Source organism: Carcharodon carcharias, chromosome 12 (genome assembly GCF_017639515.1).
Source record: "Carcharodon carcharias isolate sCarCar2 chromosome 12, sCarCar2.pri, whole genome shotgun sequence".
Lineage (NCBI taxonomy): Eukaryota > Metazoa > Chordata > Chondrichthyes > Lamniformes > Lamnidae > Carcharodon > Carcharodon carcharias.
The window spans coordinates 109,793,607-109,921,194 of NC_054478.1; the positions used below are offsets into that span (position 1 = coordinate 109,793,607).

Below are 127,588 nucleotides of genomic sequence, written 5' to 3' on the forward strand. Positions count from 1 at the left end.
TTAATCATCATTTTGTAGCAATTCTCTGAGAGGTGCTGTCAGGTCTGACATGTTCAGAATGAATTTCCCAAGATAGACCACCATTCCCAAAAACCTCTGCAAGTATTTCTTATATTCTGGGGGTGGCATGTTCACGACTGCTTCAATTTTACTCAGATCCGGCTTCAGTCCCTCACTTGTTAGCACACATCTCAAGTACCTGATTTCACGAAGACCTATTTTGCATTTTTCCTTCTTCAACTTGAGGTTCCTTTCTCTAGCTCTGCCCAGCACCTGCCTCAGTCTGTGGTCATGTTCTTCTCACGAGGCTCCCCAGACCAGAACATCATCGATATAGGTTTCCACACATTCTAATCCTTCAATAGCTGCTTCACTGTTCTGTGGAACACCTCTGGAGCTGAATTAATACCAAAAGGTAAGAGTAAAAACCTGTATTGCCTGTATGGTGTGTTGAAGGTACAGAGATAGGAGCTGCGTTCATCCAGCTTAACCTGCCAGAAGCTTGAAATCACATCCAAGACTGAATAGTATTTAGTATCAGCCAGCTTACACATGATCTCTTCTACTGTGGGCAGCTGTAATGCTGTCTTTGTACTGCCTGGTTTAGGTCTCTGGGATCCAGACAGACTCAAGCAAATGCCATTCCTAAAAGTATTGTAAGATAAGCAAAGAAAAACAGCTAACTAAAACAAAAGTGAAGCAGTCTACTTATACAAGTGAAAAAATTGCAGTGGAAGGCAAGTGTACACTTAAAGTGAACTCAAGCACTTCCAAACTGACGCATAACCCATTCTTGGAATCAAAGCTTGTGAAAATCTGAAGCTGATCAAGAGAATAACGACTGTCACCACTGATGACATCCTGAGTGAGTATAAAGATGTGTTCCAGGGGATTGGCTGCCTAAAAGGAGAACACACCATCAAGATTGACAAAACTGTGACACCCAAAGTACACCCGCCCAGGAAAATACCAGTAATGCTGAGAGACCGACTGAAAACAGAGTTAGACAGATTGGAGAAACTTCATATCATCATGAAAATGGAAGAACCGACAAAGTGGGTTAATCCAATTGTAATTCTGGAATTAGCGGGGGACACATATCATCACTAATTCTATCACTGAGACATTCACATCACCACCATCCCATCTATCATTTTGCTCACACTCCATCCTCTGGCCCTTCTGAGGAGGGCTCACCACACACACGGAACATGCGTCTCACCCAACCTCTGCTCCGTCCCTTCCCATCACATGCCTTTCTGTCTTCTTCATACAGGCCAAACTGGCGCACAACAGGTATGAGAGATCGCAAACTGTGGGAGGGCTGGCCGACATCCTCACCCTCAGTGAATTTGAGGAGGCTGCAACCTAGCTGGCTGGGGATGACAGGGAGATTGGCCTCTCCAACCAACCTATTACGATCACAGCTCCATCACCTTATCAAATCCTGACGTTCACAGTGAGTCACGTGCAGTCTTATCTAGCTCATGTCTGTTAACTGAAACTCTATTTTCTAATTTCTAGGCACAAGCACATCGAGGCCCCCAAGCCAGTCCAGCACCACCAGTGTGAACCCTGGACCTCATCTGAGGGTGAAGCTACAGAAGAACCGTCACAGCACTCCCGCACCCCCACCAGCTTAGAGAGACACACAGTGGTGGGACACAGATTTAGATTAGGCTAGGGCTCGCTTTCTGGGAAACACTTCACTGACACGCCCCTGCAGCATTAAGAGGCAGGGACAACCCAGGTCTCCAGCACTCAGAGGGTTGCTAATGATAAGCCTCTGGAAGCAGCTGCTAAATCTATGCTGGAGATGCAATGACAGGCAGCAGAACATCAGGCAGAGATTCAGCAGTCATGCAATAGACTAGAGTGAACAGTGGAGGAGTCCATTCGCGTTCTGTCTGATGTCGTGGTTCCGACATGAAAGTGCTTCGAGGCCATTATGGGAAGGCTGGTAACCATCATGGAAGCCTTGGCCCTGTCGGTCTTGCCAGATTTGCGCTCGGCCCTGTGCTCCATGGCCACATGGTGGGCACCATCAGGATGTAGGTGACATGGGGAAGAGGCACTTTGACCTCCCTCCAGGTGCAGCATCTCCTGCAGGAGTCAGGGTGGGGCCCTCAGGCGGATGAGCGTCAGCCAGACACCCCGGGGGCCTCCTCTCAGGACACTCCAAGGATGTGCAGTTGCTCACAGCCCCTCTGCCTGTGACCTCATCCACTCCAGCTTCCCAGGACACTGAGGGCATTTCTGCCCCTGAGCAGGTGACCCTTATGAGGCCGGGGCCCCCAAGCCAAGGGCCACCAGAGAACGTCCGCCAAGGTCATCACAGACATCAGGACGTAGCAGTCAGCCGGCTGCCTCCAGCTCTGCTGTGGATGTCGGGGCTGCACCCAGGTGTAGTGGTAGAGTTAGGAAAGTTAAGAAAAATTGATGTCACTTTTGGGTCACAGTTGCCCTATACATGTATCTAAATTGCATTTTTGTGAATACATTTGACGGTTATATGAATGTTCCTGTCAACTGAAGGCATTGTGATTTTGTACTTTGGAGTCCACTTATTTTGAGGTTTAGCCTTCCTCCCACTCAGTGATAGTGTCCCACTGTGAGATTCACATTCCTGTGATATCAGCCTCAGGTGAATTAGTCTCCACACCTTTGTGTGATGTCAGGGAGATGTGTTTAAATCTCTATTTGAAGTGTGTGATGTAAGCGTTTCTCACCCTTCTTCCTCAAAGAATACCATTGAGTGAGGACAGCTCATCAGCATTGAGATTCTAGCAGCATTTGTGTCTCTCCAATGGTAGTGGTAGAAGAAAAGACATGCACAGAATGAGGAGGTCTCTAGTCATGTCCACGTCTCAGTCACTGCAGTGTTTGCATCATTAGGTGGCGGCGAAGGCTTCAAGTCTTCTCTCGCATTGCTCTTGTTCCTAAGTGAGCTCTCAGTGCCCAGAGTGAGATCACTCACAGGGCCCCACGGACCAAAGCAAAGACCATGGCCTGGCAATTCATGAGGCCAGAACATGCAAGTGTGAATGCAGGACACGTTGTCTCTGCATGTGGCTGGACGTCCCGAGTTGAAAGAAGATGGCATTGAGGGCTAAGAGAGATGCGGCCATATTCCCTCACTTCACTTTACTCTTCCTGGAACCTGTCAGCAATTAATGTATCACGAGCACGTCTCCCACATCTTCCTTCGTCCATAGCGTACTCATGCTTATACTGACCCTAGCAGCCTCCTGAGGTTCCTAGGCCTCCAGATCTTCATCCTCCAATGAGCTCTCATCCTCCTCCAGGTCATCCTCTGGCAGGGGGTCACCTCTTTGCATTGCCAGATTGTGAAGGGTGCAACACACTCTGATGATGCAGGAATCCCTATGGGGAGTGTATTGGAGTGAGCTACCTGAGTGGTCCAAGCATCAGAAATGCATCTTCAGGAGTCCTATGGTCTGCTCTATAAGGGAGCGTGTGGATCTGTGAGCAGCGTTGTACCTCTCCTTGGACTCTGAGGGCAATGCACCGGTGTTATCAGCCAGTGTTTCATTGGGTACCCCTAATCTGCAAGCAGCCATCTCTGATGTAATGGCCCCTCACAAATCTCAGGCACCTGGGAGTGACTCAGGATGTAGGAGTCATGGCAACTCCCAGGGTACTGTGCACAAATATGCAGTATGTGCTTCGGTGATCACACACCAGTTGATGGAATGATAGCCCTTGTGGTTTATAAACATTAGGACCTGCTGCCATGGAGCCTGTGTAGCCAGATGGGTGCAGGCTATTGCACCCTACAATCTAGGGAAGCCTGAGATGGATCTCGCAGCCTGGCTATCTTTGTCCAGAGCAAATCTGACAGAATGATGCGCCTTCCTGTAAAGGGCATCCGTGACCTCCTTTATGCATCGATGTCTTGTGGACTGAGAGATGCCACAGCCAGGTTGGCTGTTGATTATTGGAAAAAACCAGAGGCCAAGAAATTGAGTGCGGTGGTTATCTTCAAAGTCTCTGGCAGGGAATGTCCTCCAACTCCACATGGTGTCAAGTCTTCACAAAGAATGTGGCATATGTGATGTACTAGATCTCAGGACAAGCACAGATGTGCATGGCATTGCCTCTCACTCATTTGTAAATGGGAGACTCTTGGACGATAAACCCTAAGTCTGGCGATTCACTTCCAATGTCTGGGTCTCTCCTCTTGACCCTCCTGTTCATGCTCTGGCTCCGCTTGACCATGGCCCTCCTGCTGGAGCTGTGCACAGGGTCACCTCTTCCTCCTTTGCCTCCTCCATTGCTTTAGGACCCTGACAAAGGCAGCATTGAGCCCAGGATCCATATGTGCTTTTGCTTTCACTCTGAAAGGAAACGTTGAAGACATTAATGATTCATGGGGCAAGAAAGAAAAGCTCAGAAGATGAAACATTTGGAAACTGTAAGGGTCCATAGTTTTTCCTGCCTTACTTGCTGCCTTGTCCCTGAGACACATATCAAGGTGACCAATATAGCATCACAGATGTGTAACATCTTGAGCCCTGCATGGGATGCTAAAGTTTAAGTGAGACGATTTACCCAACCTAGCTCTGTGCTCCAGTCTCTGAAGTGGCATATTAATGACTAATCAGTTGCTCATGGTCAATAAGTGGATGTCCTTTGGCCCATTAGGAGTGTCAAATCCGGTGAACACATGACAGGCCTTCATTGATGAAATGCCATATATGATACAGCTGTGTCTCCCTCATTATTTCTGCATTCCCAAATTCTACATTCTTATGTGTAACTCTTGAGATGCAGTCACTGTGATGGGAAGCCACTGAGTAGCCCTTTAACAGAGCTAATGAAGTTGCTTTAAGTAGCTTTCATTACAAGGAGGATCTCCTCCTTTCTTTCTAAGCAGTCTCCTGCTCACTCCGGTGGCAACGAGAGGTTAGAGGGCAAACCCAGAAAAGTGGCATTCCTTGGGACAATGTACTCAAAGGGAAGAACAGACCAACCCGACAGCTCCAGCAGAGTGGCATTGATCACAACAACACCAGCCCAGCACTATGGCGAGTATGTTCCACTCACCTCGAAGGTACAGCGAACTGAGGTTCAACTTGTGCACGCCACCCCTTTTCAAATGGGCTTTGACACTGACGTAATTTCCTGCTGGCATGATGGAAGATAGGAAGGCATGGCAGGATTCTGGCCAGCAGCTGTTTTAAGGAGCATTCATAACATGCTAATGAACGCAAATGGCATTTGCGCCACTAATCGGTGGGATAACTGACCTGCCATGAAAACACCATTGGGAGAATTGTGACCTGTTTTTGCAAAGGCAGGTTTCCGATTTTTTGGACTCCCGCTGGATTCTCCGCTCCCGCTCACTATGAAACCGACCATGGGTCAATGTGTTATGACACAGTAAATGGTAAATGCTGAGCTGTTCAATCCCAGAGGGAAACATGAAACAACTGTCGCAACTAATTTTTAATTTGTATATTTTGAGATGTGGGCTTTGAATTCAGTAATAACAAGACCATTGAGTCTTAATAGGTTTTTATAAAACTGATTTAAACATAAATTAATGTAGCAGTAAAACACATAGATTTTAAAAGACCCAGCAAAGTAAACGATACCCTGAACAGTCAAATTCAAAGTGAGTTCTCTTAAGTCCAGTCTCTGGCGGCAGCAGTTTGGTACACACAGGCTGAAGGTGTTCACCTTTACACACAGCCTTCGCTCCTTTATACATAGTTTCCCCTTTGAGTGCAAATACCCATTGTTTCACTACATCTTTGGACTTTTCCTTCCTGATAATAAAAATCTCTCATAGCACTAAATTTTACCAATATTCTTTGGGAAAAATAAACACAGTTTCTAAACTTCACCTGGCTAGGTGACACATTTCACTCCTTGAAAACAATTTTGTCTGGTTCATTAAAAAATGCAAATGGTCTTTTACACCTCACATTCTAAACTTACCCCATGTTTACCATGTTCACATCAAAGTCTTCAGACCAGCCTCCTTTAATCCAATTAAGTCTCACACGCACACACACACACACCACTATTTTACAATAACTTCCAATAACATTATGAGAATTATTACACCTTCCTGACAGATGGAAGAATTCTGCCCAATAATTGTATTTGTAACACCTTTAATCTATAAAAGGTCTCAAGGCATTTTACAGGAGTGTTATCAGACAGAATTTGGCACATAGCCACATAAGGAGAGCTTAGCATCCACAGATAGGGAAAATGAAATCAGGGATACACAAGAATTGGATGAGCGCAGATGTCTTGGAGGGTTGTAGGGCTGGAGGTTACAGATATAGGGAGAGGTGAGGCCATGGAGTATTTGAACGCAAGGTTGAGAATTTTAAATTTAAGTCATTGCTAGACAGAGAGCCAATGTAGGTAAATGAATACAAGGCTAATGGATTAACAAGATTAAGGGCAGAATCCTCCCAGATTTGCACTAAGTGCGGTAGCAGGCAGGGAAAACAATGTTTTACCCACCAGCCACAACAGCGGCTTCTTACACCATGCCATCCCAATCCTGCCACATTAACTGCATTCCTGGGAAACACACTGTTTTGATGGCGGACAGGCTCTCATTTGCCCGTTACACCATCACCTTGCTGCTTCATCATGCCAGGCACCACATTTAAAGTATACTCTCAATGTTTCCGCTCTTCCAATGAGGCCACTTCTCCCCCTTCCCCATGCAAGCCCTCGTCCTGCAGTGTTTGAAAAGCCACCCACACCTCATGACTGGTCTGGTAGATGGAGCTGCCCGTCAGCCCCTCTAAAAGTGATGTGGTGCTGTCTGTGAAGCCTGGCGCTGGTGATTGTGATGGCTGCCCAAAGCAAGGTAGGCGAGCAAAGTGCAGCCCGCCTTATATATGCTGTTGTGAAATACGTCAGTGCACTCAGATGATCCAGCATGGAGGGATGATTACCATGGGCAGGGCTTATAAAGATATGCAGATGTATTACAATGAGATTCCTGACATCTCACAGGCAAAGTGGACGATTGCAAACTGGTTTCATGACTTTGGGAAACCAACTTTTGGCCTTCTCGCCATATTGTCTGCTCATGCCGCCAAACACATCCGACGCCTGCGGGCATGGGAAATTCTGTCCTTAGCCAGGATTAATAAGACTTAGTGTGAGCCATGAGGACAAGAGTCAACTCTGGAGCATGGTGAGGGTTTTAGCAGGAGATGGGCTGTGGAAAGGGCATAGATGGGCACAATTTCAAAATCTGCCTACAATACAAAACTAGGAAGTTTATGAACTGAAAGGGATAGCGTAGAACTTCAAATAAACTTTGGACATAAAGAGGTTGGTGGAATGGGCAAGCAAGTGTCAGGTTAAATTAAGGCAGAAAAGTGTGAAGTGATGAATTTTGGTAGGAAGAACACAGGGAGACAATATAAAATAAAAGGTACAATTCTAAATGGGGTGTAGAAGCAGAGGGACCTGGGTGTATGTGTGCATAAATCATTGAAGGTGGCAGGACAGGTTGAGAGAGCAGTTAATAAAGCATACAGCATCCTAAGCTTTGTTGTGCATAAAGTACAATAGCAAGGAAACTATGTTAAACTTGGAGAATGCTCATTCAATCTCAACTGGAATATTGTGTCCAGTTCTGGGCATCACACTTCAGGAAGGATGTGAGGGCTTTAGAGAGTTGTTACGAGGATGTGCTTTTTTTTAAAAAAAGATACAATTTCTAGTTCTTTTTCTGGCTGGATTTCAAAAACAATTAATTGTAATCCTACTAATATAATTGAGGACTGCCAGCCAGCTACAATATACAAACTTGCAGCCCACCCAAATGGGATGACAAAGAAGATACTCAAATCCCTTGGGGTGTGTGAAAGACCCCATCTCCACTCTTATGCTATCCTGAAACTTTTCAATAGTTTCTGAGATGAGACATCAAAATCCAATTACCTGCTCTAAAAGCAATTAATGGCAGCAGACATGGATTAATTGAATTTCTCTGGAATACACAGCTAGCAGGATGTTAAGAACTGTGTACCAAGCCAGAGAGATCAGAGATCAAAATGATGTACTGAAAGGTTGCAAAGAAGCTGTTACTCTCTCTCAAAAATATTGTGCCCAGATTTGCAAAATAACCATCCTGAGAAGAGAAATCTATTGCAAACTGATATCTTTTGGGGATAAAACTTGGAAATCTGTTCAATTCAACTACACCCAGGAAGACAACTGAACAAAATGGCCACACCATGGAATCATGGGACCAGCATTGGGACCAGCCAAAGGATAGCTAACCTTATACTCTTTTGTTTTATCCTGTCCATGAACTGTAAAAAAAACCTTGAAGCCTATCCTCTTATTCTACCCTCTGTACTATTGGGCATATGGGCCCAGGGAATGGTGGTTGCGATTTACCTAGTTCTTTTTAAATTTGGGAAATAGTTTCAATAAACCTATCTTCTTCTTTGTTTAAACTCAGAAAACATGCCTGACTAATTCTTTATAATCTGAAAGTATGAATGGGACTCCTGCGGTATTAGCAAATCACATCGACTCTAAATTGACACATAAACCCTGTTATGGTCGGACAAGAGTGGTAGAATAGGGGTGTCATTTCTACTCCTCCTCATGTGGTCGTAACAGAGTAGAAAAGATTCATGAGAATGCTTTCAGGGGATGAGGAACTTCAGTCACATAGATAGTTTAAAATAGTTGGGACCGTTTTCCTTGGAGAAGAGAAAGTTGAGAAGATTTGATAGATGTATTCAAAATTATGAGGGGCCTGGGCAGAGTAGATAGAGAGAAACTATTGCCATTGGTGGAAGGACCGAGAACAAGATAGCACAGATTTAAGCCAATTGAAAAAGAAATAATGATGACTTGAGGAGAAACTTTTTCACACAGTGAGTGGTTAGGGTCTGGAATACACTGCCTGAGAGAGTGGTGGAAGCAGGTTAATCGAGGCTTTCAAAAGGGAATTGGATTATTATCTGAAAAGGAAGAATGTGCAGAGCTGCAGGGAGAAGGCTGGGGAGTGGCACTTGGTTAATTGCTCCTTCAGAGAGCCAGCATAGACGTGACCGACCAAATGGCCTCCTTCTGTGCTGTAATAATTCTGTGATTTCTCTGTTTGCAAGGCTGCTAAAGCAGGATGGAATTTCAAAAGGTGTAGAATTGGATTATTCAATTGATTTTATCCTGCACAACCAGTTTTGAAGTTTTACTGTAATATAGTCTGAGGGTACTTAGTAATGTGAAATTCATGCCTGTTTATATTATTTCAGAATTCCGCGTAAACTTGTGACTTTATTTTCTGTTTGGTGTACATTACATTCTCTATTCAGTCCAGTAAGATGGGAGGATTGAACTGCTTAACCTGCATTCTCCATGGCAACGCCTCTACCAATCAGCAGTCTCTTCTCATACAGCATAAATTGTTGTTCTCCCTTATATTGGTATTCTTGTGAAGTGTCCTAATAAGTGCAGGACGAAAAGCTTTGACGTCTCTTTTTTCAGCAATACTCAATTTCTATACGACCAAATGACTATAGTAGTACATCATCCTGTGCTCAGGACCAGCAATAGAAATCTCTAATTAAACAATACTGCTCCTTTAAGAAGAATATTACCCATATTCCAACTTTGAATAAGCCATTATTACTTGTAGATAACTTCAGCTGATATCAACTCAATCTGTAGTACAAATTTGCTTATAATGGGACTGATATGGATTTCTAAACTACTCCTTCAGGTACCACGACCTAAGAGATCATGGACTTCCATTGGATCGGTCCCTGATTATGCTATGCAAAGTACTGCAGTGGTTTGTAGTTTCCTTCTGCAGTATAGCTGAGCAGGAAACTCTCCCATTCTTACTGCCTGCCATCATTGGAAGGATTTACAGGCTGATAATCAACCTGTTTGGCCACATTATGAACACATCTTCCATGACCATCAATCCCTGAAGTGGGACTTGAACCCAGAGCTTCTGGGCCACAGATAGGGATACTACTATTACACCACAAACTTCCATTTCTAAACTATATTGTTTTATTAACAAAACACTTTATAAATTATTTATATTTATAATGAGAATTAAAACATTCAGGATTATTAAGAGTCAAAGCTTAGCTTCTGGAAATACTTTTGTACTCTGAAACTAACAATTGATCCAATTGTTATTGGGAAAACATGAAGAGAAAGTATGATTTGGTACTATAATTCCTTAGGAATATTGGCCCAAAAATTGCTGAAAAATAATGACAAGTTCATGGTGTCCACCATTATTAGCTTATAAAATAATGCAATTTGTAGAGGAGATATGCCAAGTTCTGATTCTCCTTGTAGGGGAGTCTAGAACTAGGGGACACTCATTTAAGACAAAGATGAGGAGAAATCTTTTCTCTCAGAGGGTCGTTAGTCTGTGGAATTCTGTTTCCCAGAGAACAGTGGAGGCTGGGTCATTACATGCATTCAACATTGAGTTAGATTGATTTTTGATTGACACGTGAGTTAAGGATAATGGAGGATGGATAGGAAAATAGATTAGGGCCACAATCAGATCAGCCCTGATCTTACCAAATGGCAGAGCAGGCTCGAGGGGCTGAACGGCCTAGTCCTGCTCCTAATTATTGTGTTCCACAAATTGCTGGATGATTTGTGCTGCTCTGTTGTTAGCTTTGTAAAAAATAAGAATTGGAATCTTGCTGCGAGCCTCTCCATCAACATTTGTTGTATGCCAAGAAATTGCTTCATTTGCAAAATTTATGCAAATCACTCTCACTGGAACCAGTTAGGACTGATATGTGGTGTAAGGACCCTTTTAATAGGACAGATAATGTATGGTTCTGACATGCCACTCAACCATACAGACCCAGAAAGGGAATAATTAAACTGTTGATTATCACCTTTCCAGGTAGTAAATTGTTCCTAGGGGAATTTTAAGTTTCAAATAGATTTTTAAAAAATTATTTTCCTTTGTTTTTCTCTCTCTTAATCCACTTTCTTTCCCTCTTCACTTATATTTCCATCTCTGGTTTGATTTTAATTTACCAGATTTCCTTCACTGTTCTTTTTATTATTCTCTCCATCATTTTGTTTCCTTGTCGAGGAGAGAGACCATTGAGCACATTAAAATGGCCCCAGATGTGACATTGACCTTGATGCATTGTTATCATTTCGTATTTCCAAGAATTTGTGGTGCAAATACAATGCTACCTGAAGGATGAGGTAATAATTTCAGTCATGTTGCTCGCAGGGAGATGTGTCATTCCAGCAACTTCTGGGTCAATAAGGTATGTATTTATTTAAAATGAGCTGTTTAAAAACCAGCATCTTCAACTGCTATTCCAATATAGTTTTCTTCCAGATTTACTTACAAAGCTGGGCTTATGAACAGTATGTCACTAGAGGGAGAAGGATATGGCCTGTATACATGTTACAATCAGTGCATTATGTAATTTACCATAATTTATGTACACACATTAAGTCAGTGGACTATATATACATTAACACTATTCTATATATATATATAAATAAATGATTAGGCAACAGTTTTAATCCCTACTTATCACTGAGGGTATTTGTCAGCTGAGCTCATGATGTAGCAGTTTTATTTCCCCTGCAACTGCACCAAAAATATTTGGAATCCCTAGGACCAGGTTCTACAGTTTTTGAGGGAATAAAGTATCATTCTAGAAAATTGTTTACAAATGTCTCATTATATATTCCATTTGTGAGATTGCAGTGTATTTGCTGTGGGAGTTGCTGATGCAGCAATCAGGGGTTTCAGTTAAGTTTTTAAGCTCATTCTCTTACTGTACCTACCAGGTTTACATTGGCGATTACTGCAATTTTTAGGGTCAATTAGAGACAAAAAAGGGATGCATGCATGGAGGCAGAGGGCATGATTAAGGTACTAAATGAGTAATTTACATCTGTCATTATTCAAGGCAAATGCTGCCGCCAAAGTCATATGAAAGAGTAAGTGATTGAGATAGGTTAAGAAGTGATAGAAGGGATTAAAAGGCTGGCTGTATATGGAGTGGTTAGGTTACTAGGACCAGATGGGATGTATCCAAGGATACTTAGGGGAATAAGGACAGAAATTCTGGAGGTACTGACCATAATCTTTCAATCCTCAGATATGGGGGGGGGGGGGGGGGGGGGTGGAAATGTGTAGGGGAGAGGGAGTGTTGGGGTCAGGAGGCTGGCAATGCCAGAAGTCTCGAGAATTCCAAATCTTACACTTTTTTGGAACAAGGTTGTAACAGCTTATATTTGTTATATTTGTATAACACCTTTAACAAAATGAAACACCCCAAGGTGTTTCGCAGAAGCATTATAAAACAAAATATGAGATACATAAGGAGATATTAAGGTCAGATGATCAAAAGCTTGGTTAAAGAGATAGGTTTTAAAAAGTGTCTTAAAGGTTTGCCAAGTTCCCGGGGGGGAGAACACTGCATTCATGTTCCCTTCCAGGTCATCTGACCTGCCTCTTTGCACTGTTTTCCCTTCTGCACATGCGCACAGGGCCAGTCCCCAGCCTAAAGGACACAAACCAACCAAACTGCGGATGTGCGGTCATTTCCCGACAGGCGCATACGTGGAAGACCCAAGGATTGTCAGGACCTGGAGTTCCTGACCTCCAAAGGTAGAGACACAGAATGGTATGGGGGGGAACTCCAGAGTTTGGGGCCTAGACAACTGAAGGAACGGCTATCAACGGTGGAGCGATTATAATTAGGAATGCACAAGAGACCAGATTTAGAGGAGCACAAACATCTCAGAGCGTTGTGTGGTTGCAGCAGATTACAAAGATAGGGAGGGGCAAGGCCAGGAAGGGATTTGAAAGAAAAGGATGAGAATTTTAAAATCAAGACTTTGTTCGATGGGGAGCCAATACAGGTTAGCAAAAGTGATTGGGGAATGGGACTTGTCGCAAGTTAAGACACAGGCAACGGAGTTTTAGATAATCTCAAGTTTACAGAGGGTAGAATGTAAGAGACCAGCCCAGAGTGTGTTGAAATAATCGAGTCTAGAGGTAACGAAGGCAAAGATAAATCCAGGAACTACATGCCAGCCAGTTTAATCTCAACGCTCAGAATATTTTTAGAGATGCTAATTCAGGATTGAGTTTTGGATAAGGGTGGATTAATTAAGGAATGCCAGCACAGATTTATTAAGGGCAATTTGTGTTTGACTAACTTGATTGAGTTTTTTGATGAAGTAACAGAGAAAGTTAATGAGGGTAGTGTGGTTAATGTGTGGATGTATATAGGCTTCCAAAAGTTGCTTGATAAAGTACCACATAACAGGTGTTATGATCCTTGGCCAGACCCTGGGATGTGGGGGTAAGATCCAGTTAGGGACGACTAACATTTTGTTTACAGTAGAGAAAGCTTGAGGTTCAAGATGCTTACAATGTGAATAAAGCCACAAGATTCCACGGGAATAAGCTTTACTATATAAGTTCAGAAAGATAAAACAATTTACAATATCTATCTTATACTCTAACATTCAGGGTAAGTATGAGGTACATTTGAATTTACAGGCAAATAGTGATTGGACACACCACACTGCACAATAGATGATGTGATCAAAACAGATTCCATGAATTTCTCAATAGCCCACCCAGATGTTTTTCAAATTGTGAGCCAACCAATCTCCATGAAACTGTGTCTTTCTCACAAGTGTTTCCAATCTCCACATTTAGATCTCGCCTTGGAATTCTCTCCAAAAGTTGCTCCCACTCAGACATCTTCAACAATGACCCATCTTGCAGCGTTTCAATCTTGCCTTCCAAGATTCTTTTCTCTTGGATTTCTGAGCACACTCAAGCTTCACCTTCCATGCACAATCGCACATCTCGGTCGTGCCAAGCAGAACATTACTGGTCCAAAGATCCCAACAGCTCACAGCACCTTTGGCTACCTTCTTGGATCTTCACTCCCTGCAGCACTTTCTTGAATTTGGAGCCTATTGCCCTGCTCTGTTCTTATAACTTCACTTAACGGAACCTATTTCCATCCTCCGTCTTCATCCATTACCTGGGACTACCTTTTTGGAGCTCTCCCTGTCCCTGGATTGGGACCTCTCCTTGTCCCCCTCCCATGTCCTGCTCCTTGGGACACACTCACTATGATCATGCTCCCTTCCATGTCATCTGACCTGCCTCTTCACACTGTTTTCCATTTTCCCTTCTGCACACTTGTGCAGAGCTGGTCCCCAGCCTAAAGAATGCAAAACAACCAAACTGTACGTGCATTTCCTGGCAGGCGCATGCATGGAAGGCCCGAGATTCGTCGGGAACTGGAGTTCCGGACCTCCAAAGGTAAGTATAGGTTTCTTAACACAGGCTTATCAGCAAAGTTGAAGCCCATGGAATAAGAAAGATAATGGTGACATGGATACCAAATTAGCTGAGTGACAGGAAACAGAGGAGTGGAGAACGGTTGTTTTTCAGACAGGAGGAAGTTATACACTGGAGTTCCCTATGGGTAGGACCACTACTTTTCTTGATTATATTAATGACCAAGACTTGGGTGAATGGAGCACAATTTCAAAATTTGCAGATGATACAAAACTTGGAAGTATTGTGACCTGTGAGGCAGATAAAGTTTGGCTTCAAGAGAACATAAACAAACTGGTGGAGTGGGTGAACATGTCACAGATGAATTTTAATGCAGAAAAGTGTTAAGGTGTAGATTTTAGTGGGAAGAACGAGGAGAGGCGATATAAACTAAAGGGTACAATTCTAAAGGGGTTGCAGGAACAAAGAGACCTGGGGGCATATGTGTACAAATTGTTGCAGGATAGGTTGAGAAACGGTTTATAAATAGAACCATAAAGTACAAAATTGAGGAATCTTTATAAAGCACTAGATTGGACTCAGCTGGAGTATTGTGTCCAATTCTGGGAACCCGCATTTTAGGAAGGATATGAAGACTTTAGGGAGTGTGCAGAAAAGATTTACCAGAATATTTCCAGGTATGAAGGACTAGTTATGAGGATAGACTGGAGAACCCGGGTTTTTCTCTTTAGAGAAGATTGAAAGGAGATTTGATGGATCACAAGGGGTCCAGACCAAGTAGATAAAGAGGAGCTGTTCATTTTGGTGGAAGGGTCAAGGACCAGGGTACACAGATGTAGTGTGACTGACAGAAGAACCAAAAGAGATACTAGAAAACTTTTATTTTAAACGCAGCAAGTGGTTATGATCTGCAATGCGCTGCCTAAGAGGGTGGTTGAGGCAGATTCAATTGTGGCTTTAAAAAGGGAATTAATAAGCATCTGAAGATTTTTTTTAAAATGCAGAGTTGTGGAGAAAAGGCTGGAAAGTGGGACTAGCTGAATTGCTCTTGCAGAGACTCAGTACAGGCTAAATAGTCTTCTTCTGTGGAGGAACCATTCTATGATTCAATAACATAACCACTGTGCTACAGTTCTAGACAACAATGCATTTCAGTTGTTCACTTGTGCCAACTCACAGGTAATTTTGTACTGTAATCTTGCACCAGATATGAACTGGCTTCAGCTCACTGCTGAACCCAGGCATTCAGTTTCATAAGCTGAAAAAATTGAATTATTATACATTCTTTTAGCTATAAAATCTACAATACAAGAGTTATTTACCAATAAATAAAATGACAGCAAAACAAAGAAATGTTTATTCAAATGGTTCCTTCAAAATTACAGCAAAACACAGGAACATTTATATGATAGATATTTATCACTGCAATACTCCTCTCTTTCTGTAGTTACATATTAACACAAATCAGCATCATTGACGATTAAGCTATTAAGTATAGTGTGACAATTATAAGTTGTGTTTTACAAGCAAAATATCCTTGGTTCAGAGATCTCTAATCAACTGGATTGAGCGAAGGCAGTTAGTTAAAGAAACTATCTTTCCAGGGACTTGTCAAATATACTACCACGTTCTCTCCAAATAGAAGCTTTTCAATTCTGTACTTGCTTCTCCTGATTTTGCAGAAATAAGAAATTATAATGATTTTAAATATAATTTTAATCTATTACTATACCAAAAGTCCACGAAGACATTTGTGTCTTGTCTTAAAGCAGAATAAATACAAACATAATTAACTGTGCTTTTAGTCTCCTTCATTTTTCACTGATTTTCTTTTGGTTAATGGAGTAACTTAGTTTTAAGTCACTTACACATCGGTGCAGTCTCTAATATCAGATTTAAAGGTAATATTTTACCGTACAAGAGAAATCTAAAACATGTGCATAATCAGCATTTCTATGGTGACACAAATGTTAAATTAAAGTATTTCAACTTTTTCATGTTTCAATAATTTGCCATTTTATCATTCATATCCACATGAGTATTTGTATTTCAAACAGAACTGTACATGAGATTAGCAATGAACATATATTCAAGCATTAAAAAAACAGACAACTAACTCATGATCAGTGGGGAACATGGTCAAACACTGAATGTCATCTTTGAAAAGTATCTTATTTCTTTAAAATCTGAGCTTTTGCTCGGTTAATTTTTTCTATAATTAACTGATCAGTGGCTGGTGTACACTTTGAAAGAATAGTGTTCAACTCGCTTTCATTCTTGCGTTCTGTTGCAGTTTCCACAGCTTGTTCTAGGTCTCTGTGTCAAAGATACAAAACAAAGATAAAAGAGATTAGAACGATACCAGGAACACAATTCAGACTGTAACACATAGACCAAAGTCCCATCAGTTTAAAGGATAAACACAAGTGCTAGAAATCTGAAATGCATGGCAGGCCAGTCAATTATTGCAAGAAAAAAAAAGTTAATATTTTCAGCATCTTCAATAGACTTTGGTGAAAGTTATCACTTGTGTCACGACTCACTGGGGATAGTGCGCTGTATTAAGCCCCAATGTTCCCCGAGCTGTGACAAATGTGAAGAGTTTGACCAAACCACCAGATTGCCCCAATTCTACCTAAATGTTTAATTTAGGTTAACAGAATACGAGCACCAGGTTTGTAAACTTAATAAGTAAATAACTGTCTATTGAACAAACTGTCATTAACCAGTGGCAAAAGAAAGAAATATGGACTGCTAATTTCTAACTCCGTAACTTAAACTCTACCCCTTCTTAAATCCCTACACACACACACACACACACACACACACACACAGACACACGACACATAAGACACACAAATCAGAATTTTAAGGGTGGGATAAAACAGTTCAATAGCATCAGTTCTGGAGTACAGGATTCGATGGATTGATTCTGATTGATGTCTTCCAAATTCTTTTCAGTTCTTGTTGATGACACGAGGTGGTCTTCCAGCACATTCGGTATTTAGTTCACCGGTTGAGCGCTTGCCTTTCAATGTCTCTACTTTTCAACCTTTTGGCTCTTGACAGGGGTTTTCAGAGAGAGAGAGAGAGCGCAGAGTATGGAAATATGGGAAGGAAAAACCAGCTAGCTAATATTGTGGAATTACTGGAATCTTCCACACATAGGAGAAACGTTTTAGGTCTTGTTCCTTTCAGGCTAGGAGCAATTCTGCTGCACTGTTTCTCACACAAAACCTGGTCACCTGGTTAGCAGCCAATTAAAACGTTGCCAGGCAGCTCCCTTGGTCCAGAACTCCTTTCCGGCACCAAGCTGTCTTTCATGGCACACACTGTTCCAGGACTGCAACATTGTATATATCTCTCAACCCGTACCAGTGGACATGTCTTTTAACCTGTGGCCATTTTCATTTTAACCCACAGTCCAACAGGAAATAAAAAGACATGTTCTTTACAACAGTCCAACAGAAATAAAATGCTATGTTCCCTACACTTTAAACATATTTTCTGATACAATCCATGATGAAATTTCTGCACTTCTAATCCACAAAACTTGATTTTCTGCTCACATTTTTTTGCGTCAACTTTCTGCCATCAGAAATTCTTATGTCTCTTTTTATAATGGGTTTTGCCTAAAGTAGCTTGCAGGCTACGGAATTAGTCTAACAAACCAGAAGCTGTGATTACAAATCCACTATGGCAGGCTGGGAAACAAATTCAATAGTCTTGATAATTTGTGGGCCAGTATCAGATAAAATGATCACAAAAGTTACTGGGTTCTTGCAAAAACCTAACTGGTTAGCTATTGACCCTCAGGTAAAAAAAAACTGTTATCCTTATTTGGTGTAGCAACAGTGCTAAATTATGTAATTGAGCTTTAATGCTCGCCAGGAAAATAGAGATGAGCAATAAGTCACAGCTTAAATCTTCCGATCAGCAGCAATGCTGCACACTTTGCTGCTGTCCACCATGATTTGCCCAATCCGACTCCACTGCCCATTTCTTCCAGAATCTTGCAGACCTGGGCTGATACCGAAATGGTCAGTGCAGTGTCTCCTGTCTAATTCCAGTGAGCAAAGTAGAGTTAGGGAAAGGAGAGGACACTTTTGTTTTTACAGCAGTAGCTGCTGTATTTGAATAAGTATTTAAAGGTCCAGTCTTTTAATGAATTTGTGTGAGTTAGTGAGTGGGTGAGGTGGGTGGTAGGTAAGTGGTGAGTGGGCAGTCGGGTGGGTGAGTGGGGTAGTTGGGTAGGGGTGGGTGGATAGTCAAGTTGGGGAGATTGTTGGGGGGGGGGGGGCGGGGGTAAACTGATGGTCAGTCGGGGGGTTGTAGTGTGATCGGTGGGGGGGGTGGAAGGTAGTGTCAGTTGTGGAGTTACCCAGGTGTTAAACTAGGTTTTAAATTGTCTAACATTTCCTGGGTAAATATCAAGGTAAGTCGTGCAGATCTAGCACAAGTCTCTGCCCTAAGATCAGGGGTGGAGATGTTTGCGCAGAGCCCCGGGCAGCAGAGAATTGCCTATCGGAAGTTTGAACCTCCCAGGCAATCACCACATATGTCTGCACATCAGGACATTTGCAAGGCTCTGTCACACATCTTCCATTGTACATCCGGTCTCTGATGATCTAGGGACTGGAAGATTTGGGCTACCATTTTGCCAAGGTTGCTCAAATTCATAATAATAAAAAAACTTGGAATTTTCCCCCAAAATTGATCAAGAAGCTTTTTAAGAATAATTTTTAATGTTTTAATTCATATATTGACATTCCTATTGACCAAAAGGATCAAACAAAGTAAACTTTCAGCAAAATAAAATTCACAATAACATAAATTTATCAACTGAATTCATTTTTGTGTCATCTTAAACTTTTATTAGTTTTCATTTGACATCCTCAGCCACTCCCAAGAGTTAAACTTAGACTTGATACTTTAGGGCAGAGCTAAGTAAGATTCTGTATGCTATGAATTGATACTGGTTTCTTCACAAAGCATGTGCGGTGTACCTAATTTCTCAGGATGCATAAGTACTGTTCACTTAACTGTATTGATGGGGTATTTTTCTTTAACTTCTAGCTATGTCTACTGAGTTTTTTTCAAAGTAATTTGGAGAGAGAAATGGCAAATTTCAGAACTTTTAGAATCAGAGCTCCAAGCACAGAAGGACACCATTAGGCACATCATGCTATGTTGGCACTTGAAAGAACTATTGAATCAGGCCCACTCCCCTGTTCTTCCCCCACAGCCCTGCAAAGCTTTTGTTTTCATGTTTATTCATGTTTAATTTACATTAAAATCCTTTCTTTTTAAAAAAGTGTACAAAAGGAAAAATGAAATTGCTTTTTATAAACTTCATAAAGTGCATTAAACTGAAGAATGGGGGAGAAAAACAGATAGAGAGAAATTGAGGGAGAGATAAACAGAGACAGAAAGGAATCGAAATAGAAGTGGGTTCCAGCTGTACACAGAAACCTCAGTCTTAAGAGGGGAAAAAAAGAAATTAAAACATACATCTCCAAACAGGTAGGAATATCTTTAGTGTTCAAATGCATTAATTTTGGGCGATGTACTGAAGCATGTCACAGTTTGGTGTCAGATTAGAAGGGAACTAAGATTATAAGGTTTTGAAAATGACACAAAGCTGTAGCAAAGCAGAGGGTCATGAGAGTTTCATTAAATTATAAGCTTAAAAATTGCAGTAAACTTCTTTTTACTTACCCAACCATTATATATCCTTTCACTTTCTGCTCTGGACTGACCTTTGCTACGTATTTCTTAGCCTCATTCTTGTTACGATGCTTCACACAGATTTCAACAAAAGGCTGGTAAATGGGATAAAAGCAATGTTTTAAGAGAAAATTTTGGTAACAATTAAACATGAAAACACACCATATAGTGTTCAAGATCACAGAACAAGTACCATATATCCTATTGGGGACTTCTTGCTTTTAGAAAATTTCTCAAGTTCCTCCCAGTCTTCTTTCATTGCCAGTGCAGCAATCTTCAGCCACCAAAACCTGAGTATCACACAAAAAGCTGTTACACTTTAAGGTGATTAGGATTTTTACAGTTAGAATATCCGAGATAAAACACTTCTAGTGTGCTCCAACAAAAACAAAGAATGCTGGAAAAACTCAGCAGGTCTGACAGCATCTGTGGAGAGAAAGACAGAGTTAACGTTTCGAGTCCATATGACTTCTTCAGAGCTGAGTTTTTCCAGCATTTTTTGTTTTTGTTTCAGATTTCCAGCATCCGCAGTATTTTGCCTTTACTTTTAGTGTCCTGTTTGTTTTCAGTGTTGTAAGCTACAGTGCCATCTCCTGACTGCAAAACACTCTGCCCTTTCCTGTTTAACAAAATCGACATTCATCACCGCCATGCATGCTGCACTAACAGAGGCAGAGCAATTATTTAAAAATTAATCTCCTGTGTAAATAGCTGGACCAAAAATCGGCATTCCTTAGATTGTGCCCATTCTTAACTTTATTAGTATTATTTCTCAAAACCAGTTAAAAGTACAGAGATAAAAACAAAAAAAACTGCGGATGCTGGAAATCCAAAATAAAAAATAAAAAATATTTTTAAAAATCAACCTTGTCCAGCCCATCTCCCGCGCATCCGCCCTCACGCCTTCTCCTCCCTCCCAGAAACATGATATGGTCCCCCTTGTCCTCACTTATCACCCCACCGGCCTCCGCATTCAAAGGATCATCCTCCACCATTTCTGCCAACTCCAGCATGATGCCACCACCAAACACATCTTCCCTTCACCCCCCCGGCAGCATTCCATAGGGATCGTTCCCTCCGGGACACCCTGGTCCACTCCTCCATCACCCCCTACTCCTCAACCCCCTCCTACGGCACCTCCCCATGCAAACGCAAGATATGCAACACCTGCCCCTTCACTTCCTCTCTCCTCACCGCCCAAGGGCCCAAGCTCTCCTTTCAAGTGAAGCGGCATTTCACTTGCATTTCCTTCAACTTAGTCTACTGCATTCGTTGCTCCCAATGCGGTTTCCTCTACATTGGAGAGACTAAATGCAAACTGGGTGACCGCTTTGCGGTACACCTTCAGTCTGTCCACAAGCATTACCCAGACCTCCCTGTTGCTTGCCATTTTAACACTCCACCCTGCTCTCTTGCCCACATGTATGTCCTTGGCTTGTTGCATTGTTCCCGTGAAGCTCAACGCAAACTGGAGGAACAGCACCTCATCTTCCGACTAGGCACTTTACAGCCTTCCGGACTGAATATTGAGTTCAACAATTTTAGATCTTAAACTCCCTCTTCCATCCCCACTCCCTTTCCGTTTCTTCCCCTTCCTCCTTGTTTTTTCCAATAATTTATATAGATTTTTCTTTTCCCACCTATTTCCATTATTTTTAATGTATTCCACCGATCATTTATCTATATCTTTTATGCCCTTTTAGTCTTATTTCACCCCACCTCCAGTACAGCTACCTTGCTTGTCCTGCTATCCATTCTTAATTAGCACATTCTTTTAGATAATATCACCACCTTCAACACCTCTTTGTTCTTTTGTCTGTGACATCTTTTGGTTATCTCCTTCTATCACTGCTTGCTTATCCCAACAACCACCTCCCCCCGCCCTCCCAAACCAGCTTATATTTCACCCCTCTCCTATTTTTACTTAGTTCTGTTGAAGGGTCATGAGGACTTGAAACGTCAACTGTACTCTTCTCCACCGATGCTGCCAGACCTGCTGAGTTTTTCCAGGTATTTTTTATTTTTTGTTTCAGTTAAAAGTACAAACTGTTTTTCCTATTTCTGGCATTGATAAAACATACACTACATTTTACCCTCAAAGTTTTTTGCTATGGTGTTTCCTGAATTATCAAATATCTGTAACATAGTGCAACAGTAGTGAAGGACACAGGTCTGATTCTTGCTGCTTTCTACACTCCAGAGTTTCAGATTTTAACTGTACTGCTTTGAGAATGCACCAGGTAGAAGTCAGGTTTCTCTTCACAAGGTAAGGGGTAATCATTAAAAAATCTGCATTGGTGTGTGCCTTCTAGGTTGCAGTTATCACAGCTCTGATTTCTAATAACCACCATTATGGTGGATACTTGAACTCCCCCTGCAGTGCTGAGTATAGCCACCTCCCAATTCTCATTTTAGACATGAGTTCCGACAAAAGAACATCGATGCTAAATATTAATGGCCCAGACTTTGCAGTTTTAATGAAAGCAAAACTATCAGCATTTTCATCATTAAAATTATGAAACTGACAGAAATTTCATACACAGTTAAACTCAGAAATCCAGAAGTTGTTTTCAGTGATTCCCTGCTCCACTACAGTTTAAATTGTTCCCTGCAATAGAAATCTTTAGAAATCACTTGAATTGACATTAACTTCATTTTTTACACTTTAATCTTGCTGTAAAAACCTATAAAAAAGTTACGCCTTGTTGAATGAAGTCTAAAAGGGTTTTTAAACTGTGTACTAAGTCATAATTACTTATGAACAATCTCTCTGGCCCAGAAAAACTAATTTTACATTTATAGAATGTCAAATTTCTCCATTATGAAAAAAACCCATAGACTTTTAAAACAATAATTAGTTATTGTTTATGATATTTGCCTGTCCCAATCTTTATTTTATTTTCTGCAAAATTATTAAGAATGAAAGATAATCAGGATTCTTCCTAGTTTGTGGTCTGTGAGAAGTCTTCAATGTGGTTGGCTGCTTACCCTGCTTGATGACTGTTGCAGGACTCCAGAGACCCACTATCATTGGTACTAGAATCAAATTAATGCCAGGAAAGACAAAATCCATGTCACAGAAGTCATTAATGATGAGCATCTTTCTTTGGGGTTAGGGGCGAGCACTGTCATTTCACCACTGACCACAAAATCTGGGCCTTTAACTCTGTTTCTTGCTCCACAGAGGCTGCCCAGAATATTTCCAGCATTTTATGTTTTTATTTCAGATTTCCAGCATCCCACAATATTTATCATTTGGCACTGTGAGCCTGATTCCTGGTTATACTTTAGCCTGTTTTTCCTTAAAGTTACAAAAAAGGATTGATTTAGTTACTACATAAATTGCTACAGAGATCTTAATTAATTATTTCAATGGGAACACTCAAAGGCTCTGATCATACCTTTTGTCAGGAATTTTGAAGTCTTTGTAAAGCTGTTCAGCTTGTTTGTGCTTGCTTTCCAATAACAATGTGTAAACAGTTTCATGTAAGGATAAATCTAGATACGTTTCTCCAGATTCTTTCTGCAAGCGAAACTGATATCGCACCAATTTTATCTGTTCTTCTGTGATCTAAATTTGATAGAGAAGACAGTTTAAATACACAACAGGGCTATTATTTTTAATTGTCTCACAATAAGGAGGTTTCCTCTGCATATTAATCCTGCAAAAGCTTTTATCTTTCCTAAGCCCATGCCTACTCTTCTGAAGGCTCTAACATCAGTTCGGATATTGGTATGTGCAAACCTCAGGTTTCTCCTCCAAGTAGTCATTTTTCATGCATAAGCATAGGCAGTTCAACTACAGAGGGCATCACACACAACCAAAACACACGCATACACTCTCAGAGGCACGCACACTCTCAGACCCACACACACTCTCTAGTGCAGGTCACCGATTAGCAATCCACAGTATGTTTTTCTCCTAACTTTTCTCCCTGGTCTGAAAGCATCAAAGCCAATTGCAACTCCCCAACCAGTTCCAAATGAAGTCAATAGAAAAACAAAAATCAAACGACTATCTGGTCATATTACACTGCAGTTTATGGGACCTGGTGTACAAATTGGCTGCCACATTTTCCACATTATAACAAAGATTATACTTCAAAAGTATTTCTTTGGTTGTAAAGGGCTTTTGGACATTCTGAAGTTCTGAAAGGGACTACACCAACACTAAGCCTTTTTTCCTCCCATACTACCATACCATAGTATGGTATAACCAGAAAGCCATACCAGTAGATAAGTAGGGGGAGGAAAGGTAAGAGAATGAAAGGAAGGAGCTTAATCTCCTAAAATTGTGTTACTGTATTACTCAACATGTGAAACTTCAAGGAGTGTATTAGAACTTAGGAATTGTGCACAACATATAGTAAAATTTAGGATAGATTATGAAGTACTTTTCGTTAAGTAGTAGCTTTTCAACTATGATATCTTGATACACTGCACATTGCTTTTGAGGTTAAACATAAGCAATTAGCCTGCTTCCCTTGTTGTTCAGGTCATGGTCATATCAAGCAATTAGAAAAGCAAATTGCATGTTAGTCTTTACTGCAAAGCAATTGGAGTACAAGAGTGAAGAAGTCTTACTGCAATTGTATAGGATCTTGGTGAGACCACTCAGTTTTGGTCTCTTTACCTAAGGAAGGATATAACTTCTCTTAGAGGGAGTGCAGCAAAGGTTCACGAGACTGATGTATGGAATGAGGGGATTCTCTTATGAGGAAACATTGAATTGATTAGCCTATATATGCTAGAGTTTAGAAGAATGAGTGTGATTTCATTGAAACATAACATTTTTAAGGGGCTTGACAGGGTAGATGCTGGGAGGATGTTTTCCCAATGAGGGAAGCTAGAACTAGGAGTCACAGTCTCGGAATAAAGCACCGGTCATTTAGGACTAAGATGAGGTCAGATGTCTTCATGCAGAGTTATGAATGTTTGGAAATTTCCAGCTCAGAGAGCTGTAGATGCTCAGTTGTTAAGTATATTTAAGACAGCGATGAGCAAGTTTGTGGATATTCAGAGAACCAAGGGATATAGGGATAGTGGGGGAAGGTATAGATGAGGTATCAGCTGCAATCTTATTGAATGGCAAAGCAGGTTCGAGTGGCTGAATACTGCTGCTCTTCTTTCTTGCGTTCTTTTGGCCAATTGGGTGATTTTCTTGCGGCGGGGGAGGCACATTTTTGTATGTTGCGCAGTGTGTTCATGTACAGATTAAGAAACTAATCACTGCATCAAAGAAATTGAAGCCAACGCTTCCAATTGGCAGCTTCTGAAGAATCTTCAATAAATGCCAGATTTCTGTAATTATACTTAAAATATACTATTTTGTAGACTCTTCAAATTTATCAGCCAGTGTCTTTCTGGTCAAAAGCAAAATAATGCAGATGCAGGAAAAACAGAAAATTGGGGAAAAACTGAGCAGGCCAGGCAGCAAACTGTGGAAAGAAAAACAGTTAACATTTCAGGTTGATGACCTTACACCATAACTGAAAAAGTTTAAGAGATGAAACAGGTTTTAAGTACAGAGGCAGGGAAAGCACAAGGATGCAGATGGGGAGAACTAAAGGGATAGGGCGGAATGCAGGAGAGATAAAATGACAAAAGTGATGATGGTGTAATGCAAAAGGAGACGGTAATGGGACAAGGAACAAAAAGATGGGTCTAGAGCAGGTGTAAATGGGATTAGAACCATTACCAATAGCCTTCATCCAAAAAAAAGCAGCAGAGATTACAGCCTGAAATTGTGAATTCAATTCTGAGTCTGGAAGAATGTAAAGCACCAAAATCGAAAAATGAGGAGCTCTTTCCCAAGTGAGTTTCATTGGAAGGATGCAGGCGCCCAAGAACAGAGAGGTCAGTGGGAGTATGGAGAGAATTGAAACAACAGATGACCTGAAGCTCAGGGTCAAGCATGCAAGCTGAATGGAGGCGCTCCGCAAAACAGTCACCCAATCTGCGTCTGGTCTCCCCAATGTAGAGCAGAATATATTGTGCACAGTGAATACAGTATACATAACTCATTATTTTACCTAGAAGGAGTGTTTGGGAACTTGGAAGGTGGGAAGGGAAGAGATAAAAGGGCAGGTGTTGGATCTGTGCTTGCCTTGGAAGTTGCCATGGGAAGGGAAGAGGATAGTGGACTGATTAAGAAGCGGACTAAAGGTTTGAGGTGGGAGCGGTTCCTTCAGAATATGGAAAGGGGAGGGGAAGGAAATGTGTTTGGTGGTGATGTCATGCTGGAGGCGGCAGATATAGCAGAGAATGATCCATTGAATGTAGAGGCTGGTTGGGTGGAAGGCAAGGACAAGAGGAATCCTATCATGGTTCTGGGAGGGACGGGAGATGTGAAAGTGAGAGAAATGGACTAGAAATTATAGATGCTCCTGTCAACCACTGTGGAGGGTAAGGGTGGGGGGCAGAACCCTTGGGAGAGGAAAAAGGAAGATCTATGGGAAGCACTGGTGTGGTATCATCTGAACAGATGTGAGGGAGAAGGAATAACTGGGAGAGTGAGAGTCCTTACAGGAAGTGGGATGCAAAAGAAATGTAGGCAAGATAGCTGTTAGAGTCAGTGGACTTCTAGTGGATATTGGTCAATGATCTATCAGGTGTCAAGGACTGCAAGTTACAGCAAGCTCTTGGAAATCAATGTAACTGCAGATCCTCTTGCCCTTCACTTTAGTCTGACTCCATTCTTAGCTCCAATCTCACCTCTTGCTGTATTTTCAATATCCCCCTGATCTTCCTCTCTCTGACTACAAACGTCAGCCCTTAGCAAAGGTCTCAGCTTCATTCCCTTATGTCCTTCACATCAATGAATTTCGAGCTTGGCACAATGCTAAACTCTTCTTCCAAGGCCTTCACCTCCATGCCCACCTATTTGGCCAGGAGTCTTTCCCCATACACATTGGAACCCTTCTCCCATCTTCAGAATTCTCATTCCACCTGGACCCTTCTACTGGCCTTTTACCCTCTCTAGATCCTTTTGTTGAGAACTGCCAGTGTGACAACAAGCACTTCTGTTTCTATGCTCCACTCACTCCCTGCAACCTATCTCCTTCTGAACTACCAGCACTCCATTCTCTCATGTAAAACCCTAACACTGTCATCAAACTTGCTGACAAGGGTGCTGCTGTTGTTTGGTGAACCGATCTCTACCAAGCAGAGGCTGAATACCATCTTTCCAGCACTTCCTCCTATCTCCCTTAGACAATGATCCATTGTGAATATCAAGCCACTGTTTCCAAGACTGTCACTGATCTCATCTCTTCTAGAGATCTTCCCTCTACAGCCTCCAACCTCATTGTCCAATCCCATACAGCCCACTTCTACCTTTTTCTCAAGATCCACAAACAGGATTGCCCTGATGGACCCATCATTTCAGCCTGTTCAGGCCCCACAGAACTGATGGAAGAAATCCAGTTAATTTTTCTTCTACCTTATTCAGTCTCTTCCCACCTACAACCACAACTCTTTCATTGTCCTCTGCAGCTTTAACAGTTTCCTGTTTCCTAGTCCAAATATAGTCTTCTTTTCATCATGGATGTCCAATCCCTTGACAACTTCAATCCCCGTCAGAACAGCCTGAGAACTCATGTTTTTTTCCCTTGAATGGAGGCCCAGCAAGCCCCCATCCAAAGCCTTTTTCCCCCGCCTAAATGAACTTGTTCTCACATTGATGATCTTCCCCTTGAATCCATTCAATTCCTCCAATTAAAAAATGGGAACCCATATCGGCCCTAGCAATGTCTACCTTTTCATGGGATACATGGAACATTCTTTGTTCCAGTGCCACTCAGGTCACCTCCTTCACCCCTTCTTCCGGTACATTGATGATGGCATCAGCATAGTCATTTTCCGGCTCTTCCCGTCCTCAAGCTGAAGGATTCCTTGACTACATTTCCTCCCACTCCATTTCCTGGAATGCCTCTATTCCATTCTTAGTTTCTCCGTGTCTGTCGCAACCATTCTCTGAATGCCACCTTCCATACCAGTGTTCCCAGTGTCTTCCCTTTTCCTCATCCAAGAACACTCCCCATTTCTTGTCAGATCCCTCAACTGTATATGTTCCACTTCCTCCACATTTTAACTTACACCTTCCCTTCCTCCAAAGACTACAATAGGATGCCCCTGATCCTCGCCTTCCACCCCTCCATTCAATAATCATCCTTCACCATTTCTACTATCTTCAGCCTGATGCAATCATCAAATGCGCCTTTTCCTCCTCTCCAATTTCAGCATTCCAAAGAGATCCTTCCTTCTACAAACATCTGGTCTACTCGTCAATCACCTGTGACATCCCCTTCTCTTCCCATGGTGCAAGTGAATGAGATACAAAACTTACCCTTTTATCGCCTCCCTTCCCACCTTTCCAAGGTCCCAAACACTCCTTCCAGAGAAACAGTGTACTTGTACTTCTTTCAATTTAATGTACTGTATTTGCTGCTCATGATGTCACCTCCTCTACATTGGGGAGACCAAATGCAGATTGGGCAATCATTTTATGGAATGCCCCCAATTAGTCCATAAGCGTAACCTTGAAATTCCTGTTGCCTTCTATTTTAATTCTCTGTGGCTCTCCCAGTCTTGACCTCTCTGTCCTTGGCCTCCTATACTGTTGTAAAGAAACCTGATATAAGCTTGAGAAACAGCATCTCATCTCGTTTAGGCACTTTCCAGCCTTCTTGATTCAACACTGAATTCACCAATTTCTGACTATAACTACTGCCTCTATTTTGTCAGATAGCAGCTGTTGGTGAATCTGTTTTTCTTATTTACACCTCCTATAGACCCTTATTTTATTTTCCTACTTTTCCCATTTCCTTTCATCTTGCAGCATCATCCCATTTGTTTATTTCTATTCTTTCAGATGATATGAGCATCGCTAGCAAGGCCAGTATTTGTTGCCCATCCCTAACTGCTCGAGAAGATAGTGGCGAGCCACCTTCTTGAACTGCTGCAGTTGGCCCGGTGCAAGTACACACACAGTGCTGTTATGAAGGGAGTTCCAGGATTTTAATCCAGCAACAGTGAAGGAATGGCGATATAGATCCAAGTCAGGATAGTTTGTGACTTGGAGGGGAACTTGCAGGTGGTGGTATTTCCATGCATCTGCTGCCCTGGTCCTTCTAGGTGGTAGAGGCCACGGGTTTGGAAGGTGCTGCCAAAGAAGCCTTGGTGAATTGCTGCAGTGCATTTTCCATATGGTACACACTGCTATCACTGTGTGTCGATGGTAGTGGGAGTGAATGTTTAAGGTGGTGGATAGGGTGCCAGTCAAGCTGGCTGCTTCGTCCTGGATATTGTCAAGCTTCTCGAGTGTGACTGAGGCTGCATTCCTCATCATACCCCTGACTGTGCCTTGTAGATGACTTTGAGGAGTCAAGAGGTGAAAGACTTACCTCAGCACTTCCAACCTCAGACCTGTTCTTGTAGCCACAGTATTTATATGGCTGGTCCAGTTCTGTTTCTGGTCAATGGTAACCTCCAGGATGTTGGTATTGGGGGATTCAGCAATGGTAATGCCACTGAATGTCAGAGGGAGAGGGTTAGATTCTCGCTTGTTGGAGATGGTTGTTACCTGTCACTTAAGTGGCAAACAAATTTGTGTCATCTATCAGCCCAAGCCTGAAGGTTGTCCAAGTTTTGATGCATTTGAAAATGGACTGTTTCAGTATCTGAGGAGTTGCGAATGGTACTGAACATTGTGTAATCGTCAGTCAGTGAACATCCCCAATTCTGACATTATAATGGAGGGAAGGTCATTGATGAAGTAGCTGAAGATGGTTAGGCCTAGGACGCTACCCTGAGGAACTCCTGCATCAATGTCCTGTGAGTGAGGTATTGGTCTCCAACAACCACAACCATCTTACTTGGTGCTAGGTATGACTCCAATCAGTGGAGACATCCCCCCACCTCCGATTCCCATTGATTTGAATTTTGCCAAGGACCCTTGATGTCACACTCAGTCAAATGTTGCCTTGATGTCAAAGGCAGTCACTCTTACCTCACCTCTTGTGTTCAGCTCTTTAGTCCATGCTCGAACCAAGGCTGTAATAAGGTCAGGAACCTAACAGCCCTGATGGAACCTAAACTGAGCATCAGTGAGCAGGTTATTGCTGTGTAAGTGCTCTTGGAAGGTATTACCGACAGTGCTTTCATCATTTTGCTGATGGTCGAGAGTAGGCTGAGTAGGCAACTGGCTGGGTTGGATTTGTCCTGCTTTTTCTGGACAGGACACACTTAGGCAATTTTCCACATTGTCGGGTGGATGTCAGTGTTACAGCTGTACTGGAACTACTTGGCCAGGGAAGTGGTTAGTTCTGCAGCACGAGTCTTCAGTAGTATTGCAGGATGTTGTCAGGGCCCATAGCCTTCACAGTACCCAGTGCCTTTAGCCGTTTCTTCATATCACGTGGAGTGACTCGAATTAGCTGACATCCGTGATGCTGGGGACCTCAGGAGGAGGAGGAGGAGGAGGAGGAGATGGTTGCAAATGCTTCAGCCTTGTCTTTTGCACTGATATGCTGGGCTCCCCCATCGTTGAGGATGGGGATATTTTTGGAGTTTCCTCCTCTGGTTAGTTGCTTAATTGCCAATCACCATTCATGACTGGATGTGGCAGGACTGTAGAGCTTTGATATGATCCATTGGTTGTGGGATTGCTTAGCTCTGTCTATCATATGCTGCTTCCGCTGTTTGGCAAGCCAGTAGTGTTATATGTTATAGCTTCACCAGGTTGATGCCTCATTTTTAGCTCCTGGCATAACCTCCTGCATTCTTCATTGAACCAGGCTTGATATTAATGGTAGAGTGAGGGATATGCCTGGCCATAGGTTACAGACTGTGATTGAATACAATGCTGTTGCTGCTGATGGCCCACAGCGCCTCATGGATGCCAAGTTTTGAGTTGCTACATCTGTTCCAAAATGATCCCATTCAATAAGGTGGTAGTACCACACAACACGATGCAGGGCATCATTTAATCTCTTCTGCTTTTTGCCTTTCACCCTATCAGAGATGTTTCCTTTTTTTTTAAATCACCCCTCCTTTCCCCATCTCTGTATCTGCTTAAAAACCTGCTACAACAACCTGAATCATTAATTTTGTTTTTTGCTGCAAAGATGCTGCCTGATCTGTTGAATTTTTCCAGTATTTTCTGTTTTTAGTTTTCATAGTCAATCCCTACACATACTGTTTTTTTTTCCTAAACTTGAAACAGCCATAAAGAACCACTCTGACTCTATTAGGGTAGAGTAGATTTCGAAAGCAATAGCTCACCCTTTACAACATCCTCCATTACATGGCAGATTTCCATTTCTACAACAACAACTTGCATTTACATAGCACCTTCGATGTAACAAAACGCTTCTTGGAGCGTCGTTGATGCATAATCAGGCAAAAATGGACAATAAGACAAAGAAGAGGTTTATGGTCAGCTTGTAAAGGAGGAGGGAGATGGAGAGATTCAGGGAGGGAATTCCTAAGTTTAGGACTTAGAAGTACAGACACTAGGTCGAGGGGGTGCAAAAGAAATCAGAGTCAGAAAGCGAGTTCATGGGGAGAATCGTATATTTGGAGATGGTTACAGAGATAGGGAGGAGCAAGGTCATGAAGTGATTTAAAAATAAGAATTAGAATTTTAAATTTAAGGCGTTGCGGGACCGGAAGGCATTATAAGGACAGGGAAGATATTTAACCATAAAATTAACTGCTATTGTGTTGGTGTAATAATTCAGAGTGCCGAAGCAATGGCTTGCCCATAACAAACTCCGGACTTAAGCTGGGTTGTCTGGTGCTATATTTTTGTAGTCTGGGGAGAAAAAAAGGGAAGAAAACAGGAATAGGCAACTTATCCAAGCCCTGTGGCTAACTGAAAACTAAATATCCCTCACACCCCTAAAAGGAATTAAAAACGTATGATTTGTAAAAACTGTGCATAAAACTCCAGGGGATCCACAGCACAGAATGCAGTGCAGGTTTGGGTTTGAATCCCATTGTCACCACTGCAACGGTGTTGACATTTTACAGTTGGGCAAAGCCTGGAAAATTGCCACAGCACTGAATACAGTAGCCAAAATTCGTGAACAGCACCAAAATGCAAGTAAAAAAAAAAAGAAAAAAAAATCCTCCTCCATATAGCCTGTAAACATTATACAACAGAAACTTTATTGAAGATTTTCAACGGTGTAATTTTTATTGGAACTTTTCGAACCACACACCAGCACAGTAAAAATATACTGAGGTACTTGTATTTGTTTACAATTTCCATACTTACCTTGGCAGCAAATTCATTCTTAGCTTTATTATATTCGTCCACAGCACTCTGCAAAGCAGCTACTCGGCCCTCGATTGTCTGATAAACACAAAAAGACAATTTAAAAACTGAAACAGGGATTGCAATTTAAAACCAGAAAAAAATAACCGATGGCAAGAAAAGGGGTCAATTCGAAATCTAGAAAATTCATAGGTAGAAGCATATATCACGTTTGCAGTGGATTACAAAACATTTACATCTGTCGCATTCACACTTATCACATGATCAGCAATTTGATGCAGTGACTTGTAAAATTTTGCAGAGAGCTCAGATGACTCTGTAAATGCTAATTTCTGAGCAATAGATACGTTTTACACAAGGCTGCTGCCGCAACAAGTTCACGGTAAGCACACTTTATCAGCTGTTATCAATTACACCTTTGGAGAAATGAGCTTTGGCAGCACATATACTAAAATTGGAACGATACAGAGAAGATTTCACATTTTGGTTTAAAGTTGTAAGTTTCCTTTAAACTTTGTTCTTGGTTTTACAGCTGACCTGAATTAGGGGCTGTGCCTGATTTATCCTAATTTTGTTAATTTAGTTTAATTGTTTTAACTCAACAAGAGTTATACCAAAATTGGAATGATACAGAGAAGATTAGCATGGTCCCCGCGCAAGGATGACATGCAAATTCGTGAAGCATTCCATATAGACTGCCAGCTGTGAGCAGAGCGCAAGCGGCAACGGGAAAAGCTGGGAGTAAACCGGGAACAACCAGGTTGAACCGGCACCAGGAGTAAACCGGGAACAACCCGGGTGAACCGGCACGGGGAGTAAACCGGGAGAGAGACCAGTACCGGGAAATACTGGGAATAATTGGGACAGAGGCTGGGAATCTCACCCTCACCATGGAAACGGTCAGCCCCGGGACACAGATTTGAATGGAAACTTGAATCTTGTACCATGCGACTCCATGGAATGTACAGAGAGTTTTTGCAACTGAGGAGGAATTTTCAAAAATAGTCAAACTTCTCGATCTGAAGTTATTCCATTGGAGAGTTTACCAGGTGCTGTGATGTAATCCGTAGTTAAGTTAGGCGTGGCATGTATCAAACCACCTACCACACGACACGTGACTACCTAGTAACTTCATATTTCATTGAATGTTGGACTTGCGGGGAAGGTACGTTAAGTTGATGAATAAGATGTAGTAAATCAGGTTTTCCCATAGTTTGATCATTTTGAGCATGAGTTGCTTTGTACAAGAGAATATGACTAAAATTTCAGTGTGAATACATAAGCTTGTATAAACTCAATGTAAATGAAATTGTTATACTGTTACTGGTGTCTTCGAGGTTGGAAGATTGATTTAGGATTTCATAGTTGTCGGCATTAAGCAATAAAGGTTAAAATATGAAACACTTGTCCAAACATTAAAGTAGGATAATGTGTACTGCAGGGAGGCCTAATTATATATCAGTATTGATTTTATCCTTACTGATTTTTGATGGCACTGGATGAACAAAGCTGCTGTTTTTTATTTCACAGTAAGATAGACGACTGAAATGACAGCAGAAATGGAAATAAATATGTGTTTATTGTGTTATTAAAAAAAAATATCAGTATGCTCTGGCTGCAGATCCTCATTTACAACAATTCATCAAGGTGGAGAGTCAGAAACAGAAATTACAACAGCTGATTCTTGGCCTCACTGAGCTCTGCTGGGATAAGTGTATGAATTAACCAGGTCCCTGGTTTGACAGCAGGACAGAAACCCGCTTTGTGAACTGTGTAGAATGTTTCATTGACAACAGCCAGTTCATCCTCAATCAACTGGAACAGATGCAGAAAAGTAAGAAGTCACCAGAGAGCCTGAGCGACTGAGCAGACAGGAGAGTACTGTGGATCGGCAATACAGAGGATTTGCCTTAACATATGGCACAGTGCAGGGTGGGATGTACAGCACTGCCTACAGTTGGGGCATAGCTCCGCAGGACCTGCTATGCTGGGGCTGCTCTTAAAAGGACCTTAACTCAGGCTAACATGTCTTTGATAGGTTTCTGTATGATCGTCATCCATCCAGAAATGAAGCACGATGGCATTTTAAAAAAAATATCAGTATGTACACAAGTACTGGGGCAAAATCAAAACATTCTGAACGCTCTTTTATACAACTTTAGGTTGGTGAGATAAATGTAAACTAAAAAGGTGTGTTCAGCAATCCCTTTCCTCTGTGTCAGAGGAGTGACTGAATTTGAAATTGATCAGCTTCATTTTTTCAATGAGTTTGCTATCCTTCGTGTCCTTAAACTAACAACTTTTTTTCAACTGTTGTTTGCCAAACAACTTCCTGTCGTGCATCTCTAATTTCAAATTATGTCACAATCTTTGCTCTTCAGATTTTAAAGTTTACATTACAAATTAGTATATGGCTACTGACTAAATGCATATTGGTCATGGCACTAAAACAATCATTGCCTTAAAGCAATTTAGCATTGAAATACAGAGATATTTCAATAAGACCCAGGAGAAATCCAGCCCACTTTGATTCAATACTTAATTTTTTTTTTGAAGTGTGAACAAAAACTCTATCCAGCCTGTCAAGCACAATGTTTTGATCTGTATCAAACATGCAGCTGCTCTTCCAGCAGCTTTTTAGACATGTAAAACAAATTCACAAACCTTGCTAGGGTCTTTTCAATGGGAACCCATTAGGCTGCATGTAGCTCTGTCTCAAGCTTTAATCCTAACCTGCCTGAGAAATCCAGAGCATCATAGGTCCTGATTATGGAGAAAAGCAAGGAGCCCTAGCAAAATTGAAGTCAACGAGAATCAGGAGGAAAATTCTCCATTGGTTGGAGTCATACTTAGCACTCAAAGATGGTTGTTGGAGGCCAATCATCTTGGCTCCAGGACATTGCTGCTGGAGTTCCTCAGGGTTGTATTCTAGCCTCAAACAATTTTGGCTGCTTCATCAATGACATTCCTTCCAACATAAGGTCAGAAGTGGTGATGTCAGTTGATGATTGTACAATGGTTAGTACCATCCACAACTCCTCAGATAATGAAGGAGCCCATGCCTGCATGCAGTAGACCTGGACAACATTCAGGCTTGCACTTATAAGTGGCATGCAACTGCCAGGCAATGACCATCTCAAACCAAAAAGAATCTAACCAGCTTTCCTTGACATTCAATGGCAATACCTTCACTGAATCTTTCACCATTAACTTTCCAGAATCTGAACTGGGCCAGTCATACAAATACTGCGACCACAGTATTTCTGGTAAAGAGTCGTACGTGTTCCAGCTATTTTTGTTTTTGTTTCTGTGACCATAAGAATGGGTCAGAAGCTGGACATTCTGTGGCATGTAATTCATCTCCTGACTCCCTAAAGCTTGTCCACCATCTACAAAGCACAAGTTAGGAGTGTGATGGAATACTTTCTACTTGCCTGAAGTAGTGCAGCTCCAATAACACTCAAGAAGCTCCACATCATCCAGGACAAAGCAGTCTGCTTAATCGATACCCCATCCACCACCTTAAACATTCACTTCCTTCACCACCAACTCATAGTGGCAGCAGTGAGTACCATCTACAAGTTGCACTACAACAACTCACCAAACCTCCTTCAATAGTACCTTCCAAACCTGCGAACTCTACCACCTAAGACATAGGGAGGAGACCACCACCTCAAGTATCCCTCCAAGCCTGACTTGGAACTATATTGCTGTTCTTCATTGTTGCTGGGTCAAAAACCTGAATTCACTTCCTAACTTCGTGTGCCTCCACCACATGGACTGCAGCAGTTCAAGAAGGCATCTGAACACCATCTTCCTAAGGGCATTAAGGGATGAACAACAAATGTTGACCTTGCCAGCAATACATTCCATGAAAGAATAAAAAAAGCAGCGCTGCTGAAAGCAAGAGCAACATGTGCACTCCCGCTGAGAAAGTCAGTAGCCCAATGAAAGATCAGCTGTTCTTTCTGAAGACTTTTCTGTGATGAGTCTTTTTCAATATTCTCTTCACCTACCTGATTATTTACTGGGTGTTGGAGCAAAAGGAGGGGTAGCTCACTCTGGAGCAGCTGACTAACCCAGGCATGCAAAAGCCACAGTATGCAGTCAGCCCTGTCCTTTTTCGGCAACCACCAACCAATAGACTCTTTGATTTTTGTTCCAGTATAATAAGTTGGAGTTCCATAATGTCTTTTTTAGAGAAAAATATCCCAAAGTGCTTCAGGGATGATCAGGCAAGAAAGTGCATGCCGAATCAATAGAATTCCCTCCCACTATGTCCTAGACAGTGACCAGCCTAACCATCAGAACCCTAATGCTTTTACTCAGTGCCCACATTTCTGCTTACTAATGCTTCTAACTTGGCCATGTCTGAGTCCTGCTGATACTGCTTCTCAATGCCTACAGTTGTCAAGGCAGAGAGAGAGAGAGAGATAAGATAGAAGAATAAGAAAAGGAGAGAGAAGAGAAGGGGAACCAATAGAAATGAATGTAGAAAGTGACACAAAGAAGTGATGGAGGGAAAGAGGTAAACTGAGGAGTGGAGAGACTTGGTGGGAGCAGAAAGGACATAAGTTGTGCAGTCTACTGATAATTCAAATTTTTGCACTATAAATGCAATTATTGAATAATTTAAATTTATTAGTTCTGAATAAAGAGTGGCCTATACTGTAAATTGGATACAGACTATTAACCAATTGCACAGCAAGAATCCGGCCTGTTCAGGTTGGACATTCCTGATCTAGTGAATGTGGCCTCGATTTCTACAGCTTTAGTGCAACCTTGGCACAGCCATCACTCTATGCGCATGATGCTGCATTAGAGCAGTTAGTGATTGTAATGACTGCCTCTATTATCATGATGAAACTAAAGTCTATTTCAGAAAGATTATAGTGGATCCCAGTGGAAACAGTATTCTGTCCTTACCGTTTCATTGGAATAACTGGAACGCACATAGAAATTCCCAAGCTCTTGGTGATTGTCATCCTGGTTGAATAGATCTTTGAGTGTCTCTGGCTCCTGGTGCTTACAGAACTGTGGATAAGCATTCATTGGTCAAAAACCTTCACAAGTAAAAACATTTATTTCTTTTTGAGTACAAAATATTCAATATTTATATTACATGAATTACCAAAATACACATCACTCATCATTGAACAAACAAAACAACATGGGAGGTACTGGACCTTGTTAAAACCACAATGATTCTCTACTTGTAATGAAAGTAAATAGCCATAAACATTTACAGGATAACAGACAAAATTGTCAAATCAAAAGCTACATAATTTTATCAGTACAACATTTGGTATTTTCCATGATGTGCATTCAAAAACTAATAAAAAGCAAAATTAAAACAGCTGAAGTCACTGGTGTGTGGGAACACTAAAGGGTTTCAAAAACAACTTTATATACTTTTAAGGTTATTCTACCAGTACATCATTTTTAATTAACAGCTCACCTCATTGCATTGACATTCAACATTGGTAAGAAAGAAAACTTAGAAGATGTAATCCAGTCACATTGTTTAGTTACAATTCAGAAGATTTGGTGCTTGCGAAGGTGGGGTGGGAGGCAAGCACAGAGGATAAGGGAAAGAGAGAAAGAAATAGAGGAAAAAAAGAATGAGGATAGCAAAGAAATGAAACAGGCTTGTGACTTCAAACATTTTACTGATTTCCTCGACAAAGTAAGATTTACTCAAAAAGTTATAATTATCATCTGACCAACATCTTTTGTTCTATTAATCAAATCCAGCCCAGGGTGATAGAAGGCAAATCTCTGACTGCTGTAAGGGTTTTATGTGAAATTGGTTTAGGTAGACTCAGCCCAGCTATACTTTACAGTATAAACTGTTTTTTACACCATCACACCAAGGTGCTTATGAGTGGCATTTGTGGGAAATTTAAAAAAATGTCACACTGCTACAAGTAGGGGAAGCACCTCCAAGATTGGTGCTAAACTGTATTGCTGGGACAGATTAGAAGCAGCTTTATGCTGCATTTGGTCCAGACTGCAACAACATAGAACACTACAGCACAGATGATCTTGATGATACACACATGATCTTGTACATGTGATCCTGACATTAGGTGTCAAAGGTGGAAAAGTATTCCATCCTATAACCTTCATTTTAATGAAAACAGCAAAAAAATCAAGCAAGAATATAAAATTTAGAAAGAGCAATAGCTAACACCAGTGTAAAATTGTACACAGCTTCCGGAAATGCCTATATGCGTAACAAGGTAGCCCATACCTGACGATAAAGACTCAGTGCAACTGGTTGATTCTGGAGTGTCATAAAAAAATCTCCTCTGTTCATCTCATTCTTTAGATATGTCACAACAGTATACACTGAGATACAGAGAAAAAAAAAATCACAACAAGAAAGGAATCAACATTACAAGTTCATAGTTTTAAACACACTAACACTCCTTACAACATCATTCAATTCAGCTTAGCACGTCATTCCCTCTTTTTCATTTTCTCATGGGATGTGGATGTCAATGGTAAGGCCAACATTTATTGCCCAAATTTAACCGCCCTTGAACCGAGTGACTTGCTAGGCCATTTCAGAGGGCAGTTAAGAGTCAAGCACATTGCTGTGGGTCTACAGTCACGTGTATGCCAGACCAGGTTAGGCTTGCTGGATTCCTTTCTTAAAAGGACATTGGTGAACCAGATGGGTTTTTATGACAGATGATAGTTTCACGGTTACCTGGGACCATTACTGAGATTAGCTTTCAATTCCAGATTTTATTAATTGAATTTAAATAAGATTTGAATCCATGTACCCACATCATCGGCTTGGGCCTCAGGATTACTAATTCAATGACATTACCACTACACCACCATCTCCCCTCTGTGTCATGAACCATTTAATTTAGTTGCCTAAAATAGACCTAGGGCAGAATTTTTCTGTCAGCATGTGGGGGGCATGCCCACACACTGACACATAAAATGACGTGCGGTGACGTTGGGCACACGTCCTGAGGTCACCGCGTGCTATCGCGATATGTCAGTGGGTGAGCACGCGACGATGTCCATTGCTCGACTGCCATTAATTAACGGGTCACTTAAGGCCCTTCAGGCTCCAACTGACCTGGATTTTAAGGCACCCATGCAATCTTCGGCTCATCGCAAGGGCGCAACGGGCAGGTGGGTATCAGAAATTTGCATTAAGCTCATGCACGGGTGGGAGAAGAGGGCTCAGTGGGTTCGCAAATCCAGGTATTTAAAAGTTACTGATCAGAAGTTAGTGAAACTTGCCTGTGTGAGGTGGAAAAGTTGCAAACGCATTGCAGCTGCTTGGGCTGGACTCAACCTTCAGGTCAGCAATTTTCAGTGAGGATTTGTTTTGGGGCCTGTCGGTTTCAGGAAGCCTCTCTGAGTCTGGGAATGGGAGGTGATCTCTCCACTGGAGGCACTTCATATGAGGAAGGGAGGGCAAGAAGGGGGAAGAGGCAGGAGTGCACATTCAGCCTACAAGGGCGCCCCCTTTGGGAGGACAGGCTCAGGCACAAGGTGTGCAGGGCCAAGAGGTAGTCCAAGGCATAAGGGACCGCAGAAGACAGCACTATTCTGCTGCCAGGGTATACAGGCAGCGAAGCACCTACCTCAATATGTCTGAGGTGCAATGCCGAAGAAGACTCCGTCTTTCAAGGGAGACAGTCAACAGTATCTGTCAGATGATTGGTCCAGAGATCTCAGCTAACTGTGTGGTTGGACACCCCATGCCAGTGACTCTAAAGGTCTCAGCTGCCCTCAACCGCTATGCCTCCGACTCTTTCCAGGGGTCGGTGGGTGATCTTTGCTATGTCTCCCAATGAGCTGTACACGCTTGTGTCAAGCAGGTCACAGATGAACTGTTCAGGCGTGCATTGACCTTCATCCACTACCGCTGAGATGAGGCCAGCCTGACAGAGCGAGCCAGAGGCTTTGCAACGATTGCTGGCTTCCCCCGCATCCAGGGTGCAATAGACTGCACACATGTGGCCTTCAAGGCACCAGCAGGTGAGCCTGGTGCCTTCATCAACAGGAAGGCCTCCCACTCCATGAACGTGCAGATAGTGTATGATCACAGGATGCTGATTCTACAAATCTGTTCAAGGTACCCAGGCAGCTCCCACGATGCCTACATCCTCAGACTCAAGCTCCAGCGTTCTTCAGTGCTCCAGTCCGGCTGGATGGATGGCTGCTGGGTGACAAGTGCTATCCCCTCAGAAGGTGGCTCATGACGCCTCTCCGCCATTCAAGAACAGAAGCCAAGCAGCGGTATAATAGAAGTCACACCTCCACAAGGACTGTGGTAAAGACAGCCATTGGTCTTCTCAAAATACACTTCAGATGGCTGGACCGTTCCAGGGGTGCACTGCAGTACTCCCCAGATCGAATGTCGCTGATAGCGGTTGCATGCTGCGCTCTCCACAATCTTGCGCTGCAAAGGGGTGATGCTGTGGACGAAGAAGATGTAGGCTGCGGCTGAACACGATGAGTCCAGCAGTGAGTCCGAGGATGAGAACGCACAGGGAAATGATGACCAGGGCATACTCCAGGGAGGCAGGGACACCCGGGACGCTCTAGCAAAGGAACCTTTCGCAAGCACAGCACATATGGATCTCCAGCACAAGCCTGGCCTGTAGCCTCCATCCTGGATACCTTAGTGCAAAATCTGTCTGAACAGGAGCATTGACGATGGGCCCAGTTAATAAATGTAAAATCACTCATCAAATCTCAGGAATCCATGCACCTGCCCAAGAAGAGGGGCACCCCAGCCATTTTAGACAATATAAATTTAGTGCTGTAACAAAAATCTCTTGACATAACAGAAATAAATTGGTGTTGCACTTCACACACAATCAGAAGGAACTCATAGGGGAGCCAACAAAAAAACCACCAGTGATGAACCTGGGGTGTGCCTAAGGCACGTTTGCGGGTGCTATGTCTTTGTGGTGTGCCTTTGCTGGCATTGGCATCTGAGACAGCCTGCTCTCTCTGATGTCCTGTTGGCCTTGATAACCTTGGCGGACATCCTCTGGCCCATCGAGCCTGTGCTGGCCCTGCCTGGGAGGGAGCTGTCAGCTCCGCAGCTGGCATCTCCCCAGTCGTTGAAGCTTCGTTGGGTGCCGCGGTCACTGGCAGAGGGGCAGAGGAGCTGCCATCCTCATCCGGAGTGCCCTGAGAGGCGCCAGGAGAGACGACAGGCAGCTGCTCCACCAAGGTGAGGTCTGTTCAGCCCTTCCTGCTCACCGTAGATGGATGGGCACCGAGGTAAGATACCTGGCACCCAAACCACCGCACACACGGGCACTGACCACATGAGGTCAAAGCCCCTGTGAGGGATTGCAGGTCTTAGCGCAACCCCAGGATCCCTTGACCCTGTCCCCGGAGCTGCCTCTCTATGAGAGTCACCACTTTCTCCACGGAGGAAGCTTGGCGCTCAGCCATGAGGCTCAATGCATCAGCTACGGTCCGCGTAGACTCCTCCATCACTGACACCAAGCCAAACATAGCCTCATGTATCTCCACCAGATGGTCCCACACACTCGGCCGCATCGCATCAGTTGGTTGCATCACTTAAGACTCCAGAGGCTCATCATCAGCGATGGACTGAGCATGTGCCTGGGCCCCTCCAGTCCTCCGTCTGCGGGCGCCATTGGCACTCTGTCTCCGCCAGCGACTGTGAAGTGCCCTCACCGCTGTGACCCAGGACACTAGCCGAAGATATGATGCCCACTGAGATGCCAGTATCTGTGCTGGTGCCTGCATGGCAGAGATGGTGTGATGCTTCTGATGGTACAACTTCATGCCCCTCACATGTCAGAGGGGGCCCCTGCTGCTCTGGGTCCCAGCCTCAGCCCTGCATCGCTGAAAGGAAGAGTAAGGACATTTGATCAGTTAGCCTATGGGCAATGTCAATGTACATGCCTGTCCCCCAGCTCATCATGCGCTCATCATTCCACACGCAATGGGCAAGCCATGTTGGTCACGTCACTCACTCAACAATCAGCGCTGCCATAGATGTTGGGAGACTACTGGTGACGTGAGTGCTGGCCATACATATCTGCCCATGGAACCCCAGCCTCTCCAGCTCCAGTGGACTTGGGCTTGTGGCGCTTCTCCAGGTTGAGGGCCTCCTGCTCAAAACGGCTAAGCAGCAAAATCTGGTCTGGCCCACTGCCAGTCCTCAGCCACTCGGTGTTATGAGAATTCTTCTCCTGGAAATGAAAAAAATAGCATTGATAAGTAATATTTGTACCATCAATCTCCTGGCGGCTGGCCCACCCCAATGCCAGTTGCCCAATGCAGCGGTACAATGCATCCTTCCCCCGCTGCTGGCCAGTACTCACACAAATATGCCAGATGTCCCCTCCCCCCCACCCCCAGCCACACGCTGCCTTCATCACAGTTGGGAACACACAGTTGTACCTGCCAATGCAAGGAGGCACAATGACATAGAGTGCAGAGGGCAGCACATCCATCTGTGGCACGCCACTTTGAACATCCCCTCCCACCATGTCATCACCCTGACTTTGACATGTGCTGGAGCTTGAGCAGTGCTCCTGGGTGCAAATCCTCCAGGTTGCCCCCACCAAAGTCAAGAGGGTGTCAGTCCACCACATGCTGCAGGTGCAGAACTCATCTCATCACAACCTCTCAGGCTGACGAACACATAGGGAATATCTACTGGGCCGCCCAGCTAAGGACACATGCTGTCACTGACTCATTGCACTCAGGCCACTCAGACATGGGTGGGGCGCCAGTGGGGGAGAAGCTTACATGATGGGTGAAGTGAACGATGCCAACATGCTACTCACCCTTCCTTTACGCAGCAGGTCATTGAAGTGCTTGCGGCACTGGGCCCATGAGCGCCGCACCACGTCATGGGAGCTCATGACCTCTGCTACCTCCTCCTATGCATGCTTGGTCAAGTGGGGTGGCCTCCTCCTCCTGTCCTCGGGGAAGAGCACCTCCCGCTGTGCTGCTGCCTCCTCGAGGAGGACAGCAAGGCACTCGTCTGAAAACCTGGACGCACAGTGATCACCCGCCCTACCGTCCTGCATAGCTAGCCTCGATGTGCCTTGGCCCCAACGTCTGAACCTGTACAGCAACCTTGGAGTGGGTGCAGCTTGGCCTTTAAACAGGCCGCCGGGTCGTCATTCGACCCGGCAGCAATTACCGATCTGTCTCCGCCCGCCCGCTGTCCCTGGGAGTCGCCAAACATACTGCGCAAGCCTTATTTGGCCCACCCACATAAAGGGATGGCGTGGTCCCAATCGCCGGTGGCGATCGGGTCTGCGCCCACTCCTGCACGCCCAACATGGGGAAAATTCTCCCCCCAGTGAAATTAAATTCAATTTGCATAAACTTCATAACTAAAAAGAAGTAAGAATTCATATTGCTGCACGTGTATCTGAATCTCGCCCCAGCCACGAACAACATTCAAAGTGTCTTCAGAAACCATATCGAATTAATGGTTGACTATGTCTCCTTTCCCCAGTGTTCAGAATTTTGCAACATATGCATTTGTCAAAGATTTGCAACAAGGAAGGTGGTCTTCACTTCCCATGTATTTCAATAAAAACTGATTCTGGGTGCTATGGAAACAAATCAGGGTTAAACCATTGTTATAACTGTAGCAGCTCAACAATCAGCACTGCCATGGATGTTGGGAGACTACTGGTGATGTGAGTGCTGGCCATACATATCTGCCCGTGGAACCCCAGCCTCTCCGGCTCCAGATCCAGCCTGATCACACTATTTGAACATTGCACAGTAAAATTGACTGACTGAAGAATGTCCTTTATTCAGAATTAATGGCTTTTAAAAAAAAGTACCAAGCTTCCAGTGACATCACAACCAAGGCAGCTGCTTGACCCCAAGAGATCAGGATCAAATGGCAATTTTTGAAAGGTGATCCCACAAAAGGATGAACAACAAAGAGTCCACTTTTCCCAAAGAATGACAAAGAAGAAACAGGTAACTATTCCAAATCACAGAATGACAAAATGCATACTGCTCTACTTCGCAATGTCTTTGCAAGATAGCAGGGTAAGCTCAGAGCTTCCAGTTTCTTGCAAAGCAAAAATATTATGAGGAGCCCACAGCAATGTTGGCAAGAGTGCTGAATGAAGCATTTAATCCCATTTACTGACCAGCCCATTGCAACCTTTCCCATTAATCCTGCTCTGGTTTAAAATGGAGGCACCCAGCTATAGAGATTAGCACTTGTGTTAAAATATGCTCACCTCAGGACCCTATCAGCAGCTCTTTTATTCCAAATGGTACTACTAACCTGCTCTCCCCGACAACTATGCACAGAGTCCAGGTCTTTCAACCAACTCTTGTACACAACCTGCTCTTTGCAGACCATTAGAAATGATAAACTGAGACCCAGAAACAATCAGTAACAACTTGCATTTTACAGCACCTTGTAACATTGCAAAATGTCCCAAGGCACTCAATAAGAGGGATATCTTTGAGAACATTTTTGACATTTACCCCCAGAAGGAGATATCAGGAGATGGCCAAAAGTTTGGTTCAAGGGGTTTTAAGGAGTAACTTAGAGGAGAGGGAGAGGAGACGCCTAGGGAGGGAATTGCAGAGCTTTGAGTCAAGGCAGCTAAAAGCACAGCCACGAGGTTGCGCAAGAGATCAAAATTGGAGGAACATAGAGATCTGGAAGGCTTCTAGTGCTGGAAGGTGCTGAGATACGGGGGGGGGGGGGGGTGGTGGTTGACATAAGGGACAGATTTGAAAACAAGGATGAGAATTTTGGAATTGAGAGTTGCCAAATCAGGAACCAGTGTAAGTCAACAAGCTACCTACAAAGGGAAAATGGATCAACAAAACTTGGAGCAAGTTAACATACCAAGTTTATGAAGGATGGATGGTGGGAGCTGTTCAGGGGAGCACTAGAATAGTCAAGCCTTGAGCTAACAAAGGCATGGATGAGGGTTTTAGCAGCAGATGTGCTAAAGCAGGTCTAAGTTGGCCAACGTGAAGGAGGTGGGGGTAAGCAGTCTGGGTGATGGCGAAGAAATGTGGTTGAAGCTCATCTCCAGATCAAACAGAGCACCAAGGTTTCAACCGGTCTGGCTCTGCTACAGACAACTGCCAAAGATAGAAACAATAGCTAAGAAACAATAGCTAAGAAACAGAGTTTGTAATGGGGACCAAAGACAATGGCTTCAATCTTTCCAATACATAGTTGAAGGGAATTTCTGCTCATCCAAAATTGAATGTTGGGCAAACAGTGCGAAAGATCAGAGACAGTGGAGGGGTCCAGGGAGATGGTGGTGATATACAGCCGAGTGTTTTCAGCGTACATGTGTTTTTGGATGATACTGCCAAGGGGTAGTGTATAGATGAGAAGTGGTAGGGGGCTGAGGATCGATCATTGGAGGACTTCAGAGGTAACATTGTGGGAGTAAGAAAAGAAGCCATTGCAGGTGATTCACTGCCTACGATTTCATAGATAAGAATGGAACCAAGCAAGGGCATTTCCACCTAACCAGCTGACAGAGAAGACTTGCTGGAGGAGGATGGTGTGTTCAACCATGTCAAAGGCAATACCATTTGCCTGGACAGAGGTCTGCATCTCTCTGTAAATGCTTTGGGATTTTTGCTAATCTGGTTTAAAAGAGGAATTTATGGAGGAATTTGCCACACAGGTGTGCTTCCAATCCAACATGGCAAGAAAAGTCACCACACTATGTCCCCCTTATTCGCAGGGCCAAATTACATCTTTCCAAGAACAAATAGTATTGCCCAGCATGAACTATCCACTGACCACTATACATACTTTCCACAAGACCCAACTCCATACATAAAACTCCAGTGGAAGCCATCTCCACAGAACTGTAGCTCAACAAATTACCACCAACACAAATCTACCTTCCACACCATATTTATTTTCAGATCAAAAGACAACACAAAACCCCCTTCAACACTTTGTCAACAATCAGAGCAGAAATAAAGAAAATATAGAAGTGAACATTCACAAACACTGCCTACAATATAATAAAAAGGATCAGCTCTGGCTACAACATCAGGTGTAGCAAGCTCCATGTCTGGCCCTTCTGCTAAAAGACTGCATCGAAAGGGATTCTCTGCCCCACGTGTTAAGATCTGTCCCCAGATTAAAGCTTTCTGGGGAACCACTCACAAAGCCAAAAGTAATATAAAGGCCTACAGATGCGACCCTATACATTTTAGATTTGCCCAATAAGGCGGCCCTCCTCTTCCCCTTCTAAAGCAGACTAGTGCACTCATCATTATTATACTAAAGCACCTGCCATGATGAGGCAGCAATAGTCTCCACACATGGAACATGTGCTTCAGAAATCTGTGGATATATCTTAGTCATAAAGGGTGATGTATGGATTAAGCTCAGAAATAGCCAAGCAATCCGGAAGCCATAGATGGGAACTGACAATGCAGGATCCTGTTCAAACCGCCAGAGTACTCACCAAGAAAGTCAAATTGGACCCATAAAATAGCAACAATTCCAACTCCCATGATATTTTCAAGGTCTTTGCCATTTCCTGGGCCAACCAAACCTCACTGGCCATTATTAAATAATCCTGCAACCCCACCCACTAGAACACTGTATCCAACATATTCACTATATACTGACTTCCACCTTTGTGCACTTTGTCACTTAAGAGATATACATGGTGCACTATGACCTCAGAAAAGTGTGTACTGTAGTTTCAGATAAAAATTAATCGACAACCAGGCCCCTCTTTTCTCAACCTGTTTGCTAGATAAGACAAAGTAAAATCTTTGCTTGTTTTCCCCCAACTCCTACTCCATAAAATAATGTTGTCCATAAATTTTATCCTTTCAATGTTTTTCATATAACATTTTTTTTCACCAGGAGGATTAAAAACCAGTCACTTCCTATACATTGCAAGTTTCAAGATTATTTACTAGGAATGACCTCAGGGATGAAAAATTAAACATGACAAAGCTCTAGTGCAAAAATTACCCAATATAATCATTGCCTTCAGCTAAAAGTAAAGGCTGTTAAGTTTTACTTTTATTGTAATATTTCAGTTACCTAAATCCGTGTCTCCACTTTCTATTGCTTTAAGTAGTGCCAATTGACTCCTTTTCATCTTCAACAATAAGGGCACCTGCTCACCAGACCTTGGCTCATATTCTAAAAGCTAGAACAAAACAGAAGTTATATATCTTATAGAAATGTCAATCCCCTTCAGTGATTCTCAGTACAGCTCTACAGAAAATAAAGAAAAAGTAACAAGGCTACACTTTGCAATAATGTAGAAATACATCTATAATTTATCTTATATTGGGCAAAAATATACTTTCAAAATAATGGCGAACTTATTGGTCCTCACAGATATTTATGTGTAAATCACACAGCAATTTTAGGAGAGAAGATGAGTGATTAGATATGAAAATCCAAATGCAGCTGACTGATCTATTCTGCTCCTGTTAGTCATCTAAAAAATGGCATTTTTTTCCCCCCAAAACCATACTTTATTCATAAAATTTATATAAATACATTACAAAACCCTGACTTGAAAATTACAGGAAGTGCAATAAAATTCAACTGGTCTCCATACAGCATTTTCCACTCTGAGGTGCCTCAACACAATTGCAATACTCTTGATATTTACAATATATATTCCATGTCAGGCAACAGCCTGAGGGCAAAATGTTTAAAATTGAAGATTACAGAAAACGCAATAGAATTCAATTTGTCTCCAAATGGCATCTGGTTGCTTCACTTACCATTCAAATTCGTTGAGCAACATGAAGTTCCTGTACTTACATGGTAGACACAAAGTGAGCTCACTACATTTCTAGCCAATGTTAAGTTTTGATTACTGCCAAACAGTCTCTGCCACAAAATATTTACTTTTACATGTATGAAGTCTTATTCCTTCAGCTCTTAATTGCATTTAATTTTTTTTAAATATTTGTCTTTTTTTGTTTTTCTCTTAATCCAATCTTTCTTTACATTTCACTTTCTTTACCCGATTTGACATTGAATTCGCTACTCTAAGCTTGCATTTCCTTGCTCAGACTGGACACTGCTCATTGACAATTCTTCAATCTTATTGGTTATTAAGGGTTACACAGTTGCATGCCCTGTTCACACAAGTCCCAGATGCTTGAGATAGAGGGGACCTGGTCATTTAGGTTTTCCACTAACAGCAGTTTGACATACAAAAGAGCATGGAAATTAAAACATGCAATGGCAAATCTAACAAATGGTGGACGCTGGTCATTCGCCAGCAACAGAAAATTCTGGCCCATAAAAATCTTAATATTGCATGCATGTTCAGTTGAAAGTATGTTTTGTCAAACTTCCCTTTGTTATGATTTCCTGCATCGAAGCTTATAATGTATTTTTCCTAGATAAACTTATCATACTGATTATGCAATCATAGGTAGCCCTGGAGCAGCCTGGAGATGGCTGTACCATAATAATATTTTTATTAAATTAATTGGCCTGTTCTCAGCTGCTGTGGGATCCAGCCACAGCTGATTGGCTCAATGTCTCTCTTCCCACCCACTTACTGTCTTTAAGTTTGCCCCCCAGTCAATAAAGTATAGGTTGTAATAACCGACCTGCTCTGTTCAGTGCTACCCCCCCTCCACCCCATTTCAACCGGCTTCCAGCTATCACCTGAAACCAGCAGTTTGTCATTCAGTCAGTCTCTCAGGACCTAAGTTACTTCTCCACATTTAGTACTGAGCTCCGACATTCACCACAAGCCACTTGTCAGCCACTCTACCCCCTTTCAACTTATGTTGCACACAATGGGGTGACTTGTGTGATCACAGACAGCCACTGTCACTGAGTTTTTTTGTACCATCTCGGCTGACATGTCGATTTTTTGACAAAGTAGTTTCGGAATCAATAAAATTGTTACCTCCGTGAGGCCCTCAGCCACTTCCTCCTCCTCCATCACGCCTCCCCACCATTTAAAGAACATTTTCTTTTATTCTTTCATGAGATGTAGGTGGCTGGCAAGGTCAGCATTTGCTGCCCATCCCTAACTCCCTTTGAGGTGGTGGTGAGCTGCCTTCTTGTACCACTGTAGTCTGTGTGGTGTAGGTACATCCAGAGTGCTGTTAGGGAGGGAGTTCCAGGATTTTAACCCAGCAACATTGAAGGAAATGTGATATACTTCCAAGTTAGGATAGTGTGTGACTTGGAGGGGAACTTGCAGATGGTGGTGTTCCCATGTGTCTGCTTCCCTTATCCTTCTACGTGGTAGAGATTGTGGATTTGGAAGGTACTGTCGAAGAAGCCTTGGTGAGTTGCTGAAATGCATCTTGTATGTATAATACACTGCTGTCACTGTGTATTAGTGGTAGAGGGAGTGAATGTTTCAGTTGGTGAATGGAGTGCTGGTCAAGCGGGCTGCTCTTTCCTGGATACTGTTGAGCTTCTCGTGTTGTTGGAGCAACATTCATCCTGGTAATTGGAGAGTATTCCATCAAATGCCTGACATGTGCCTTGTGGATGGTGAACAGGCTTTGCGGAGTCAGGAAGTGAGTTACTTGCTTCAGAATTTACAGCCACTGACCTTCACTTATAGCCACAGTATTTATATGGCTGGTCTAGATCAGTTTCTGTTCATTGGTAACCCCCAGGATATTGATAGTAAGGGATTCAACAATGGTAATGTCATTGAATGTCAATTGGACATGGTTAGATTCTCTCTTGTTGGAGATTGTCATTGGCATTTGTGTAGCGCAAATGTTACTTGCCACTTATCAGCACAAGCCTGAATGTTGTCCAGGTCTTGCTGCATATTGGCATGCATTACTTCAGTAGCTGAGGAGTTGCAAATGGTCCTGAACATTGCGCATTACAGGCAAGAGTGCACTTTAAAGGATTAAAGGATCAGAGTAAAAATAACACTGATGTACCACTATAGCTTATCTCTTAACTTGTTAGTTACTTAAAACCTTTTACACCTCTGACTTTTGCTAATTCTGATGACCTGAAATGTTAGTTTCTCTCTACACAGTACTTCTAGCATTTTCTGTCTTTAATCAAAGTTTCTCTCTTATTAATTTTATTAGTATCCCTGAACTACTGCTTTGCAACATAATCTAACGCATGTCATATCCTTTATATTACAATGCATTGAAAACTCTACTCAATATTGCAATTTCTTTTGGTCTTAGTCATATATCCAACAATGAATTGAATGCCAAATGAATGTATTTAGCAGCACAGATTTTTCAAAGCTATAATTTATGCTCAATATGTTGTATCAAAATGGTTTAACTTCTGTTAAGATGACATATTGTTTGCCTAAGCCTGACTAAACCTGAAATAAATCAACACCTCAAGCAAAACCCATTTCAAAAATGGTTCAAACATGGACAAAAGAGCTGAATTCCAGAGGTGAGGTGAGAGTGACTGCCCTTGACATCAATGCAGCATTTGACCGAGTGTGATATCAAGAAGCCTGAGCAAAACTAGAGCCAATGGGAATCGGGGGAAAACTCTCTGCTGGTTGGAGTCATACCGACACAAAGGGAGATGATTGTGATTGTTGGAGGTCAACCATCTCAGTTCCAGGACATCACTGCAGGAGTTCCTCAGGGTAGTGTCCTAGACCCAACCATTTTCAGCTGTTTCATTAATGACCTTCCTTCCATCATAAGGTCAGAAGTAGGGATGTTCGCTGATGATTGCACAATGTTCAGCACCATTCGCGACTCCTCAGATACTGAAACAGTCCATGTCCAAATGCAGCAAGACTTGGACAATATCCAGGCTTGGGCTGACAAGTGGCAAGTAACATTTGCGCCACGCAAGTGCCAGGAATGACCACCTCCAACAAGAGAGAATCTAACTATCGCCCCTTAACATTTAATGGCATTACCATCACCGAACCACCCCACTATCAACATCTTGGGGGGGGTTACCAAAAATCGCACTGGAATAGCTATATAAATAATGTGGCTACAAGATCAGGTCAGAGTCTAGGAATCCTGCAGTGAGTAACTCACCTCTTGACTCCCCAGAGCCTGTCCACCATCTACAAGGTACAAGTCAGGAGAATGATGGAATACTTTCCACTGTCCTGGGTGAGTGCAGCTCCAACAACAGAAGAAGAAGGTTGACACCATCCAAGACAAAGCAGCCTACTTGATTGGCAACCCAACCACAAACATTCACTCCCTCCACCACCCACACACAGTGGTAGCAGTGTGCACTATCTACAAGATGTACTGCTGGAGCTCACCAAGGCACCTAGGCAGCACCTTCCAAAACTACAACCACTATCGTCTAGAAGGACAAGGGCAGCAGGCACTTGAGAACACCACCACCTAGAAGTTCCCTTCTAAGCCACTAACCATCCTGACTTGGAAATATATTACCGTTGCTTTACTGTTGCTGGATCAAAATCTTGGAACTCCCTCCCTAACAGCACTGTAGGTGTACCTACACCACATGGACTGCAGCAGTTCAAGGAGGCAGCTCATCACCACCTTCTCAAGAGCAACTAAGGATGTGAAATAAATGCTGGCCTAGCCAGCGACACCCACATCTCTTGAATGATTTTTTAAAAATTATGTACAATAGCTGTATATGGATAGAGCTCAAGATGTTAAAGATAACTTTTTAATCAGAAAATCACTACACAAATCTCCTGGGAACAACACAAGAAGGGAAAATTACAAGAACAAAGGAAAGCTGAGAGAAAGTAAGTGATATGTTACAACAGTAATGAGGCTACATTGCTGACCCTGGATTTAAACTCCCGTTGCTTTCAATAACACTACATCAGTGTTGCAATTATTTACAGAAAATAGATTTTCTTTAAAGCTTCCTTTTCCCCTACTCATTTACCGCTGATGCAGCTTCTATTGCTGTGCCACTTCCATGATTAGGTAGTCGGATTCAACAGATAGTATTTATTCCTGTAATTTCAGCTCTATAAGAAAATACAATGTTGTACAAGAAAACTTAGGAACACAGGAATGAGAGTAGTCCATTTAGCTCCTCAAATCTGTTTCACCATTCAATGAGATTATGGCTGATATACAACTAAACTCCACATGGAACTTTGCTCCAAATCCTTTAATCCCTTTGGATAACAAAAATCTATCAATCTCGGATTTAAAATTTACAATTGATCTAACATCAAATGTCATTTGCAGAAGAGAGTTCCACAGTTCTACCATGCTTTGTGTGTAGAAATGTTTCCTAACTTCACTTTTGAAAAGATCTGGCTCTAATTTTTCAACTATGCTCCTTAGGCCTAAACATCCCAACCACGGGAAATAGTTTCTTTCTCTCTATCTACCCTATCTGCTTCCCTTAATATTTTGAATACTTCCATCAAATCACCCCTTAACCTTCTAAATTCCAGGGAATACATGTCCAGTTTGTGTAATCTCTTCTCACAGCTTAAACCCTTGGGAGTCCCAGTATTATTCTTGTAAATCTAAGCTGTCTTCCCTCCAAGACCAATATATCCTTCTTAAAGTGTGGTGCCCAGAACTGAAATTTTGCAGAATTCCCCATTACAAAATACGTTGTGGTTAGCTAATAGTGTTATATTCCCTATTTTAAAATTAAGTTAATGCAAGGATTGAATTTTATTTACCTTTATTGCCAGCTCTGCTCTACCACATTCATAAGCCTTGGCAGCAATTTCGGAATAGGAAATCCCAGGAGTGTCACCAAGTTTGTTGTTGATTGCACGAGCAATGCTGTCATCAGGCTCTTCCTTCTGCTGGACCTGTGGATTGTGGAAGATGGTAATCATTTGGGGAAGTGAAGTTTATGCAAATTGCTTCCAATTATTTGTTCATTGCAACACAAGGTTAAGAGGTTAATAAACAAAAGTTGTTTACAAATATTGTGTATATTTGTGGCTACAGAACATTTATTGCTTAAAGAATTAAAACAAATGTTTTTGAGCATTAACATTGCACCAATTAAAAACACAAACATAAAAATGCTGGAAACACTCAGCAGGTCAGATAGCATTTGTGGAGAGAAAAACAGAGTTAATGTTTCAGGTCTGCAACCTTTCATCAGAACACCTTCATAGACCTCAAACATCGGGTGGAATTCTATCTGTGGTGCACCGTTCCTGATGGCAGAACAGGAAGTGGGTGTCACTTCACCTCTCTTGCTTTTTGCTGGTTCCCAGGGGATTACAATTTAAATTTAAAGTGCCGGCAACGTGCATGGGAGTCACATGCAATCATACAGCAGGGGAAGCTTCTCAGTGGTGAAACCCACCGTCAGCTCACAATAGAGAAGGTAAACACAGGCTACAAAAGAACCTCCTGGTAATCCCAATTGAGAGCTACTACAGCTGCTTGTTTATAGAGCTGTTTAAGGTTCTGCCTTAGATAGGATCGTGGGCGCAGTGGGAGTAGCTGCTCTCCTAAACAGGTTGATTACCTTATTCTTCAGCCTGTGCCTATATTGCTCAATATATAACTATATTATAGCATAATATAGGTATAAAACCAAGCATCCCTGTCATGAAGAGATATTAATATCTCTAATGTTATTGGAAATTATTTTAAAATTGGAATTGCAATAAGGTCTGTGTCTGTAAGTGTCTTAATTGGATTAAAGCCAGCTGGTCTGGGTGCTTTGATGTACAGTGGTTAGAGATGTTAATTAGATAAATGTAAGGAAGTTAAACGGTTAAACCTAAATTTGCATTTGCTGAATAAACCATGCAAAGGAATGGGTAAAATCTTGCACCTAGCTGGGAGGCGCCAAGCAATGTGTTTATATTACTAATAAAATTGATGAAATGAAAGGATTATTGTTAGGAGAGGCAAAATTAAACAGCCTAGTAATACAATAGAAAATTTATATCCAAAGGAAAAGCTAGGTATAAACAGAAAGGAGTTTCTGTGTGTCGGTCAGAAGCATTTAAGATCTAACCAGCCTGAAAGCCTACAACTGTGTCTGCAAAGAAACCAAATTGCAAGGAACCTCATTTTGAATTCATAAGGTCAAATGTGCTTTGCCTGGTGTCTGTTTAAAGTTTATAGGTTATTGTTGCCTTGGTGAAAATTTACCTGGGAGTGATTAATTTGGGGATTTGTTTAAAAGTTATTATGGTAGTAATTTGTAGATGTGTATGTGTTTAAATTGTTGTTAAATTAATAAATGTTTAACTTAGTTTTATATAAAACTCTCTTGAGGCTTGGTGGTCTTATTCTTGAATTCAGAACTGATCTCAAACATACCAATTGAAAATTTAGGTTATGACAGTTGTTCAAGCTTCCCTCTGGGATTTAAACAATTCAGCCTTTACCAATTGCTGTGTCATAACAATATTCTAGTGATCTGAACGAGACGTTTGTCATTTTTACATGTTTGTAAGATGAGGCTAAATTTGTACTGTTAAGCTACTACATTTCATAATAAATAAGCAGATGGAGCAACATTCATGATCAAAGTTGCTGAGTTCAAACAGCACAACCTGCCTTGGCATAATATAAAAATAATGATTATGCTACATTTCCACACATCAGTGAACTACCTTACTTGACCTAAACAAAATATCCCTTAACTAACCTCTTTCTGAATGTGACCAAAGCTCACTCCCACTACATGAAACCTTTGCCTGAACTTAGCAGTCTACTCGAATCTCCAGACTAAAAATGGGATTACATCCATTTTCAGGTGCAGGGATTGCAATGGACAATTCCCCTGAGCCTGGTCAAACTGAGACAGACAGCAGGCAAACTTTTTTCTGCCTGCACATCACCATGATAGCTGTGCGCAGCCCAACATGAAATGCACTGCTAACTGGCTGCGCACTCAGGAGGGGGCCCAAGAGTGTGCATAGTAAACACAACATACATTGAGCCTGATTTTCTCTTCTGGGTGAGTTATGGGGCTATGGTACATTGAAAAAACGTGAGAGATTGATTGTGCAGTGGGGAAGAAATGTCATCTGAAGATGCATTCACTGACCTTGACCACTTGTGTGAGGTCACTGGACTTTTTCCAGCACCGCAGCCAGCTCTTTAGGGTCAAACTCTGGGAACTGACCTCCATGGCCACCTGTTCCCATTCCCTTCACAGGGTATGTATGCCTTGAGGGGCTCCTAGTTCCCTATGGAGAACTAACCTCTCTCCTCCATTAAAACCTCCAGTGCGACATTAAAGAACCTGAGAGCCCTCTCCCTGACCTGTGGCTTCATTTGCACTCTCCTATCTTCTGTTAGAGACTGTTCCACCAGCTGCTATAGCTTGGGTGCACATTCCCTTCATGGTGGCCACAACTCTTCTGCCCAACTCCATTGCCATTAACATAAGACTTATTGAGGGCACAAAGGTGACAGGGTGCTTTGCAAATTTAAATTTCACTTGCAAATATTTTACATTACACTGGTTTCACTTTATTCATGTGTGCATCATCATTATTTGTTGAGATCAGCTTAGTCAAGAGAGCTAAATGTACTGGCACGTCTCATTGTTGGCACATATTGATGGTTACAGGGGAGTTAGGGATATTTCCTTGATTGTGGAGGAAAAAATGTTGTGTTTTTGCAATCACTCCTATTGAGTGTTCATGCTGGTGTCCAGTATTGTATTCACCACTCTTTGGGATGTGGCTGAACTGGCAGACTCAGCTGGCCCTCCCTTCTATACATTGAACTCTGACAAATTCTTTTACACTCTCTGCAGGGATAACTGAAATGTTGTAGGTGAACTCAAAGCCCTGTAAGGACACTGCCAACCGACACCCTGAGATGGACACACATTTGGACAGTATTGACACTACCCTTTTAGTCCTCTCATTTTCTTACCTTGACCCACTGTTCCCACCATGCACCTAGGACACTAGGCCCTTCCCTCTTCCACTCCACCAAGCCTATGATTCCATCCTTTGTCTCCCCTGGATCCCTCTTCTGCTCCTCCCTGCCCTCAATATCACTCCCCTCCTCCTCACCACTGACTCACCCTTGCCGGTCTCAAGCCTCCATGTAAGTTGCCATTCTCCTGCTTCCCTCCCTTGTGCCTCAGATTTCAACAAGGGAAACCTTTGACCTCAGACACAGCTGCAGAAAGGTGACAGTTGCATACCACCTTTAAACGAACGTGACAAGATTTTTGTGCACCGCTGATTTTATCTTGAAAGTAGGACGTAATTTTAAAAATGTTTACACTAATGAGTATTCATGGCATGCAAACATACTACAAGTGGGAACTGCCATAGAATGGTGTGAGGCTTGACATGCCACAAACACACCACTGACTCAATCTCTGCATCTCAACCCACTATCAGGGAATCAAAATTTTGACTTCCACCTAATTCAGTCACCCCACAGGCCTTGATTTCCACTCTTGCAGGCTCCATAAAATCCCCACATTATGTGTTTTTCTCTCCAGGGAGAGAGCCTGACTTGCTGAGTACTTCCAACATTTTTTGTTTTTATTTCAGATTTCCAGTATCTTCAGTATTTTGCTTTGGAAAAGCAGAAAAAATCAATTTCTTCCAATTTTGGATGATATTTTCAAAGCCTGTAATTGGCAACTAAATATCTACCATAGAATTCAGTCTGAGTAATCATTCATATCCAACTATTCTGTCCAAAACCATAATCTCAAAGCATCTGTGAAATCAAGGTCAACAATAAAAAAATCATAATGACCGTAATGAAAGGTTAACTCTGTTTTCTCTCTCCATGGATGCTGTCAGACTTGCTGACCTCTAGAATCTTCTGTTTTTTTCATAATACTAATTTACTGTGGCTTAAAGAAACAGACTTCACTTTGCACACATGGCATTTATAAAGCAAAGATTGATATTAACTGATGATCTAAGTTGCTACTTTGTCGGAAATGAAAATTCCAAGAATGAAAAGAAAATGCTCCAAGTCCATTTACTGGAAGTGGGAAAGTTGCAAAGCTATGGTAAAACAGGAGAGTAGGACTAATTGAATAGCTCTTTCAGAGAGCTAGCACAGGCATGATGGGCCAAATGATCTCATTCTGTGCTGTATAATTCTACAATTCTGAGATCAGTTAAAGCCTGCATAAGTCCCAATGCTTTACTTTCCCTACCAAATCCTTGTTACCACTTGCCCTAACTGCTCGAGTCTCAACCTTGCCCATAGTTGCTGAAACAAACAGGAGCAAGGGGCAAAAAGAACAGTGGAGGAATTGCAAAAAGGTGGAGGCAGTCGGGAACTCCTGCATGAAAGAAATGCCTGCAATCCCTCTCGTGAATACTATTCATGCTTAAGGTTGTGGACCAAGTCTAAATTGGATGTTAGCAGCTACTTTTCCTAAAGATTAATAAACCTGTGGGACAGGTTGCCAACTAATGCTGATTCATTGTATTCCTTCAATAGAAAACAGGACCTATCCCCAGCTGGGGCAGAGATCACCTTGCACAAGAGCAGGTGCCCTGTAAAGTAAATCAGGTCTAAGGTGACCTCCTTGACTGCCTTTGATCTCCTCAGGGGGTCAGAGAGGAATCTTCCAAAATCTTCACTAATTAGACTGGGTTTCTGTTCGTTTTATCACCTCTTCCAGGAAAGTACATGCTTTGGGTAGAAAGAGTGTACGTATTGTGATTCATACCGTATTACAACTGTGGGGGACAGGTTGGATAGACCAGTAGGTCTTTTCCTGTCCATCATTTTCATATGTTCCTAGGAATATTAGAGACATGCAAAAAAAAAGATGTTGTTTCCAGGTCTGAATCAAGAAAGGCTGGATAAGCTAGAACTCAGTGTATTGATTAAACAATCAGAATGCTTGAGTCGACATAACCACATAGTGTTTCCTGGTCTCTCATGTCAGGGAATATCAAAGAAAATCTTGAAAACATTGGGAAAATGACAGTCAAATATGAGCCACGAAGATCCCTGGCTCAACTGCTGGTTTATGCTAAATTAGCTGGTTTCAGCCTGGGCAACAGTGCAGATATTTTAAAATGTCAATGATTAATTAGCCAGTTGTGTTCTTGGTCACTATCTACTGGAGCACATACACATTTGTGTGTAGGGCAGAGACAAGTGCAATCCTGGCTCAGCTGACAGAAACCTATTGATGCTCAAAGTTCAGGCTCATACATGTAAAATGACAAGTGCAAAGTCTTAAGAGAATTGTTGTCAACTGCATAATCACATTTCAAAAGTTGCCAACATCAGTAAACAGTAGATATTAATTTAAATGCACTATAAAGACAAAGCTAGATTACTGAGCACTTATTCCTGAGGGGGAAACAAAGATGAAACATTTACCTTATAGCAGGCCCAGTGAGCCAAGATCCGACTTGCTCCCTGAAATTCTGATATTTTCATGTACTTACAAATCCTTATTGCAAGGGGATAGAGTCTACGCAAAACTAATCTGAGGAAATGAAAAAGATAAGCAGGACTGAAGCAATTCCCTTATTAATTCTTTGTTAATTACAAAAACATCATATACTATGGAGTGGTCAAATATAGAACTGTATCCAAGAATTATTATATCGCAGGATTTTGGTTAGTTATATCCCTACCAAAATGTTAGTAAAATCTAATATTACCCCAAAGCACAGTCACACATTTAGGAGCCAACTCATCAACAGATCTGGAGAAAGCTGTGATCAAATCAGTCAGCCACCATTTCAGTATAGTAAAAATGCAGTATTACTTTTCATTGCACCTTTTTGAAGTAAATCATTATAAAAACAATAGGCATACTGAGTACTCCATAAGTTACCTGTCTATTAGAACTTCAATAGTGAGCTGCTTATATCTGAAACTGTGAGTTAAAGATAAACTTGAAAATAATCAAGATCCTCACTGGCTTTACTATAAAAAATGAGTCCAATACAAGAGGCTCTGGACATCATATCAAATACCATGAGGTAAACACATATTAAAAACTTACTGGTGAGAAAGAGAAGAACCAAATGATAATATATAATGCCCCTTTACAAAATTCCAAAATCATAGATTTACCATCATTAAATTTTGCTGAACAGAGAGAGACATGTTGAAGTTTTTCATCTTGCACTCATCAGGACAAACACAAGAATGTCAAATTTCAAACTATCATAACAATTTATACCATAGGAGAAAAGGGTGCTGATTGGTTGGCAAGTCGGCTCTGATTGCAGAAGTGTTGCCATGGAGAAAACAACATGGGGCTCCCCATGCTTCCAGGTAATTCAAAAAAGGCGCAAGGCTCGAACATATTCCTTTTATTTGCAAATAACAGGTCCCTGTGTATTAGTGTATGTCGCTTCTAGCAAGTGTAAATGAGCCACAATGGTTAATCTTAAATTGGTCGTTAGTGTAACTATTAGCATATTCAGGATTGTTCAGCAAATGTTTCCCAATGTAAGTAGATTTTTTGTTTTGGGTTTTGCTATTAAATTAGCGAGATGCAGTATTCAGTAGTGTGGTTTTGTATAATCAATGGCAAAGTATCACTCAATAAACTCACAGCAAATATCAACATTTTTGGTATCTCAGTACTTCTGTTAGCATGAAGAAAAAGCAGGGTAATTTCAGGGCTAAGATCTAATTTGTGGGTTGGGATGAATGCTTTGATCAATTTCTCACTTTATGATATCAGTTAAATCAATCATTAAGCCTTTCAAACACTTCCTAGTATGTGGAAGTCGTTATTTGTAATAGTTCTAGGATCCCTGATCTCATCGTAACATCAATCTTTCACAACTTTTGTTAAACTGAATGTATTTTTTTAATCATCCGTGCTAGTGTCAATTATGTTAACGCTTCCTCCTGCAATGGGGAGATTTGATGCTCTGGAACATTAAGTTCTCCTGAACCACCAGCATTGTTGTGATCAGCCTACAGAAGGCATGATGCCAGAAGCCTAGGCTGGTCAAGTCTTCACCCCCAAATCAAACTTACCACACAATCAATTAGCTCAGCAGCTAGCATACAATATCACCCACTGAAGGGAATCATGATCAAATGATAGTCAAGACTGGGATGAGAGGTTGGACCTGTGAATGGGAATGGAATCAGTAAGCAGTGTTATTACAGTTACAAGACTGCCCCATAACTTTTTATAACTGAGAAGCTTTTTGTATTTTTGACTGTATTTTGAAAACTATTGTTCAAAATAGGCAAGAGGAATTCTAGTAAGAAAGATAACTAATACCATATAGGATGATAATATGAATTATATTTACTGAAACATCACAAGCAAAAATTAATGTATCCAACTAAATAAATAACTCAAAACAAAAAAAAATTGTTGCAACACAGCTGTGCGATAAAATCACCCAAGTCAGAGATCACATACAAGGATACTGGGGATAACTGAGAGGGATGCCGACGGTATAGTCTCGAATGGCGTTCAACACCCGTAAATCTCGGGCCATCTTCACAAATGTATCTGGTGGAAAGTTGCTGATGAAGCATTTACCAAAAGAAGCGGCCTGTGTCCAAAGTAAACATCACCAATGTCAGTATACACTGTACATGTGAATTTCACACATTTAATTCTTCCCCTTTTCTAGATTAAGGAATAATTGTGACAGGCAGTGATAGCTATCTACGATATAAAATGGTCACAAATTACCACAATACCATCAGTTGTAACGCAAGTTTGACAATATTGCACAACCAGATACCATGCACTGGCAGTTACAAATATTGCAATGCCAGTCACGTCATTAAATTTTGTTAATAAAAATAAACAATCATTGCATTTTTGGGTTGTAATGGGACAGCAAAAATAGGAGGAATGCTAAAGCTTCAATCAGGTATACCAATATTAAAGGAACAGTAAGTAATTATAGCCTGTTGAATCGTTGCTATGTGAAATCACTATTTTTTAAAAATTCATTCATGGAATGTGGGCGTCGCCAGCCAGGCCAGCATTTATTACCCAGCCCTAGTTGCTCCTTAGTTCAAGGGCATTTAAGAGTCATTTAAGGATCAGGGGGCACGTGTAAGCCAGACCAGGTAAGGACGATAGATTTCCTTCCCTAAAAGGACATTAGTGAACTAGATGGGTTTTTACAATAATCGACAGTGGTTTCATGGTCATCATTAGACTATTAATTCCAGGTTTTTTTTATTGAATTCAAATGCCACCATCTGCTGTGGTGGGATTTGAACCCGGGTTCCCAGAACATTACCCTGGGTTTCTGGATTACTAGTCCAGTGTCAATAGCTCTATAGAGAAAAACTGATTCAGGGATACAGGTAGTGAACTGCACTTTCCATTTTGAACTCTGGGGCTGGTTAGATGCGCTGAAATGTTCTTAGTCCTGTACATTCTACAGCTCACTTAAGAGTACCTACAGGCAAATATTAGCTAAGTTAGTGACAGATCATATAGTGGGCTAATTTTGATATGCATAGAAAATTATTCCTGCTGTATATAAGTTTTTTGATGTGATGTACAAGGAAACATGATTGAATAATGGCAAATTTCTAATTTTAAGGTAGATTTCTGGCTAGTGGCTGATCACTCAATGCAACCATAATAAGAACCTGATGCTCTGAGCTATCGACTATTGTTCTCTCGAAGGGTACTGAGTATGAGCTCAACAATACAATGCTGCTTCTGAAGTTTCAAAAACCTAATGCGCACGTAGAGGAACATTCTGCCACAACATCTCTATCTTGCATGATCCTGAATTGATGCCACTATTTTGATAACATGATCACATTACCTTCCACAACAGGGCAATAAATTTCTAATACACTATTTTGTTTCATCCTTGTCAACATTCTCCTATTCTGTCCTGAATGTGTTGATTCCTTGTTGAGGTACCAATTCATAACTATTAGTCACCTTATGATACTTTGCCCAAATGATCATTCTTAACCTGTGAACGCAGATGGTGAAAATTGGCAGATCTGATGGGCATCACTACTGTGGCTGTTCAAGTCTTCACCTCACATCTGCATTACTAACAAGTTGCACTGGATAGTGATTAGAGGCAGGTACTCATGGATACTGAAGCCATTGGAGCATCTTAGTCGTCACTCATGTTAAAAGCAATAAGACATCAAACAAGTATGGAACCTGGGATCAAAGTTCCCCTTAAACTGTGGCTTTGCGGCAACCCAAAAGTTCCCATACAAGCCATGCATAAGTCAGCCCTTTAAATTACCACGTGTGCAATTTCAAGTGGCTGCACACTTAAGCAAATTGCTTGCACACTCCAAAAAAATTTAGAAGATATGTTGCCTGGAACCTTCCTGGTTTGTACGGCTTATTAACTTGCATATTGAGATGTACCAGAGATCCCCTGAGCTAACTTCAGAAAGTGTCTGCTGCCCTAAGGAAAATAAACACTGCAATCACTGCTGAAAATGTTTTCGTTAGTATATAAAAGACCATGTTAATAAAAGGGGAAGTTGGTTGAAAGCCTGACAAAACACCAAAATCCTTGCGGAATCCTAAAGTCTTGGAACATCAGTTTTGCTTTCTGCCCGTTTTCAACCACAATCTCCAACTCAATATTGTTGATAGCACATAAATTGATACTGTTATTGATCTGCACATCAGAAATTAAAATCAACATTATATTACAAGCTTTATTCAGAAGATTCTTTTAAGAACAAAAGAAGCACTGCTTCAAGAATACAGTAAACTATATTATTGTAGAACCAAAAGTTCACATTTGCCTACTATCTGAAACGTTCCAGTTGTATTCTTGGATAGTCCATTAAGACTTAACACAGTGAGCTTTATAAGCCAGAACAGAAATTTTCCCCATATTCAGTCACTTGTTCGCACCTCAATCACTTACAAAACTACTGGCAAAAACCTTGGGCTAAAATTTGATAAAGAGGAAGTAATAGAAAAGCTATCCTTAAAAGTTGATATGTCACCAAAACTGGATGAGGCACGTCTGAGGATGAGTCACATCCGAGGATGAGGGAAGTATGGGTGGAAATTATAGAGATAGTGGCCCTAACCTTCCAATCCTCCTTAGATACAGGGATGGTGCCAGAGGACTGGAGAATTGCAAATGTTACATCCATGTTCAAAAAAGGGTGTAAGGATGAACCTAACAACTACAGGTCAGTCAGTTTAACCACAGTGGTCAGAAAATTCTCAGAAACAATAATCCAGGATAATGTTAAATCACTTGAACAAACGTGGTAAAGCTGGTATGGACTTATTAAAGGCAAATTGTGTTTAACTAACTTGCTCGAGGTTTTTTGACGAGACAACAGAGGGATGATGATGGTAATGTGGTTGATGTGTACATAGGACTTCCAAAAGGTATGTGATAAAGCACACGTAAGAGGCTTGTCAGCAAAGTTATAGCCCACAGAATAAAAGTGACAGTGGCAGCATGTGCACAAAGTTGGCTGAGTGACAGGAAACAGTAGTAGTTAAAGACTATTTGTCAGACAGAAGGAAGATATATAGTCAGGTTCCCTATGGTTGGTATGACGACTGCTGCTGTTCTTGATACAAATTAATGGCACACACTTGGTTGTGCAGGGCACAATTTCAAAATTTGAAGATGGCACAAAACTTGAAAGTATTCTGAACCTGTGAGGAGGATGGTGATAGACTTAAAGAGGACACAGATAGGTTGGTGAAATGGACAGGCAGTTGGCAGATTAAATTTAGTGCAGAGAAGTGTGAAGTGATACATTCTGGTAGAAGAACAAGGAGAAGCAATATAAAATGAAAGACACAATGCCGGAGCTTGTACATGAATTATAAAAAGGCAGCATGCAGGTACAGCAAGTTGTTATGACCTTAGCAGATGTTAATTACTGCACAAACCAAATTCCAGAGGGAAACATGGCTTACGGGCCATACCCTTTTTTTGTATTCTGAAAATGAGAAAAAATGTATTGATCTCAGCAGTAAGATGTCCAGTAACAGTTCTGGGATTTTAAAAATTCAGAGTAAAAGTTTTATAAACAAACTTAAGCACACAAGATTACAATTGCATAGTTAAAATTAGTTTTACAAATCATTCTCTACTTGGTCTTAGAAAGTCAGGCCCACAAGTAAACACCTTCAAAGCAACACTCCCTTTATAGATGTTTAGCTATAAAAATCCAGTAATATTACCCAAGGTAAATTATTGTAGTTTTAATAGAGGCATACCACATGACCTCAAACTCTCTTCCACTTTGCTGTGGAAATCCAAAATTTTAGAACAAGATAGCTTTTTGCAGCCCAAAACTTTCTGGTTTGACTGGGTGGCTGATTTAAACTTTTTCCAGCCTAGAGCTGTTTCCAGAAGATCTTCCTCACACAGCCAATAGCCCACGATTAAGCCAACAGATCACAGTTAAGTCAACAGCTACAGCTACCAGCCAACCACTGCCAGGTCTCCATAGTAACTTTAAAATACCTTTTTCCTCCTTTCAACTCATGTTTCACTCTTGCACCTCTTTGAAACACAAATCCTTCTAAATATAAAATCTTTCATTATTCTATTTTGTCTCCGCTTTCCGGTCAATAAAATATAATATACCCTCTTCAATTTAACCATAGAACTCCTGTAAGAAACAAACATGGTTATTGTCACACCTGACTTCTCTTTGATAATTGAGCAAACTCTCACCTTATCTAAAAATGCAAATGTTAGATCCAACCTACTCACTCGTACCTCAACCCTTCATAATATCTTATTACAAATGCGCAAACCTAACAACTCAATCCTGATATGTTTTAAACCCTCCAGGCAAACTGTCTTCTAGTAACCTTCCTCAGCTTGATTAAATCATTTACATACACAGCCTTCTTCACAGAATAACACAATATACACCAAAAATATTTTTAAAATCACATCCATTCTCACAAAGTAATTAAGAAGGCAAATAGAATGTTGGCCTTTATTGCAAGAGGAATGGAGTGTAAAAATTGGGAAGCCTTGCTACAACTGTACAGGGCATTGGTCAGACCACACCTAGAGTATTGTGTGAAGTTTTGCTTACCTTGCTTAAGGAGGGACATGCTTGCATCGGAGGCAGTTCAGAGAAGATTTGCTAGGCTGACTGGGATGAAGGAGTTATCTTATGATGATTACTTTTTGGGTTGGGCCTATATTCATTGATGTTTAAAAGAATAATAGGTGATTTTAATGAAACATACAAGATTCTGAGGAGGCTTGACAGGGCAGTTGCTCAGATGTTGTTTCCCCTCATGGGGGAGTCTAGAAGCAGGGCGCATAGTTTCAAAATAAGGGGTCTCACATTTAAGAGATGAGGAATTTCTTCTCTCAACGAGGGTTGTTAGTGTTTGGAATTCTCTCTCCCAGTGAACAGTGGAGGTTGGTTCACTGAATATATTCAGGGCTGAGTTAGATAGGTTTTTGACTGATATGAGAGTCAACTTATGGGGACAGACAGGAAAGTGGAGTTAAGACCACAATCAGATCAACCATGATCTTATTGAATGGTAGAGCAGGTTTGAGGGGCCAAATAGCCTGCTTCTGCACCTATTTCTTATGCTCTTATGTGGGCTCAAGGGCAGAAAGACCTGTTGGTATATGTGTAAAAATCTTTGAAGGTGGCAGAGCAGGTGGAGAAAGTGGTTAATAGACATACGGGATCTTGGGCTTTATAAATAGAGGCAAAGAGTACAAAAGCAAGTAAGTTTTGATGAATCTTTATAAAACACTGGTTTTGTTTAAACTAGAGCATTATGTCCAATTCTGGGCATCACACTTTAGGAAGAATGTGAAGGCATTGGGAAGGGTATGGAAAAGATTTACAAGAATGTTGCGGGAATGAGAGACTTCAGCTACATGAATAGATTGGAGAAGCTGGGGTTGTTCTCCTTAAAGGGCAAAAGGTTGAAAGGAGATTTGATAGAGGTGTCCAAATTCATGAAGGATCTGGCCAGAGTTGGTAGGAAGAAACTGTTCCCACTGGAACAAGGTTGAGAAGCAGGCGATTCCAATTTAAGATGAACTGCAAAAATACCAAAGGCAACATGAGAAAATACTTCTACATGCAGCGAGTGGTTAGAATTTGGAATTCATGTCCAAGTGTGATGAAGGCAGAGTCAATCATGGCTTTAAAAAGGGAACTGGATAGCTACCTGAACAGAAAGGGTTTACAAGGCTATGGGGAAAGTACTGGGGCAAATGGGACTAGCTGAGCTGCTCTTACAGAGGGCTGGCATGGACACCTCTTACTGAATAGCAGCCTCCCATGCTGTAACCATTCATTCAAAAATCTTGCTTCAAAATTTATTACAGAATAGCCGTACATGGAGAATATAAATCATAAGCTTTGATACAAAACACATGACAGTGATGCAAATTTATTAGACGTGCCCTGAGTGTTAAACCAGAATAACATTGTACAAAGGACAAGGATGCCCTCTTGCTTTTACTTAGTGCTGTACCCCATCTACAAGATATGGGCTCTTACCCTCAGCAGAGTCTTCTGCATCTCAGGTTCATACTCATTGCCTGCTGCCTCAATGCACTGCTGTACGGCCTCAAACAAGAGGTTTTGCTCCTTTATCTCTCGTAAATACTCATCTGCCTTCTGGCTCTCTTTCTATGAACACAAATTAAGATTGCACTTAATCTAACAGACATACTAAAGTTGCATGCTCTCCAAAATTATTTTACATGTTAAGTTCAACAAGATGTAGATAAAAATATAATGCTTTTTTCCTTCAAAGATTAATCAAACCCTGTTAATGCTATGCACTTTTGATAGACCTGATCTCTCACTATCTCAATGGATTCACATTCTGGGACAATTCTCAACTTGGAGCCTCAGTCACAGCTGATCTTTACTTGCGCTTCACCCGTAAAACCATCTGGCAGAGACCAAAATAGAGAGATCATACAAAGGACTGTGGGCTCAGTGTTTGGAACACTTCTCACAGGGTATATTGTTCCCAAGTCAGGTCAGCACCAAGATTTCTAAACTACCTTCTGAGCTTGCACTCTGAACAGGATGGATACAGGATCTGGGGAAATAGAGATAGCACCACCACTGACACAGGTAGGCCATCCTCCTGTCCTGTAAATTTCATAATTCTGTGGAAACTCTCTAGCCCAGAGAGTGGTTTAGAAAAGCGAGTACTGACCTCAGTTTAGGATGACTGCATCAATTCACTGGAGTTTAGAAGAATGAGAGGGGATCTCACTGAAACGTATAAAATTCTGACAGGGATGGACAAACTGGATGCAGGGGTAATATTTCCTCTGGCTGGGGGATCTAGAACAAGGGATCACAGTCTCAGGATACAGGGTAGATCAGTTAGGACTGAGATGAAGAGAAACTCCTTCAGTCAGAGGGTGGTGAACCAATGGAATTCTCTACCACAGAAGGCTGTGGAGACCAAGTCACTGAATATATTTAAGAAGCAAATAGAGATTTCTGGGCTTTAAAGGCATGAAGTGGTAGGGGGAGAACGCGAGAGCATGGCCTTGAGGATCAGCTATGATCACATTCAACGGTGGAGAAGGCTTGAAGGGTCGAATGACCAACTCCTGCTCTTACTTACTGTCTCAATGTCCAATTCTGGCCTACTCACAGGCAATAACGAGAGTTGATAATCTTGCTCAACACACAGGTTGAGGTTATTACTGAGATCAGGGCCTAGGCAGCTGAAGACAAGTGGTGGTAGGGGTGGGTTGAATTACAGAGATAGGGAGGGGTGAGCCATGAAGTTTTTAAATCAAAGTGAAAATTTAAAATTTGAGGTGCCGTGGCGGCAACGTTAGTCATCAAGAACAGGTTGATGGATGAGTGGGGCTTATGTAGGATAGGATATGGGCAGGAGAGTTCTGGATGAACTAAAGCTTAGAGAAGGTGGAGAATAAAACATACATACAGCAAATATTTATTGGCTCTTTTTAATTTTCATCTGTCAAAATAGAATAGTTGTGATTAAGGAGCAATAACAAAATTACAGGAAAGGTAGCAGCAAAACATACCTCATATTCTTTATGAGCTTCCAGCAGAAGTGCACCAGGTGCCATTGAGGCAATTTTGAAAATATCTTGACAAGCAGCTGAAAGCAGCAAAGCCAAAAAAAAAAACAATGACACAAGAAGCTAGCAGAATCATATACTTCACTGTCACAAAACCATATTTAAAGATAAGACAGCCATCCTAACTAAGATAGGTACCCAATTTTGGGATCATTGTGCAAGGTAGAAAATGCTGCTCTGAAATGTTTCAAATTATATGATTTACATGATTTTTGAAACCACAAAGGAGATATTAGATCAAATGGCCAAAAGTTTGGTAAAAGAGGTAGGTTTTAAGAAGTGTCTTAAAGGAAAAAGTGAGGTGGAGAGGTATAGGGAGGGAATTCAAAAGATTGGGGCCTAGACAACTCGAGGCACAGCCATCAGTGATGGAGCAATTATGATTGGGAATACACAATAGGCTGGACTTGGAACAACATGGATATCTTGGAGGGCTGTGGGTTGAAAGGGGATTAGAGAGATTGATGGGGCAAAGCCATGGAGGGATTTGAAAACAAGAATACGAACTTTAAAATCAAGACAATGTTTGAGCAGGAGCCAACATAGGAGAGCAAGCTCAGGGGTGATAGTAAAATGGGTAGAGTTGCCAACTCTGGTTAGGCATATTCCAGGAGATGCCGGTGGAAGTGATGTCTCTGGAAGCTGATGGGTGTGGTACTAGCAAGTGAAGCTAGAGAAAAGGGCATAGAACAAAATGTGCTAAGGGTAAAGTTGAGGTAAGTTAGAGAGGGAATATAATCAGCATCGACTAGTTGAGCCAAATGCTTTCTTTCTGTGCTGTATATTTTATATAGTTCAAATGTGAGATTGGCAGCTACAAAGGTAGGACTTTGCTCTATTGAGCTTTTCCGTCAAGCTGGTCACCTGGACTTGAGACCTGTCAGCTGTTTCCATCAACTGTGAACACTGACTCATTGTGACACAGAGAGAATGAACCTGTCTCCACTAAATTCCACTACTGAGTCTGAACAATTCCTTCCCCTGCCAGTTGCTCTTGAGGGATGGAAATCTGCAGGGCACCACAATCTGCCTGGTTATCACCAATTCAATTTGACACTAATTGATAACATTAATAACACTAACTAATCACTTAGTCATTTGGTAGTACAGAACTTGAGTATTGCTGAGAAAAAGAGACTTGTTTGTGTCAAAGCTTTTCGTCTTGCAATCAAAGACATATCGCAAGAAAATATCAATGTCAGGGGAAACAACATATTTATACTGTATAAGAGGAGAATGCTGATTGGTTGGCAAGTGCACTCTGATTGGTAGAGGCATTGCCATGGAGAATGTACCAGCTGATGGTGACTGACAGTTAACTGCCAAGTATTGTTTGAAATTTAAATCAGCTTTGGCAAAAAGTCTCTTTTTTCAGCAATAATTAATCATTATGCAAGCATCCAGCCAGTGTCAACCAAGCCTAACCCTGGCTCAAAAATCAGTGCCCATTCCTATAGCTCTGAATCCTGAGTGAGCATCACCTCAATTGATTGGAGCACTAATCAATTGGTCAATAGGCCATTTGGATATTTCCATCAAGTGGTCTCTACCAACACCAAGTCGGGCTTTTCCGTGGGAAGGTCAAGAGGTACTTGAACGCAGGTTGTGACTGGCTGAAGGCCTGTCCCTGACATAGGGAATGTCTGGTAACACCTGAGTCCAGACTGTGATTGGCTAGCAATCGGTCTTGGCCATCTGGAGGGTCAGGTGGTACCTGAGCATGGGCTGTGATTGGCTGGTGGCCAGTCATGGCCGCTGTTGCCAGGAGCTGACATGCTCCTGGAATGCTTTGTTTGGCCACCAGGAGATTGAGGCCGTTTCCTGGCAGGGTGGGGGTGGGGGGTCAGGGGTTGGCAATTCTAGGAACGGGACTTGCTGTGAATTAAGGCATGGGCAGCAGAGCTTTGGAAGACCTCAAGTTTAGGGAGGGTAGAAGTGGGAGCCAGGAGTTTGCTAGAATAATTGAGGCTGGATGCAACTACGACATGGGTGAGAAGCACAATGAAATGCTGAGCATAGACTAGAAGTAATTCCCATAAGGGGAAAGAGATGTTATAAGAGTCTTGCCTGGCACTTCCTAACACCACTTACAAAGGAAACTGATACATGCATGTAGTACCACCAAGAATAATTTAGAAGTTCAAAGTGTTAACAGTTGTGCTTCAAAATAACAGAATAATGCTGGAAATACACATAAGTCTGGCAGAATTTAAAAGAGATTAAAATGGAACAGTATATCAACACAGTACCTATATCACTCAACATTTTAACCTATCTTTTCTCTTATTGCTTTCTCGATGTTGCATTTTTCTGATATTTTGTTTTTGGTATTCTTCTGGCAAGATCTGATATTCTTGCGTATCTGCGCTGATGAGTGCAAGACGAAAAGCTTTGACAGCAGGTTTCTTTTTTCAGCAATATTAAAGTTCAAGTGACTTAGTACTTTGTTTTTATTTGAAAGCTCCAGGTTTACACGTAGTATGCTGTAAAATTAAACTACAAATATTTAATAACACCACTCTTTGTTGAATAAGCACAGCACTTACTTGGGACCTCATGTAGAAATTCATGGCTGGAAGAACCAATGATGCGAACACCATCAACCTCAGGGACTAAGTGAACATCTTCATCTTGATAAAATCTGAACATCAGTTAAGGATTTAAATGTTCACATCATTTATGGATTGTATAATGAATACAAAAGCATAACTAAATGACGACATGCAATTTCCTACTTTTCAGTAAGCCACTTACTTCACAGCAAAGTAGAGCCAATGCAGGTTTCTTACTTATTAAGGAAAAAATAAGAACATAAGAAATAGGAGGAGTATGCCATACAGTCCCTGAAGTCTGCTCCACCATTCAATATGAGCATGGCTGATCTTAGAACCATAGGAAAGTTACAGCACAGAAGGAGGCCATTCAGCCCATCTTGTCCATGCCAGCCCGAGGACACCCAGGTGCCATTTCTAATCCCACCTTCCTGCACCTGGTCCATAGCCCTGCAGCTTACAGCACTTAAGGTGAAGATCCAGGTACTTTTTAAAAGAGTTTAGAGTTTCTGCCTCTACCACCAACTTGGGCAGTGAATTCCAGACACCCACTACCCTCTGCATAAAAAAGTTCTTCCTCATGTCCCCCCTACACCTTCTGCCACTTATCTTGAATCTATGTCCCCTGGTTCTAGAATTCTCCACCAAGGGAAACAATTGATCCTGTCCACTCTATCTATTCCCCTCATGATTTTGTATACCTCATTCAAGTCATCTCTCAGCCTTCTTTGTTCTAAAGAAAACAACCCCATCCTATCCAATCTCTCCTCGTAGCTACACTTTTCTAACCCTCTTGTGAACCTCCTCTGCAGAGCTATTATGTCCTTCTTGTAATGTGGTGACCAGAACTGCACACAATACTCTAGTTGTGGCCTCACCAGTGTTCTATACAATTCCAACATTATATCCTTACTTTTATATTCCATACCTCTGCCAGTGAAAGACAGCATTCTATATGCCTTCTTTACAACCTTGTCTACTTGAACTGCTGCCTTCAGGGACCTGTGTATTTGTACGCCAAGATCTCTCCCTTCACCTACCCCTCTTAGTATATTCCTATTTATTTTGTAATCCCTGTAACTGTTTGACCTCCCTAAACGTATGACCTCACATTTCTCTATGTTAAAATACATCTGCCACTTTACCGCCCACACCACCAACCCATCTATTTCGTTTTGGAGATTATGGCTGCCCTCTATACTATCCACTACTCAGCCAATCTTTGTGTCATCTGCAAATTTCCCAATCATGCACCCCACGTTCACGTCCAAATCGTTAATATATAACACAAACAGCAAGGGTCCCAACACCGAGCCCTGTGGAACACCATTTGAGACAACTTTCCATTCACAAGGGCATCCATCAACCATTTCCCTTTGTTTCCTGTTACAAAGCCAACCTTTTATCCAGTTTGCCACATTACCCTGAATCCCATGGGCTTTTACTTTCCTGACCAATTTGCCATGTGAGACCTTGTCAAATGCCTTGCTAAAATCCATGTACACAACATCCACTGCACTACCTTCATCAACCCTTCTTGCCACTTCCTCAAAGAATTCAATCAAATTTGTGAGGCAAGACCTTCCTTTAACAAATCCATGCTGACCATCCCTGACTAGTCCATGCCTTTCCACATGACAGTTAATCCTATCTCTCAGGATTGATTCTACTAATTTGCTCACCACTGATGTAAGACTAACTGGCCTATAATTGTTTGGCATTCCCTTTGATCCCTTTTTAAACAATGGAACTATGTTTGCATTTCTCCTATCCTCCGGTACCTCCCTTATATCTAGTGAAGATTGGAAAATCATCTTCAAAGCATCTGCTATCTCCTCCCTGACTTCCTTCAGCAGCGTCGGAAACAATCCATCTGGCCCTGGTGATTTATCAACTTTCAAGGATTTCAACCCTTCTGCATAAAATCAGGTTTCTCACCTGCTCCCCGTGCCCCTTGATTCCTCAAGTGTAGTAAAGTGGAGTGCTGTGTACCTTTAAGAGAATGTATTAGCCGACCACGTGACTATATTAACCAATCACTACACAGCACGGGATTCTTGGGTAACTAAGTCTAGAGCTGGAGGTGATTAAAGAAGCACATAGGATGTTAGTGCTCTGTTCTTAGTTCCAATAAACCACCAGTGTTTGTTCAGTTAATCAGTCTCTCTGTCTACATTGTTTCAAGCACCAACTAGTGCGTTAATATCAAGGGCACAGCTAGCATTCGCCGGACAAAGCAAACCTGATAACCAAAAACATAAAATTGGCGACGAGGGTAAACTGGATCAACTGTTGGCAGTCAAAGAAAGCCGCAGTAAGCCAGCTACATTGCTTCGCCACTACCTTGAAAGCTGTTTGAAAGCACAGTCTCCTTAGTCATTGAGTATACTGCAGTTTGGGCATCTTGAACCATTTGATCCCATTTCCGATGACTGGTCTCATTACTTCAAACGCCTAACGCTCTTCTTTACCTCTAATGACATCATGGGGAGGACAAAAAGAGGGCAATTCTTTTGTCCTCATGCGGGAGCAAAACGTATGGGCTAATCTGCAGCCTCATATCACCTAACACACCCAATATGAAGACCTTCGACGAGTTAGTAAACATTGTATAAAACCACCTGAAGCCAAAGCCCTCAGTCACTATGCAACGTATTAAATTCATTTCGAGAAATAGGCTTCCAGGAAAGACAATCACTGGCTATGTAGCTGCTTTAAAGTAATTAATGGAATATTGAGAGTTCGGAACTTCAAATAATGACATGAGATACCGATTAATATGCAGAATCGGGGCACGATGCTGCTCAAAGGCAATTGCTTTCTGAAACTAATCTAGACTTCAGTAAAGCATTAGAATTGGCAACAGCCATGGAGAGCGCTGTTAGAGACTCAGAGGCAATAAAAGATACACAAAATGGCTCCGTCCATCTTGTAGGGCAGGAAGAACCGGTAACAAAAGGTGCAAAAATGTTGGACTCCGCAGAAAGGCAGGGAACAATGTAGAGACCATTGAAGAACAACAGTACTACAGTGAAAACCCACAACATTAATGAGAGAAATGCATCCAGGCAGCCTGCAGGCAATTGGCAATTCAGAAATATCAAATGCTTTTTCTGCCACCGCAATGGTCATATAATGCCGTAGTGTCAAGATAGGCTGGGACAACACTTTTAAAAACAAAAGTAGAAATCACGAAATCTGCCTCGTTGAAGAACCAGAGGAAGCAAAATCTGACATCTATTCATTATACAACCTGAAAGTGGGCAGAACTGAGCCAATTCAGGTAGTCATTAGAGTCAATGAACAACCCATCAAGATGCAGGTCGGTACTGGGGCATCAATGTCTGTCATAGGAGACACTCGAACAAAGGAGTCCATCCATTAAGTTTGGAAGAATCGGGCACTAAATTAAAAACATATATGGGTGAAGAAATATGAGTGAAAGGGATATGTCAAGTCCTGGTGCAGTATGCGGATCAGTCTGCAAATTTACCCCTTATAGTAGTAGCTGGGGCAGGCCCCAGTTTAATTGGTGGCAACTGAGGCAAAAAGATTAAATTGCAACGGGCCGAGATTTTTCAAATCAGAATGAGAGACTTACAGAATTGTTACAAAAGTACACTTCCATTTTCAGTGATGAGCTAGGAAGGATTCATGGGCTACAAGCCAAAATCCACATAGACCCTAATGCAACCCCCAGATTTATCAGAGCCAGATCAATCCTTTATGCTCTATGGGACAAGGTCGAGACCAAGGTACACAGGCTGGAAAAGTTGGGTATCTTACAGCTGGTGCAAATTTCCAAATGGGCGGCACCCATAGTACCCATACTGAAGCCAGATCAAAGTGTTTGTTTATGCAGTGACTATAAGTTAACTGTAAGCAGAGTGGACAAACTTGATAGACACCCGATACTGAAGATTGACAAATTATATTAGAAATTGGCAGGGGGCATCACATATTCAAAACTCAACATGAGCCACGCCTACCAGCAGGTAGAGTTGGAAGGCGGCTCTAGGGAATTCGTGACCATCAATGCACATCGAGGATTGTATCAATATACTTGACTACCCTTTGGGGTCTTATCAGCGTGTGCCATTTTCCAGCGTACCATGGAAAATCTGCTATAGGGACTGCCCCAAGTCGTTGTTTATCTGGATGATGTCTTAGTCGATGAAGAACGCTTAGCTAATTTGAAGGAGGTGCTGAAACGCTTCTCACAAATAGGGGTGCACTTGAAGCGAGAAAAATGTCTTTTCCAAGCCAAAGAGGTAGTTTACTTGCGTCATAAGATTGACGTGCAGGGCCTGCACCCCGTGGAAGAAAATGTCAAGGCTATTCATGAGGTACCTGCACTGAGAAACACTACAGAACTAAAGACCTTCTTAGGCATGATAAACTACTGTGGGCAATTTCTCCCAAATCTATCAACTCTACTGGCTCCGTTATACACATTGCTTAAGAAAAATCCCAAATGGATTTGGCAAGCTCTACATCAGGATGCATTTCTGAAGGTAAAGCAATCATTAAGGCCCTACTGGTCAACTTTGACCCAAAGAAAGAATTGATTTTAACTTGCGACATGTCCCCTTATGGACTGGGGCTGTACTTGCACATCGGATGGCTTCGAACTGGTTATACATCTCGCACGCTCAGTGCTGCAGTGACAATATTCTCAAATTGAGAAGGACTGTGTTTGGTGTTCAGAAATTCCATCATTACCTCCACAGTCACCATTTTCACATTATATCCGACCACAAGCCTCTGCTTAGATTATTTGGAGAGAATAAGACAGTAACACCCCCCATCGCATCTGCTCGCATCCAGAGGTGGGCACTGATATTGGCCGCTTACGAATACACTTTTATTCACCAAGTAGGAACCCGGATCGAACAAGCTGATGCGCTGAGCCACCTCTCCCTGCCAGATAACATGAAGGTTCCAATTCCCCAGGACTTGTCTTAGTACTAAATTTTCTGGATTCCCCTCTTGTCCAAGCCAAACAAATCTGTGGGTAGACAAGCCGAGATCCACTTTTATCTCACGTCCGGAAGCAGATCTTGAATGGATGGTCAGGCGAGCCACAATCTGATGACATGAAGCCCTATTTCAATCGCAGAGATGAGTTCACCTGCCAGGGCAGTATATTGTTCTGGGGGGCCAGGGTTATTGTGCACTCAAGAAGGCGAAGGCCATTACTGGCCGATTACATAACACTCACCCTGGCATTAGTAGAATGAAGATGCTCGCGTGCGGTTACTTCTGGTGGCCAGAAATGGACGCGGACATCAAAACCCTAGTCAAAAGTTGTCTTCAATGCCAGCAGGTTCAAAAACTACCCCCCTTAGCTCCATTGCACCCCTGGGAATGGCTGGGGCAGCCATGGGTGCGCCTCCACGTCGACTATGTGGGGGACTACGTGGGGCACTTCTTGGGCACAATGTTCCTTTTACTAATAGATTCCCACTCCAAGTGGATGGATGTCTACCCAGATTTGCTGCCACCATAGATCATTTGCGACAGAGTTTTGCAGTGCACGGGTTACCAGAGGTGCTCGTGTCAGGCAACGGGACTGCACTTAACAGCCTCAATGGAATAACTCATATCAAAACCTCGCCTTACCACCCCACTTCTAATGCTTTGGCTGAGCGGGTGGTCCAAATTTTTAAGCCCGGAATGAAAAAGCTGGACGGGGATTCCATCAGCACTGGGTTGTCACGGTTCCTGCTCGCATACCAGACGACACCACACACGACCATCAGTATTGCCCCCACTGAATTACTAATGAAGAGACATTTTCGCACCCATCTAACTCTTATCAGGCCAAATTTAGGGGGGAGAGTGGAGAGAAGACAAGAGGGCCCAGATGACTAGACAAGATGGCCAAAATCATGAAAGAAATTTAATGGTGAGAGGCACAGTTCTCTCGAAGAACTTTGGAGATGGGTCCAACTGGCTATTAGGCAAAGTGAGTGCTGTGACAGGGCCTCTCTCCTATAATGTGTCGGTAAACAGCCGAATAATTAGATGACATGTAGATCATCTCCGGAAAAGAGAGAGAGTCTCACAAGAAGGAATGCCGTCATCATTTACGTTTGAGACTGCACTGCACGTGGAAGAAATGTCACATGATTTGGAAGTACCGGTGGGGCCTGTTGGACCCGAGAGAGTCAAAGATACTAACATGCCCACTTCTACTGCAGGGCCTGGCGGACAGTTGCCCTGAGAAGGGGGTCTCGGAAAAACCAGCTGAGGCCGTTGAGGTACGACGCTTAACACATCCAAGGAAGCCTCCCGAGAGACTTGACTTGTAAATAGTTATTCATGTAAATAATTGGGATGTTGTGATGCTTGTCAATTGCACTTTCAAGTAAAGGGGGAGGGATGTGGTAAAGTGGAATGCTACGTACCTTTAAGAGAATGTAGTTAGTTGACCATGTGACTGCACTGACCAATCGCTACACAGCGCAGGCTTCTTGGGTAATTGTAAGTCTAGAGCTGGAGGTGATTGAAGAAGCACACACGGTGTTAGTGCTCTGTTCTTAGTTCCAATAAACCACCAGTGTTTGTTCAGTTAATTGGTCTCTCTGCCTATATTGTTTCAAGCACCAACTGGTGTGTTAATATCAAGGACGCAGCTAGCGTTCGCCAGACTAAGCAAATCTGATAACCAAAAACATAAAATCAAGAGACCACAAATCTGTTCATCTCATCCTTGAATATACTCAACAATGGATACTTAGGATAACCCATAGAACATTTTTTGATCTAACTTTATCTTTTTCAAGCTCATGATTTTGTATTTATCTCACTTTCAAGCTCAAGATAAGAAAATACCGTAAATGTTCTGCAATGACAGCTATGTGTATCTTGTTTGCTAATTTCTTTTTGTCCTAGCGCAACAGTATAGTCTTACATTTTTAGCATGGAGCAGGGTAGCAGGATTTCAGCATGGATTTCTCCATGATCTGAATCAATATTGCTCCACAAGCAAAAACATCCTTGCCAATTTTTGCTTGCTTCTCTCCATCTCCTTCCCTCCCACAAATCCTAAAAATGTTTCACTCTCAAAGCTGAGAACTAGCAAAACTCTGGTTTTGAAAGCACATGCAACTTCTGGGAGATTGAGTGCTGATAAATTCAAGAGACAGTGGGATAACTATTCCCTGTATATTTTTTGGACTCTGGTATTAACCTGATGGTCTTTTTGGTCCTGTATGCCCCCATGTTCTGACAGCAGGAGAGGCATTCAGTGAGTACAGGAATCAATGGCAGTCACAGCATAAGGATACTTAATGGTCTCCTTTGAATTCCCTGCTATCAAAAGTAGGTTGTCCCAAATACCAACTACAGATGGATTGTTACTTTTAGGTCTATTACACCTGAAAATGGAAAGAAAAAAGTTACCAAAACTAACATTCTTCTACTGTTCTTTCACATAAGCAAACATTGTTAAATGAGAGGCTTGCAGAATTGATTAATAATCACTGGTTTACTGTAGGCAGCCATTGTTTTGCCGATGAGAATGTATTGCAAAACACTGCACATTACACTATATGAGAAAATATATTAATGGCCAGTATACAAGTACAATTAGGATCCAGGATTTAAACAGTTATTTTGCAACTAAAAAATGTATGCTGTTTTTCAAACTTTGATGCTGTCAAATGAAGAGTTTTTTCAGTCTTGTTTATTCTCCTAATTTTTTTCTGTAAATTGTTATGTCAGAAATGAGCCAAAATGTCTTTGAAATGGATTTAAATGCACACTGAATATTAGGCTCAAAATTAGTTAGAGAGAAGATTTAGCAATGTTTTTTGACTAGCATGTATATTTCTGAAAACCACCCAATGGATAAATAAGGAATTTCCTTCAAAAACATGTTAACAAAATTCAAACTTGGGATCTGTACTTATTTTTACTCCAAGTAAATTATTTCAGTTAAATATATAAATACACATACACCATCTCCTCTTATTAAACAATTAGAACTTTACTATTTTTAAAATAGTGCTTTCATCGTTTCTTACCCCAGCCATTCAACAACGGTTTCCCAACTCAGAAGTGTCGCTAAGCACAGTTCCAGGGCATCTTCCACTTATATCCACAAACCAAATTCTACGAGTTACACAAGGGCAGAAAAGGCTGACTTTCCCCCTGGAATTCTCGCCTTCTGGCCTTCTGAACATAAAAATACAAGAAATAGGAGCAAGAGTAGGCCATTCAGCCCCTCGAGCCTGCTCTACCACTTAAGGTTATGGCTGATCTACTTGTGGCCATAAGCCCCCATAATCCCCAACTCCCCTGTAGATCAAAAATCTGTCTCACTCAGCCTTGAATATATTAAGTGACCCTTCCTCCACTGCTCTCTGGGGAAGAGGGCAAAGGTTAGTGATCTAAGAGAAGAAATTCCTCCTCATCTCCATCTTAAATGGGAGATCTCTTATTTTCAAACTGTGCCCCTCGTCCTAGGGGAAACATCCTCTCAGTATTCACCATCAAGCCCCTTCAAAATAACTCTTATTTGACTGGTGACCTTTTAGACTTTAGATCGTAACCTTTCCCTATTGGGAAGTTGAACCCTGGCCTCCACATGACAGGTGGAATACGAACCACTATACTGAGGAGGAGCTAGGTCAGTGATAGGAAATTTTCTATCCAAGCCCTATACCTACCTCAAAATAGGCTGACAGTCTGGTGTAGTACAGGAAGAGTGCAAAATTTTCAGAGTGCAGTCCTTTGGAAACAACATTAAATTGAGGCTCTATTTTCAAGGAGATGGGAGAGTACATAACTAGAATTTGGAAGGAGTCTGGAGATGTGGAACATCTATTCCAACACACTATTACAGACAGGTAGAAGATAAGTTTTCACTCAATTTGTCAAAGGAGAGTATCTCAGTACAGATGTGTCATTAGGCAGGGGGTGCTGAGCAGATGTTAGCCATTTCTCTACAGGAAGGGATGGAGCAGTTCAGGCTGCTCTCATACTCTTCCTATATGATCTAACTCAAATTTAGAAGTTCTCAATTTGCCACTGCTGTGTCATGTTGATAGAATACATATGCGTGAAACTCAAATTCATTTGATCAATGAGCCACATCTACTACTTACCAGGCAAACTGTTTAGGCGGTGTTTGGAAGTTTGTGTCAACCACACACAATTTATCCTAGAAACAAAGCAGCATAAATTTTAAATATTTCTTACTGATATATAAAATAAATCCAGCGTTTCTTTCTTTGATCAATAAAGCAGGCACGGTAAACATTATTTAGCAGCTTCAACACTACTCTTTGTGTGATCATTTGCAGTTTACTCCACTTACCCATTTCCCCTCACTGAAGCATTATATATCTCAAATTCCAGGCAGTTCACGATGTTCCCTGTTCCTTCATAATTCATAAGAAATGCATCCCATAAAAAAGATCTCCATATCACGTATATATATTAAACTTATACTTTAACTGTATGTGGTATATCAGATTGTATAGTATCATGATATGCTAATTTGATAGCGAACCCACTTTTAGCAATTACAGCAAGGGCAATTAGGATGGGCAATAAATGCTGGCCTAGCCAGCGATGCTCTCATCCCATGAACGAATAAAAACAAAGCACCTAAAATACTAGAGTCATAACAACACAAACAGCCAATCGAGTCCATCTCAGCTCTCCATAGAACAATCCACTCAGTCCATTACTCCACTCTATCCCCATACTCCTGCAACTTTATCTTCCTCAAGTGTCTAACCAATTATCTTGTGGAATCATTCATCACCTCGTTTTCCATCAGTCTTGTTGACAGCAGTGAGTTCCAGGTCATTGGGCCTGGCTGTGTAAAAAGGTTTTCCTCACATCCCCCTGCATCTCTTGCCCAAAACCTTATTTCCCCTAGGGCTTGTACAAATAGCTAATGGGAACAGCTTTTCTTTGACCATCTTATCTAAACCTGTCAGAATCTTGTACACCTCTAACAAATCTCCCCTCAATCTCCTTTGCTCCAAGGAGCACAACTCCTGCTTCTCCAACCTAACGCTGTAGCTAAAATCTGTTTTCCCTGGAACTATTCTGACAAATCTCCTTTGTATCCTCTCAAGGACCCTTACAACCTTCGTAAAATGAGGTGACCAGACCTGGTTGCAAAACTCCAGTTGCAGCCTAACCTGGGCTTTATGCAGGTGAGGCGTACTTCTCTCTTTTTCTACTCAATGCCTCTCTTTATGAAGCCCAAGATCCCATATTGCTTTGCTAATTACTGCCTCAATATGCCCTGCCACCTTCAAAGATCGATGCACATGAACTCCAAGGTCCCTCTGCCCCTGCTTCAATTTATTTGTCTGCCCTACTCCTGAAAACCATTGCTTCCATCTTCAACCTGTCTTTCCTCTCCACAGTTCTTGACCATATTGTTGCCACCTAACCTCATGCTCATCTTTCCTTTAACTCCATGCTAGAATCCCTACAATCAGGTTTCTATCACTGCCAGAGTTTTGAAACTGGTCTATTTAAAGTCACAAATGAGCTCTTATGTTACTTTAGTAAACTATTCCTCTTCAGCCTTCTCAACCTGCAGACTTAGACATGACTGATCACACCATCAATATCCTGAGGGTTACCAATGACCAGAAACTTAACTGGGCTTGCAATATAAATACTGCAGCTAAAAGAGCAGATCAGAGACTAGGAATCCCGCAGCGAGTAACTCACCTCCTGACTCCCCAAAGTCTGTCCACCATCTACAAGGCACAAATCAGGAGTGTGATGGAATACTCTCCACTTGCCTGCATGAGTGCAGCTCCAACAACACTCAAAAAGCTTCACACCATCCAGGGTAAAGCAGCCTGCTTGATTGGCACCCCATCCACAAACATTCAGTCCCTCCACCACCAATGCACAGTGGCAGCAGTATGTACCATATACACGATGCACTGCAGGAATTTCCCAAGGCTCTTCCAGCAGCACCTTCCAAACCCACAATCACTAACATCTAGAAGGACAAGGGCAGCAGACCTTGGGAACACCAGCACCTGGAAGTTTCCCTACAAGTTACTCACCATCCTGACTTGGAAATATATCACCATTCCTACACTGTCACCGGGTTAAAATCGTGGAAAACACCCCCGCCCCCCCGCAACCCCCTTAACAGCACTATGAATGTACCTTTAGCACAAGGACTGCAGTGGTTCAGGAAAGCAATTCACCACCGCCTTCTCAAGGGCAATCAGAAGTGGGCAATAAATGCTGGCCTAGTCAGCACTGTCCACATCCCATGAATGAATTTTTAAAAAAATCCTCCTCCAATCTCTCTCATTCATCATCCAGCTGGGTGGGAGACCCTGGCCCGGTTCTTACCTGGCCATTCTTAGCCAGAGAATCATCTGCAATGGCTGTTTTTTCCACTCCCATATTGTTATCTCTGGAGTCCCCAAAGTTCAATTCTTGGCTCCCTCCTATTTCTCATCTACATGTTGCTCCTTGGAGGCATCATCCAAAAATACAATGTCAGAATTCACACATACCATGACACCAAAATACTGCGGATGCTCGAAATCTGAAATAAAAACAAAAAATACTGGAAAAACTCAGCAGGTCTGGCAGCATCTGCGGAGAGAGAAACAGAGTTAACGTTTCGAGTCTGTATGACTCTTCAGAGCTCTAAATAAAGAGTCATATGGACCAGAGTCTGTAAGACTCTTCTTCAGAGCTCTGAGGGACTCGAAATGTTAACTCTGTTTCTCTCTCCACAGATGCTACCAGACCTGCTGGGTTTTTCCAGCATTTTTTGTTTTTATTACTACGACAGCACCCAGCTCTACCTCAACACCAACTCTCTTGAACCCTCCACTGTCTCGGATTTGTCAAACTGTTTGTCTGACAGCCAGTACAACATGAGCAGAAATTTCTTCCAACTAAATATTGAGAAGGCCAAAGCCACTGCCTTTTGAGCCCACAGCATGAATCCCATTTCCTAGCCACCAATTCCATTTCACACCCTGGCAACTGTCTGAGGTTGAGCCAAACTGCTCACAAACATGTTGTCATATCTGAACCCAAAACCAGCTTCCGACCATATAGCCGGTCGATCACCAAGACCACCTATTTCCACCTCTGTAACATCTGTCTCCGCACTTAGCTCAACTCATTTGCAGCTGATCTCCTCATTCATGCTTATGTTACCTCGAGATTTGATTACTGCAATCACCTCTAGGCTCCCATCTTGCACCCTATAAAACTCGAGTGCATCAAAAATTCTGCTGCTGCTACATCCTAATTCACACTAAGTCCCATTCACCCATCAGTTCTGTGGTCACTGACCTACATTGACTTCTGGTCCGTTAATTTCGATTTTAAAAATACAAATATACACACACATACTACAAACAAATTAGGACCAGGAGGCCATTCAGTCCTCCACCATTTGACAAGATTGTGGCTGAGTCGATTGTGGTCTCTACTTCCATGTCCACCCCCATACTCTTTGACTCCCTTATCAGTCAAGAATCTATCCAACTCAGCCTTAAAAATATTCAATAAACGTACCTCCACTGCTCTTTGGGGAAGAGAGCTGTACAAACTAACAACCTTCTAAGAAAAAAATTCTTCTCATTTCTGTTTTAAATGGGAGACCACATGCTTTTAAGCTGTGTCCCCTAGTTCCTGTCTCTCCCACAAGGGGAAACATCCTTTCAGTATTCACCCTGTCAAGTCCCCTCAGAAGCTTATATGTTCCAATAAGATCAGCTCTCATTCTTCTAAGCTCCAATCGATACAGTCCAAAACTGTCCAACCTTCTCTCATAAGGCCACTCCTTCATCTCAGCGATCAGTCAAGTGAACCTTCTCTGAACTGCTTCCAATGCAATTATATCCTTCCTTAAAAAAGACCAAAACTGTACACAGTTCTCCAGATGTGCCCTCACCAAGTATGGCAAAACTTTTATATTCCACTACCCTTGCAATAAATTACAACATTCCATTTCCCTTCCTAACCACTTGCTGCATCTGCATACTAACTTTTGGTGATTCATGTACCAGGCCACCCAGATCACTCTGTCCTGCAGAGTTTTTCAATCTCTCTCCATTTAAATAATATGCTGCTTTCCAAGTCTTCCTGCCAAAGTGGACAAGTTCACATTTTCCCACATTAAACTCCAGCGGCCAATTTTTTTGTCCACTCACTTAACCTATCTATTTATCCCCATGCAGACTCCTTACGCCCTCTTAACAATTTACTCTCCTACCTATCTTGGTGTTGCCGACAAAGTTAGTTATCATATATTTGATTCCTTCATCCAAGTCACTGATATAGCTTGTAAATAGTTGAGGTCCAGGCACTGATCCCTGTGGTACTCCACTCGTTACATCTTGTCGACCCAAAAATGACCCATTTATGCTTACTTTTTGCTTCCGGTTAGCTAACCAATCCTCTATCCATGTTAATATGTTACCCCCTACACCATGAGCTTTTTTTGTGTGTAGTAGCTTTTGATGTGGCACCTTGTCAAATGCCTTCTGGAAATCCAAGTACACCACATCTATTAACCACTATGCTTGTTACTTCCTCAAAGAACTCTAATAAATTAGTCAAACACAACTTCTCTTTCACAAAACCATTTTGACTCTGCCTGATTGCATTACGATTTTCTAAGTGTCCTGCTATAGCCTCCTTAAGAATAGATCCTAGCATTTTCCCTATGACAGATGTGAGGCTATCTGCCTGTAATTTCCTGCTTTCTCTATTCAAGGAAGGGGGGAGATAGGAGCTACATTCACTATTTTCCAATGATGGGATCTTTCTATAATCTAGGGAATTTTGAAAAATTAAAATCAATGTACCTACTATCCCAGCAGCCAGTTCTTTTAAGACCTTAAGGTGAAGTCCATCAGGGCCTGAAAACTTGTCAGACTTTAGTTCTAATAATGTTCTCAGTACCTTTTCAATGGTATTTACAATTATTTTTAAACCCATCCTTCCCTTTTACCTCTTGATTTACAATTAGTTCTGGAATCTTACTTGTGCCTTCTACAGTGACAAGAGACATAAAATATCTGTTCAGCGCATCTGTCATTACCTTGTTTTCCGTTATCATTTCCCCCTTCTCACTCTCTAAAAGACCAACGCTCACTTTAGTCACTCTTCCTTTTTAAATACCTGCAGAAACTCTTACCATCTGTTTTTATATTTCTAGCTTGCTTTCTCTCATACTCTAATTTTTCCCTCCTTATTATTCTTTTAGTTATTCTTTGCTGTTTTTTATATCCTGTCCGATCTTTTGACCTGCTACAAATCTTCAGAGAATTGTACGCTTTTTCTTTCAATTTGATACTATCTTTATCTTCCTTAGCCACGAATGATGCATCCTTCTCCTAGAGTCTCTTTCTCACTGGAATCTATATTTGCTGACTGTTGCGAAATCTCTCCTTAAATGTCTTCCACTACTGACATATCCCTTACCCTAATTTCCCAGTTCACTTTAGCCAGCTCAGTCTTCATACCTTTCTGATTGCCTTTATTTAAGTTTAAAACACTTGTGTTAGACCAATTCTTCTCTCCCTCAAACTGAATGCGAAATTCAGCTATGTTATGATCACTGCTATCTCGGAGCGCCTTTACTACGAGGTCATAAATTAATCCTGTCTCGTCGCACATTACCAGGTGTAGAATAAGCTGCTCTCTGGTTGGCTCTAGAAAAGTGCTGCTCTAAGAAACTGTTCTGAAAACAGTCTATGAACTCATCTTCCAGGCTATCTTTGCCAATTTGATTCATCCAATCAGTATGTAGATTAAAATCACCCATGATAATTGCCATACCGTTCTGACAAGCCTCTATTATTTCTTCCTGTATACTCTGTCTTACAATGTAGTTACTGTTAGGGGACTTATAAACTACTCCCACAAGTGGCCTTTTCTATTTCTTAACTCTACTTAAACTGATTCAACGGGTGGATTTTCCCCTCATTGCACTAAGTGCGGTAGAGGGTGTGAAAAATGGTGCTAGTCATAATGGCGGGTTTTCACGCCATATCATCCGCTTCCCGCCACGTTAATTATGCACACACAGGAAACATGCTGGATCGCGAGCAGGCAGCCTCTACTTCACCCACCCCACCGTGAGCTCACTGCTTCCTCACTCCGGGCACCATATTTAAACAGCACAAATGCAGAGCTTGGTCAATATCTGCAGCCCAGGATTGCCATGGATGTGAGAGATGGCCCCAAAAGGGAAGAAAATAGCTGCACCCAAATCCAGTGACGCCTCCCTGGAACGCCTGCTGGATGCAGTCAAGGCTCACCACGATGTCCTATACTCCCGTGATGGCTAGAGGAGGTCCATTAATCTCACCACTCTGGCTTGGTAGTGGTGCTCTGTGTCAACGCAGCACAGAAGAGGTCAGGTACCCAATGCAGAAAGATTATGAATGGTCTGATCCATGCCGCCGGGGTAAATCAACTATCTCATCACTCTCAACTTGCACTCACTAGCGCATCAACATTCACTGCCAACTCACATGCTGCCAGCGCAAGGGACATCACTCACTCTCTCGTACACACATTCACATATTCATCTGGGCACATATCCTCCACAGTTCACATCCTCATCCCGTGGACTGGGCCTGCGCCGACAGTGAGGTGGACGGCGCACACCCAAGTGAGGATCCTGCACCAGTTCAGACCTCAGACAACCATATTGTGAATGAATCGCCCTGTTTTAGAGTCATCTGCCATGCAGTAATTATCTCTCCATTCTTTCATAGGAACCTCTGGACAGCACCCAAGGGCAACCACAAGTCATGCCCTCAGCTCTAACCCCAAGGACACCTTGGATGAGGAACCAGAGGAGGGCACCGTAGAAGACCCGTCACAGTGCTCATCCACACCCTCCAGCATTGCAGAGACACAGACCTTGGTGAGACCTATTTCTAAGGCAGGCTCGGGATCACAATCTGGTGAGTACAGCATACAATCTGGTCCACGGAGGCAGGTATATCTGAGGTCACCAGCACTTGGAGGACTACTGAGGGCCAGGAATCTGCAGAGAGTCAGATGACAAGCTTCCGAATTTGGTCCTAAACCAGTTGGTGGAGCTGCAATGACAATCACGGGTACATCAAGGAAGGGATGTCAGCTGCATTGCTCAGATTGCAATGGACAATGGGAAAGTCTCAGAAGGCGGTGGAGGTGGGGTTTTGAATATTTTTAAGGCAGAGGTAGATTGATTCCCTTGCCTAACAAGAATCTAAGGTTACTTGGGGTGGTTGGGAATGTGGAATTCAAAACACAAACAGATCAGCCATGATCTTGGTGAACGGGGGAGCAGGCTCGAGGGGCCAACTGGCCGACTTCTGCTCCTATTTCGTATGTTTATTTGAGTCCATCCGTGTTCAGTCTGAGGTGATAGCGTCGGCATGCCAACACACCAAGACCAACATGGAGACCTTGGTCAAGGACATTGGTGCAGCACTGCTACAGGAGCAGCAGTCCATCACTTTTGCCATTGGTGTCATCCATCAGTGGCTATATGAGAGCGGATGGAGCACCTAGATCTCACTCCAGCAACCCCTTCTCCTCAAGGAGTCAGCCAGGTGGCCTTGGGCACCCATAGGGAGGACCACCACCAGCAGCTGGAAACCCCAGGGCCATCTACCCACATGACTCCAAGGCTGTCCAGCCGACCCCAATTCCCTCTTCCTGTGACCACATCACCTCCAGCTCCACAGGCTGAGGATGGTACACCTGCCCCACAGCAGGGCACCAAAAGCAGGCTGGGGCCTTCTAAGTCTCGGCCCTCCGGAGTACGACCGCAAAGTCATCAGAGAAAACAGGAGATAGCAGTCACCAGGCTGTGTCTGCCTCTGCTGTCAATACCGGGGAAGCATCATGACCTTGCAGTAGGGTTAGGAAAGTTAAAAGATTGAAGAGAACAGTGATGGCATGGGTGTTCACAACATGTAGATAATGATTTTTTTTATTCATTTACAGGATGTGGGCTTCACTGGCGAAGCTAGCATTTATTGCCCTTGAGAAGGTGGTGGTGAGCTGCCTTCTTGAACCACTGCAGTCCCTGTGATGTAGGTACACCCACAGTGCTGTTAAGGGAGGTGGGGAAGAGAGTTCCAGGATTTTAACCCAGCGGCAGTGACAGAATGGCAAGATATTTCCAAGTCAGGAAGGTGAGTGGCTTGGAGGGAAATTTCCAGGTGGTGGTATTCCCATGGGTCTCCTGCCCTTGTCCTTCTAGAAGGTAGCGGTCATGAGTTTAGAATGTCAAGGGTTGATGGTTAGGTTCTCTCTTGTTGGAGATGGTCATTGTCTGGCACTTGTGTGGTGTGAATATTACTTGCTAATTGTCAGCCCAAGCCTGGATATTGTCCAGGTCTTGCTGTATTTGGACATGAACTGCTTCAATATCGGAGGAGTCACAAATGGTGCTAAACATTATGCAATCATCAGCAAACATCCCCACTTCTGACCTTATGATGGAAGGAAAGTCATTGATGAAGCAGCTGAAGTTGAGCCTAGGACACTACCCTGAGAAACTCCTGCAGTAATTTCCTGGAACTGAGATGATTAACTTCCAACAACCACAACCATCTTCCTTTGTGTTAAGTATGACTCAAACCAGCAGAGCTTTCCCCCTGATTCCTTCTGACTCCAGTTTTGCTAGGGCTCCTTGATGCCACACTTGGTCAAATGCTGCCTTGATGTCAGGGACAGTCATTCTCACCACACCTCTGAAGTTCAGTTCTTTTGTGCATGTTTGAACCAAGGCTGTAATGAGGTCAGAAGATGAGTAGCCCTGGTGAAACCTACACTTAGCATCAGTGAGCAAGGTATTGCTAAGCAAGTGTCGCTTGATAGCACTGTCGATGAACCCTACCATCACTTTACTGATGATCAAGAGTAAACTGATGGGGTGCTAATTGGCCAGGTTGGATTTGTCTTGCTTTTTTTGTACAGGACATACCCGAGCAATTTTCCACATTGCCGGGTAGATACAACTGGAACAGCTTGGCTAGGGGCTTGGCAAGTTCCAGAGCACAAGTCTTCAGTACTATTGCTGGGATACTGTCAGGGCCCATAGCCTTTCCAGTATCCAGTGCCTTCAGCCATTTCTCGATTTCACAAATGTAAATAGAATCATACCCATTTCACATCTACATCTCCTCTTATGGATGCTTCCTCTTTATGATGAGCTGTGTTGCTGTCAAATCCATGGTCCCTTCCCAGCACTTACTGCAAATGTCACTAGCATGAGCCTCTCATCTATGTAGTGTGCTTCCATATCACCACAGTATGTGGCCCTTTTCCAGACCATTCTCAACATCAGATGCTTCAACCTTAACATTAAGTGTACTTGTGGAACGAATCTCATTCACATGCTTTGCAAGGTCATGTCATGTTTATTCTTGGCTGTGTAAGTTTGAGGCAGAGGTGTTCTCCTATCTCGCCCGCATTCTTGAAAGGAGAGATGTGTTAATGTATAGAAAAGGGTCATATATCGTCCAACTCCATTTTCTCTCTGTCTTCCGGCAGGGTTTTCATACTATGTGCCCATGCTCAGAGCTCATGTGCGCTCCTGTATGCCAACCACATTTCTGACTTTGCGAGTGTACGTTTGCTAAGCTCACCAGTAAGTGGGAGCACCTCGCTACCTCAAGGTGCCGAAGCTCAGCCCCCCAGCCACATTATTGCCCTGGCACTCAATTCTACAACCTTGAGCATTTCTCAACCTGTAATTATCTGGATTGAAGCCACAAGGCTCTCATCACAATGTTGGGATGCAGCACTGTGCCTCCCATCACCTAACAGTCACTGAGACAAGTGATGCTAACTGCAAGTAGAGCTATTTGGCAGTCAACAGAGCCTTTGAGCATGCTCTGGAAGCATACGTCATAACTTTAGACAATGCTGAGGGGAGCAATGGGATAGGAGTGAGGATGCTCCTGAGGCTTCATCTTCCTTCAAAGGGTCAGGACAATGTGAGCCTGATGTGTAACTATTCACACTCATATTGAAGTGTGTGTTTGAATTGAGAGGAATAGCAACGCTGTTATTAATGTTGGCCCATGAAGGAGGACTCTTGTCCAAAGAGTACTCACTGCAACTCATCTTCCTCCTCGTGGAATCTGGTGGCAATGAGGGCCTCACCTGCATGCCTGCCTCATCTGGCCCGTGCGATGGCCACTTCCCCGCAGCCTCGGCTTCCTTGAATTCAACGTCCTCCATCCTTTTCGATGTCCTCCTCATCAGAGCAGAGATGCAGCTCCTCTATATCAGCATCTGGCAAGTCCTCCCCACTTTGCAGTGCCAGGTTGTACAACACGCAGCAAGCCACGGTGATCAGTGAGACCCTATGGGGCTATAGTGGAGTGCTCCGCTAGATCTTTCTAGGCATCGGAATCTCATCTTTAGGATCCCGGTGGTGTTCTCCACCAATGTTTGGCTAGTGGCACAAGTCTCGTTGTACCTTCTCCCTGCGGAGGTCTGAGGACGCCACACAGGTGTCATCAGCCACATCCTTTGCAGCTACCCCGTGTCACTGAGGAGCCAGCCCTAGATCCCTTAAAGATGTCCAGGATCTGCAATCTACTCAAGATGCAAGTTGTGGATGCTTCCTGGGTATCTTGCGCAAACCTGCATGATAAGTTTCTCATGGTCGCAGAGTGGTTTGTATTGTTTATGGGCAGAATCTTGCCCTTGGATGGTGGGCGGGCCTCACCGCCTTGGCAGTGGGCGGGCAGCCAACCGCCACTGAAACGGGGCTCGCCGCCATTTTAAGTAGGCGGGCCAATTAAGGCGGGGGGGGTGTGTGTGTGTGTGCGGTAATTCCCCATCTGTCAAAGCTCCCTGTCTCAGGGAGAATACTGACAGTGGTAAAAACTTTAAAAATAGAAACATTAAAAACTTATTAACATGTCCCCCTCATGTGACAATGTCATATGAGATGGGACATGTTAATAAAGAACACATAAACATTATTATTTTAGTACACAACAGACATGAAAGTTCATCTCACCAGTGGATGAAGTTTCATGAATAATCAGAAGCCTGCTGGGGCTCCTGGCCTGCCCGGCTGCCTTAAGGTTGGCCGGGCAGGTCTTTAAGTACTTTAACTAGCCTGTCAATGGCCTCAATTGGCCATAGACAGGTCGGCGGGCGGATAGCTGACTTCGCTGTCGGCCTGCCTTCCTAAAAATTTAAATGGCCTGGGATGATGTGGGGGGGGTTCCTCCCAACGTCATCCCGTGTCACTTTCCCCTCGGTGACCAGGCCCCGCCCCCAAATCGCCGAGGGGGAAATCCTGGCCTATGTATTGGAGTGCCTGTTGCCAGGGAGCTCTTATAGCCACAAGTGGTGCCACAGGATTGGACCCTCCTCCTGTGGGAATCTGGACATCTTAGCAAAGCTCACTGCTCTGGTGTCTTGGCTTGCTTGATCTCTGTTAAAGTTGATGTAATTGTGGGCCTTGCAAAAAGGGCATGTGACCTCCTGTATGCATTTGTGTGTACACACTTGAGAGATCCCACAGAGGTCCCCAGTGGGCCCCTGGAAGGACTCAGTCGTGTAGAAGTTGAGTGTAGTGGTTACTTTCAGAGCCACTGGCAATGGATGCCCTCCCAGTCCCCATGGTGCCAATCCTGGAGAATATGACATACGTGAGTCATTAGATCCCTGGACATGTGGAGGCATCGGTGACACTGGTTCTCGCTCACCTGTAGATAAGACATGTGAGTTCTGTACACCCTTGGTCTTGCCAATCACCTCTGCACGACATTTCTGTGAGCCTCATCCTCTGTATCCAGTGGGCACCCTGCTGGCCCTTGGTCTTGAGGGTTTTGCTACACCCTTTGACCAGCCAGGTGCCTCGGTCGCAACCTTCACCTTCTTCTCTCCTGCCTGTAAGTGATTATGCAGACAGCAATAAATCCAGCATCCTGATGGTCTCCTCTCTGCAGTATCAATGAGAGTGAGACAACAGTCAGCATCAATCTCCAATCATCCTCATTCCGTCAATGACTCATCAGTGAATATGGACTCAAGGGTTTTGTTTCCATGTCAACAATTATTCACCCCTGAAATGATGGCCGTTTCAAGGTGCTCCTCCACCTTTACATGACCGACTGCTTGAGATTGCTTTGGCCAGGCCCTTGGATGTGCTGCTTTCAGCCCAGGCACTGGAATCCTTGTTCACTGCACTCAAACACTACACTCTTTGGAATAAAATGAAGGTAAATGTTTAGTCAGGAAATTAGATTATTTGAGGGGAACCTGAGGCATCTCTTCATTTAACCGTCCAGCGTCATTATTCTAATACGCTTCTGAAGCTTGTCCAGTTGCTCCGTAGTTCATTATCCCTCTGGGGAATTTCCACACAATGGACAAGGGGTTAAAACAAGGAGACTGATTAAAGCCTCTTTGCAGGATTAGTTTCGCATGAATGCACATCCTTGCTGTACTTTCCTGATTCTCTGCATTGTCATTGAAAGGCTCCAAACTGTCTCAGCTGTGCCTCTCTCCTCATTTGAGAATGCACAGTTCAGTTGGGTGCCTCTTCAATCAAGCCTCCAGTGCAGGCACTTGTCTTTCAATGTGCTTACAGAGACCTCACCACCAGAGTTTCTCCTCATTTTAATTTTGTACTATGCCATCGGTGTAGGTTGGTAGATGGCTATACTGAGCTCTCACTTCCAGACCAGCTTGGACCCTCCATGTAAGTAGGTACACCTCTCCCATCGTCCTGGAGCAGCTTAATGTTCAGGTTTCCCTCCTTCCAAGACCTCTTAATCCTCCCCCTATATTCCTTGATCCCATTATGATTGTGGTGGATATTCGCTTATTAACCCCTGAACATTTTGAGATGGATGTGCCTGTGCCCCGTGTGGAGCTCCACCCCTCCCCATCTTGAGACCACTTGCACAGTTACACATATACCCGTACCACATACCCTCAGATAGCCCCACAATGCCTTTACCCCATCCGTAGGTTGTAGATGCCTCCAGTGACTGTGTGCCAATCTGATAGCAGAAACCCCATGGATGATTGGTGTTACGACAATGCCCTGTGCACAACATGCTGGGCACGACAGAGACTGGACTGACATACCTTTCTCCTTCCCTCGGCTGGGGCAAGGACAGTCTTTGAAAGTTCAAAAATGTAAACTGAAGCGCTTCTTTACTCAGCACTCCTCCCATTCTGGCCCCAAGTGGCTTACGTCATTTTGTAACATACTCTCTCCCCATCCTGGCACTGAGGCCGCAAACCCCTTGCACCCTCCCCTAGTCATGTGTCTGAATTCAACCTTCCCCACTCATACCTCCCAGTACAGCCCTGCCTTTGCAGCCCTTCTCACTCCTGAGGCCAGTTTCCCCTCTTCCCCAGGGCAGCCCTTGCCCTGCAGTCCCTTCCCATGCCTCAGGCCAGTACCCCCCCCAACCTTCCTTAGTACGCCCTAGTCCTGCAGGCCCTTTCAATACTGAGACCAGCTTTCCCCCTTTCCTAGTGCAGCCCTTGCCCTGCAGCTCCTTCCATGCCTCAGGACAGTTTCCCCCCCTTCCCCAGTGCAACCCTAACCCTGCAGCCCAATAAATGCCACCCCCGCCTTAGCGTTGGTGTGGAAGGTAGAGACTTTCCTCTGACACCCCCTGAAAGTGATGTTGTGCTGCCTGCAAAGCCTAGCGCGGATTACCATTAGCGCTGCACAATGCGATATAGGCGAATGAACCTTGAAGTCACGAGCAAAGTGCAGGTCGCCAGCTGTACGTCACCCATATACCGTTGTGAAACACGTCTTGTTAATTGCACGCCAACATGCCCTGAAGATCCAGCATGGGGGGATGATTCTAGTAAAGAGTCTTTATAATGAGATGCAAATATATTGAAATTATGTTTTTGACATGTCATGACAGGAAACATGGCCCACCATCGAAGGCTGCTGCACACAATCATGGACTGGTTTTACGACGTCATGAAACCAATTTTTGCCCTACTCACAATATTTTCTGCTCCCACCTGCCATGATGCCCGCCACAAACGGGAGTGGAAAATCCAGGCCTACGTCCTGATCTTTAGAAGTAAGGTCATCGCTCACTTTTGTACCGATGTCATCCTTCATTAACAGAGAATCCTTGTTTTCAAATCCCTCCAAGGCCTCACCCTCTCTACCACTAAGCTCCTCCAGCTCTACGACCCTCTGAGATATCTGCATTCCTCCAATTCTAACCCCATGTGCATCCCTGATTTTAATCACTCCACCACTGGCAGCTTTGCCTTCAGCTGCCAAAGCCCTAAACTCTGGGATTCTCTCTGCCTCTCTCTTTGACCAAATTTTTCATCATCTGTCCTACCATCTCCTTATGTGGCTCAGTGTCAAATTTTGTTTGATAAAATTCCTGTGGAGCACCTTGAGATATTCTTACTATTTTAAAAGGCTCTACATAAATGCAAGTTTTTGATGTAAATTGTTAAAACTTTCATCAACAAATTAGTTAATTTGATCTTTTCATAGTAACTAACATGTTTAGACTGCTCACCTTACCTTCAATGATGAAGAACCCATCCAAATGTTACCAGTGTCTGTAAATAGAGCAAGCCTTTTATAATTGAATGAAATAGCAATTTGGGTAAACGAGCAGACTTGCGGTCCAAGGCCAGGAGGAGTCTACAACAGAAAAAGTGATTTTTAAAATTAATTTAAATTCCCATTATTACTTTTCTTCCTATTCCCTAAGGGTGCAGAGGTTTTGTGCCTCTACTCCTCTTTTCACTATTTGTGATCCGTACAAGTTGGTTTACTCTTCGATTTCCCCAACTTTAAAAGCATGCCCTTCATCAGTACAGTCACCATTAAGGCTGGAAATTTACTCAATCTCCCTTTGTGGGAGGGTCTGTGTTTTCCCAATTCATGGTTAAATATATATTTTGGCAACAGGCCTGCTCAGGTGTATGCAATCTTTAGTATTATTAAGTTTTCTAAATTAACGCTTGTAATTAGTTGACGGCCTCAGAGTAAAGGGAAGACCTTTTAGAACAGAGATGAGGAGAAACTTCTTTAGCCAGAGAGTGGTGAATTTATGGAATTCATTGCCACAGAAGGCTGTGGAGGCCAGGTCATTGAGTGTATTTAAGACCGAGATAGCTAGGTTCTTGATTGGTAAGGGGATCAAAGGTTACGGGGAGAAGGCGGGAGAATGGGATTGAGAAACTTATCAGCCATGATTGAATGGTGGAGCAGATTTGATGGGCCGAATGGCCTATTTTCTGCTCCTATGTTTTATGGATTGGACTGAAACACTTATGGATCAGTTTAGGTCAATTTATAAGGATGATGGAAACAAAGTATTTGTCATTATTACTTCCATTAATAACCATCAAATGATCCTGTGGTAGCACTCTTGCATTGGAGTCAGAAGGTCATAACTTTAAGTCCCACTCCAGGTACTTCAGCACAAAATCTAGGCTGACACTCTATAGTAAGGGAGTGCTACAAAATCTGAAGCACTGTCTTTTCAGATGAGATGTTAAGCCAAGATGTCTGCCTTCTCAGGTGGACACAAAAAGTCCCATGGCATTATCTGAAGAGCAGGGGAGTTCTCCCAGTATTGTGGTTAACATTTATCTTTCGATCAATATTAACCAGATTTATCTAATTATAACATTCTGGTTAATGGGACCTTGCTGTGTGCAAATTAACTGCCACAGTTGTTACAGTGATCACAGTTTGAAAATGCTTAATTGGTTAGAATGCACTTTGGGATGCCCTGAGGTCATGAAAGGTGCTTTATAAAATAAAGTCCCTGGAGAAGAGAGGGAATGAATAAACTTACATTTATATGGCACTCATTCCTTTAGAATATTCCAAAGCTCTCTATTGCTGATTAATTGCTTCTAATTATCTTCTCTGTTGCTATGTAGGTTACTCTACTATTGTGAATGTTTTAAAAAATTATACTTGGCTTACACAAATCAGGAATCAGAGTGTACATTTACTTTTCTTTCTCTTCACAGCAGCTACTGCACATTCTACATGGAATTACGAACTGACTCCAAAGATCTCTCATACCTCAGCGAGTGCCATGGTGAAGTTACCAGATAGTGAGTGTCATGCCATTTGATAGCATCTTACTTTTATTCAGGTCAAAACCCATATCAATACCTGTAAGGCATTTGTCATCTTATATTGGGATTCAAGTTCAAACCTCCCATTTGGTTGCCTAGGGCACTTATATACTGTCAATTACCAAATATATCTTAATCTGTACTTTGTTTCTTGTGTGAAACGCACTAACTCTCCAGTACATGTTATTGTATCAGGCAGATTTTATGCTTACAACAGATATGCAGGAAGCATTATCTAAGATATATAAATCCTTCCCATTAGCCAGAACAATTTTGGTCTGTCGATCTTGTATTAATACAGCCCAGCATGTTGGTGGGTGCTGCAGTCCTGTTAGGGAGAAAAAAGTAAAATTCAGTATCTGCTGGTACATATTTATCAAAATTAAGTCTCCCTGTAATATTTTGCTCTCCTTTATACGCTCAGAGTATAATGGTAAAATACAATATGCTGAATGCTAGCCCAGATGGTGCTACATATTAAAAACATAAAAAACTCAAAGCTGGCAAAGATATTAGTCACATCTAGTCCTTCTTGCTTGTCTACCAGTTGCATATCATAATATGTTTCCTTTCAAAGCACTTCAATAATGTTGCCTTGAATCTCTTCCCTTGATAGCTGCTCCAATAAACAACTCACTTTCAATATTTCTTCGCAATTTTTCTGAATCCATATCTATGTGTGTTGGAAAAGGTGAATCAGATTATCCTGAAGTCAACTAATTTCATTCTAGTATTGATTTTTCTGAATATTGTAGTAAAGCTGCCCTTTGTCTGTTAAATAGGGAAGAATGTCAATTTGAAGAACCACTAGGCTTTGGGCCAGGGCTGACTGTGCAGCAGTGCTCAGTTACAGGATGGAGAAAGAATAGAAGAACATAAGAAATGGGAGCAAGAGTAAGCTATTCAGCCTTTAGAGCCTGCTTTGCCATTCTATAAGATTATGGCCTCAACTCCATCTTCCTACACTATCCCATTATCCTTTAATTCCCTTAGTACCCAAAAATCTACCCACCTCCTCCTGAATATATTCAATGACTGAGTATTCACAGCTCTCTTGGATAGAGAATTCTAAAGATCCACACCGCTACAAGTGAAGACATTTTCTTCATCTCAGTCCTAAATGGTAGACCCTTTATTCTGTGACCCCATGTTCCAGACAACCCCCAAGTCCAGAGGAAACATCCTCCTTGCATCAATCCTATCAAACCCCTTAAGAAGTTTACATGGTTCAATTAAATCAACTCTCATTTTTTTAAATGCTAGGGAATTTAGGCCTTTCTACTCAATCTCTCCTCATAGGACAATCCTCTCAACCCTGGAATCAATCTTCTGAACCTTCACTGTACTTCTTCCAAGGGAATTATATCCTTCCTTACATAAGAAGGCAAAAATGGTGCACAGTACTCTGGTGTGGTCTCACCAAAGCCCTATATAATTGCAGCAAGACTTCTGTCTTTACTCCAATACTCCAATCGCTTTGTTGTAATAAACGCTAATTAACCATTTGCCTGGGTAATTGCTTGCTATATCTGCATGTTAACTTTCAGTGATTCCTCTGAATATCATTTCCCAGTCTCTCTCCATTTAAAAAAATCCTGCTTTTCTATTTTTCCTAGTAAAGTAAGTTCACATTTATACACATTATTTTCTATTTGCCATGTTCTTGCCTACTCATTTGACCTGTCTGAATTCTTATGCAGCCATTTATCAGCTTACTTTTCCACTTAACTATGTACCATCAGCAAACTTGGATACATTACACGTGATTCCCTCATCCAAGTTATTACTGTAAATAGCTGAGTCCTAAGCACTGATCCTTATGACACTTGACAACCTGAAAGTGATTCATTTATTCTTACTCTGTTCATTTGCTGTTCATTAACCGATCCTTAATCTATACTAGTACATTACCTCCCCCACATCATAGGAGCCCTAATTTTGTGCAGTAACCCTTTGTGGCATCTGAATGAATGCTTTTTGAAAACCCAAATATTCTAATCCATTGGTCTAATCCCTTACCTAGTCTGCTGGATGCGGTCTCAAAAATAAATCGAATAGGTATATCAACATGATTTACATATAAATAAGCTTGTGTTGAGTCTAGCTTATCGTTTTACGATTTTCTGAGTACCCTGTTACCATATCGCTAATACTAGATTCTAGCATTTCCTGATGACTGATGTCTGATAACTGATGTCAGACTAGCTAGCTTGTTGTTCCCCTATTCCCCCTCCCTCCTTTCTTGAATAGTGGGGTTATATTTTCTACCTTTCAATCCATGAATATTGTAAAATCTAGGAAATTCTAGAAGGTCAAACCTATGTGTCCATTATCTTTGTAGCTACCTCTTTTAAAAACCTAGGGTACAGGCCATCAAGCATGGGAATCTCAACTCCTCCACTGTTGCTAAATTATTAGACTGCTTCTCTAAGTACTGGCTGAGCAGAAATTTCTTCCAATTAAATATTGGGAAAACGGAAGCCATTTATTTTGGTACCCGCTCCAAAATCTGTTCCCTAGCTACCTACTCCATCCTTCTGCTTGGCATCAGTCTAACACTAAACCCGTGTGCTAGTAACTTGAATGTTTTATTTGACCACAAGATGAGCTTCCGGCCATATATTTACAGCATCACCAAGACCGCCAATTACAACCTCTGTAATGCTGTCTGACTTTGTCCCTGTCCCAGTTCATCTACTTCCTGAAATCCTTATTCCTGCCTTTGTTACCTCGGGATTTGACTATTCTGACACACTCCAGGCTAGTCTCCCACGGTCTACCGTCAGTAAATTTGAGGACACTAAAACTCTACTGCTCATATCTTAACTCACAGCAAATCCCCTTCCCCATCACCGTTGTGCTTGTTGACGTACATTGCTTGACCGGGAACCAATGTCATGATTTTAAAATTTTCATCCTTGCTTTTAAATCCTTCCATGGCCTTACCTCTCCTCATCTCCTCCTACAACCCTCCAAGATATCTGCACTCATCTAATTCTAGCCTCTTCCGTATCCCTGATTTTAATCACGCCACCATTGGTGGCCATCCCTTCAGCTGCCTCGGACCCAAGCTCTGGGATTACCTCCGTATACCCCTCTACCTCGTTCTCCTTCTTTATGACACTCATTAAAACTTACCTCTATGACCAAGTTTTTGGTCATCTGCCCTAACATCTCCTTATGTAATTCAGTGTCATATTTTATTTTATAATGCTTTTGTTAAATGGCTCGGGATGTTTTATTTTCTTAAGTTGTTTTTTTTTTAAGTTGTTTTTTAGTCTCAGTAATTTCTCCAGCAATATTTCTTTACTAATATTAATTTCTTAAGGTTCCTCATCCTTGCTAGACCTATTTCCAGAATGTCTTTTGTGTCTTCTACCATGAAGACAGTTACAAAGAATTTGTTTAATGTCTTATTCCTCATTCCCCATTCCCATTATAATTTCTCCTGTCTCTGTTTTTAAGGGACCTATGTTTAGTTTTGCTAATCTCTACAGAACTACAGAAGTTTTCATAATCGGTTTTTACGCCCCTTCCAATAAGAGGACAGGGTTGGCCTGGGAGGTGTGGAATGGGAGATGGGGATTGGATAGCCTGGGAGGAATGGAATGAAGGATCGGGATGGAATAGGGGATCGGGATGGCACACTAAGAAGGGGCGGGTTGGAGGGGGTTGGGGGGAGGTGATGAGATGACCATGGTATGAGAGGGATGAAAGGAATGTGATAGGTCTGGCATGAGGGGGAAGGAAGGGATGGCATGGGATGGGGATTTAAAGAAGTACTGTTGCAATAAGCATACTAATTGCATTGCAAATGTTTTGTGGGGCGCTGAGTTCTATCATATTATTATCACAAATTATATGATTAAAATAAGATGCCATTGTAAACTGAATTATTCAATAACAGTGTGGGGAAACAGTTCTGCAAAATCATCTGGGAATACATCATCCTTTTTAATTGGTATAACTGGCAACAAAGACTTACTTGTAATTAAATGTTTCACTCGGTAGAATAGCAATTACTTGGAGTAATAATGAAACAATCAATAATCTAGTATAATACGGAGTCATACATGTTGAAGCAACCGGGTAAAGAGCTTAAGAAAAGAAACCCTAGGTTACAAATAAGAGATATGTTAGTCAAGTGCTCCTTACATAGAACTATGTTTCAATTTCTATATAATTACGCAATGCAGAATTGTGCAGATTATCAGAGGAAGCAAAAGAAATGTGTAAGAACTGTATGTTTCCAATAAGTGTTTCAATTTGTAAAGGCCTAAGATACTGAGTTCAGAGCAGTAATACATTGCAGATATAAGGAAGAACGCATCATCTAGCATCTTCTCTGTTTAAACTCACGCCCTCTCATTTTGCTGTTTCATGCTTCCCAGACTCACCAGAATTGATGCTGGGGCAAAAAGGGTTAATCTGTGAGGATCGGTTGCATATACTTAGCTTTTATGCTCTTGAGTAAAAGATGATTGAGGAGTGATCTAAATGAGATGTTTAAGATGATTAAATGAATTGACAGGGTAGATAGAAAGTCTGGAGAAGAGGGAAATAACCTTAAAATTAGCTAGGCAGTTTAGGATTGATGTCAGGAAGCACTTCCTTACAAAAAGGGTATTGAAAACCTGGAACTCTTGCCCCCTCCACCCAAACCCCCAGAAAAAAAGCTGTGGAGAGTAAGGCAATTGAAAATTTCAAAACTGAGATTGATTGATTTTTGTTAGGTTAGGGTCACAAAACCAAGGCAGGCAAATAGTGTTACAATACAGATAAGTCATGATCAAATAGCATGTTGCAACAGGCTTGAGGGGCTGAATAGTCCTATGTTCCTATGTTCCTTATTTAATAGCTATGAATGATCTTCTATCTCTCTTCAACAAAGCAACTTAATTTCAACACAGGTCCAAAGGTTGGTATAGGAGGGCAAGAAAATATGCCCATTAATGCCTTCATTACCTCCAGCTTGACTATTCCAAAATGTTCTTGGCTGGTCTCCCACGTTCCACCCTCTCTAAACTTGAGGTCATCCAAAATTCTGCTGCCCACACCTTAACACACATCAAGTCCTGTACCCCTATCAATCCTATGCTCACTGACCTACATTGTCCAAACAAAGTCTTGATTTTAAAATTCTCATCCTTGTTTTCAAATCCACTCACGGTCTCTCCTCTCTCTATCTCTGTAATCTCCTCCAGCCCAACAACTCTCCGCGCTCTTCTAAATCTGGTCTCCAATTTAATTTATCTCCAATTATTTTGTTTTATAATGCTCCTGTGAAGTGCCTTGGGACTTTTTATTAGGTTAAAGGTGCTATATAAACATAAGTTATTGTTTGTTAGACTTGCCCTTGTCAGTTTGATGTCAACAATAGTTTTGCCCTCTAAGTTGCTGAAGCTCAAGATGGAAATGGCACAGTACCTTATACATGGCACTTGGGAGCTGAGCAAACAAGAGAAAAAAATTGTCTCTCTTTAACCAATCAAATTGAAGCAGCAAAATTAACTTAAACTTCCTTCTCCTACACTGTTAAGAGTTGGTGAATTCAATGATAAATCAGGTACAGAAAGAGGAATAAAAAGGAAAAGAAAGGTTGAGAGAAAGAAAAATACAGAAAAAGTTTTTAAAAATTAAAATACTTTATTTAAATTTCTAATTAAAACCCGAATGAATGAAACTCCACACTTGAAAGTTAATTTTCAGTGCCAGAGCAGTTGACTGGCAGTAATTAACAATTAACACATCATTAAGGGTATTTTGATTATGTCCAATGCATTTGAATGGGAAGTCAGACAACAAGATATGAACTTTCTTGAAGTTAACAGGCGAGAGCCACTCTCCGTCAGAAACTTTATGATTTCTGAGTTTAATTGCTCTTCTGTCCTCCTCTGAAGCTGATGTTGCACTTGCCCATAAATAATGGGAAGCATCATTAGCCTCACCCTTATTTTGATGGCACATTTTGGGTCATTGTTGTAAATGGCCTTGCATGGATTGTGCACATGGTTAGTTTGCTAGGAATCTAGAAGAAAAAAATAGTAGCATATGCATCCAATATATCCAGATTTTTCTGCATAATTTATTTATCCAATGTAATTTATTTATCCAAGGCAATGATCATCTCCAGCAAGAGAGAATCTAACTATCCCTCCATGACACTCAATGGTATTACCATCACTGAATACCCCACTATCAACATTCTGAAGGTTACATTTGACCAAAAACTGAACCCGACTAGCCATTACTGTGGCTACAAGAGCAGGTCAAAAGCTAGGAATCCTGCAGCAAGTAACTCACCTCCTGACTCTCCAAAGCCTGTCCACCATCTACAAAGCACAAGTCAGGAGTGTGATGGAATACTCTGCACTTGCCTGAATGAGTGCAGATCCAACAATACTCAAGAAGCTCAGCACCATCAAGGACAAAGCAACCCTGCTGATTGGCATCCCATCCACAAACATTCACTCCCTCCACCACTGACGCACAGTAGCAGCAGTGTGTACCATTCACATGATCCATTGCAGGAACTCAACAAGGTTTCTTAGACAGCACCTTCCAAACCCAAGACCCCTACCATCTAGAAGGGAGAGGGGTGCAGATGCATGGGAACGCCATCACCTGGAAGTTCCCCTCCAAGCTACACACCATCCTGACTTGGAAATATATTGCCATTCCTTCACTGTCACTGGGTCAAAATCCAGGAACTCCCTTCCTAACACCACATGGACTGCAGCGGTTCAAGAAGGCAGCTCACTGCCACCTTCTCAAGGGCAATTAGGGATTAGCAATAAATGTTGGTTTAGCCAGTGATACCCACATCCCATGAGTGAATAAAAAAAAACCCCAGTAATTCAAATGTAATGTTCCTCCCTATAATTTGCCTTCTAAAAGTAATATGGTTGTTGAAACAGAACTCCACCATGGGCCCCCAAGGAGAGTTTTGAAAATAATTTCACAATGGATACATTAGGCAGCTTTTACAATGATACAAGAATTTAAGATGAAAACAAATGGTATAAAATGGGATTAGTCATTGCTGACAATATCATGACATCAGGGGGAGTTGATGGCATAGTGATAATGTCACTGGACTAGTAATCCAGAGGCCAAAGCTAATACCCTGGGGACATGGGCTCAAATCCCACCACGACAGTTGGTGGAATTTAACTTTGATTAGTTAATAAATATCTGCAATTGAAAGCTCGTTTCAGTAGTAGTGAGCATGAAAGTCCATCTGGTTTTACTAACTTCCTTTAGGGAAGGAAATCTTTACTTTGTCTGACCCCAGATCCACAGTAATGTGGTTGACTCTTAACTGCCCTCTGAAATGACCTCGCAAGCTACTCAGTTCAAGGGCAATTAGGTATGGGCAACAAATGCTGGACTTGCCAGCAATGCCCACATCCCATGTATTAATAAAAAAAAAGCTGTCAGTAAAAACCAATAAATCCAATTACACATCTTTAGCAGCGACTTCTAAAAGGGTTGAACTTCCTACATGTACAATCACCAACTTATTAGAGTTCATACAAATTATGAATGCAATCAACAAAATGTCACAGCTTTGATCTAGTTCAAATGTTTACATGAACCCATTGCCTGGTTGTGGGTTACACTGCAAGTTGATTCTACTATTGAATCTTAGAATATTTACCTGGAACTTCAGGAAGTCGTCGGAGTTTGAGGTCATCTATATTTGTGGCAAGTGTGAACCTAAAAGCACCAGTTAGTATGGCAACACCTGAACCATAAGCAGTGAGAAAAACCTTGGCCTCCATGACTCGATTCTGTAACACCTCCTTCAAAATGAAGACAATAAATTAACTCCATTACTAAATGTTGTCTTGGATAGCAAGTCATCAACAATTATGTCAATTTATTTTTATACTTTATCTATATTATAGAATTATTGCACACAGTAAAGTCTGCTTGGGATACAGTTGTATTTCACAGTTAACTGGTACTAGGTATATGACCATTATATTACAGTCAATGTGACAAATGACCTTTTTTGGAGTTGACATTGGAAGGATAGCACTTATTAAGTTAATTGACAAAGGTAACCTATTAGTAGCAGTGTGATGGCACTGTAGCTGCACAGAGACAAGCTATGCAGTAGAAAAAAATGCTCAAAAAATATTCTGAATGTATTTCTGTCCAACTTGAAGAATGGATGTTAGTTTCAACTCACTTGTGTCAATGTTTTCATACATTAAAAAAAATTGGTTGGAACTTCAACCAGAGAACACTCACATTAAAAACAATGTTATGTGCTCAAAGTAAGGGATGTTAGTGTTGATGAATGAATAGTTTTCCAAAGAATCGCCATCAAACTTGCCAGGTTGTAGAGAGCACAAGTCATGTGTGGGCTAAAGCTTTCTGTACTCTTGACCAAGCTAGGTGGTGGGGTGGAAATGACATTTAATGTAGTATCTCATCTCATTTCTTTGAAATTTGAATTGCAGTGACTACAATTGTATAGATAAATCTGGTACCCATTTATGCACAGCAAAATTCCACAAACAATGAGATGAACAATTATGTTTCTGATGGTCTTGACTGAGGGTTAAAACTTGGCATAGGCATCGGGAAAATGTCCTCCACTTCTTTGAAGAGGGCCATGAGTCCTTCTGACCACTGAAACAAAAGTTCTCATTTAGGAGATGCATTAACTGGCAGCACTGCATTCTCCCCAAGGGCAATTTTGACTGCCCTGCACAAACCCCCGCACCCCCACCACTACTGCACCCTCCCAAACAACTTCCTTTCCTCATCCCTTGAAGGTGCTGACTCACCATGATACGGTTCAATGAGTACCAGCACCCCCACTACATAGGTCAATTGGCCAAATTGCAATTTCTTCTATGGGATAGTCATATTTATACTGCAATGTTTCACCTCAACTTACATTCCCCATGCTGAAGTGTCGCTTAAATGTCCCAAAAATGTCATGAATCAGAACAGTTCCGTCATCTTGTATGCAGAGCAAATCCTCACTGGTAGTCCACCCAATGTGAACCACCAGGCCACTTATCCACTGCAGGGATGAAAGATACAGAAAGTAGAAGTATTATTAACTTCCAATTTATAGGTTAGCTTTAATACAACCACAGCCGGCAAGAAGTAAAAGGTTTGATGTACCTTATCTACTCATAACAATCACTAATTATTTGTCTTTATACATGCTATTTAACAGATTAAAATAGATAAACCCTCCCAACAAGTTGCATGGGTGTGAGGGTGGTGGGGTTTGTTGGGAGTGGAGGAAGAAGGTGGGCACTCATGAGCAGTTAAGAGATCATCAAGTTTATCTTCATTTTTGATGTAGGGCTGGATTGGCCTCTAAGTTGTTAAGATATTGTACAACAATTCCTACCTCAAATCTTGTGTTTTATTATGCTGCAAGTAAAAATTGTTAAATCTTGCTACAATATTGTTTTAGAAAGGCTTTTTCAGCAAAATATAGATTATTCATGTGGGTTATTATTGTTATTCTGAAGAAAGGTCCTTGGCCTGACATATTAATTCTGTTTCTCTCTCCACCAGTGCTGAGTATTTCCAACATTTTCTGGTTTTCACCAAATCACACAATGCAGAAGAGGCCCTTCGGCCCATCAAATCTGCACCGACACCTGAGAAACACCAGACCTACCTACCTAATCCTATTTACCAGCACTTGGTTGAGAGCCTTGAATGTTATGATGTGCTAAGTGCTCATCCAGGTACTTTTTAAAAGATGTGAGGCAACCCGCCTCCACCACCCTTCACCAGCACATTCCAGACCGTCACAACCCTCTGGGTAAAGAAGTTTTTCCTCACATCCCCCTAAATCTCCTGCCCCTCACCTTGAACTTGTGTCCTGTCCTGACTGACCCTTCAGCTAAAGGGAACAGCTGCTTCCTATCCACCCTGTCCATGCCCCTCATAATCTTGTACACCTCGATCAGGTCGCCCCTCAGTCTTCTCTGCTCCAACGAAAACAACCCAAGTCTATCCAACCTCTCTTCATATCTTAAATGTTTCATTCCAAGCAACGTCCTGGTGAATCTCCTTTGCACCCCCTCCAGTGCAATCACATCCTTCCTATGATGTGACGGCCAGAACTGCACACACTACTCCAGCTGTGGCCTCACCAACGTTCTACACAACTCCAACATGACCTCTCTACTTTTGCAATCTATGCCTTGATTGATAAAGGCAAGTGTCCCATATGCCTTTTTCACCACCCCACTAACATGCCCCTCTGCCTTCAGAGATCTATGGACACACACGCCAAGGTCCCTTTGTTCCTCAGAACTTCCTAGTGTCATGCCGTTCATTGAATACTTCCTTGTCAAATTACTCCTTCCAAAGTGTATCACCTCACACTTTTCAGGGTTAAATTCCACCTGCCACTTATCTGCCCATTTGACCATCCCATCTATATCTTCCTGTAACCCAAGACACCCAACCTTACTGTTAACCACTCAGCCAATCTTTGTGTCATCCGCAAACTTACTAATCCTACCCCCACATTGTCACCTGTCGTTTATATAAATGACGAATAATAGGGGACCCAGCATAGATCCCTGTGGTACGCCACTGGACACTGGCTTCCAATCACTAAAGCATCCTTCTGTCATCACCCTCTGTCTCCTACAACTAAGCCAATTTTGAATCCACCTTATCAAATTACCCTGTATCCCATGTGCATTTGCCTTCTTTATAAGTCTCCCATGTGGGACCTTGTCAAAGGCTTTGCCGAAATCCATATAAACCACATCAACTGCACTAACCTCATCAGCACACCTGGTCACCTCCTCAAAAAATTCAATCAAATTTGTTAGGCATGACCTCCCTCTGACAAAGCCATGCTGACAATCCCCGATCAAACCTTGCCTCTCCAAGTGGAGATAGATTCTCTCCTTTAGTTTCCCTACCACTGACATGTGACTCACTGGCCTGTAGTTCCCTGGCTTATCTCTACAACCCTTCTTAAATAGCGGAACCACATTAGCTGTTCTCCAGTCCTCTGGCACCTCCCCCATGGCCACAGAGGAATTATTTCAGATTTCCAACATCTACAGTATCTTGCTATTTGCTATTCCTTAGCCAAGTTGTACTTCAAATTGGGATAACAAGAAATAACAGAAAATAAAGCTTACTGGGAAGGAAACTATTCGATTTCCTGATGAAGAGTAGATTTCCATGACAGGCCGTAAGCTTGGAGATTTTTCCTTACGTGATCCATTGATCATCAAAGCTGCAAAAGATTAATGACATTTCACATTACCACCAGTCATAACCAACTTTACTTCTAGCAAGATAAAAATGGGAAAGTGGCAAAAAGGATACTGTTCATTAAATAAGACACAGAATCTCTTACCAATTGGGCCAGCATATGGTGCAGCTGCAATTAAACAGTTACTGATGTCTTCTTTTATCATCCATTCAGAGTACAGGTCAAATTTCCTTTACAGAAAAAAATGTACAATTACCAAAACAGAAAACTTAAGTGCCAAGCATATAAATACCAGTGACAGGTATGATTATGACAACCTGTCAATTTCCTCTAAAGGACTACTTATCTGTACAGGTACTGTATTTATGATAACTGTTCACTTGCTGATTAACCCCTGGAGTTGTTTTGCTATTTATAAGGATCCCCTATGTTTTGCAGATCGTGACTAGCAGCAGCTATGACATTTCTAAGACTGGTCACAATAGAGTTGTTTTCTCCATCTTTGCCAGTCTCCTGACCATTTATCAATTTCCTTCAACTAACAGGATAATCAACATCGGACACTCACTGAGTACTGAAGCAGAAGACAAATCCATTTCTACCACTTAGTGCCAGGCACTCCTGGGGTATAATTCCATATGCATTGAGTACCTCCACTACCTCACTTAAATGCCCAATTTTCAATTTTGAACTGAGGAGATTAAGGGGTGACCTGGTTGAGGTGTACAAGATCATGAGGGCCCTAGATAGAATAGAGGGGGCAATGCCCTGTTTCCCCTGGCAGAGAGGTCAAATGCCAGGAGACACAGATTTAAGGTGATTGTTAGAAGGGTTAGATAGAGGGGACATGAGGAAAATCGTCTTCACCCAGAGGGTGCCGAGTGTTTGGAATTCACTGCCTGGTTTAGTGGTGGAGGCAGAAACCCTCAACTCATTTAAAAGGCACCTGGATCTGCACCTGAAGTGCTGTAACTTGCAGCGCTATGGGCAGAGTGCTGGAAGGTGGGATTAGAGTAGGTGGATAGATTTTCATTTTTTCTATTTAAGCCGGCGGAGACACAATAGGCTGAATGGCCTCTTTCTGAGCTGTAACTTATCTATGATTCCTAAGTGTGAACCCATACATTAAATGTTGGCAGCTGTTCGACCATAACATCATCACGGATGAGTCTGACCTTCTCCTCATCCAATGTCCACGTGCATGCTTTTTCAGCAGGAGTCATTGGATAGAGCAATCAGTAGCTTGGAGAGATTTTCCCTCTCCCAAACCTTGGTAGATTTTCCCTCTCCCAAGCTCAAGGACACAGAGGCCAATTGTAGAGGCTCTATCAGCATGCTGCCCAAGTTCAATTTGCCCAACACCTCCCAGGAACATATTATTGAAGCTTTCAGCAGATCCTTGCTGAATCTACATAGTTCACCAGCAGTGAGAGGAATTCATCCAGGGCTACTCTCAGGCTAAGCAGTATGTTCATCTTACACTTCCTATAAAAATAAGAAACATATTTTACATTAAAAATGATGTAAACAGGGAAAAACATTAAGACATTAGAGCGTAAGCCACAGAAACCAGCACTTGGCCCAACTGGTCTATGATAGTATTTCTGCTTCACAAGCCTCCTTCCGCCTTACTTCATCTAACCTCAAACATATTTTTCTACTCCTTTCTTCCATATCGATGTATGCAGTCTTCCCTTAAAGGCATTTCTATCTATGCTTTTTGGGATTTAAGGGAGAGGTAGCACCTCTCACAGGCAGGCTCACCACACTCTTTGGAGTGCCTCATACCGTGTTAATCCTCACTTTTACCCAGCTCTCAACAGTGGCACCAAGTTAGCATACGACAGCGGCCACACCCCAGTAAACTGCTTCAACGGGTGGAACAAACCAGGTGAGGGTAGCTGTTGGATCGCCTACCTTTGGTGACTTAGGGATTTGTCTACCCTGCTATGTGAAGACCGATTCCAGTGGACTGGGAAAATAAGACCAATCTAAGGTCCAATGTTCTTGAAGTTGGGTCAGCACCACGTTGCAGAGCTCGGCAAGACATAGAACGTCTTAGTCAGCCACTGCATCCGGATCTATTTCCGGCTGTCTAAACTCGTTTTACCACTGGATCAAGATGGGTCAGGATGAGAGAGTGAGGTTGATGATGCACAACTCTCCCTCACTATAATCCAATTCATGTGCATGTCATGTTCACCATCTATCATCTGTCATAAGTTCTGTGGCAATTGGCGAGTGACATAGCAGCAGGAATGATAATAGCTCCCAGTAAATCCATGAACCTGTACACAGGAAGCTCAGGCCATAGTGTCGATTTTCACTGGAAGGAAGCAGAAGTGGAACTCGGCTGAACTCCGAGTTGCTGAGCAGCCCTTTTCAAGACCACAGTGCTCACCTTGCTGGTATACAAACGGAGCCAAGAAAAGGTGCCCTAAACATTGCTTCTTCTCCCTGATCAGCAAGGCTGCAGCTGGCAGGGATCCTATCAATGAGGATGTAAGTCAATCTCCAAAAATAAAGCAAAGGTGACACCAGTCACCACTGGCGCATAGAACATGCACACCTTCATAGAATAAGCCACAGTCATCAGACCTAAGATAAGAACTGCTCTTGTCAGCAGAGAGCTGCCTAGGTACAACATCCAGATTGACATCCTCAGGGTGACTCATCTACCTGAGGAAGGTCAGCTCAAGGAAGTCAGCGCAGGTGGCATATTCTTTTGGAGTGGCTGTAGAAAAGAAGAATGGTGTGAAGTTGGCATCCACTTTGCTGTCATGAACCATCTCATCAGTAAGTTGATTTGCCATCCCAAGGACGTTAAAAATTGTCTAATAGTGTTTAAACGCCCCTTGAACAGCAACAGACAAGCAACTCTCCTCAGTGTGTGCGCCCATATCATGACCAATCCTGATGAAGTCAAAGTTCTGTGGTGACTTCCACTCCTTGACTGCTAATGTGCCAAAGTCAGACAAGCAAATCATTCTTGGTAACTTCAATGCAGATCACCAGGTTTGGGAAGAGGTCATCAAAAAAAGCAGGGTTGGCATGGTCTCCTTTTGCTGAAGTTGTGTGCTCAGCATGAGCTCTTTGTCACCAATACAGTTTTTTGCCTCCCTAATCATAACAAAATGTCTGGGATGCACCCCCCGTTCTATGCATTGACATCTAATCCACAATGTCATCACTGGGCAGAGGGACAGGCAAGATGTGTATGTAACGAAAGCCATGTGCGGTGCTAACTGCTTGACTGATCACCGTCTTATCATTTCAAAGATAAATATCAAGATCTATCCCCCTAGAAGCCCACACGGGGCAAGAAGGTCCAGAGCATCTCAAAGTCTCAAGACTCAAACAGGTGGTCATGAAGGAATTTCTCTCAGAGAAACTTGAGAGTCGCCTTTGTACAACAAAAATGGACATTTATTGCATTGAGTGGGCAATCTTCAGGTATATACTGTATTCTACTGCTCTAGGCTTTGGCCCCACTTCTTGTAAGCATCAAGATTGGTTTAATCAAAATAATGAGGTAATCCAGAAACTACTGGAGGAGAAACATCGCCTTTACATGGATTTCTTCAGTGACAAGTCCTCAATATCCAACCACAATTCCTAACAAAATATCCATGGGGCTGTCCAATGCAAGCTCAGAGAGCTGCAGGACACTTGGCTGAGTCTGAAAGCAGAAGAACTTCAGTCATACGCAGATCACAAAGACTGGAAGAGATTCTACGAAAGTGAAATCTGTCTACTGGTTCAACACCAAATCTTAGTGCCAACAGGTCAACATGCTCACAGAAAAAGCAACAATCCACAGGCTGCCACAAGTTGCCATTAACTACTCTCAATGGCCCTCCAACGCTGTTAGAAATGATGAATGCAATCAAACTCCTGTCTTGTGTCAAAGCTCCAGGAGCTGATGCTATCCAGCTGAGGTCTACAAGGCTGGAGGCTAATGCCTGGTGAAGGGCATTCTGAATTCTTTCAGGCTATGTGGGAGCAAGGCACTATCCGCAAGAATACAAAGATGCCTCTATTGTCCACCTGCATGAGCAGAAAGGAACTCGTTAATCTTGCGACAATCATAGAGGAATTTTACTCCTCTCCATCGCAAGCAAAATCTTTACTGAATCCTTCTGAACTGCGTAGTGCAACATCACCAGGATCTGCTGCCAGAGAGTTAGTGCAATTTCAGAAAAGCTTTAGGAACCACTGATATGGTGTTTGCAGTTAAACAGCTCTAGGGGAAATACTAAGAAGAGGACATGGACCTCAATACCACATTTATTGACCTGACCAAGACTACTGACACAGTAAGCGGTGAGGGCTTTGGAATGTAATGGAGAAATTCTGCTACCCTGAGAAATTCATCACAACGGTTTGATAGTTCCACGAAGGCATGCTCACGCATGTCTGGATGATGGTGCCCATTCTCAGTACTAATGGACTTAAACAGGGCTGCATGCTAGCGTAAACCCTCTTCAACATGTTTTTCTACACCATGCTCTCTAATGCCAGGATCACCATCATGGAAGGCATCGAAATTAGATTTTTCTTTTTCATTCATGGGATGTGGGCATCACTAGCTAGGCCAGCATTTATTGCCCATCCTTAACTGCCCTCGAGAAGGTTGTGGTGAACTGCTTTCTTGAACTGCTTCAGTTCATGTGGTTTGGGTATACCCACAGTGCTGTTAGGGATGGAGTTCTAGAATTTTGACCCAGCTATATTGAAGCAGTGGTGATATACTTCCAAGTTTGGATTGTGTGTGGCTTGGAGGGGAACTGCAGGTGTGTTTGGAAGGTGCTGTCTAAGGACAGGAAGCTGCTCAATCTGAGACAACTTCAGGTAAAGACCAAGGTCATACTTCACTATTTCCTGTTTGCCAATGACTGTGCTTTAGCTGCTGGTTCAGAGTTGGACATATATGCAACAACGTCAGCCTTATAATCAGCACAAAGGAAACTGAAATAATGTACCAGAAAAGCCCCATCTCAAGCCCAAGGTTGCAGTCCATGACCAGAATTTGTCAGCAGTAGATAAGTTCACTTATTTTGGCAGCACGCTCTCTCTCAATGACAAGAAAGATGACATTGATGACAGGCAAATATTGCCAAAGCAACTGTGGCCTTTGGCAGACTTTGAACATCAGTCTGGGAACAAATAGGAGTAAGTCTGCCTACCAAACTTAAAGTCTACAGAGGAATAATCCTTTCCACTCTGTTCTACACATGCAAGACTTGGACTGTGTACCAGCATCATGTCAAGAATGTCAACCACTTTCATTTGAGCTGCCATCAGAAGCCTCTGAAGATCGGATAGCAGGACAAAATACCAGACACTGAGGTGCTCATCCAAGCTGGCATGACAAGCACCTGCACCATATTGAGATAGTCACAACTGTGTTGGGCTGGTCATGTGGCCAGAATGCCTGACACTCACTCACCAACACAAATCTATGCAGAGCTTGAGTCTGGGGTGCAATCTCATGGTGGTCAACAGAAGCGCTACAAGGACACTCTTGAAGGCTTCACTTAGAGGAGTTCTGATACTGACTTCCAATTCCTGGGAGAAGCTTTTCCAGGCTTGCAGCCCTGGCACAACCAAATAAAAAAAAATGGTGTGGCCTTCTTCGAAAGCAAGCACATATCAGAAGCAGAGAGAAAATGCAAACAGAGAAAATCTGGAGACAGCAACTCAACCAAAACTCAATCATCTGTGGTATCCTGTCCTATTTGCAGAACCTCAGAGTGCAGATTGACCTTAGCAGTCACCTACATATCCCCTGGAACCCCACCAAAGACATGAAGAGGAACATAGTCAACTTTGCATTGAATGTATTTACATAAAATATTAAGATAAACAACACAGGGTGGGGGGAGGGGAAAGAATTGCTGGTCAAGCAAGGGTTTTACTTGTTTCACATCCAATTGTTTTTCCTACTGTGATGTTATCTCCAAGAAACGCAAAATTATTTATTGGAGATGGCATCAAAACGTGATGAAATATCACCTTTGCATGTGAGGTTTTCCAGTCAATTCTAAAGCAAGCTTCACGTTTTCGTTAAAATTTACAACATTGAGAAAATTTAAGAACTTCAATTATTCACAGGAAATTAAGTTTTAGAATTGAATTGAAGTTCAGTCATGCTCAGAGCCAGGAACTACATGTCCAGTGCTGAACCCTCTTCCTCCAGGTACAGCCCCATCAGCGCCCGATAAAGGTTGAACACCTGAGTTTAAAAGAATGAGAGGCGATCTAATTGAAACACACAATATCCTGAGGGGACTTGACAGGGTGGGTATCAGGAGGATGTTTCCTCTTGTGGGGAAGACTAGAACTAGGAGACATTGTTTAAAAATAAGGGGTCTCCCATCTAAGACAGAGATGAAGAGAAATATTTTCTCCAAGGGTTGTTAGTTTGTGGCATTCTCTTCCCCAGAAAGCAGTGGAGGCTGGGTCATTGAATTTATTAAAGATTGAAACCACTCCATCATTCATATGATCTGGTTGTGGTCTCAGCTCCTCTTTCTTGTCTGCCCTCCCCATAACCCTTGACTCCCTTGTCAACAAATACATCTAATTCAAAGGGCCAAAAGGCCCACTTCTGCTCCTTGGCCCTATGTTCCTATGAAGCCAAACACTGAGCGGACAACCCAATTCCAAAGCAAACGGTCGGTGCAGCAACATGTTCCCCCTCCCCAGACCCGGCAAGTACTGGGCGATGGAGAAGTCAGCACAGCAGCTTCACAAAACTGAACAAAAGCATGAGAGTGAAGCGGGGGACTCGGGCTGAGGCGAAGCCTGGGCGGGGAGTGAGGGGTGAGGGGGCGAAGCGGGGGGCCCCGGGTAGGGAAGAGGGAGCCCGGGTGAAGGAGATGTCTAGGATTGCGGCCTCCGCCGTCAATCATGGGATTCATCCCGGCCCAGGCCTCGGCTCCGGGGCCCGGGCCCTCCGCGCACACCGACACTAACCTGTAAAATACATCGCCGAGAGGATTCCAATTGGCCGTCACGAACGCCATGAGTGCGGCCTGGGGATGGGGAGAGCGGCGGCTCCGAGTCCCAGTGTTTACACCGGCCGCAGCGGCAGACACTGCGCCAACTGTCGGTCACTGACAGCAACAAACTTCATCACTTAAACATTGACCTGAATCAAAACACTTGTAATGGATAATATTGCTAATAAAGTGTTTTTGAGTTAGTAAAATGGGATGTTATTCTTTAAAAAGAACAAGAATAAACCAAATTATTTAACCGGCTTTGTTTCTTCCCCACATTAACTTGCATTTATATAGCACGTAATGTGGAAAAGTTACCAAGGCAACTCTCGAAAAGCAGTGTCAAGCCAAAGGAAATATTAGGATGAGGTGACTATAAGCTTGACTAGTGGTTTATTTGAAGGACGGTCTTTAAAGAAGAAGTTGAGGAGATTAAGATATTTAGGAAGGGAGTTGCAGAGGATGGGGACACACATCTGAAAGTAAGGCCACCAATGGTGAAGAGAGTGGAGGATGAACAAGAGGCCTGAGCCGGAGGAACAGAAAATTATCAGAAGGTTGTAGGGTGGAAAATGTTACAAATATAGCAAACAATTACAAATATAGTAAGGGATGTTGTGATCTAAATATATTTTTAATGTTCTTCTTCTGTCTCTTCGTTGAATCCTAAGAGCAGTTTTTGTTTTAGTAAGTTGATTGGCAGAACTATCACTGTGCATAAAAGGCTCCAAACTATGCTTTGGGGAAATGGCATACTTGTTAATTGAGTGCTTGGTATCTGTTTTCACAGTCAAGAGATGGCAGAACATCAGCAGTACAAATAAAAATGTCAAGGTGAGGAACATAGTTAATTTAATGTAAGTAAAAAATATAATAGTTCTGAAGATGGGCAAACCTACAGAATTTGATGATACCCACCCCAGGGTATTAACTGAAATAGGTAAAGAGATTGCAGATGCATTCATCATCATTTTCCAAAGCCCTCTAGTTTCAGGATTTGTGCCTATGGATTGTAAAACTGCAAATTGTTTAAGGAGTTGGGGGTTATATATTAGCACAGATAGAGGATTACATAATGGACAGGAAGCAAAGAGTAGGGATAAGAGACATTTTCAAGTTGGCAGGCTGTAAACAGTGGAGTAATGCAAGGAATATACGAATTAGGAGCTGGAGTAGGCCATTAGGCCCTTTGAGCCTGCTCCACCATTCAATAAAATTACGGATGATCTGATTATTGCCTCTACTTCTTTCCCTGATAACCTTTGACTCACTTTTTGGTCAAGAATCTATCAACCTTTGCCTTAAAAATATTCAATGACCCTGTCTCCACTGCTCTCCAGGGAAAAGAGTTTCAAAGACTCATGACCCTCAGAGAAAAAAATTCTTCTCATCTCCACCTTAAATGAAAGACCCCTTATTTTTAAACTGTAACCCCTAGTTCTAGTCTTTCCCACAGGGGGAAACATCCTTTCAGCATCCACTCTGTCAAGTGCCCTCAGGATCTTATATGTTTCAAAAGATTACCTCTCATTCTTCTAAACTCCAATAAATACAGGCCCGGCCTGTCCAGCTTTTCCTCAAAAAATAATCTGCACCATCCCAGTTATCAGTCGAGTGAACCTTCTCTGAACTGCTTCTAACACATTTATATCCTTTCTTAAATAAGTTGACAAAAACTGTACTCCAGATATGGCCTCACCAAGGCACTGTACAACTGCCGTAAAACTTCCCAACTTTTATTCCCCTTGCAGTAAACGCCAACATTCCATTTGCCATCCTAATCATCTACTGCACCTGCCTACTAATGTTTTGTGATACATGTACCCGGACACCCCGCTCCTTCTGCACCACCAAGTTTTGCAATCTTTTACCATTTAAATAGTTTACTGTTTTTCTATTCTTCCTGCCAAAGTGGACAAATTTACATTTTCCCAACATTATACTCCATCTGCCAAATTTTTGCCCAGTCACTTAACTGATCTATGTCCTTTTGCAGACTCCTTATGTCCTCTTTACAACTTACTTTCCTACCTATCAGTGTCCTGCTATAACCTCCTTGATAATAGATTCCAGCAATTTCCCTATGACAGATGTTAAGCTAACTGGCCAGTAGTTTCCTGATTTATGTCTCCCTCCTTTCCTCAATAGAGGAGTCACATTCGTTATTTTCCAATCTGGAGGGATCTCTCCAGAACCAACGGAAGTTTGGAAAATTAAAACCAATGCATCTACTATCTCAGCAGCCACTTTTTTTAAGACTCTAGGATGAAGTCCATGAGGACCTGGGAACTTGTCAAATTTTAGTTCTAATAATTTTCTTAGTACCCTTTCCCTGTTGATTACAACTGTTTTAAGTCCCTCCCTCATTTTCGCCTAATTCACAATTATTTCTTGGACGTTATTTGTATCTTCTACTGCGAAGACACACGCAAAATATCTATTCAATTCATTCACCATTTTCTTATTTTCCATGACTAATTCCCCATTGTCACTAGAGCACCAACGCTCACTTTACTTACTCTCTTCCTTTTTAAAAAACTGTACAAACTCTTACTGTCTGTTTTTATATTTCTAGCTAGCTTTCTCTCATATTCTAACTTCTCCCTCCTTCTTAATCTTAGTCATTCTTTGCTGTTCTTTATATGCTGTCCAATCATCTGACCTGCCACTCATCTTTGCTGAATTATACGTTTTTTTCAATTTGATACTCTCTTTAACTTCCTTAGTTAGTCATGGATAGTGTGTCCTTCCCTGATAGTCTTTCTTTCTCACTGGAATGTCATAGAGCCATAAAGATCTACAGCACAGAAAAAGGCCCTTTGGCCCATTGAGTCTGCGCTGGTCAAACAAGTACCTAACTGTTCTAATCCCATTTTCCAGCACTAGGTCACAGCCTTGTATGCCATGGCATTGCAAGTGCACATCCAAATACTTCGTAAATGTTATGAGGGTTTCTGCCTCTATCACCCTTTCAGGCAGTGAGTTCCAGATTCCCACCACCTTCTGTGTGAAAAATTATTCCTCACATCTCCTCTAAACCTCCTGCCCCTTCCCTTAAATCTATGCCCCCTGGTTATTTATCCCTCCACCAAGGGGAAAAGTTCCTTCCTGTCTACCCTATCTATGCCCCTCATAATTTTATACACCTCAATCATGTCCCCCATCAATCTCCTCTGCTCCAGGGAAAATAACCCAATCTATCCAATTTCTCCTCATAACTAAAACTCTCTAGCCCAGGCAACATCCTGGTAAATCTCCTCTGCACTCTCTCTAGTGCAATCACACCCTTCCTATAATGCGGATTCCAGAACTGCACGCAATACTCTAGCCGTGGCCTAACCAGCATTTTATACAGTTCCAGCATACCCTCCCTGCTCTTATATTCTGTGCCTCTGCTGATAAAGGCAAGTATCCCATATGCCTTCTTAACCACTTTATCTACTTTTTCCACTACCTTAAGGGACTGGTGGACATGCACACCAAGGTCCCTCTGATCCTTGGTGTTTCCCAAGGTCCTACCATTCATCGTGTACTCCCATGCCTTGTTTGTCCTGCCCAAATGCATCACCTCACACTTATCCGGATTGAATTCCATTTGCCACTGATCAGCCCGTCTATATTCACCTGTAATCTAAGGCTGTCCTCCTCACTTTTTACTACCTCACCAATTTTCGTGTTATCCGCGAACTTACTGATCAACCCTCCTACATTCAAGTTTAAATTGTTTATATATACTGCAAACAGCAAGGGACCCAACACCGATCCCTGTGGAACCCAACTGGACACAGGCATCCAGTCACAAAAACATCCCTCGACCATCACCCTCTGCTTCCTGTCACTCAGCCAATTCTGGATCCAATTTGCCAAATTGCCTTGGAACGCATGGGTTCTTACCTTCATTATCAGTCTCCTATGCAGGACCTTATCAAAAGCCTTGCTGATGTCCAAGTAGACTACGTCAAAAGCATTGCCCTCATCTACACAACTGGTCATCTCTTCGAAAAATTCAATCAAATTTGTCAGCCATAACTTCTCCTTAACAAAACCATGCTGACTGTCCTTGATTAATCCTTGCCTCTCCAAGTGTAGATTAATTCTGTCCCTCAGAATTACTTCCAATAGTTTCCCCACCACTGAGGTTAGACTGACTGGCCTGTAGTTCCCCCTGGTTTATCCTTTCCTCCCTTCTTGAATAACTGTACCACATTGACTGTCTTCCAGTCCTCTAGCACCTCTCCTGTGGCCAGAGAGGTATTGAAATTTGTCAGTGCCCCTGCTATCTCCTCCCTTGCCTCACTCAACAGCCTGGGATACATTTCATCCGGGCCTAAAGATTTATCTACTTTTAAGCCTGCCAGACCAGTTAGAACCTCCTCCCTTTCTATGCTAATTTCTTTAATTATATCACAGTCCTTCTGCCTGATTTCCATACCCACGTCGTCCCTCTCACTTGTGAACACCAACTCAAAGTATTCATTTAGAACCCTACCTACATCTTCTAGCTCCACACACAAATTACCGTTATGGTCCTTAATGGGCGCTACTCTTTCCCTAGTTATCCTCTTACTCTTAATGTACTTGTAAAATTACTTTGGATTTTTCTTCATTTTACCTGCCAATGCTTTTTCATGCCCTCTTTTTGCTCTCCTAATTTCCTTTTTAAGTTTCCCCTACACATTCTATGCCCTCTGGGGCTTCTGCTGTTTTGAGGCCTCGGTATCTGCCATAAGCCTCCCTTTTTCTCTTTATCCAATCCTGTATATCCCTAGACATCCAGGGTACCCTGGATTTCTTGGTCCCTCCCTTTGTCTTTACTGGAATATGTTGGCCCTGTACTCTCCCTATTTCCTTCTTGAATGAGTCCCACTGCTCTGACGCAGATTTACCTAAAAGTAGCTGCTCCCAGTCCATTCTGGCCAAATCACATCTGATCTTATTAAAATCGGCCTTCCCCAAATTTAGAACTCTGATTTCTGGCCCATCCTTGTCCTTTTCAATAAAAACCTTGAATCTAACGGAGTATTGATCACTATCTGCAAAATGCTCCCCCCACTGATACCCCTACCACTTGCCTAGCTTCATTCCCTAAAATTAAGTCCAGGACCGCTCCCTGTCTTGTAGGAACTTTTACGTACTGGCTTAAAACGTTCTCCTGGATGCTTTTTAAGAATTCCGCTCCCTCTAAACATATCACACTATGACTAGCCCAGTTAATGTTGGGGAAGTTGAAATCCCCCACTATTACTGCACTATTATTTTTACACTTCTCTGAAATTTGCCTACATATCTGCTCTTCTATTTCTTTCTGTTTGAGAGCTTATAGTACACTCCCAGCAATGTGATTGCTGCTTTTCTGTTTTCCAGTTCTACCCATCTGGTTTCATTTGAGGAGCCTTCTAAGATATCATGCCTCCTTGCTGCTGTAATTGATTCCTTGATCAATATTGCGATACCCCCTGTTCTTTTACCTCCTTCCCTGTCTCACCTGAAGACCCTATGTCCTGGAATATTGAGCAATGAATCCTGCTCCTTTCTCAACCATGTCTCTGTAACAGCAATGGCATCATACTTCCATGTGTTAATTTGTGCCCTCAACTAATCTGCCTTATTCATCAGACTCCTTGCATTAAAACAAATACCATGCAACCATGCCAAATTCCCTTGTGCCTTAACTGGCCTATAATTTCTATGCCTTCCAGACTCACTTGCTCTCTTTTTTAATTTTGGCTGTGCATCTCCCCCTGCTGAACCTCCTGTCTGGATCCTATCGCCCTGCCAATTTAGTTTTAACCCTCCCCAATAGCACTAGCAAACCTCCCCACAAGGATGTTGGTCCCATTCTGGTTCAGGTGCAACCCGTCCACCTTATACAGGTCCCACCACCCCCAGAAACAGTCCCAATGTCCCTGAAATCTAAAGCCCTCCCTCCTGTACCATCTCTCCAGCCACACATTCAACTGGACTAACCTCCTATTTCTATACACACTAGCGCATGGCACCGGAAGTAATCCAGAGATTACTACCTTCAAGGTCCTGTTTTTTTAATCTGTTTCCTAGCTCCCTAAATTCTGCTTGCAGGACCTTATCCCTCTTTCTACCTATATCATTGGTACCAATATGCACCACGAACTCTGTCTGTTTGCCCTCCCCCTTTAGAATGCCCTGCAGCTGTTCAGTGACATCCTTGACCCTTGCACCAGAGAAGCAACATGCCATCCTGGAGTCATGTCTATGGCCACAGGAATGCCTGTCTGTTCCCCTCACTATCGAGTCTATACCACTATTGCTTTTCCCCACTTTTTCCTCCCCCTATGTGCAGCTGAGCCACTCACAGTGCCATAAGCGTGGCTGCACTCCCCAGAGGAACCATCACTCGCACTGTTTTCCAACAGAAAAATGGTTCTTAAGCAAGATGCACCCTGGGGATTTCTTGACCACCTGCCTGACACCTTTCTTCTGACTGATGGTCACCCATTCCCTCTCTGTCTGCACTTCTGTAAGCTGTGGGGTGAACACATCTAAAAACTTACTATCCACGAAACTCTCAGCCTTGCGGATGCACCTCAGTGCCTCCAGCTGCCGCTCACTCTCCGAAACCCGGAGCTCAAGTAGTTGCAGCTGGTGGCACTTCCTACACACGTGGTCGGTCAGAGCAGAAAGGGCACCTAGGACTTCCCACATGTTGCATAACACAGGACTGAGCTAACTTGCCATGCTTCTAGTTGAAAAAAACCCCTCACTTTAAGTTAAATACAGTAAAAAAAAGTTACATTATTTATGTACTTTAAATAAAAACTAGAACCCTTACGTTTCCTTAGCTTAATCTATTTTAAACTGGAAAAAACTGGAGAAAAACATTTACCCACTACTCACCAATCAGCTCTCACCTTGTGCTGACGTCACTTTTTGGAGCTTCCCCGTTCTCGTGCTGGTTCTGATCTCTCCACCACTCTCTCACGCTGTCTTGTGATGTCACTCTTATCATTTTCAACAAGAACTGACTGTAGAACACTCTTCCCAGACTGCTTCACCGCGGTGCTGACTGCAGGACACTCTTCCCAGACTCTTGACCATTTTATCTTGACCGAATATATCCTTTCTGAGTATTCTGAAATAGCTCCTTAAATTTCTGCTACTGCATCTCTACTTACCTATCCCTTAACCTAATTTCCTAGTTCACTTTAGCCAGCTCTGTCTTCATGCGCTCATAATTGTCATTATTTAAGTTTAGAACACTATTCTTAGATCCACTCCTCTCCCCCTCAAACTGAATGTGAAATTCAATCATATTATGATCACTGCTACCTTGGGGTGCCTTCACTATGAGGTCATTAATTAACCTTGTTTCATTACCTGATCTAGAATAGCCTGCTACCTGGTTGGTGCTAGAATGTGCTGCTCTAACAAACTGTTCTGAAAACAGTCTATGAAATCATCTTCCTGGCTACCTTTGCCAATCTGATTCATCTGATCTATATGTAGCATAAAATCACTTATGACGATTGCCATATCTTTCTCACAATTCCATTACTTCTCCCCATATACCCCTTCCTACAGTGTGGTTTCTATTATGGGGCCTATGAACCACCCCCACAAGTAACTTCTTACCTTTACTGTTTTTCATTTCTACCCAAACTGATGCTCCTGGCAGAATTTTCTGGTCCCAACAGCAGTGGGAATTGTGGCAGTTGGGGCCGGAAGATCTGGTGGGAGGCCAAAATCAGTTTCCTCACATTGGGAAATCAGGTTCGAATCTTCCTCACCTGATGTTCATGGCGGGTCATGTTTCCCGCTAGTGAATGCCGGGAATCTATTTTGCATCTCATGCACATTCACTAATAGGACAACAGACCAGAATCTTGCACCCCCGTGAAATCTTCCGACCCACCAGCCAGAATTTATGATTTCAGTTGTCACACTTGACAAATGTGGTGTGCACCCAGCGAGGGAGACCTCTTGGACTTACCTGCCACTGAATGCTTCCATTCCCATTCATACTGCCCTTCTCCCCAGTGCCAGCAGTCTCTTGTGCAGCAGATGGCATGCACATGAATGAAGTGGGTGGGGGGGGGCGGTGGTGGAAGACATGAAGGAAGGATGAATTGGATGGCAAAGTCCAAGGGGGGAAGGATGGGTATGGAGGGTGAAGTCCAAGGTGGGTGGGTTGAGGAAGGGAAAGTCTGCAAGGGGTGGTTCCGGGCAAGTAGGGGCCATAGTTTGTTATAGGGCAGCTTGGGTTGAGCCGCTATCGAAGCCCTGGGGGACAAACCGAGGGCATTGGTATACAGAGGGAATGGTTACAGTAACAGGGGAAGTGAGACGCTGTAGGGCAGAGGGCAAAGGTTCTTGTTTCTTGGCAGTAGTGTTCGTCCGGAGGGTCATGTAGGGGGAGTAGAAAGGTTGAACGGATAAGGGGAGTGAGCAGGGTCAGGGTGGGCATGGTAATGGTGACAGGTGTGGGAAGGTGTTGGGGAGGGAAGGCATACGCATGGTTATAGTTATAGGGTCCAGGGTGGTGGCGAGAGGTTCAAGGATTATAGAGGGAAGGTTGAGGGTGACACTGGGGGAGGTCAATGGTGATGGGGAGGTTGATGGGTGACGGGTGGGTGTGAAAGGTATCGGCGCTGGTGTGAAAAGTGATTTGTACCATTTTCTCACAAGATCAGCTCATTAGCAAGAGAATGCTCCTGATGTCCAAATGTAAAATATTAGTTGGGAGGAGGGTCCTCTCGGATGGGTGGAGCTCCAGGTCTGTACAACTGGACAATTAAAGGAACACCCTAATAGTAATGGAAACTGTGATTGCTATGGTCATTTGAAATTGTAATAGTATGGTAAAGCCCACAAGGCAGCAGGTCTGGCCCAGAGGATTCTCAAAGCAATGAAATGCCAGCAAGGTGTTGAGCTGCCACTTGTTCTGAGCCATTAGCCCTGGGCTGCAGTCAAACTGAGGGATGAAGGGTGGGAGGGAGGTGAATGCCTACAAAGGACATGCTGGTGAATGGCTGCCAGCTCACGACTGCAAACCTCCATCCTCCGGGGTTCATGATCATGCCTGACAAGGGCTCATGTGGTTTGTCTTTCTATTATGAGAAGCCAAAGGTCTCTCTAATAGCCTTGAGGGTACTGGAGACTAGCGGTACACTGAGAGGGAGGTTTCTTGCAATTGGCTCTCACCACCCTTGTCAAAGAGCGATGGTTCCATGTGCAGGCATGCATTAAGGGTAGGGACACCCATCCTTGGTCCTCCACGTTGTCCTTCACCTTGAAGGGATGGAGTGTACACGAACATTAAAGCAATTAGGAGCAAGATGGAATCCAGGAAACTTACAAACAGTGCAAATGAACATATATTTACAAATGCCAAAACTACATTCAATGATTGTACATCTGTGCCACCAGTGTAATTCAGAACTTCTTAATCTTGCTAACCCCACTGCTACGTCAAGGTGCATCCCCAGCAGCTGTAACAGAGGTGGATGCATCCTGCTGACTACTATGCTCTCATCTGTGATGACTTTGGTGGGCATCCTCTAGAGGTCCAAGGCCTGGAGGACCCCAGCCTGCTTTGGGTCTTTTGCTTAGTGTCAGGTGCACCCTTTTTGACTGAGCAGCTGGAGCTGATGGGGTCATAGGCAGAGGAGATTGGGAACATCTGGACAACTTTGGAGTGTCCTGGGTGATGCCCCTGGGGTGTCCGGCTGATGGTCCCCCTCCCTTTGGTTGCCCGAGGGCCCCTCCCTGACTCCTTGAGGAGAAGGAGCACCTAGAGGGAGATCGACATCCCCTGTCCCCCTCTCACCTTGCTACTGCTGGAACGCAGCCATGGCTACAGCGATGGTGTGCTGGTCCAAGTGCATTTCCAGCAGGAACTGTGTGTTCTGCTGAACCTGGGTCTCCATGATGTCCACCATCCTCCCGTGGAGACTTCAATGCACTAACATACGGGAGCCATGACATCAGAGAGCACACAGACGGATTCCTCCATCTCTCATGCCACTCTGTTGATGACCTCTGACTGATGTTCCTGTGCTTCTCTTTGTATCTCCAGTATTTTCTCTATGGCCGATTCCAGAGGCTCATCATCAGACTCGGACTTAGCAGGTACCTGGTCTCTAGCAGTCCTCCGAGTGCCAAAGACCCTGCCTCTACCTGCTGTAGACCTGTGCCTGTGAAGTGACCACTGGAGTGTGAACCCAAGCCTACACTAGATCTATGACCCACCAAGGTATGTGTCTCTGGGCTAGTGGAGGATGCAGGGGAATGCTGTGATGGCTCTTCTTCCTCCCAAGAAGGCTGAAGGCTTGGGCTTTCTTCACTGGAGGAAACTGGCCTTCCCTTCCTCTTGCTGGAACCTGGAATGGAGAAAAGTGACTGCATGGCTGGCTCAAACATGGCATGCATCAATCACCCAAAATTTCCAAAGGTCTCAGAACGATGCATGCTTCCTCACTGGATTATTGAGAGAGGCTGACCTCGCCCTCAGCACAGACACAGACCCTGTACTCCCCTGCCAGCTGTGCAGCTTGTTGCTCGAATGTGATGAGGGTTTGTAGCTCTGGCATCCCACCTCATGTTTTCTCTCTCTCTCTCCCTCCTGTTGTGGATTGTCTTTTTCCTGCATAAAGATAGATGGATGGATTGTGAGTAAGTTTGATGAAAGAGCTGCTAATTCTGTGGCTATGAACTGACCTCCTGGCTCCCCAAAGCCTGACCACTGTGTACAAGGAGCAAGTCAGGAGTGTGATGGAAGTTACCTGCATGAGTGCAGCTCCAGAAGCTAGACAGCATCCAGGCCAAAGCACCCCATCCACCACCTCCAACATTCAGTCCCTCCACCACCAACACGGAGTGTCAGCAATGTATACCATGTACAAAATGCATCGCAGCAACTCACCAACGCTCTTTTGATATTGCCTTCCAAACCTGCGAGCTCTACTAGCTGAATGGGCAAGGGCAGCAGGCACATAGGAACATCAGCACCTGCAAGTTGTCCTCAACTCCACACGCTATGGCTGTCCCTTCACTGTGGATGGGTCAAAATCCTGCAGTTGCCACCCTAACAGCACAGCACATGGACGGCAGCAGTTCACGAAGGCAGCACCCCACAACCTCCTCAACGCAATTAGGTATGGCAGCAAAAATGCTTGTTTAGACAATGATACCCATCCCATGACAAAATCACAAAATGAGTGGTAATGTGAGTTTGGAGTGAGTAGAGGTTCACTTACCCTAATGGTGCAGATTAGATCATTGACCTATTTCCTGCACCATAGGGCGATTGTCCTATGGATCCTCTGAGCGGTGACCACCCCAGCAACCTCTTCCCAAGCCGCCGTGGTCAGCCGGGGGGGACTGCTGCTGATGTCCTTTGGAAAAAGGATATCCCGCCTGTCCTCAACGGCATGAAGGGGAGTCTCCAGGGAGACATCGCTGGATGTTGCTTCCTTCTCATGCACATCTTCCTGCAAGGGTCCTGGCACTGTTAATGAAGGACTGTCTGGGTGTCTTTTAAATATGGCGCCTGGACATGATGGCAGGGTGGCTGACTTTCTGCCTGCCCTGCCACGAGACTCATCGTGAACCATGTGGCTGCATAATTAATTCACTCAATATCACACGATTCAGCACGATTACCTGCCACGCTCTGCAGCAGAAGCGCTTCCGACTTCCTGCCCCTGCCATGGAACTTAGTCCTGGAGTGGAAAATTCTGCCCTACATCTTGATCTCTAGAACTAAGGTCATCTCTCTCTATAGTACCAATATTATCCTTTAATCAATATTAACAGAACCACCCCTCCACCTTTTCCTAGCTTCCTGTCCTTCCTTAATGCCATGTACCCTTGAATATTCAGGTCCCAGTCTTTGTCATTCTGCAGCCATGTCTCTGTAATGGCTATCAGATTATACATATTTATTTCTATTTGTGTTGTCAATTCATCTGTTTGTTACAAATGCTACATGCATTCAGATACAGAGCCTCTAGTTCGGTCTTTTTACTATTTTTGTATTCTATTTTTGTAACCTGTAGCCTTATCTGGGTGCACTCTTAGGTTTGTACACCCTTTCTGCCACACTCTGATCATCATTTCCATTATTTCTATCTTGCTCTCTTAACTTGTCTTCTCTTATTACTATCTTTCCAAACTTGATCCCTCACCCCATGATTTAGTTTAAAGCTTTATCTACCACCCTAATTATACGACTCACCAGAACACTCATCTCAGCATGATTCTGATGAAGACCATCCCCATGGTGTCTTTGCTGCCCATCCTGCAGCCAAAGCAGGAGTAGAGCACATCCCGGCAAGCCTCCATGGCATCCAGCAATTGCTTGAGGGACCCATTGTTGAAGCAGGGCGGCTGCAGTCTTTTTTTCCTTTGCTGGTCATATCTCTTGGGCAGTGGTGGTGAGTTGGTGTTGATGAGCGCTTTGCTGGCGGCTGCCTTTTAAAGATGGCAGCCGGCGTGATTCAACAGTGGGGTGATTTTTTTGGGGGGCAGGCAAATGAGAACCCACTCACCATGGAATCAGCATGTTTTGTGGGGGTGAATAAATAATGAGGTGGGCTTGGGACGATACAGCATGAAAACCCACCATTTTCGTCGGCGGGTGCTACTGCACTTAGTGCAATTCTGGGAAAATTCTGCCCTATACCAATGTTTTTGGATGATAGCCAAGAAGCAAATGATTAAGTAAGTGAAAGCCTCAGTTATGTACATACACAACCAAAGAATTGATAATTGATCAATTGTTTTATCAAAGGACTGGCTTTAAATTTACATAAGGCAGAATTTCCCCAAATTTGCACTAAGTGCAGTAGCAGGCGGATAAAACGATGTTTTATCTGCTGGCTGCAAGGGCAGGTTTTCACGGTGTACTATCCTGAACCCGCCTCATTATTTATGCACTCCTGGGAAATATGCTGATCCCATGGCGGGTGGGCTCTCATTCGCCCGCCTGCCATCACCCTGTCGCTGCATCACCCAGGGTGCCATGTACAAGGTCCAGCCACAAGCCTACATCTCATTGCTTCCAGCTCACCACTGCTGCATGGAATACATGGCCCTGAGACTGAAGAAGACTGCAACCCCCAGGTTCAGCGCCGCATCTCTTGAGCGACTTCTGGATGCAGTGGAGGCCCATCAGGAAATTCTCTACCCCCACTTTGGCCACAGAATGGGCAGCAACAGCACTAACCCAGGTTGGAGGGCGGTGACAGCAATGGTCAGTGCCAACGCCCTGCAAAAGAGGACAGGCACCCAGTGCCGCAAGAGGATGAATGATCTCCTCCATTCCACAAGGGTAAGTCACTAATCTCATCAATCAACTCTCACACTTACAAACCCATCACATATCCACAGGGCCCACACTCACTGCTGGTTCAAGGGACATCATCATTCACTCTCTCACACTCACCATCATTGTCCTCATCCTGTCCCTGGGACCACT

At 42.7% G+C, this 127,588-nt stretch overlaps 1 protein-coding gene and 2 pseudogenes across 2 annotated transcripts; 2 read left to right on the forward strand and 1 right to left on the reverse strand.

Moving 5' to 3' along the window:
- Nucleotides 1-15,642: 15,642 nt before the first annotated feature.
- On the reverse strand, nt 15,643-114,231 carry vps16 (vacuolar protein sorting 16 homolog). Of its 2 annotated transcripts, none has more exons than XM_041201020.1 (24): nt 114,110-114,231; nt 107,276-107,361; nt 107,055-107,152; nt 104,819-104,947; nt 103,565-103,709; nt 96,117-96,232; nt 94,325-94,447; nt 79,902-79,957; nt 78,081-78,170; nt 70,783-70,877; nt 68,180-68,256; nt 66,654-66,785; nt 60,591-60,718; nt 59,023-59,058; nt 58,560-58,668; nt 52,928-53,062; nt 47,377-47,485; nt 38,569-38,666; nt 37,242-37,349; nt 32,316-32,393; nt 23,437-23,606; nt 20,229-20,325; nt 20,027-20,130; nt 15,643-16,624 (listed from the first exon to the last, which is right to left on the reverse strand). In XM_041201020.1, exons 1-24 carry the CDS (start codon nt 114,157-114,159, stop codon nt 16,480-16,482), a joined length of 2,514 nt encoding a protein of 837 aa, XP_041056954.1. In that variant the 5' UTR covers nt 114,160-114,231; the 3' UTR covers nt 15,643-16,479. The 2 variants fall into 2 exon arrangements, 1 of the variants encoding a protein (XP_041056954.1); XR_005944589.1 differs by lacking the exon at nt 15,643-16,624 and adding an exon at nt 23,024-23,336 and having other exon boundaries at nt 20,107-20,130; nt 114,110-114,227.
- LOC121285350 lies at nt 32,911-33,011 on the forward strand (annotated as a pseudogene).
- Nucleotides 33,402-34,181, forward strand: LOC121285048 (annotated as a pseudogene).
- Nucleotides 114,232-127,588: the final 13,357 nt, after the last annotated feature.

What these genes read in the sequence shown, in the direction of transcription:
- vps16 (XM_041201020.1), bottom strand. Translation starts at nt 114,159, where the DNA reads ATGGCGTTCGTGACGGCCAATTGGAATCCTCTCGGCGATGTATTTTAC. An exon ending in AATTCAAAGGAGACCATTAA is followed by an intron (nt 70,878 to 78,080) that starts GTATCCTTATGC and finishes ACTGATGTTCAG; the next exon opens with ATTTTATCAAGATGAAGATG. An exon ending in GAGCAGAGCTGGCAATAAAG is followed by an intron (nt 47,486 to 52,927) that starts GTAAATAAAATT and finishes GTTTTGTTCTAG; the next exon opens with CTTTTAGAATATGAGCCAAG.